Source organism: Oncorhynchus keta, chromosome 23 (assembly GCF_023373465.1).
Source record: "Oncorhynchus keta strain PuntledgeMale-10-30-2019 chromosome 23, Oket_V2, whole genome shotgun sequence".
Classification (NCBI taxonomy): Eukaryota; Metazoa; Chordata; class Actinopteri; order Salmoniformes; family Salmonidae; genus Oncorhynchus; species Oncorhynchus keta.
Genome location: NC_068443.1, coordinates 42,045,479 through 42,181,888, shown reverse-complemented (window position 1 = coordinate 42,181,888; position 136,410 = coordinate 42,045,479). Strand labels below are relative to the sequence as shown.

Genomic DNA, 136,410 nt, shown 5'->3' with positions numbered 1-136,410 from the left:
CAGGAATGTCTATGGGGGAGGTGTTGCTAAATACAGTACCAGTCAAAAGATTGGACACACCTACTCATACAATGTTTTTTCTTTATTTTTACTATTTTCTACATTGTAGAATAATAGTGAAGACATCAAAACTATGAAATAACACATATGGAATCATGTAGTAACCGAGAAAAAGTGTTAAACAACTCTAAATATATTTTATGTTTTAGATTCTTCAAAGTAGCCACCCATTGGTGGAGCTATCATTTGTTTTTCAATTGGACAATGACCCAACACACCACCAGGCTGTGTAAGGGCTATTTGCCCATGAAGGAGCGTGATGGAGTGCTGCATCAGATGACCTGGCATCCGCACCCAACTTCAACCAAATTGAGACTCAATCATCAAGCTTGGGATGAGTTGGACTGCATAGTGAAGGAAAAGCAGCCAATAAGTGCTCAGCACAGTCTTCTAACAAGACTGTTAGAAAAGCATTCCAGTTGAAGCTGGTTGAGAGAATGCCAAGAGTGTTCAAAGTTGTCATCGAGGCAAAGGGTGGCTACTTTGAAGAATCTCAAATATAATATATATTTTGATTGGTTTAACACTTTTTTGGTTACTACATGATTCCATATGTGTTATTTCCTAGTTTTGATGTCTTCACTATTATTCTACGGTGTAAAACCCTAGGTGTGTCCAAACGTTTAACTGGTACTGTATATATTCAGAACCATATTCCTGTAAAGCTCAGAGAGGATCTCATGACAAATGAAGTAGAAGTGCCTGCCTCACCTGCCTCATCTGAAGCCTCTTCTTTTAGTGTGCTGCTACAGGCCACCAAGTGAAAACTGTCAGTATCTGGAGAATATATATGTGATGTTTGATAAGGTCTCTGATGCTAACAGATACATTTATTTTCTTGGTGACCTTCTTTATTTTTTGACATTTTATTTCACCTTCATTTAACCAGGTAGTCCAATTGAGAACAAGTTCTCATTTACAACTGCGACCAGGCCAAGATAAAGCAAAGCGACAAAAACAACAACACAGAGTGACACATAAACAAACGTACAGTCAATAACACACACAAAAAAGAAAAATTTAAAAATCTATGTACAGTGTGTGCAAATGTAGAAGAGTAGGAAGGTAGGCAATAAATAGGCCCCAGAGGCTAAAATAATTACAATATAGCAATAATACTGGAGTGATAGATGTGCAGATGATGATGTGCAAGTAGAGATACTGGGGTGCAAAAGAGCAAGAGGGTAAGTAATAATATGGGGATGAGGTAGTCGGGTGTGCTATTTACAGATTGGCTGTGTACAGATGCAGTAAGCTGCTCAGACAGCTGATGCTTAAATTTAGAGAGGGAAATATAAGACTCCAGCTTCAGAGATTTTTGCAATTCGTTCCAGTCATTGGCAGCAGAGAACTAGAAGGAAAGGCAGCCAAAGGAGTGTTGGCTTTGGGGATTGACCAGTGCAATGTACCTGCTGGAGCACGTGCTACGGGTGGGTGTTGCTATGGTGACCAGTGAGCTGAGATAAGGCTTGGCTTTACCTAGCAAAGACTTATAGATGACCTGGAGCCAGTGGGTTTGGCAATGGATATGTAGTGAAGGATCTTGCAACTTCTCGGTTCCTAGTCCAACACTCTAACCACTAGGCTACCCTGCCGCCCAATTAAGCTCCATCATTCATTGAAGTTGATGGGTCGTTTATAACCAATCATTTCAATGACTATTTCATAGGTTCAGAGGACAAACTGAGCAGTGAAAATCACGAACATCGAACAGTGAACCATCATATTTGTGTATTTAAGATCGAATAATGGAAGACAAGGATTGCCCTTTTGAATTTGGTCAAGTTTGTCTGGAAGAGGTGGAAAAATGGTTGTTATCCATCAATAATGTTCCCATGCTCAAACTATTGAGAATGGTAGCAGACTGTATTGCCACCCCTATTTGCCATGTCTTTAACCAAAGCCTAAAGGAGTGTGTGTGTGTCCACAGGCATGGGAGGAAACTAAAGTAATTCCACTACCTAAAAATAGTAAAGCACTCATTGCTGGCCCTAACAGCCTCCCAATCAGTTTGCTGTTGGTTCTTAGTAAACTGATGTAGAGAATGTTTGAACAAATACAATGCTATTTTTATAGGACAAGTTAACTACTGACTTTCAGCATGTATGTAGGGAAGGGTACTCAACTTGTACTGCACTGACTCAGATGACTTATGATTGGCTGAAATACATGGATAATAAGGTTATAGTTTGAGCTGTATTGATAGATTTCAGTGCAGCCTTTGAAGTTATTGATCATAGTTTGTTATTGAAAAACTCACTTGTTTTGGCTTTATATCACCTGCCATCACATAGTTGGAGTGTTACTTATCCAATAGAACTCAGAGAGTATTCTTCAATTGAAACCTCTCTAACAATAGATATGTGGGTGCGGTATCCCTCAAGGCAATTGCCTTGGGCCGTTACTCTTCTCTATTATTACAAATTATTTACCACTTGTCTTACAAGAAGCTCAAATGACTATATATGCTGATGAATGCACACTCTACACATCAGCACCTACAGCCAGTGAGCTCACTGAGAATCTTAGCAAGGAGTTGGGTAAGTAATGGGTAAATAACAGTAAACTGGTCTTAAAAACCTCTGAAATAAAAATAATTTTATTTGGTTCAAAGCATTCTCTTAGACCTAAACCTACAACAAGTTGAAGCTGAACTCCTAGGAGTAACATTGGATGGTCAGTTATCAAGTCATATTGACAAGTTGTTGTAAAGATTGGGACAGGTATTTGTGTTATAAAAATGTGTTCTGTGTGCAGCAAAGAAACAGCAAAGAAAGACCTAGAAAAACTGCAACTGGCTCAAAACAAAGGGCTTTGCCCTTACCTGCACACACAGAACTAACATCAACAACATGCATGATAGTCTTTCACGGTTGAGGGTTGAGGAGAAATTGACTACTTGTCTTCCAGTCCTTTTAAGAAAAATGTGTGTGTTGAAAACACTTGTACAATCTATTTGCATACACTTCAAACAGACATACATACCCCACCAGACACGCCTCTGTGGGTGTCGTCACGGTACCCAAACCAGAAACAGATTTAATGAGTCGCGTAGTTAAGTATAGAGCCATGTCATCGTTGAATGCTTTGCTACAAGAGGTTTAAAAAAAAATTGTATCACTGTGCCCCTCCTCTTTTAAAGATCTAATTTAACTGTACTGTATATAAGAATATGTATATATACGTATATATGAATTGTGTGTAAATAGTATTTTTCTAGCCTCTTGGTATCTTTCCTATAACTCTTATTTAATTTAGATGATTCATTTCATGTAATATCTTATGTTGTTCTTGTCTATTACTGTTCTGTACTTTGCCATGTATGTGTATGTTTTCTGTGGACCCCAGGAAGAGTACTGTGGGGATGGGTAGCTAATGTGGATCCTAATCAAATAAAACTCTCCAAACAAGGCCTTCATGAACTCTTTATAAAGCGTATATAGATTATGCAGAAATTGTTCTTAAGCACATGTCATGGGTGGCAAAAGGGTCATGCCACATTTGCCAAAGAACAAGACACTGTTACATCTTTCTGCAGACTAAAGTATACTGTATATGCCAGCCTTACGTGACAAGTTTAAGACATACAGCTTGGAACAAAACTACATACAGATAGATGTAGAATTGTTTGTTAGTGAGAATGTTCTTGGAAATGCAAACAGGTAGAGTATTTGAGGTTTAAAAAGTTAGTAATTTCCACTATAAAATATCAGACTTGATTTCCCCTAAGGAAAACTGTATCAACCCTTAAAAATGTTTTCTATGAAGTAGAATCCACATAATAATTCACATTTCCTGTAGCTGCAGGATTATTTTCATGCTGTAGCAAACTCTACATCTGTATATGTTGCTGTTTACAAGTGTCCAAACTACTGTACTCCCTCTACCACTAAGTATCTTTGTGGTTCAACCCTACGCTTAAGTCATCTTTGTTTTGAAAGGCTGGAATGTTTCTCCGCCATTTTTGTTTCATGTTTGGGTTGTGAGTTGTGATAAAACGGGGCCATATGTGTGCGAGCACATCCAGAGGTGATCTCTCATTCTACTTCTCAAGGTGAGCTTCCACCAGACCCTGTCACTGTGCTGTTGCCCTGGAATTCTATGCAATAATGTAATAACCTAAATTCTAACTCTTTTCACAGCTTTTCGACATTGCAGAGAATCTACTCAGGCATTATTTGGGTGCAAGCTTTCACACGGGTGTTCCTGTTGTGCCATGACTGATCTGAGGGAGATGAGGTGAGCTTGAATTCCAGGCAGGAACCCTCTCTTGCAACACCAACATTGGTATGGAGATGAAGTGGCGCTTATTGTCTTTGCCTCTGTGCGTCCAGCCTAGGCTGGGGTCCTCAATCAGTGAAGGGCAGGGCAGTGGTTGGGTGGGCTCTGGGGCTGACACTGGGGGGTAAAGACTTAAAAGTCAACAGACATGCAGTTGACACTTGACGCTGGAATTCAATTAAAGCTGCCGTAGCAAAGCCGTCATTTACAAACTACTACCAGATCAACACATCTTAGCCAGAAAACTGATAGTATCTACCTGTGAAGTCTGGTGGTAGTATTAGTATTAGTAGTAGTATTAGTAGTATTAGTAATAGTATTAGTAGTATTATTAGTAGTATTATTAGTAGTATTAGTATTAGTATTAGTAGTAGTATTAGTAGTAGTAGTAGTATTAGTAGTATTATTAGTAGTATTATTAGTAGTATTATTAGTAGTATTAGTATTAGTATTAGTATTAGTAGTAGTATTAGTATTAGTAGTAGTATTAGTAGTATTATTAGTAGTAGTAATAGTAGATGTAGCAGTAGGTTTTTACAGTACTGAAACATGTCAAGCAATTTTATTTGATTGAACTGAGCCCTACAGGTACTGTACATGTACATTTACGGTATTTAAGTGCTAGTGAATGGATAGTTTGTTGAGGTAGAGATAATTTATTACATGGATCCAGTACAGGCCTAACCCAGGGATTTTGTATTGTACATTCCATTTCCTGTGGAATGTGACACTCAAGCCAGCTTTGGTATAGTATACTCTATTTACTACTACTCTATTATATAACCGTGTTTAAAAGTCAATCAAGCCAGCTAGACTGTGTTCCTTTTTTGTTCTTTCACATCTCACTGAAGTGGAACAGAACATAGAGTCACGGGGGCAAATTCCCTGCAAACACACACACACACGGACGAACTTACGCACGTGCACACACATGAACGAACACACACGCGGATACATGCACAAATACACGCAGGCACGCACAAACACACACACTCAAGCGCAAACACACACACGCGTGCATACACACAATCGAAACAATGGTGCATTTAGTGATAAAAGCACCACACTTGGCAAAGAGTTAAATTTATAGACCCTGATAAGATTTAGATATGACGCCAACCCTGATTTAGCCCCTGGGGGACGTGGTAGCCAATATCCAAAATGGACCTATACGGTAAAACTATTTTACAATTCAGAAGGACTATTTTGATGTAAACACACCAAATCTGTCACAGAGGTAGATTCATGTAGCTTAAAAAGATTTTGATTTGGAGCCACCACAGATTTGGCCCCTGGGGAGCGTGGTAGGCTCCTGGGGGCCTTGGCAGTCATCTTATGAAATGGCCACTGAAATTTTAGAAGGCATATTTTGAGATTAACACACCAAAATTTGGCACTGAGGTAGATTTAGGTACCCTGAAAATATTTAGATATGAAGCCACTACAAATTTGGCCCCTGGGGGCCATGGTAGCCTTTTTACTAAAAGGCTGCAGACTTTACCACTATTTTACAAACCTTTAATCTACAAAAAGTAATTGCCTACACTTAATTTTTTTTTAAAGTCATATTTCTTGCCTATACTCCTTGCCCTGTATCTACTGAAAGTCAAAGGTTTAACAGTAACACACAGTATATTACAGTATAATATTACAGAGTGAAACACAGCAGTCATGTAGGCCAAATTGTAGAAGAAAGTAAACATTTCTAGGATGAGTGTAGCGGACGTGAGATAAAATGCTCTAGGGATGAGGTAGCACTGCCTGCAACTTAAACGGGTAGGTAGCATAAACGTAACCACATGCAACATATGGATTTGCATGCATTAGTATACATTTTCATACACATCAAAAGTCCCAATGCAAAGTTACACCTCACTTTTCTATTTTTAGATTTTTTTTTACATACAACTGATCAGAATTGTGAAGAATGTCGAAGTCATGTCCGAAAATATTTTTCCAGGGGGTGTGACTTAATATGGAGGACCCGGCAACCCAACCTATTCCCTGTAACGTAAACTCCATGTATAACTTCAAATTAAAACAAATAATTTGCACTCACGACTACTGAGTGTTCACTTTACAAGCAAATACTTTACGAATGTACTGTTACAAAATAACTTGCAAGGTTGCTAGCCAATTAGCCTGCTAACAATAGCCTTACTAGCCTGATAACGTTATCCCTACCAGCCTGCAAAACATTTCTTTCACACTGAATGAGGATTATTTAAGATACTCTGTGAAGAGGTAAGGTTTCAGATGTTTTCAGAAGATGGGCAGGGCAGCTGTCCAAGCCTCAGGGTGAAGCAGGTTCCACCATTGGGGTGTCAGGATAGAGATGAGCTTTAATTGGGTTGAGCAGGAGCTGGAGCTGGAGGGCCAAGAGACCATTTACAGTTGACATTTTAGTCGTTGAGCAGACGCTCTTATCCAGATTGACTTACAGCAGTGAGTGCATACATTTTCATACTTTCTTCATACTGACCAGAGATGGCAGAACGGAGTACTCGGGTTGAGTTGAAGCGTTTCAGCATAGCCTGAAGGTAGGGAGGGGCAGGTTTTTTTTTAAATGGCTGCCAAGCCCCCCAGGGGTCAAATCTGGGGTGGCGCCATATATAAATATTTTCAGGGTCCATAAATCAAATTGACTCCTTATATTACAAAATGCCCAATTGTTTTTGCTTTAGCTGCTCCATTATAAGGGTAGGCAAAAAGTATGTTTCCACTTTTATTTTAACTAGGCAAGTCAGTAAAGAACAAATTCTTATTTTCAATGACAACCTAGGAACTGCTTTGTTCAGGGGTAAGAAGGACAAATTTGTACCTTGTCAGTTAGGGGATTTGAAATTACAACCTTGCGGTTACTAGTCCAATGCTCTAACCACTAGGCTACGCAGCCTCCCAACTTTCTAGCTCTGTCCTGCGTTTTGTTTGTATTATTTTGATACAATACGCAAAGATAAGGAAGGAATGTAAAAGATGTACTTCGTAAGACAACCAACAATATCGCTACTGTGAGTAAAACTAAGTTAATGCTCATTGGTTGGGTTGACAATGTCCTCAAACATTCCTCAAAAAAGAGGTGGCATACTACTAATGTGACGAAACCACCCAACAGCAGGCATGACAAGTATAGCCTTCTAGTGTGACATGTAACTATGCAACATAACAGAAAGAGCCCAGATGCTTGTCTAGACATCTCCTCCTAATAGTGTTTACTGCATCTTAAAGAGACTTGGTATGAGACACACACATAGCTGTCTGCGGTTTAAGTCTGTGTTCTCCGGCGTAAGAGGGTGAGATGGGGAGACGTCCACGACATCCAATAAGACAGGAGAAAACGTTAAAGTACTCCAACTCTCCCCCCGAGCAAGGCCAGGATAATGACACGGTTGGAGGGAAATTGTAGGATAACGTCGGCCTGGAACGGTAAACACCGACCCGTAGAATCCCATTTGGGCATTCCGGAATGGCCCTGGGATTCTTGGAAGCGCTCCGTGTTTGCATTCTTCCCCCAGAGAAGTGGAGTGTTGGTGCTAACAGTGCTTGCCTGTGATCACTGCCTTGTCCTGAGTGAGAATTATAGATGAGGTTGGAAGTGGAGGCTTGCCGATGTTGTGCGTCTCCGGGAATTTGGACTAGGACATAGCTGGGCCAGGAGTTTTCCTGACCATGGGACTTGACTGGGATTAAACTCCAGATTAACAAGTTTGAGGTTTTACTCTAACTAGGGCCCACATTTGACTGTAACTAGGGCCCACGTTTTATTCATGGTCAGATCAGGTGGTCAGCAAACACTCCTCCCCATTTAAGGGCCAAACTTATGGCCCTAGACATTGATGCTCTATGAAGGTAGCTGCACAGAATTCCTAGATGAAATATAACATAGTATATTAGATTGTGGCAGCTAGTTGGAGCGATCTTAGAGTTCCCACAGTATGAAAGATAGTATGATAAAACTTGACTGGCTGTTCAATAATAGAGTGAATCCAAGTGTTTTCAGTGGACTAGGACAACTGCATCTAATTCCTTTATAATGAATAAAGGTACCCCTTTCTAAGGGATCTACGGTATCATGATAATCAAATGTGATTGACAGGAACTTAAGTTTTGTAACAGGCTGCATCAGGAGCGCACTTGTTCTATTTTAACACAACGAACCGTGTACAACAGAAGTATTGAGTTCAAATTTCAACCCGAGTTCAACTTTAACTCGCCCGCTCCATCCATCGTGGTTAATGAACAGTAGCACTGTTCATCTCCTCATCTTCAGAACTATTCGAATGTGTTTGTTGCACTGCACGTCGTACATCATTTCGATTTTGATTCATCCCAAAATAGATTAAATAAAATTCCCCCCCAATGTCTTGAAAATAGTCTCTGTCGGAAATAGACAATGCCCCTCTTTTTGCGCACCAAACAATACACGGTGCCTCATGTGAGACCAGCTGACGTGTTGAGCTACGAGGTACCTTCATGACTGAATCATGTTCACATTTTTAAAAAAATTAATTATTTCACCTTTATTTAACCAGGTAGGCTAGTTGAGAACAAGTTCTCATTTGCAACTGCGAGCTGGCCAAGATAAAGCATAGCAGTTGTGAACAGACAACACAGAGTTACACATGGAGAGAGTCATGAGTCACTTTCAACTTATAGAGACTCCAACTCTCAGTGTGCCTGACTTAGAGGTTGCATCCTACATCAGTCCAAGTAAATGTGTCAACCATCAATGTTTCTTAGGGGCAAAACTACATTCACTTCATTTGATATCCGTCGTCCAATCAAATTCGAAGCATAACAATGATCAACGAATCCGCAAACACGTCTAAACTCCCCTCCAGGCCATGTATGTCGACGGAAAGTCCCTCAGCGGCTCCCAGCTCCAGTCATAAAGGGCTCTCTCTTTCCACCACGCTGCCGGTGGCCAACATGACTGCTCTTCCGCTATGTGCCGGGTCAGCAATGGCAGAGGCAGCAGCGGCAGCAGATAGCTATGTACTGTGGGCACACATGCCGAGCGTGGCTGAATGATTGGCATTCCTGTGATCTACCCCCCTGGCTGGTGGAGGACCGTTTTAGGAACAGATGTCATCGTTGGACACAGAACTGCTGTGTCATTTGTCTCTCACTTGGATGAGTGACTGCAAAGGAAAAGCCTCATGTGCACAAAATAAGCATTATAAAGGTAAACTAGTCTCGCCAGCTTTCTAAACTTGTAGCGCAATTACCGACCGGGCCCCCCATTGATATCGTTAGTCACCCTCACTCCGATATTATATTAATAACGCCAAACATCTCCACCCTATGGCAAAATGTGTAGAATTGGAGTAAACGTTTTTCTCTCCCCTGTTCAGAGGGGGGGGGCGCTAAAATGTTTTGCTCCCGAGTTCACTTAGGGACCCCAAAAGGCTAGGGCTGGCTCTGACTGGATTTGGATGTGGGTACACAGAACCGTGAGCCACTTCAGCCGTTGGTAGAGCTCATGATGAGTGTATGCACACATGACTTCATCAAATGTTGCCCATCCCTGCTCCACAAGCAAAACCCTGGTTGAAAAGTTCATGAGCATTCAAACAGCATTCGTTCTCACCAGAGTTGTCATGTCTGTCTTAATGATTTGTTTCCTCCCCTCTTTAGAACTAAGCAACACTTAAAAAAATGTAAAAAATAACTTAGGAACTTGTCAAGTTGTCAAAGAACTTGTCAAGTTCTTTGTTTTTTTCCGAGCTACTTAAAAACAGTGAAGGCAGGCCACATGTATGCGTTTGTGAGTGAAAGCGATAGATAGAGAGAGGGGGAACAGATAACATCATTACGGTGACGCTCAACTATTTGCCATCAGAGGCGTGTGACTAATATGTGTGAGAGCAGACGCCAACTATTTAGAGTGTTCTCAGACAAAAGGGGAACAACCATCAAGTCCCCATGGCGATGTCATGACATTCTCTGTATGTTCAATATGGAGGAGAGGAATGGTGGCGTAAGAGCTTAAGTACAAAGCAAGGAAGAGTCAAATGCTCCTATAGAAAAGTGGGAAATGGCCTAGGACTTTTTCGTTTTCCTTTCCTGCATTCATTCCCAACGGCACTGAGCCTCATCCTGGGTAAGCGAATGCGTTCATGAGAAGAGTGTCTCAGATATCAAGGCACAAGGGGGAAAAAAAATGTCACCGGTCCGGTTTGACACAGAAAGTCAGGCGATAGGGGGAATGCTGCTTACCGTGTGTTCAGAAACAGTACACGCAGCAAATAACAATACACAAGCACGCATTAGTTCAATTCTTTCAAAAGGTTCCTGAATTCTTTTAACAGGTTCGAGATTTGCTTTAAAGCCTTCAAGCTGTTTCCAAGATGTAGGCCAGCCAAGAATAGTGTTGTATTTACAGAATTCTGCAACAGCGGTGTGGCCTAGTGAAAAAGACTTCTGGGATTCCGGTCCTACGAGTCATTGTCTGATATGTGTCTGCCAGAAAATGTGATGGAAATTATCTGACCTTCAACTGGAGTGGATGGAGCAAGCAGGGGATTGCTCAATAACTTGCTGTAGTAATAGCAGGACTATCTATGTCTGCGTTTCCTCACGATGGTTCTTCTCAGAAGTTAACGACGAGGAATTTGAACCAAATCAACAACACTGGCCAGTCCTATCTGAGACCACTTCCCAGAACGAGTCAAATGCACACAAACAGTCAAAGTCAGTCGTTCTGTATTGAAATATGAATACTTGGGAATATCCAATGTCATTGGCGTACCAGAACAAAATGCCACCACAACACATTCCATCATATCCCATATCTATTGCTCTCTGTTTGAATGTGAATGCTCAGAGAAGGAATCCATCCCACCCAAATCCAACCCCACCTTATCGTAATACTCTTTATTCCATTCAGTCCAATTATTTTCCACACTATCCTATCCCGTTGTATCTCACCCCTTTAGAATTCTACTCTACCCGGTTCTGTCAGGTCCAGTTTCAATCCCATTCCATTGTCCACTCCACTCCGAGCCTCTAGGCACAAAACCCAGTCATCAGTGAGATGGCCTCTCTTCCTACTCTCTTTTAGAGGAAGTCATTCAGTGAAGTAATGCCAACCTGTTTGGGCCTTTCACAGTTCGGTGAAAGCTCCTTCCTTCCAAAATGTCTTGTGTCAAATCAAAATCCATTGCATTTTGTGTTGCTCTTTTTTTTTTTTGAAAGTCATTTATCATAGCATGCTGAACACGGACCAAAACACAGTCCCTCTTCAGGATGTATTCCGTCCTACAACTGCTAGTTTGAATAATGTACACTGAACAAAAATATAAACGCAACATGAAAAGTGCTGGTCCTATGTTTCATGAGCTTAAATAAAAGATCCCAGAAATGTTCCATATGCACAAAAAAACGTATTTCTCTCAAATGTTGAACACAAATTTGTTTACATCCCTGTTAGTGAGCATTTCTCCTTTGATAAGATTTTCCATCTACCTGACAGGTGTGACATATCAAGAAGCTGATTAAACAGCATGATCATCACACCTTGTGCTGGGGATAATAAAAGGGAACTCTAAAATGTGCAGTTTCGTCTCACAACACAATGCCACAGATGTCTCAAGTTGAGGGAGCATACAATTGGCATGTTGACTGCAGGAATGTCCACCAGAGCTGTTGCCAGAGAATTGAATGTTAATTTCTTTACCATAAGCAGCCTCCAACATTGTTTTAGACAATTTGTCAGGAAGTCCAACCAGCCTCGTAACCATGCCAGACCAGGACCACCACATTCGGCTTCTTCACCTGCTTCTTCAGCCACGAACGTCTGAGACCAGCCACTGCATAGCTGATAGAACAGTGGGTTGGGGCACAACCAAATAATTTCTGCATAAACTGTCAGAAACCGTCTCAGGAAAGCTCATCTGCACGCTCGTCGTCCTCACCAGGGTCTTGACCTAACTGCAGTTCGGCATCGTAGCCGACTTCAGTGGGAAAATGCTCGACTTCGATGGCCACTGGCACACTGGACAAATGTGCTCCCGGTTTCAACTGTGCAGATGGCAGACAGCGTGTATGGCGTCGTGTGGGCGAGCGGTTTGCTGATGTCAACGTTGTGAACAGAGTGCCCCATGGTGGCGGTAGGGTCATGTTATGGGCCGGCATAAGCTACAGACAACCAACACAGTTGTATTTTATCGATGGCAATTTGAATGCACAGAGATGAGATCCTGAGGCCTATTGTTGTGCCATCACCTCGTGTTTCAGCGTGACAATCTACGCCCCTACCTTTTTTTAAGGTTATCTGTGACCAACAGATGCATAACTGAATTCCCAGTCATGTGTAATCCGTAGATTAGGACCTATTTAAATTGACTGATTTCCTTTTATGAATTGGAACTTTTGTTCAGTCTAATATTGTGTTCATTTTGACCAAAAAAACTAAATGGAATGATGTCATATTGTGACATAAAAACAACAAAGAAAAACGTTTTGTGTCTTTGTCAAAAAAAACAACGTTCTTTCAATCCCAAAATCACAAACAGAGGCAGGAGGCAAGCAATCAGTTTATGGTTCTTTAATAATTGTATTTTCTCAGTATTAAAAAGGGGGGTTTACATGATAAAGGATACAGAACACACAGGCCCAGGCACTCACACCACACACACGTTACAGTCCATAGTCGTAGCAGGCCACTTCTGGGGAGGGTGGAGAAAGCTTCATCAGTAACGTCATCATACTGGAAACCATTGGTACGCACTCACACGTCATTTGGCTCTTCATCCCCAGCAGGTCCCGATTAGGGTCACACTCATCTGGTTCCCCTTTCCCCCAGACGTGGTGGCGGTAGTGGTAGGTGTGTGGCTGAGCACGGCCTGTGGCACCTGTCCTCTCCTATTGCTGGCTAGAATCTGACAAACTTCTTCTGTGGGTTTTTTTCGGCGGTTGGCATCCAACATTATGGTGCATTGCCGCCACCTACTGTACTGGAGTGTGGGCCAGAGACAGGCACAAACTAAATCCCACCTGCCAGCCATGTTTTTATTAAGAAATATTACATATTTGAGACTGTATCTAATGATGTTCTACTCAGTATGCTCTATAAACTCAATTCCTGCATCCCCTTTTCCCTCATACTGGTTATCAGTCTCTCTCTTTCCCTCTGCTACTGCTCACACTGTATCAATACATGCGCCACTGTCTCGGTTTCCTGGCAGTAATCACACCTTCCTGTTTGATGCTATCACATTTAACGTCGTATTCAACCGGCTGTGTCCCACCCGTAGCCTTTTAAAGATGGCCTCCTCTCTTCTGTCTCTTCCTGTCGCTCCCCCCCCCCCCTTACTCTATACTTGGAATAGACGCCTGTCCTTAGTGTCTCTGTCCCACTGCTCCTGCCAGCTCTGCACCACCACTTTCCATACCATTCTGTCAGGCATCTGACAAACTTTGACTGAGAGCTGCCTTTGTGCTCATTAACCCCGACACTCCTCAGGGTTGGGGGGTCTAGCTCAGGTCTCTAATTAACTCACCCATTCCCCCATTGGGGGGATTCTGGGTGAAGCCAGTGAGGGAGGCACGCCCTGCTCAAGTAAACAGCCATCTGTGCCGCTTGGTCATGTTGTCAACAAGGCAGCATGGTGCATTGTTCGGAAACACACGTCTCTTTTCCATCAAATAGATGTTTGAATTTTCAAACTAGTTTTAATTAGGAAGGCAGATTGATTTTAAAAAATATAAAAAACTACGGCATTCACTTTTGCATGTGAAAACGCAGAATTCTACTCATTACTCCATGTGCTTAACCTAAATCACATTTGTTTTGAGCCAACCTAGCCGTCGGCCAGATCGGGGCACACGGCTCATACCCGGGAGGCAGTCCGGTTCCAACTATGCCTACCCGGGCGCTCGGGTTAATCAAGTGCCCTCATTCACACACCAAGACAAACACTCAAAAGGGGTCAACCAGTTCCAAGGAAGTCACTCAAATAAGTAAATAAGAAGTAAACCAAAACACAGCACCTGATAGGAATAAATAAATATTGAAGCACTTCTAAGTAAATGAATTGAAAATAAATCAACCATGAGGGAATAAGGAAAAAGGACTAAATAGAACCACGTGACATCTTTCTTGCAGTGCTGTTCTCACATATCGTATAAAGTATAACCTATAACCCTTTGGTCAACGGAAGCCCGCCTGAGTCTGCAGACAGCAGGAATTTTTATGACCAGCGATTTTGAATGTCCACTAACACCAGGAATGGCTCCTTCCAATGTCCATGATTTCAAAGGGCCACTCCACTCAGCATTCCTTTGGAAGTTCACAGGAAGTCTGCCACAATGGGGGCAAATGGCTAGAGGCTGCGAGTTAACCAGTGGAGATGAAGGTGGGGTGGGGGGTGGGCGTGGTGGAAGAGGAAGTAGTGGGGAGGTGTTAAATGAAAAGCCACGCTTTTAAAGGGTGCTTCCACTATCACCACTGTCCCCATTTGAGGGGAAACGCAAACACCCTTTGAATACCTTGCAAATGTCAGCCGAGACATTCAGTCAGACAACTTGGCTGCGTAAAAATATGTTTAAGAATACTTACCACCAGTGGAGGCTGCTGAGGGGAGGACGGCTCATAATAATGGCTGGAATGGACCAAATGGAATGGCATCAAACCATGTTTAATGTATGTGATACCACGTATGTGATACCAATTCCATTACCACGAGTCTGTCCTCCCCAAATTAAGGTGAAACCAACCTCCTGTGCTTACCACCACCCAAAACATGTTTGGAATGTGTGCTGTAAACTTCCAGAGAAAAACCATAAATATGGTGGTTTATTGTGCCTTTTTTTGCCTTCAATGTGTGTTTTGAAATGTTTAGAAGCTTTGGGGCCTCACAGACTGCCACTAAAATTTGTGTTCTTAGTTCATTGGGCTATGGAGGCAAATTATGTTAATTCCTGAAGCATGCTAACCTCATGTCTCATTCCACAGCCCTTATGCTCCTACATATTTGAGATTTGAACCCATAGTTCAATCAGGTGCTTCTGTTTGACATTCTCTACCACTCTGCATCATGTCGTGCTTTGGGCTCAACGACTTTCTATGTCTTTGGTCACAGGGAAAAGCCACAGATTCCAATGGACAGCTGCCGATCTATATACTCTGTCCCGTCCTGTTGAGACGCTCATCACCCATACAAGTCAATAGCTACTTTCACCACTAGATAATTATAGTTTATAGTTTAGTGGTCCTGAATCTATAGGCATTTTTTCTTTAGCTAAATCTTAGAGCCATATTGACTGAAAACACTGGATAGTGGCAAAAAAAAAAAAATCTATGTGCAATCATTGTCCCCCCCAGAGCAAACAGAGACAGGACAAGGTCACATGCACAGTTGCCCTTGAATGAAATGTCAAAACAGATCTATAGAGTTAGTCTATAGGCTATTCCTATCCGCTCAATCAGTATCTGCAAATTGCCAATAGCAGACAGACACTCAGAGAGGGAAGGAAAATGTCAACGTGGACTATCTACATTCAGGTTATTATCATCTTTATAACATGCTGTTGTAACTTCTGCCTGCTGCTTTCCCTGTGATTAATTCCCATTTGTAGTTTATTACCTGGAACACTATCGCTGTCCTCATGGTTGTGAGGAGAATTGCAGCTATTCCGTTTGGCCTCCTCTCTCATATTGGAACCGTGTGGGTTACGCTTTTGATCCCCGAGGGAACTCGCGCTCTCACATTCCTGGCATTCCCGACCTCAGTCCCTCCGTCCCCAGTTACTTATTATCGCTCAGCTCTCGACAACCGGTTCAGTGTTGAGCAAGTTCTGACCAGAGTAAACCACAAACTCGCGGTGGAAGGATGATAACTGTTTAAGCGAAACATTGTGCATTACTTTTGACCTTATTTTAAAGTTGAACGTTTAAAAAAAAACGTTTTTGCTGGGATGACAGCGTGAACTGGTAAGATTTGTTTGTTTTCGGCTACTTTGTAACATTCGAGGCTTGAATTGTAAACAGTCGGTTATCGCGCGTTAACACAAAACATATTTTATTGTGGTTTCTAATTTATTGTGCAGCTTAATTGTTCCATCGTTGGTTCTGAAAACTGTTTGTAGAATTATGCGCTTGGCTCCTGGGTGAGAATAGAATTTCGACGCACATTTTAACTGCAGTAGTACCACGGAGCAACCACGTTTCCCTTCTGTCGCTATGTGGCTTGTATGAATGTTACTTTTCACGACCAACAAACATTTGATTCATAATGTTGACAATTTAACTCATGTAAAATGGAACATGTTTAAGTAAAAATCATATCTGATAGTGAAATAGTGATGGCATACTTATACAATTTAAGAGGGGAAATTAATTTCCATTAGGAAATTCATGGAATGCAATCACTCAAAAGTAGAGCATACTTGATTTTTGCTTCACTCTACCTGGACGACAAAGGCCTTGAGTAATGTATGGGATATTCAACAAATCATGAAATATTATGTTATTTTTTTGCAGTCTTTACAGTATTCTACAGTAGGGTTTTGGAGGAGCACAAATTATTTGCATGATCTTGTAAATGTTGTACATTAGCAATGATCAACTATACTGTTTTAGGTGTAGGACTACTTGTAAGTATGTTTTATTGATTCATTTATTTTTATCCTGTTCCAGGTTCACAGCCATCTATAACAATTCTGTCTCCACTTGATCACTAGCTTCAAACACCAGAACCATCATGTCATCCACAGAAGAGCCGTCTGGCACGGTCCTGCACCGCCTCATCCAGGAACAACTACGCTACGGCAACCCCACAGACGCACGTACCCTCCTGGCCATCCAGCAGCAGGCCCTGCGCGGAGGCAGCGGAGGGTCCCCTGGTGGAGGGCCTGGGAGTGGAGCAGGAGAGGGCCCCGGTGGAAGTCCTCGCTCCTCTCTGGAGAGCCTCACCCAGGAAGACTCCTCATTCCTCCAACTGTCAGCCCGCCAGGAGCCCCAGGGCCAGGAACACCAGGGAGACTACCAGCACTCGGAGAGTAGCTACCAGCTTTACCAGCTCCACGGCGAGGAGCTGCCCACCTACGAGCAGGCCAAAGCCCACTCTCAGTACCTGGCTCAGCATTGGGCACCCGCCACAGGCGCCCACAAGCAGCTGCGCGAACGGGACTACCGTGCGGCGGATGAGGAGCTGATTGAGTTGAAGCGAGGGCATATGCGATCGCTGAGTGAGCATCTCCTGCAGCTGTCTCTGGAGAGGAATTGTGCCATGGCGAAGTCTGAGGCGGTCAGGAGCTCCTCACATAGCTACCCGGAGCTGGGTTACTGCGCCCCCCCACAAGGCCTCCAGGACAAATGCAGCCCACACCCAGAGTACTCATCTGTTCCCATCATGTCCCAAGGATATATGCCCATCCACGCCCAAGAGCCCCAGTGTGTGTACAGGGACATTCCCCAGCCAATCCAGACCGAGCAGCACAGGTACTAAGGCATTACGGCAAAGCACAACTGTGTGTGTGGGTGTTGGCCATACAGTGAGATCATGTAAAGGTGTTCCCGCTGTTGGTGTGTTCCCCAGTGTCTTTGCCATGAATCAACAGCGATCACACATTAAATAGTGTGCTAATGTCTGTGGCCGTAGCCGCTCGCATAATGGATTCCAAGCCTTGTCGTTGTGCGTCCTGCCTTCCTTACCTCCCTAGCCTGCATTGTGAATCATTACATGCGTAGGTTGGAATTCCGATCGCCTCTCTGGAAACACTATTATGTCAACCCGCCTAGGGTGGAGTTGCTGTGTTCATTATAATATAAGAATAGTTGTGATATCTGTGGATGCCAATTTTGGAATGTCGCAATGTCGTTTTTCATCACAAAAGGGGCGGCTTCTTGTAATACGCGCCGGCATTCAACATACTTTTTTTACTACCTGACAATGATACACGGCGCAGAACTCACAGCAGTGGGGGCAGTGTTGACTCTTGGTTCTTTTATCTATATCAATGCCTAATTGGCTATAGGCAATTCATCAAAGTAGCCTATTATGCATTGATAACCAAATATAATCTCAGCGACTGTTCAAACAGTAAATCGAATGACAAGAATCCACCCAAAAACTAGGAATTACAGGCTATTGCAAAGGGTAGAACCTGCGGTAGCCAACTGGCTAGCCATGTGCTTTTTTTCTCTGTGACCAAAACATGAATGGGAGTGGGACTGACAAGAATATGTTACCAAAAGGTGTCAGCGACTCCAAAAAAATCTCACTCCACCCACATGCACGGACATACGTAGATCAGCTAAGGTACTATTGCTAGCTAGTCACACTCTTGGGGAGACGGTAGTGGCCAGTCCACACTCAATTTTAACAACACACGTCCTTCTTCACAGGTATGTGGCCCCAGTTCAGCAGCAAACGGAGACCTGCTACAGCATGTTCACCAGTCGGCCCCCTGGTGTCGTGGAGGAGTCCAAGCAGATGGAACTGCTGATGCTGGAGAACGAGAGGCTGAGGCAGGAGCTGGAGGGCCACCGAGAGAAGGCCTGCCGCATCCAGAAGGTGAGAATCACACATTTTTCATTGAAGATAATTATATTGTATCTATATGGTGGGAATATTCTCCTTTCAGTCCCTCTCTAAAATGGCGACATGCCATTGGATACGTTTGTACTGCTATATGCATGAAGGACTGATATTATATTGGAGAAACAAATCATGTTCAACTTTGGGCAAATCTCCCATTGAAATCGATGCATGATGGAATGCACAACTTTTGAGTGACACACGACACGTGGGACTTCTGAAGTAGGCATGCCCACGCCGAATAGCAAGGAGACTGTAGTCTGCAACATGTGTCGCTTAACGAAGGGAATGGAGGGAAACCCAAGTAGCAGATAGCTTGTGTAGAGCCACCTCAGGCACACTGCCCCATCTTTACAACTGCTGCTACCATTGGCTGCAAATAGAGAACATATAGAGGCCAGAGTCTGCTACTGTGTCCAACACTCCCTGCATTGTGCTGCAGCCAAGGGGTTGTGAGCCATAGATAGGGGTTGTTGAGCCATAGATAGGGGTTGTTTAGCCATAGATAGGGGTTGTTGAGCCATAGATAGGGGTTGTTTAGCCATAGATAGGGGTTGTTTAGGGGTTGTGAGCCATAGATAGGGGTTGTTGAGCCATAGATAGGGGTTGTGAGCCATAGATAGGGGTTGTTGAGCCATAGATAGGGGTTGTTGAGCCATAGATAGGGGTTGTTTAGGGGTTGTGAGCCATAGATAGGGGTTGTTTAGCCATAGATAGGGGTTGTTTAGCCATAGATTTTGTGTTGTTGGTCCTATCCAGGGCATGCAGTCGATAGGGTCGTAAAGCCCTGGCACAGATGACATGCTCAAGAGTGCCCAGAGAGAGAGAGATATTCTGTTCGCCATGGCAGGTGGCAGGGCTACTGTGTGTTGAAACTGGGAATTGCCAGGGACGTCACGATTTTTTACCGTGATACTCAAGGTGTCGATGCGATTTATGTATTGCGTTTCGATACTGTGATTTTTATTGCGATTCGATGTTCCAAACGTATTGCTAACTAATGTATGCCATTTAGCAGACGCTTTTATCCAAAGCGACTTACAGTCATGTGTGCATACATTCTACGTATGGGTGGTCCCGTCTGCTGCGCCAAAACTGAGACAGAAGGACCACTAAAGAACAAAGAACACGAGAAAATACGTTTTGATGAGTCAGGGGAATAAAAGTGCTGGAAACAAATTGGCTCCCGATTTTAAAAAGATCAAGATCAAGCTATACAGGGAAAATACTGGAGTTTTGGTGCAGGTACAGCCAACTAGCGCAAAAATAATATTGTGATATGTAGATCAATCTGCCCCCCCCATCACTACTTGAGTATGTTATTGCCTCTTGTAAATCAAGACAGTGGCAACATCATTAGTTGACAGACTTCACATATTTATCTTGGTAGATGCAATAGAGGTAGATGGAGGACTAAAATAGGTTATACCCATCTTCCTATATCTTATGGTAAATGCATACTGTAGCAAGACTTTGCTGCTCTCCTGTGGAGTTACGTCACCCCACTTCTTGTGCTCCCTCAGCCTTAAAGAATGATAATTACTGGGTTGGAAAATTTCCCCTGACCGTCGGGCCGCAGCCCTGAGTAAACATGCCTTAGTGGCTGCTGTAATGGTGGGCGTTTCTACTTCTTCACTTCTCTGCCTGTTTCTGTTTCCACAGCACAGGCGTGCACACCTTCCCCGCAATGACAACCCGCCCATACCTCTCTCTCTCTCTCTCTCTCTCTCTCTCTGTATGTCTGTGCGTGTGATCGTGAACCACCCACACCTAGAACCATGGCTGTTAGCTCCCAGGAATGCAGATATAAACCACTCACACACGGGGAGTGGTGTTAGCTCAAATTCCTCTGGATTATAGGCATGTAGTGTATGTACCGTATAAACACAGCATGAGGCTATGTGCCCACATGTAAGGAATGTGCTCCCAGGTATATTTATGTATATATGCCCATATGTATGTTTATATACGTGCCCACATGTTTATGTGCTGTACTGCACATACAGATGTACTAGGTCTGAACCAACATTCCCCCCCATCTCCAGCACGCATAAAGATATTAAACAAGCAAACAAGATGGCTGACCAAGAATGTTTTTCTTTCCCCTCCTTGCTTCTCTCTGTCCATTCAGTTGGAGCAGGAGATCCAGAGGATCTCGGAGGCCTATGAGGCTCTGATGCAGGGCAGCAGTAAGAGGGAGAGCCTGGAGCAGACCCTGAGGAGCAGACTGGTGGCCGAGATCAGGAGGCTGCAGGACTTCAACGTGGACCTTAGAGGTAAGGACTACAAATACCAGAAAATCTCAGGTCGGTTAGCATTTTAGTCCGGAGCCATTTTTTTAAAGATTATACTGGTTTATAAAGAGTGGAACTGGTTGCGGAGAAACCTTTCCCCAAATCAGTTTTAGTGTAATGCTTAACTTTCAATATTTGCGTTACAGAAAGCCTGGAAAGTGCCAGAACACAGGCCGCAAAAGAAGTGGAAGCTGCTGACCACAACCAGCACATCATGACCAAACTGCTCGAGCAAAGTAAGTGTCACCCATCCCATCTCCTTTCCTACCACTCCAAGTCTTAGACCCACTTCAGCCATGTTGCACATTCCTCACAGGATTGGAGCATAGCACAGGGCCACTCTGTAGCTAAGCTACATCCTGTATGGAAGAATTTCCATTGCATAACCTCTGCTTATTTGGTGAGACCGCCTCAACAGTAAACGCAACCCAGCTACGAGGAAGGAAGGGGAGCTATAAATGAGAACTGTTGAACTAACATCAGGTTCCTGGGGTTGTTGCTTTTGATTTTTACGTTGTCTATTTAAGCAGTGGGCCTTTCCCAGGGCCAGATGAGAGAGGGTTGGAGGTGTACGGCCTTGATTGGAGGAATGTTCCTTGTTAAGTGGGTCAAAGGGATAGGAGCTTCCCCTCCTCTTTCTAACCCTCGACATTCCACAAATGCTTGAGCAAATGAAGACCGTTGGCCGTGATGGCTGAATTCTGGGATGTATTAGCTGGGTTAGAGCGATGGTAGTGTGATGGCTTTAAGACTTCGACCAAGCTCTCATTTCCACCTTCGAAATAGCTTAATGTGGCCTTAGACTGGTTCATGCCTTGTGTCCGTCCCAATACCCAAGACTAGCTTGTATCCTGATGTATCCTGTCAATTTATCCTGTGTGTGAATGTTGTACCGTTTGTAGCTTTGTGGCTTTACCGTGTCTGACTTTTCTTTACCCCCTTCTCTTCTCCTCTTTCTTCCCCCCCCCATCAGGCGAGGAGCAGCAGTTTGAGCGTGAGCGTGCCGAGCGCGAACTCCAGAGGCTCCGCAACTTCGCAGAGGAGCAGGGCCTGAGGGCGGAGCAGCTCGAGGAGGCCCTAGAGGCCCAGCGGTGCAGGGGCCGGCAGCTGGAAGAAGAACTGCGGCGGAAGCGGGCCTACGTGGAGAAGGTGGAGCGGCTGCAGAGCGCCCTGGCTCAGCTGCAGGCCACCTGCGAGAAGCGCGAGGGCCTGGAGATGAGGTTGAGGACACGCCTGGAGCAAGAGCTGAAGAGCCTGAGGGCGCAGCAGAGGCCGTCTCACCCGCCGGGCGTGACGGTGGGCTCGCTGCACGAGCGTCTGAGGGAAAGAGAGGAGCGTATCCTAGCCCTGGAGGCGGACATGATGCGCTGGGAGCAGAAGTACTTGGAGGAGAGCACCATGAGGCAGTTCGCCATGGACGTGGCTGCCACTGCCGCCGCTCAAAGGTGAGGGTCAGAGGTTTAACGTTAGGGGATCGATGGTTCAAGGGTTGTGTTCTGTATGCACATACGAGAGAGAACATTTTCAAAACGTCTGGGCTAAATACGTCTATTGTACTAATGTACCCATTTTTTTACCTGCATCCAGTTCCTAACGGAATCTATTTTCTCCCTTCCAGAGACACAACCATCATCAACCATTCCCCCTGTCACTCTTCAAACAACAGCTTCAACGAGGACCTGCCTGTATCTGACTACCGAAACCAGGAGATGGAAAACCGGTATGAAGATGGAACTTTTTTTCCGAGAAATGATCCGCCATTTGTAGCGTTGTTGCCGTCAAGACCCTTTGTATGCATTTAATACTTCTGATCTACTTCGTTGTATCAGATAGCAATGCTCAGAGAGCCACCATTTGTCTACTCTGACACCATTTCTCTCCTGCACGTAGGATCCGTGCTCTCTACGCCCATATCCTGGAGAAAGATGCTGTCATTAAGGTACTCCACCAGCGTTTGCACCAGGACCAGGTCGAGAAGAGTGGGTTTTGTCTGCGCGCCGCCATGTCCACTTCTTCAATTAGCACGGCCAAGTACGCCAGCGTAAGCAAAGGTAAGGACGAGTCACGATATTGTCAGAGACAAAAAAAATAACGTTTTAACACCTTTTTAACTATTACTTGCGGGGTCTCTCAGGGCTCTATTTAGGAGGCATTGTTGTTCGCTTCATACATGCAATCTTATCGGAATATGAACTAGGGAGTTATTGTCAAAGATCATTTTGATGGACATTGAAGTGGATTGAGGGTAGAATTAGAGCACATGTTTATCATTTAAATGTGTGCCAGACAGTGGTTGATATTTCACATGCTCTGTGTTGTAGGTAAGAGTCTGTCAGACGACCAGACTCCTGTCTCTCCTCTCCGGTGCTCCTCCCCAGCTCACCCCAGCCAGAGCTGTGGATCAGAGGATGGAGCTAAGGTCAAGGAGCCAACCACTGGTTCTAAACTCAGCATTGGTGAGTAGTCTGTCACACACACATACACACACACACACGCACACACAGTTAGCCAAACCATTCTTTGTAATTGCATCACACTCTGTGTCAGAGCAGTCATTGATTTACCAACCATACCCCCGTAGAACCAGCCAATCGGCGATGGCCTTGTAGGTCGGAGGTCGTCTGTGGGCTGCCGGAATGTGCTATGTTGTCACACTTAGCCCTGATTATTAACTGCACTGATTTAACTGAATGGCTCATCCCAATGTAGAACAATCAGCATGTTACTTTGGTTAAAGATGATGTACTGTAATAGTGGTGTATTTTTCCACCATTTCCACTCTTCCCACACATTCCTCTAATCATTTGACCTCTCTCTGTTTTTCCAGACAACGCTGCTGCTCAACAACTGAAGTCCTCCTCCTTGAACACATTGAGAGGCCTGGATGATTTGGAGGCAGAGGCAGTGGAAATCTTCATTTGAGGAAGTCAGACTTTTGATCTTCGACAAGCGATTCACTCCGAGGGGGTGTGAGCTCTCGGGAAGCTGCGCAGAGTACCGACTACGTCAATGGTCAGAGTTCTGAAGATGTACAAAAGACAAGAATGATGCAGAATGAGAGAGGAACGTATGGAGAAAAAAAAAGGACTTGTGCTTTCACATTTAGAGGGGAACTGTGCTATTCCTCTATCTCTTTCTCTCTTAGCCAGGCGACTGCAGGCTAGCCATCTGGGTCTATGAGACAAAATGTGAAACATTCTAGGTACTTGGACAGTATTGCTGTTTGGTAATGGGCAACATACTACTGTCCTGTCAGTGTATATGCCAATGTATTTATATCTGCTGCTTTTCACATATTCACAAAACACCTTTCTCATGTTCTGTCGTGTACAATGATCCATGGAGTTCGGGAACTTCATATTCTCCTTTTAATGAATTAGATCTGTTTTTTTTCTCATTTCCAAACATTAACGGAAAGCCTCACGCTTTTCCAGATAACCTTGTCTGTAGAATTTATCTTTTTATGGACTTTTAACCCCCGTTCCCTCCCTGTGCAGAAATGTCGAGTGAATCTGGCCACATTCCTGTGCCATGGAATTCTTCAGAGTTGAGCAAAACTCCCTCATCTCCATAATTTAATAAAAATGCCAACAACTCTTAACGTTCATATTTTCACCAGCCATATTCCCTAAGCCTCAGTAGCCGGTTCTACAGGTTTAGAAATATAACTTGTGATGGTCTGTTTTTTTTTTTTCTTCTTTAGATTTCTAAATATGATATTTTGCTTTTCACCAAGTTCTTTTATTGTTATTTTCCAAATGTTTCTTTGTGTGTATTTTCTGATGTGGTGAATCCGCTGGTCAGATTCATCATAGGGATTTAAGCTGTAAACTACACCATTTGGTATTAGTTTACCGTGAGCCTTTTTCTGAACTAACAGGTTAATATATTTTATACAGATGTTTGTATAATTATTTTAGATATGTAGTGCTATGAACAGGATGCCAAAGAGGTTTGTGTGTTGTAAGTTATGTGCTGACAATCATGGTTATGTCCAGCTGTCCAACAACAGACAAAGCGTTGACCTCCAGCAAATACATTTCTGTGAACTCCTAACAATATGAAGGTTGTGAATTTGAATTCAAACAACATTTCATAAAGCAATAAAATATTCTAATATATAACTCCTGTTACTTTGTTGACATATTTTTCTTGGAAAAAAAACATCTTTCTGGGAAGAATTTTGACGTCGACGCAAAACTTTTTGGCAATTTTTTTTTTTACTATTTATTTGATCTCTTTCCCTCAATCTACCTCTCATCTTCTCTTCACACGTTCCTTCCTTCTTTCTGGAGGAAGAGAGGGAATGAGGGCTCTCGTTAGTTAATGAAAGCCAGAGAAGCATTCTTCAGGCTCAATTTTCCCAAATGGCTAGCTCTGTTATCCCTTTGCACCTTTTAAGAGCACGCTTGACATGGTTAGCATTCTTAAGCGGACATGGAACAATATAAATAACAAACAAAACATTGTAACTGATCCTGGTTGAAGTTGCCACGCACAATGAAGTTCAGACAACACCTATAGTAAATTAATGCTTTACCACCCCTGTGTGTATATTTACAGTATGTGCCGTATAGTGTTAGGTTTGCTATATATACAGGTATATGGATATATATATTTGGCATGTGCATCTTTCTCTCTCAAGGCAATTCGATACGTATATACACTGAACAAAAATATAAAAGCAACATGTAAAGTGTTGGTCCCATGTTTCATGAGCTGAAATAAAAGATCCCAGAAATTGTCCATGCACACAAAAAGCTTTTTTCTCTCAAATGTTGTGCAAAAATGTATTCACATTCCTGTTAGTGAGCATTTCTCCTTTGCCAAGATAATCCATCCACCTGACAGATGTGGCATATCAAGAAGCTGATTAAACAGCATGATCATTACACAGGTGCACCTTGTGCTGGCGGATAATAAAATGTGCATGTTGCCACAGATGACTGAAGTTTTGAAGGAGCTGTTGCCAGATAATTTAATGTTAATTTCTCTACCATAAACCGCCTCCATCGTCGTTTTAGAGAAATTGGCAGTATGTCCAACCGGGCTCACAACCGCAGACCACATGTAACCAGGACATCCACATCTGGCTTCTTCCCCTGTGGGATAATCGTCTGGGACCAGCCACCCGGACAGATGATGAAACTGTGGGTTTGAACAACCAAAGAATTTCTGTACAATCTATCAGAAACTGTCTCAGGGAAGCTCATCTGCGTGCTCGTCCTCACCAGGGTCTTGACCTGAGTGCAGTTCGGCATTGTAACTGACAGTGTGCAAATGCTCACCTTCGATGGCCACAGGCATTCTAAAGAAGTGTGCTCTTCACGGATGAATCCCGGATTTAACTTTACCGGGCAGATGGCAGTATGGCGTTGTGTGGGCGAGCGGGTTTGCTGATGTCAATGTTGTGAACAGAGTGCCCCATGGGGGTGGTGAGGTTATGCTATGGGCAGGCACAAGCTACGGTCAGCGAACACAATTGCATTTTATCAATGTAAATTTGAATGCCGAGATACCGTGACGAGATCCTTCCTAATATTGAGTTGCACCACACCCTTTTGCTCTCAGAACAGCCTCAATTAGTTGTCGAAAGCCTTCCACGGGGATTTATTATTTGTAAATAATTTTTTATTTAATCTTTATTTAACCAGGTAGGCCAGTTGAGAACAAGTTCTCATTTACAACTGCAACCTGGCCAAGGCTTTGGGGGTGACCAGTGAAATATACCTGCTGGAGCGCGTGCTACGGGGAGGGGGGGTGCTGCTATGGTGACCGGTGAGCTGAGATTAGGCGGGCCTTAACCTTGCAAAGACTAGATGACCTGGAGCAAGTGGGTTTGGCGATTAGTTGTATCCAATTTGCTGATTAGAGTGTTGGAGGCGAAGGTTCGGTAAGCCTTCCACGGGGAAGGAGAGTTTATTTATTATTTGTAAATCATTTTTTTATTTAATCTTTATTTAACCAGGTAGGCCAGTTGAGAACAAGTTCTCATTTACAACTGCAACCTGGCCAAGGCTTTAAGGGGGATGACAAAACATTGGCCAGGTGAAATATACCTGCTGGATGGCGGTTAAATGGTCGGTGATCTGTTTGTTAACTGGTGGCTTTGTTAACTTGGCTTTCGAAGACCTTAGAAAGGCAGGGAAGGATATATATAGAGTTGAAGTCAGAAGTTTACATACACCTTAGCCAAATACATTTAAACTCAGTTTTTCACAATTCCTGACATTTAATCCTAGTAAAAATTCTCTGTCTTAGATCAGTTACTTTATTTTAAGAAGGTGAAATGTCAGAATAATCGAAGAGAGAATTATTTTTTTTCAGCTTCTATTTCTTTCATCACATCCCCAGTGGGTCAGAAGTCTACATACACTCAATTAGTATTTGGTAGCATTGCCTTTAAATTGTTTAACTTGGGTCAAATGTTTTGGGTAGCCTTCCACAACCTTCCCACAATAAGTTTGGTGAATTTTGGTCCATTCCTCCTGACAGAGCTGGTGTAACTGAGTCAGGTTTGTAGGCCTCCTTGCTCACACATGCTTTTTCAGTTCTGCCCACAAATGTTCTATGGGATTGAGTTCAGGGCTTTGTGATGGCCACTCCAATACCTTGACTTTGTTGTCCTTAAGCCATTTTGCCACAACTTTGGAAGTATGCTTGGGGTCATTGTCCATTTGGAAGACCCATTCGCGACCAAGCTTTAACTTCTTGACTGATGTCTTGAGATTTTGCTTCAATATATCCACATACTTTTCCTTCCTCATGACGCCATCTATTTTGTGAAGTGAACCAGTCCCTCCTGCAGCACCTTCCTGCACTCCCACAACATGATGCTGCCACCCCCGTGCTTCACGGTTGGGATGGTGTTCTTTGGCTTGCAAGCCTCCCCCTTTTTCCTCCAAACGCCAAACAGTTTGATTTTTGTTTCATCAGACCAGAGGACATTTCTCCAAAAAGTACGATCTTTGTCCCCATGTGCAGTTACAAACCGTAGTCTGGTTTTTTATGACGGTTTTGGAGCATTGGCTTCTTCCTTGCTGAGTGGCCTTTCAGGTTATGTCAATATAGGACTCATTTTACTGTGGAAAAATATACTTTTATACCTGTTTCCTCCAGCATCTTCACAAGGTCCTTTGCTGTTGTTCTGGGATTGATTTGCACTTTGCACCAAAGTACGTTCATCTCTAGGAGACAGAACACGTCTCCTTCCTGAGGGGTATGACGGCTGCGTGGTCCCATGGTGTTTATACCTGTGTACTATTGTTTGTACAGATGAACGTGGTACCTTCAGGCGTTTGGAAATTGCTCCCAAGAATGAACCAGACTTGTGGAGGTCTACAATTTTTTTTCTGAGGTCTTGGCTGATGATTTCTTTTGATTTTCCCATGATGTCAAGCAAAGAGGCAATGAGTTTGAAGGTAGGCCTTGAAATACATTAACAGGTACACCTCCAATTGATTCAAACGATGTCAATAAAGCCATGACATCATTTTCTGGAATTTTCCAAGCTGTTTAAAGGCACAGTCAACTTAGTGTATGTCAATTTCTGACCCACTGGAATTGTGATACAGTGAATTATAAGTGAAATAATCTGTCAGTATACAATTGTTGGAAAAATTACTTGTGTCGTGCACAAAGTAGATGTCCTAACCGACTTGCCAAAACTATAGTTTGTTAACAAGAAATTTTTGGAGTGGTTGATAAACTAGTTTTAATGACTCTAACCTAAATGTATGTAAACTTCCGACTTCAACTGTAGATCTTTAACAGTTTGGGTCTAGAGTGTCTCCCCCTCTGAAGGGATCTCAGACGTTACGAAAGAGAGGTTGAATATGTGAGTAGTAGTTAGCCAGGCGGAAAGCATGGCCAGCCGTAAACAAAAAAAATGCTTATTGAAATTCTCAATTATCGTGGATTTATTGGTTCCGACAGTGTTTCCTAGCCTCAGTGCAAGTGGGCAGCTGGGAGGAGGTGCTCTTTTTCTCCATGGACTTTACAGTGTCCCGGAACCTTTTGGAATTTGTGCTACAGCATACAAATTTTTGTTTGAAAAATGCTGGCCCATGTTGCTGGCCCATCCATGTTGACTCATTTCTTTGGGGGCTTGGACTCTAAAAGGTGTCGAAAGCATTGTACAGGGATGCTGGCCCATGTTGACTCCAATGCTTCCAACAGTTGTGTCAAGTTGGCTGGATCTCCTTTGGGTGGTGGACCCTTCTTGATACACACGGGAAACTGTTGAGTGGGGAAAACGCAGCGTTGCAAATCTTGACACAAACCGGTGCGCCTGGGACCTACTGTCATACCCCGTTCAAAGGCCCTTAAATATTTTGTCCTTCTCATTCACCCTTTGAATGGCACACAATACACAATCCGTATCTCAATTGTTTCAAGGCTTTAAAATCCTTCTTTAACCAGTCTTCTCCCTTTCCATCTACACTGATTTAAGAGGATTTAACAAGTGACATCTATAAGGGATCATAGGTTTCACCTAGATTCACCTGTTCAGTCTACGTGGTCCTTCTGTAGCTCAGTTGTGGTCCTTCTGTAGCTCAGTTGGTAGAGCATGGCGCTTGTAACGCCAGGGTAGTGGGTTCGATCCCCGGGACCACCCATACGTAGAATGTATGCACACATGACTGTAAGTCGCTTTGGATAAAAGCGTCTGCTAAATGGCATATATATATTTATGTCATGGAAAGAGCAGTTGTCTTTAATTTTTTTTAAATACTGTATATATATATAAACAGACCTTTTTAGATGCTTTCTGTCATTTGATAGGGTGTTGCATTGGAATCAACTCTGTTTGAAAGGGAAGATTGCTCCACATTGGCCTGGATTGGCTTTACTGGGGTCGTGTTCAGTAGGGATTGGTTTTGCTCCATCAGCGTCAGCAAAACCAAGGTGCTGATCGTGGACTACGGGAAACGGGGTCAACTGTCATTGACGCCGTTGCAGTGTACAGTGACAAAAGCTTCAAATTCCTTGGCGTGCACATCACAGAAGACCTGACATGGTCCAATCACACCACTGTGGTGAAGACGCAACAATGCATATTCAACCTCGGGTGACTGAAGAAATTCAGCATGGTCCCATGGATCCTCAAGAAGTTCTTCAGCTGCACAATCACAAGCATCTTGACCGGCTACGTGACCGGCTGCGTCCTCTGCGTCCATTACATCACCGGGGGCGAGCTCCCTGCCCTCCAGGACATCTACACCAGGCAGTGTCTGAGGAAGTTCCAAAAGATTGAGATTATTTGCACTGACTACTCACACACACAGTCAATACTGCTGTCCACACACACACACACACACACACACACACACACACACACACACACACACACACACACACACACACACACACACACACACACACACACACACACACACACACACACACACACACACACACACACACACACACACACACACACACACACACACACACACTGCTGTTCCATTGCACCTCATGACCAACAGTATGTGAACACCTGCATGTCGAACATCTCATTCCAAAATCATGGGCATTAATATGGAGTTGGTCTCCCCTTTGCTGCTATAACAGCCTCCACTCTTCTGGGAAGGCTTTCCACTCTATGTTGGAACACTGCTGCAGGGACTTGCTTCCACTCAGCCACAAGAGCATTAGTGAGGTGGGGCAATTAGGCCTGGCTCGCAGTCGGCGTTCCAATTCATCCCAAAGGTGTTCGATGGGGTTGAGGTCATGGCTCTGTGCAGACCAGTCAAGTCCTTCCAAACAGATCTCGACAAACCATTTCCTGAAACAGGAAAGGGCCTTCCCGAAACTGTTGCCAAAAAGTTGGAAGCACAGAATAGTCTAGAATGTCATTGTATCCTGTAGCGTTAAGAATTCCCTTCCCTGGAACTAAGGGGCCTAGCCTGAACCATGAAAGACAGCTCCAGACACATTATTCCTCCTACACTAATCTCTACAGTTGGCACTATGCACTGGGACAAGTAGCATTCTCCTGGCATCCGCCAAACCCAGATTTGTCCGTAGGACAACCAGATGGTGAAGCGTGATTCATCACTCCAGAGAACGCGTTTCCACTGCTCCAGAGTCCAATGGTGAGGAGCTTTACACCACTCCAGCCGACGCTTGGCATTGCGCATGGTGATCTTAGGCTTGTGTGCGGCTACTTGGCCATGGAAACCCATTTCATGAAGCTCCCGACGAATAGTTATTGTGCTGATGTTGCTTCCAGAGGTAGTTTGGAATGCGATAGTGAGTGTTGCAACCGATGACAGATGATTTTTTTATGCGCTATGCGCTTCAGCACTAGTCGGCCCCGTTTTGTGAGCTTGTGTGCCCTACCACTTCATGGCTCAGCCGTTATTGCTCGTAGATGTTTCCACTTCACAATAACAGCACTTACAGTTGACCAGGTCAGCTCTAGCAGGGCAGAAATTTGACAAACAAATTTGTTGGCAAGGTGCCACATTGAAAGTCACTGAGCTCATCAGTAAGGCCACTCTACGGCCAATGTTTGTGTGCTCGATTTTATGCACCTGTCTGCAATGGGTGCCGCTGAAATATCCGAATCCACTCATTTGAAGTAACCGAAAGTTGCTAGATCGAATCCCTGAGCTGACAAGGTACAAAATCTGTCATTCTGCCCCTGAACAAGGCAGTTAACCCACTGTTCCTAGGCCGTCATTGTAAATAAGAATTTGTTCTTAACTGACTTGCCTAATTAAATAAAGGTAAAAGTAAAAAAAATATCTTTAAGCATGTTAAAGTTAATACTTATGCTACGGATGATGTATTAAACCACACAGACACATCAAAGATGCAGTCGTCCTTCTGAACTGAGCTGCAGGAAAGGAAGACAACTGCTTAGAGATGTCACCATGAGACCATGGGTGATTTTAAAACAGCTACAAAATGTAATGACTGTGACGGGAGAAAACTGAGGATGGATCAACAACATTGTAGTGACTCCACAATAATGACCTATATAACAGAGTAAAAATACGAATACAAATATACAAAACTTGCATATGTAATGCAACAAGCCACTAATGTAACACTGACAAAAAAAAAACTGCATAGGAATACACTTTGTGGCCTAAATGCAAAGCCTTATGTTTGGTGCAAATCCAACACACACTGAGTAACTGCCTCCTTATTTTCAATCATGGTGGTGGCTGCATCATGGTATGGGTATGCTTGACATCGACAAATACTGGGGAGTTTTTCAGGATGAAAAGAAACGGGATGTAAGCTCAGCACAGGCGACATCCTGGAAGAAAACAATGGTTCCGTCTGCTTTACACCAGACGCTGTGAGAAATTCACTTTTAAGCAGGACAAAAACCTAGCACACAAAGCCAAATCTACAGTCTGGAGTTGCTAACCAAGAAGACAGTGAATGTTCCTGAGTGGCAAAGTTACAGATTTGACTTAAATCCATGACAGGACTTGAAAATGGCTGTCTAGCCATGATCCCCCAACACCTTGACAGAGCTGGAAAGAATAGTGGGCAAATATTGAACAATACAGGTGTGCAAAGCTCTTATGAGACTTACCCAAGACTCACCTGCCAAATGTGTTTCTAACTAGTATTGGCCAGTGGAGGCTCCCCAGAGGAGGAAGGGGAAGACCATCATCATCATCAGTGAATTTCATAAAAATAAACATAGTAAAACATTAAAAAAGTTATACTTTTTAGATACAACTATAATAAATATATTCACGTCACCAAATAATAGATTAAAAAACATTGTTTTGCAATGAAGGTCTACAGAAGCCTCGGAAGCACTCTATAGGGTAGCACCATGGTGTAGCTGGAGGACAGCTAGCTTCTGTCCTCTTGGTACATTGACTTCAATACAAAACCTAGGATGCTCTTGGTTCTCCCCCCTTCCATAGACTAACACAGTAATTATGACAACTTCTGGAGGACATCCTCCAACCTATCAGAGCTCTTGCAGCATGAACTGACATTTTGCCCACCCAATCAAAGGATCAGAGAATTAATCTAATACTGAAAGCATAAGCTACAGCTAGCTAGCACTGCAGTGCATAACATGTGATGAGTAGTTGACTCAAAGAGACAGACAATAGTTGAAATTAATTTCTTAAAAAATGAAGGAAAAGCAAGAGCTTTTCACTTCGGTTTCACGTATTTAGCTAGCAAATGCAGCTAACCTGTTTAGCCCACTCAAACATCCGGCTCAAACAGAAGGATGCTAGGTTAGCTAGCTGGCTATGACTATCCAACACAACACTGGAACTCTTCCAAGTCAAGTTAAGCTTTTGGTTTTATTAAGTTATTACCACCGTGGCCCTCCGGTGTAACTGCTTACTGACTATACACTGTAACGTTACTGCATGATTGTAGAGGGTTTACTAACACATTAGTTATATTAGCTATGTTGACTAGGACGCTACTTTACCTAATATGGAGACAACGATGTAGGCTGTGTGTAACGGTTATGATATTGTTTGGCTTGGAAAGGTTTTAATCGCCTGGTCACATACAGCTAGTTTGTTGTGCATTGAAGGCCACAAGCGAAGGCAAGACGTTATTGAACGTGTCACTGTATGTCACCTCAACTTTTTTCTCTCGACCTGTGTGCACCTACACTGTAAACGTTGATTCATAGACTAGGTTGTAGCAACCTCATAGTAGGCTAAACCTATCGATGTTACATTGAGCCGGGTGTAATGGAACATGAATGACAGCCATCCAATATGCTGTAATAGAAATAAGACCATGTTCATGAAAAAAGAAAATCGTCCTCCCTCATCTTAAACGGCACGAACCGCCACTGGTATTGACTCAGGGGGGGGGCTGAAATATTTATTCCACTTGGTATCATATTCATATGTGAAGCAATCCAGAGACGTTCTATAGGCACTGTACCTTTAATGTCTCGACTGCAATCCAGGTTATTTGGTTCCGCTATTAGATGAAGCACAGTGACAATACATTCGTCTCGTATACATAAACAAAAATGTCTGACATTGTATTCCCATTTCAACTTTGCTGTGCTTTTAAACGGCTGAAAGCGCAGTGATAGACATTTGGGTGACAACTCAACCAAAAATCAGACTTTGTTTTGCCATTGGAATCTGGTTGGGCTTTTAGATGGCTGAAAGCATAGTAATGACACTTTGGAAATTCAACCTAACTTTTGACTGTCTTTCTGAGTGGAGGAATTATAGGGTCTCAACCAAATATTGCCCAATTATGTACGTTTAAATAAAGTGGTGTGCCCCAGATTTTCACATTCAAGCATCCAAGGCAGGCACGATTCCAACAGGCAGAGGTCCTGTAGGTTGGTTGATAGTTAGAGGTTGGCACCTCAACAAGTATGAACTTGGCAGGGCCCTCTCTTGTAAAAGCCAGCAGAAATCAGATGGCAAGATATGGCTGATTTAATAGGAGCGGGAAAGCCTCTATGGGAACACAGGAACTGGAGGTATGCGCACGCCGCACAGCTATCAATCTTATTTATGAACCGAGTGTGTTTTTCTTCCCCCTTTCACTGACAGTAGTTTGAGGAGCTGCCAACATTCCTTCTGATTCTCTTCAAGGCGGGTTGACATGTTTCAACCAAGATTCTCTTTCCCAGACTTTAAATGATGGACAGGAATGTCGACAGGGTAACAGGTGAAATTCCGCAGTGGGGCTAGCATGTCAGGAGAGAATACATTTTATTTTGTTGCTCAACCACTTGAAAGTTCTGCCTTGTCCTCCGTCAATTGTGATTCGAGGATCAAATCAGTTGATGTGTTATACACAGGAAATGATTTGATGTACGCTTGTTTTTGTGGCATTTGTGGCTTCTTGGGCCCTTTTACGTTTTACAATGTATGCCTAATAGGCTAGAAGAGGCGTTGTAATAGAACACTGATGGGCTTAGAAAACTGATGGGAAAAAGTGATAATCAGAGCAGTGGGTGTTGTGGGAGGAGCTTTGGAAGTCACATTACAGCCAGACCAAGCTGAGCCAAGCCAAGCTGTGCTAGGCTGGCCTGGTTAGGCATCCACCATAGTTGCTGCAACCATGCTAGAAGTGACCATGTGAAAAGGAAATCCCAGAGCCAGCACAATATGTTTCGGGTTGATCGTGTGAATCAGGCAGTGGAGATTAGAGATCTTTATATTTGAGCCTATCAACACATGGTATGTGTCGTTAGATGCACTTATGCATAGCACTCCATTTCAAACTCACTTTGGCTTTGGCAAGACGTGTTGTAAAAGTATAATCCTTGAAAGTGATTCAAGAGAAGAACACATACTTAATGGTTCATTTATTTTTTATTCCAAACATTAGACACCACAAAGAAATACTCAACATTTCAGTCTACTGCCTTTGTCGAGGGATGGGCTCTCTGCTCTATTCTGGTAGGAATGCTGTGAAGCAATGTCATTTCCAGTCATCTGTGTTTGAAGTTTGCGCAAACCAGTTTTGATCTTCCAAACTCGGATTGTGTCCAATTAAGTCCCAGTGAAAAAGCGCCCCACTGGGGCTGAGCTCATAGTATGTTGTTGTGACGCTTTCAGTGGTGAGATTGATTCCCTTTTCCAAGGGCAGACATTTCCACTATTGATTAATGGACACATGGAATAACGTTCAGACCCCGGGTCTGCTCCAGTTTATTGGGATTTCTAAAACACCCGAAGGGGAAATGAATTGACTTAGCCGCGCAACATTTGTTTTTCTTGTCGTCAAACCAAAACATATTTTGGACCTTAGGTAATGCTTGAGGGAGGTAACTGGCACCACCTATTCGCCTACTAAAGCCAAAAGCTGTTAGTGGCAACTCTAGCCCCTTTTTAATTTGCCCATTTGCTCACTCCCTCATTAGGTTTGAAGCTTTTTTTTTGTGAGCACTTAGTTCTAATGTGATCGTACCATTTAGTGAGTGTGAACCAATTTAGAACTTGGGTAGACCTAATTAGGGAACTTAAAAAACGACACGTTAATCACTAGGGGAAATGGCCATTGGGCAGACACGGTTGACGATGAATTGACAGGAATTTTACAATTGAGCTTTCGTCTTTGGAATCCTTCAGCAAGGACAGGGGATGGCAAAAACATAGGCCTAAATAACTCCAGAAGGAATTTTCCTTGACTTATTTTCCCCACTATACACCCACAATGTTAACATAAGCACAAGTGTTGTTTTATTTTGGGTGCAAAATTCATTTTTTTACCGCCTGTCCTTCACACTCATCTGGGACCCACCTCTCACTGACATCATTTCCCCTCTCCACACAGCGAAACATTGTCCAAACATCCCTCAGTGAAGAGCGAGTGAAGCTAAAGCTTGTGGGAAAGTATGTGTCAAGTCTCTAAGCATTATGGGGCCAGAATCAATGACCGCCAGTCTTTACAATGTAACGTTTTCAGGGAGCATTAAAAGGAAAAAGGGAGAAATCTACATTGTGCGAATGCTCCATTGTACCAGTGGTTTTGCCCTTGACATGCTAAAACGATATACTAAAACGAAATACTGCCTCCTAGTGGCTCTGACCAGCTTGGTTCATCAAATTCAATATGCCAATCAAATGTATTTTATAAAGCTCTTTTTACAACAGCTGTTGTAACAAAGTGCTTTACAGATACTCAGCCTAAAAACCCCAGAAGCGCCGTGGTTAGGAGAAACTCAAAATGTTAGTAGTCAATAATAAACGCGATCTTGCATTTCAACACACGTGTTCTATGCAGGTCTGGCTGTGGACCAGAACGACCACCCTAACTCTGAGGGAAGATGGGAAGGGCTGCGTCTCCCAAATTGCAAATAGGGAATAGGGTGCCATTTGAGATTCAGCCCAGGTCACGTATACTTCACACATAACCATCTGACAGTCAAGGAACAACCGCCATTTTGTCCTGGTAGAGGGTCTACCCTTCTACCCTTTCGGCTTGCAAGCCTCCCCCTTTTTCCTCCAAACATAATGATGGTTATTATGGCCAAATAGTTCGATTTTGTTTCATCAGACCGGAGGACATTTCTCCAAAAAGTACGATCTTTGTCTCCATGTGCAGTTGCAAACCGTCGTTTGGCTTTTTTATGGCAGATATGGAGCAGTGGATTCTTCCTTGCTGAGCGGCCTTTCAGGTTATGTCGATATAGGACTCGTTTTACTGCTGATATAGGTACTTTTGTACCTGTTTCCTCCAGCATCTTTCTTTTGATTTTCCCATGATGTCAATCAAAGAAGCACTGAGTTTGAAGGTAGGCCTTGAAATAAATCCACAGGTACACGTCCAACTGACTCAAATTATGTCAATTAGCCTATCAGAAGCTTATAAAGGCATTAAATAATTTTCTGGAATTTTCCAAGCTGTTTACAGGCACAGTCAACTTAATGTATGACAACTTCTGACCCACTGGAATTGTGATAAGTTAAATAATCTGTCTGTAAACAATTGTTGGAAAAATGACTTGTGTCATGCACAAGGTAGATGTCCTAACTGACTTACCAAAACTATAGTTTGTTAACAAGAAATTTTGTGGAGTGGTTGAAAAACAAGTTTTAATGACTCCAACCTAAGTGTCTGTTAACTTCCGACTTCAACTGTATCTGTGTTGTCATGTTTTCCTTCTGATTGAAGCTTTAACCACAGCTTTCTCACCTGTTTAGATCACTTTGCTAATATTCAGTTGCACCCCCTTTTGCTCTCAGAACAGCCTCAATTTGTTTGAGTGTCGAAAGCGTTCTACAGGGATGCTGGCCCATGTTGACTCCAATGCTTCCCACCGTTGTGTCCAGTTGGCTGAATGTCATTTGGGTCGTGGACCATTCTTGATACACACGGGAAACTGTTGAACGTGAAAAATCCAGCAGCGTTGCAGTTCTTGATACACTCAAACCGGTGCGCCTGGTACCTACTACCGTAACCCGTTCGAAGACACGTAAATCTTTTAAATGTTGCCCATTCACCCGCTGAATGGCACACATACACAGTCCATGTCTCAATTGAATCAAGAATTAAAAATCCTTCTTTAAAATGGTTTAACTAGGCAAGCCAGCTAAGAACAAATTCTTATTTACAATGACTGCCTACACCAGCCGAACCCAGACTACGCTGGACCAATTGTGCACCGCCCTATGAGACTCCAAATCACAGCCGGTTGTGACACAGCGTCGATTCGAACCAGGGTGTCTGTAGTGACGCCTCTAGCACTGAGATGCAGTGCCTTAGACCGCTGCGCCACTCTGCAACCTGTCTCCTCCCCTTCCCCTGTAATCTGTGTGGGCTCTGGGTCCTCTTGCCCCACACTGCGGCTGTCCAGGGGAAACCTCCTCTACAGGGACAGGAAGAGAGAGCTGCAGGGTGTCTGGAAGGAAGTAGAGAGGAACAGAGGCCTATCGAGTATGTCACTGTTTTAGACGTACCCTGGCCTAGTGCCTAGTGTCATGACATGCCATTTCAAAATGCTGTTCGTGATGCAGACATTTATCGCAAATAAATAAAAAATGTCTTAAAAATATTTATTAAACACTTTGATTGAGTAGAACTGTAGCTAGCGGGATTAGTAGATGACATGGTTAGCTGATCATTTTCCTCCTGGTACTCCTCTACTGCTTTCTCTAGTGCCCCAAAAATCTCAATGGCAGCTGCTGATAAAAGCTCATTGAAAAACACACTGACTGTAATTTTCAGATAGTGGACCAAGAGAGGTATTCAGTTGATATTTAATCTGGGTACCAGTCTGTTTAGCTATGACTCCATTCCTTGCCACTCCTTGTCATGTTTAGCAATGACATAGGAGTACAAGGAGTGTAATGTTAGCAAATTAGCTTCTATATTTCAGGCTAGCGTAGTCCACATGGGCCTTTTCTCAATTAGATTTGATCAACTTGCATCCTCTCTCCTCCGTCCTCTGGCCTCCTTTTGAAAAAGAAAATGCGCTTCCAATCGCACATCATCAGGCAAATAAATGTATAATGTGATCCAAACAACTGTAGCTAGTTGTGCAAGACATTTTCTAGATAAAAGGATAAGTAAGCATATTGTTTGAAAATGCTTGCACGCTTTTCTCCTTCAAGAAACAATAGCTGATTCAAAGGGTGTGTGGCAGATTTCAGAACTCTGTGAAGGACTCAGATAAGATACACTTGTGCTTCCTCGCCAAAGAGAGGCTATCGAGGAGGGGAGGACCGTGATTCGTTTGCCTACTAACGAATTAACACACTCCTTGACCACGTATCAGTTTCCAGGTCACGGAGGAGAAAGGACTGAGGACGGACTTTTGCCAAAAAAAAAAACATTATAGTCATTATAAAAATCCTAACAAACTCACCTCCAATCTACTTCTGTGTTCTTCTTCTTCTGTGGATTTTATTGTCAATTTCAATGGTGAATGATTTACCGCCCACTACTGAACTGGAGAGTGGACCAGCGGTAGGGAAGAAACTTTGACAATATGGTGTTAGAACTCTGCCCCCACCAACTCCCTAAGAAAACAACATTTAAATATAGAAATCACATATCCGGTGGTTTACTAAGCATCTCTTTCATATCTGCCTCCTGAATGCTGTTAAACTCACCAGGAAACTCTCCCTTTCCCTCCCATATTGCTGACATGTTCCATTGTCTCCACCCGGCCATGATCTCCCCTCCTTGATGGGTGCTGCCTATGCTATTCAACGTAGTATGCTTTCAACCTAATTTGACCCACTCTTGGCCTAGAAATGATGGTCTCCCTTCTGTCTACCTGATGACCTCCCTGCCCCCACCTTTCCCAGGATCTTATAAAGATGTCAGCCCTTTCCCTCTTTATTCCACACAGGGGTGGACTGGGACCAGAAATCAGCCTGGGCAATTCTAACACACTGGCCCATTCCTTCCCCTCAAGGCCCCCCACACCTGCCCATTCCTTCCCCTCAAGGCCCCCGACACCTGCCCATTTTTTTTGTTGCCTCAAGGCCCCCATTATTAGGCAAATAATGATAATAATGCTCAAAACCCCCCATTTAGACTGGCCCACTAGGCTAAAAATGGACACGCCCATCTAGCATTTCCACACCGGATTCCACATCTCCTGCCACTTCTTAACAACAACATCTTCCTAAAATGAACCACTTGGCCTCTGCCTCATCTGCACCTCCATGTCAACATGAATACGTCTAAGAGTTTCGTTGGCAAAAAAATTAGAGGAGCTGAGGGGTGGGATTAAAAAGCTCCTGATTGTTAATAGTTATTACTATAGATAATCGTGTATGCCGGAGATGTCTGAGTACTATCTATCCTAAATGTAATGTCTATGTATATAAAAAAACGATATATCTTTGTTACGTAACTACTGTGTATGAAAGTACCATGTGTGTCAAATGTGTGTGTATGTAACACAAAAGCTGTAAAAACAAAAACACAAAGTAGCTTTGGTCCTCTGAAGAGTTGATGGGTGGGCCAATAAAAAAGGTCCAAGGAAGAATTAAGGAAGAATAAAAAAAAAAAACGTCCAATTTATGCACACACACACACACACACACACACACACACACACACAACACAACGTGAGCTGCCATCTCATAATTCAAAAATGTGTTTATTCATTTTGTTCTGTGAGGCCTTGTTTGTATATACACGTGATTTTGTCATTTCTTTCTAGTTCCACACTGTGGATACCGGTATTCAAAATGGTGATGAGAACCCTTTTACACACAACACAAGACAAAAGGCACAGTGCCAATTCAATATGGCAACCACTACAAAGCTATGCAAAGGGGTTTAGACCAGATGAATAGTAATCCCTCCGTCAAATTACAAGTTGTATCCATTGGGTTTCCCTTCATGCTTGGTTTACTGTTTTATAAATTAATCTGCCTTGTCCTCCCTATTTCCCAGCAGGCATTAGGTAGGGAACATGGAGTTATTTCTGGGTCGCACAGACTGCCTCTGCATCTCGTACATGTTCACATAAGATGATAGGAGGTCATCCATTTTGTAACCCTGAAGAGGAGACAAACACAGTTGTTGGGGTGTGCACGTTGAGGCAAAGTTAAGTCACATTCTCCAGTGAGGTCACTACAATACAAGTGTTTGTGAAGGTCACTTAGTGCGCCCTCAACAAACCCTATCAGCACTTTGGATTCACACAAAATGTACACGTGCCGGTTTATAGGAGGTAACATCTCTCATTCTGCCTCTCGTTTGAGAGCGAAGACGTAGTGGCCACTTACCAATGAGGTCTCACAAAGGAAAGAGTTCCCTTTGACCAGGTTGCCAATGGTCATGTGGAAGTAGGTGCTCCCGCTGGACCAGTTGGTGATGCGGTTGAACGGGTGCATGACCAGCAACTCCTGAGGTTTAGGGTAAGATCAAAAGGGCATGTTTGGTTAAACAGGGAAGGTCAATACTTTATCGTGCTGATGGTGGCAGAAGTGGGATCTTAGCTTGGTGTTGTGGTTCAGCGTATGGAGTTCACGTGTAAAGCATCTCAGATTTGTGGTTTTAAGAAAAGGTCAGTATCGTTACTGCGTATGACCATCTGGCAGTAAATGCCTCTAGATGTAAGTCTAATGGTGATAAAATGGAAATAATCATATACAACTATTGTGCTTTTACCTTTGTTTTGGGTTCGATAAAGCTGACTCCTTGCTTGCTGATTGCAATCTGGACAATACTCGGGTAACTCGGTTCAGAGGTTTGCTGTGAAGCAAGAGCATACAGAAAGTCAACACTGGCATGCAAAGTTCGGTGTGGCATCATTTTCATATTTACATCAGACACTCTTATCCAGAGCCTCATTATTCTCTTTGTGTTACTTTTAATTACTTTTTATTTGGAGTCTACTTGGTAAATATCCTCTTCTTCTTGAACTGCGCTCTTGGCTAAGGGCTTGTAAAGTAAGCGTTTCACGGTAAAGTCTACACTTGTAGTATTCGCCGCATGTGACAAATAAAGATTGATTTGATTGGACTTTTTTTTGATTTGACCAGGGTGAAGTGGCTTGCTCAAGTGCACATTGACCGATTTTTCACCTCGTCAGCTCAGGGATTTGAAACCAGCAACGCCCAACAATCTTAACCACTAAGCTACCTTTGACTTGAGCTATCTCCCAACGTACCTTTACTTCAAAGAAAGCACAGCCGAACGTCGGCCAGTGGCAGATGCCTTTTAGGAAGGCCACTTTAGCCTCGTCCAAGGTGATCCCAGCCTGCTTGTTGTAGGAGGAGATGATGTGCTTTAAGGGAAGAAGAAAACAACAGATTCAGAAATGCGAGTTTCAGTATTTCTTTACTACTATATGCTTTCATTAATTACCATATGCATGATATACATCTGGGCAAAATGTGTCATAGTGATGCTATTAATGCACTGTTGGGGTATTGTCTGAATAACTAGACTTGAGGTCATGATGGTAGTTGCTAATTGCAGAAAGAATCCTTTATTGAAATGATTGAAATGAGCCATCTGCTTAGTAATAGCAGTGGTGTAAAGTACATTAATAAAAAATACTTCAAAGAACTACTCAAGTAGTTTTTGGGGGGTATCTGTACTTTACTGTTTATTTTTTTTGTGACAACTTTTACTTTCTACATTCCTACAGAAAAGAATGTACTTTTTACTCCAAACATTTCCCCTGACACCCAAAAGTACTCGTTACATTTTGAATGCTTAGCTGGACAGGAAAATGGTCCAATTCAAGCACAAGAGAACATCTGTAATCGTCTCTGCTGCCTCTGATCTGGCGGACTCATTAAACCACGATTGAGTGTTGGCTATCTGTTAATGTTTAAAAAATAATTTTAAAAAACGGTGGTGTCTGCTTTGCTTACTATAAAGAATTTGAAATATTTTATCATTTTACTTTTATTTAATTTAAGCAATTACATTTACTTTTGATATTTAAGTATATCTAGAACCAAATACTTTTAGACTTTTACTCAAGTAGTGTTTTACTGGGTGACGTTCACTCTTACTTTGAGTTACTTTTCATAAAAGGTAGCTATACTTTTACTCAAGTATGACAATTGGATACTTTTTCCACCACTTGGTAATGGAGAGAGTAAGAGAGGCATTCCAAATCTCATATAAAGCTAAATAACATGAAGGACTGACAGTGTAGCAGTGTACAATAGATATAAATACAGTTGAAGTCGGAAGTTTACATACACCTTAGTCAAATACATTTAAACTCAGTTTTTCACAATTTCCGACATTTAATCCTAGTAAAAATTCCCTGTCTTAGGTCAGTTAGGATCACCACTTTATTTTAAGAAGGTGAAATGCCAGAATAATAGTAGAGATAATGATTTATTTAAGCTTATATTTCTTTCATCACATTCCCAGTGGGTCAGAAGTCTACATACACTCAATTAGTATTTGGTAGCATTGCCTTTATTGTTTAACTTGTTTAACTTGGGTCAAACGTTTTGGGTAGCCTTCCACAACATTCTCACAATAAGTTGGGTGAATTTTGTCCCATTCCTCCTGACAGAGCTGGTGTAACTGAATCAGGTTTGTAGGCCTCCTTGCTCGCGTATGCTTTTTCAGTTCTGCCCACAAATGTTCTATAGGATTAAGGTCAGGGCTTTGTGATGGCCACTCCTGTCACGTTCTGTCCATCGTTCGTATGTGTTTTCCTTGTTTTAGTGTTGGTCAGGACGTGAGCTGGGTGGGCATTCTATGTTGTGTGCCTGGTTTGTCTATTTCTATGTTTGGCCTAATATGGTTCTCAATCAGAGGCAGGTGTTAGTCATTGTCTCTGATTGGGAACCATATTTAAGTAGCCTGTTTTGTGTTGGGTTTTGTGGGTGATTGTTCCTGTCTCTGTGTTTGCACCAGATAGGACTGTTTAGGTTTTCACTTTTCTTGTTTTGTATAGTCTGTTCATGTATAGTCGTCTTTATTAAAAACATGAATAACCACCACGCTGCATTTTGGTCCGCCTCTCTTTCACCAGAAGAAAACCCTTACAACACCAATACCTTGACTTTGGTGTCCTTAAGCCATTTTACCACAACTTTGGAAGTATGCTTGGGGTCATTGTCTATTTGGAAGACCCATTTGCGACCAAGCTTTAACTTCCTGACTGAAGTGCACCAGTCCCTCCTGCAGCAAAGCACCCCCACAACATGATGAAACCACCCCCATGCTTCACGGCTTGCAAGCCTCCCCCTTTTTTCTCCAAACATAACAATGGTCATTATGGCCAAACAGTTCTATTTTTGTTTCATTAGACCAGAGAACACTTCTCCAAAAATCGTTATCCCCATGTGCAGTTGCAAATCGTAGTCTGGCTTTTTTATGGTGGTTTTGGAGCAGCAGCTTCTTCCTTGCTGAGCGGCCTTTCAGGTTATGTCGATATAGGTCTCGTTTTACATTGGATATAGATAATTTTGTAACTGTTTCCTCCAGCATTTTCACAAGGTCCTTTGCTGTTGTTCTGGGATTGATTTAAACATCAGCTATCTGAGCAGCTAACCGATCGCTGCAGCTGTACATAGCCTATCTGTAAGTAGCCCACGCTATCGACCTACCTCATCCCCATATTGTTTTTATTTACTTTTCTGCTCTTTTGCACACCAGTATTTCTACTTGCACATCACCATCGGCTCATCTATCACCCCAGTGTTAATTTTCTAAATTGTAATTACTTCGCTATTATGGCCTATTTATTGCCTTACCTCCTCACGCCATTTGCACACACTGTATATAGATGTTCTTGTTTTTCTATTGTGTTATTGACTGTATGCTTGTTTATTCCATGTGTAACTCTGTGTTGTTGTTTGCAAAGAGGCACTGAGTTTGAAGGTAGGCCTTGAAATACATTAACAGGTACACCTCCAATTGATTCAAACGATGTCAATTAGCCTATCAGAAGCTTCTAAAGCCATGACATCATTTTCTGGAATTTTCCAAGCTGTTTAAAGGCACAGTCAACTTAGTGTATGAAAACTTCTGACCCACTGGAATTGTGATACAGTGACATATAAGTGAAATAATCTGTCTGTAAACAATTGTTGGAAAATTGACTTGTATCATGCACAAAGTAGAAGTCCTAACTGAATTCCCCAAACTATAGTTTGTTAACAAGCAATTTGTGGAGTGGTTGCAAAATGAGTTTTAATGATTCCAACCTAAGTGTATGTAAACTTCTGACTTCAACTGTATAAGTCATATTTGTGTCATCTTCCTCCTCCTCTTCTCCCTCCTCCTCCTCCTCCTCCCTCCTTCTCCTCCTACCTTCTTCCAGTCCTCTGGGGACATGGTTTTCATCTCATCAGCCGGCACCAGCTCTTTCAGCATCCTGGGAATCATGACAAACTGGGATCTGTCCGTGTCCACTTTGACCCTGAACAGCAGGCCAGCCAGGCTGATCATCTCCTCCTTGGTACACTTGTGGTAGCCACGCAGGTACTTTGGCAACTCCTGAGGGGGAGAGGTTTGTGTATGAGTGATGGTGAAGAACTGGGTGGATGGATGGATGGGTGGGTGGGTGGGTGTGCGTGCGTGCGTGTGTGTGTGCGCATGTGCGTGTGTGCGCGTGTGTGTGTGTGCGCGTATGTGTATGTGTGTTTTCTGCTCGACCTGTGGGAAGTGGAAAGTAAGGTCAGAGGTCAGGTCTCTTCCTGGGGTCACGTTGAACCACAGCTTCCTCATGAAGATGACCAGGTAGGGCATGGTGGCCGGAGCTCCTGAAAAACAGTGACCCTCAGACCTTCTAGCATAGCATAGCATAGCATAGCATAGCATAGCAGTTTCAATCCACTGACAACTTGGTGGGTGTAAGGGTCTACTTTGATATTTTGCATACATTATATTATGCTTTTGCCTGTTTTGTTTTTTTTGCGCAACCATCTTAAAGCACTGACAATTTGGTGGCCACATGTTCATTGTATCTGTTCAATTCAATAATGTGCCTTACCCTCCGTTTTACCACCTTTTCTTGCCTCTTTGACTTTCTTTGTTTTTTTAGGTTGGTCTGTGGTCTGCCTCAAACTGTCAAAGAAGTAGTTTTGATCCTCCAAGCTCATCACCTGAAAGCAACAAAGCAAGAAAATGTTTAAGTGCACTCATTCGCACTACCAACACAAACTTAAGCTGTGGCTTGAAAATGTTTTTTTTTTCTCTCCAAAAAGTTGTGATAAGGACTTGAAATCAACCTTGTTTGGCGTTTTCATGAAGAGACCGTAACCGTCAGCTGAGGCCAGAATGAGCTTGTAGGCAATATTACGAACAAGGTCACGAATCCTAGTTGTTGAAGTCACCTCGAAGAGCTAAATTAAAGAGTAACACATAAGACAAGATACATTATATTGTGTTAGACATAAGATAACTGTACTAAACAAGTACAATGGAATTATGTGGCTCACCTCAGTTGAGTCATTGGGGAAGTGGATTTTATGGAAGATTTGGTTGCTGTTCTGTTGAATGGCGTCCACCTCCACCTGATGGGGAGGCAGCTTCCTGGGCTCCATACTACAACCAGAGGACGGTAGCGTTAATTTCCCCCCACTCATTTTAGTACGTAATACCTCAATACCAGATATTGTAGCATCGTTAGCACAACACCAGAAACCTTGTCCAAGTGATTCAGATTGAGACCTCTTGGTAACTTGGCTTAGGTGTTGTATTCACAGGGGCATTGGTTCGAGTCCCAGTCACCCCCCCCCCCCGAATTCACTGCAGTGTGTTTTGGAGCCGTACCTGAGCAGCATTTGTAGCCGTTGGAGGCAGTCTGCAGCCAGGGGTTCTCTGGGCCGTGACTCTAGGAAACGCTGGGTGTACCTCAGCAGGGACTGGCTGGGGGAGAAAAGGCCGGTGCACAGCCACATGAGCTGCCAACCATAGTCTACACTCATCCTGCGAGAGGGAGAGGGAGAAAGAGAGAGAGAGCGAGAGAGAGAGAGAGAGAGAGGGAGAGAGAGGGGGGAGATGAAGATAATGGTGGGGTGAGAGAGAGAGGGAAGATAGTAGAGAGAGAAGGGAAAGATAGCAAGAGATATAGAGCATTTTTATCATAGAATAAGAAATCCAGCACCATACATACATACATACATACATACATACATACATACATACATACATACATACATACATACATACATACATACATACATACATACATACATTACATTACATACATACATACATACATACATACATACATACATACATACATACATACATACATATACATGATTATTTCCTAGTAATACATATGCAATAGCTGACATGACAGTTTATAGTTGGTCATTACCACACATACCTGCTGCTGTTACTGGTCATCTGCCTCATGATCTGGCAGTAGACCTCGTCCTGTAAAGGTACATGCTGAGTGGCCGGACCAAAGATCTGGTCAGTCAGCTCTATGGGCTGGCGCACCTGTTTGATAGGGTAATCTCCCATGTACTTTAGGATAGGTGAGGGAAAGGTTAAGGACAACAGGAAAACTCCACTTGGAGAGACATTTTTGTGGGGTAATTCGGTAAATGCTACTCCATTGAATTAGTATTCTTTTTATTCACTTTTAGAGGTCTTCAGTTCTAATAAACACAGGTATAATCAGTCCCGGGTGTCTTCTTCAAATATCTCCAGTGTTAGCCTCAATAGCAACATGAACATCAACAAATGGCTCTAAATTAAAGGGGAAGTTCAGGATTTTACAACTTGATATTAGATGGGGTTTTCACCCTGAAAGTAATCTATGGGCCAGGAAAAAAACTGTAATCGGTGGTTCGGTACTCTCTGAACCGCCACTACAAATTTCAGAGGAGTTTAGCCACAGCTAGCTAAAAGCAGAGCTGGGGAGAATCATGCATCAAGGTGAAAAATAAATCAATCAAATGCAGTACATATGCTACTGCTCTATCGCACGTGCAATGATCTCCGAGTGGGAAACAGTGTGTGTGGTTTGCAGCAACTTCTTTGTTGTTGTAATATCGCAAAGGGACATGGTAGTTTTACCATTAAGGACGGCAGATTTAAAGGTCCAATGCAGATGGTTTTTTCTCAATATCAAATCCTTTCTGGGTAACAATTAAGTACCTTACTGTCATTGTTTTCAATCGAAACGGGCAAAAAGACACAAAAACCGTTTTTTTTTTGCTAAAAGCCATTTCTCAAGCAAGATTTTTGCTCGGGTTGTCTGGGAGTGGTTTGAGTGAGGGGTCTAATTGGACGAGCCTAATTAGGAGGAATATGAACCCTGAAAACTAGCTGTTATTGGCAGAGAGGTTTGAAACTCTCTTTGTTATTGGTCTGTTCATTTATACCGTCTGGTGATGCCACCATGCAGCACAAAACTCCATCCCACCAAAACAGGATGACATTTCAGGTGGTCCTTTTAAACAGCTCTTGCATAATTTTCACAATTTCACAGTATTATTCCAACTTCATATATGAAAATATATATAAAATACAGGACAACCACATTTTTGACTGCACTGGGCCTTTAGAGGTGATTTGGCCATTTAAACAAATACATGAACACAATAACCTATCATTTCAATTGATTTGTAACTAGTGGTGGCTAACGTTAGCGTAAGTTTGTAGTGGCTGTTTAAAGAAAAACTGTAATCCCTGGTTCAGTTATCATAGCCTACAGACTACTTTCAGGGTGAGGAACCATCTAACAATCATGTTGCAAAATCCTGAACTTCCCCTTTTAACAAATAATGTATTTCAGTAAAGGATATCAGTGAAGGAGATGCAGGCCAGATGGCTAAGGTCGGTGTTGCCCACCAGACTCTTCAGTAGGGGCTGTTTGATGGGTTCTTTGGAGGCAGCCCACAGTTTCTCCCTGCCTGCCCCTCTGGCCTGCGCCCCACGGCCGCCCTCTTTACCAGGCTGCCTGGGGAAACAAAGAAAAACAAAGTTAAGTTGCTGCCTTGAGAATAAAGTGTAACTGTAAAATAGACTTGTAAACCACGCAAAATGTGGTAGTGAGATAATTGGTCAGGTTACTGTGACATTGGAATCATAAAAAAAAAAAACATAATGGTAATTATTACATTTGAAATGGTGAGTCAGTGGTTGCATCTGTAATTGAAATAAAAGTGAGAGTGGATTTATTGAAGGGTTTTCTCTACCTAAAGTACTCAAGGGCAAACTCTTTCAGTGAGACGGGGGAGATTGCTTCTTCCCTTTCGTGGGCGTTCTGAGCCACTGTCTTCTTCTGGTCTGGGCTCAGATTCAGCAGACTCTGATGGTTCAAACAAAGAAAAACACAACTTTAGTACGACCAGTAGAGGGTAGTATTCCCCTGCCGCAATCCTCCTGAGAATGTGGGCTGGACATGATGTGGACTTACCCCACCATAAGCGTATTATTTGAAACAGTGAAAACACCAAGTAAAACTGAAATGACAACTTAAAACACAAAATAAAAAAATATCCAATCACAAACTTCTTATAGCTTATTAGACACATTTCCACTTGCTGACGACTTAAATAAAACATCCATCCTTTTCTTAGTAAAACGCAAAAGTAGAAATGAAGTAGTCTTTCCACCATATGGTCAGGCACGTTCCATTCGCAGGCTTGTACCCAGCACAGAGTTTGGAGTCGCCTTTCATCAGTGCAGGAGATGCTGATACGGAACATGGGACCAACAATCAACATAGTAAACATACAAAAAACATACATGTAGATGTACTCTACCACGGTTCCATTGTATTGTCTTCCCCTATCTCATCTCTACAGACAGACAGCAGTTCAAAGGTCAACGATCTGGAATGGAATGCAGCCACGTGCCAGTATTACCTTACATATGAGACTCTTATCATTCACCCTTGCACATCCCCGTTGGCACTATGTTCGTATCTCAATATAGTCCCATCCCATTTAAAAAGACAAAAATGTATCCCCCTCTTCTGTGTTTGTACAACTGTCTTTGCACTGTTTATTTTATCCTGGTCCCAGATCTGTTTGTGTCGTCTTGCCAACTTCTATGTGTGTTGTAAAGACCGCACAAATAGATCTGGGACCAGTTGACTGTTCCACGGCCTATTCTTCTAACCATACGAATAAGTGTTTGAACTGAGTCAAGAACCTTCTTACCAGTGTGGTATCGCTGGGCTTTTCAAGGGTTGGCAGAACCAGGACAGTGTCCGTGGAGATGGCGCCGGTGTTCCCGGTGCGCTCGTTAGTGCCTTTGATCCATCCCCGGGCGGGGGAGTACTCTCCATCCTTCACGATGACCAGCACGTCCCCTCTCTTGTAGCTCAGCAACGTGGGGTCGTCTGCCGTGTGAGAAAGCGAGAGAGAAAGCGCACGTGAGAGAGAGAGAGAGAGAGAGAAGTCGACATCAGTTACTCACCCACGTACATAAGACGAACCATAATGGTCATGCACGATCCCCAGCCCAAAAAACACCTACTGTCTATGACTGGTCCTTTTTTGGATATACTTGTTTTTTAAACACTGACTACCTACTAACTGTGTTGTCTGATAGGGATAAAACAAATAGTTTTACAGTACAATTTACAGCATATTCTATGGAATACATCCAGATACACAACCCTCTTAAGCAGTGCTATACAGCATGGCCTTTGCCTATCTCATCCAAATAGATGAACCACGAGTTGTCATACTCATACACTGCCTATTGATATACTATGATTCTGCCAAATGCATCCACCGAGCTAACCCTTTGGAGCTCACAGATACACAGTTTAACCCAAGACAAACCTATCCAAAATCAGTCAATCTAAGCTGTGAAGTGGGTGATCAAGTGATTCATCGTCATACTCCCACCCTGTTTGTTGATGTCCTGCAGGGCCACTGCGTAGACGGAGCGCTCCTTCAGGCCCTCCAGGTACCACTGGATCAGGTCAGCCATCTCTCCTGCATCCACAGACTGCAGTAGGAACTGCCCTCTCAGTGTGGCCAGGCTCACCGACTGACCGCTGTCAATCCTGCCATCATCACTGAGGAACATATGAAATGTACGTTAAACATGTGAAGTGTATGTGAAACGTGTGAAGTGTACGTGAAACATGTGAAGTGTATGTGAAACGTGTGAAGTGTACGTGAAACATGTGTGAAGTGTATGTGAAACATGTGTGAAGTGTATGTGAAACATGTGTGAAGTGTATGTGAAACGTGTGAAGTGTATGTGAAACATGTGTGAAGTGTATGTGAAACATGTGTGAAGTGTATGTGAAACATGTGTGAAGTGTATGTGAAACATGTGTGAAGTGTATGTGAAACATGTGTGAAGTGTATGTGAAACATGTGTGAAGTGTATGTGAAACGTGTGAAGTGTATGTGAAACATGTGTGAAGTGTATGTGAAACATGTGTGAAGTGTATGTGAAACATGTGTGAAGTGTATGTGAAACATATGTGAAATATATGTGATAACTTCATGGTGGATCGGGTGTCTGTATGAGGGAGTATGTGAACGGTGACGACCACCACTACTTGACAACTGAACAATAAACTGCCACTGTAGAAAAAGAGTTTGGATTGTGTATTCTGGGCCCTGTTTGAAAACTTAACAAATGCATCCTTTCTTGTTTCCTTGAGGTAAGTACAGATCTATAAGTGATTGTACAGGTGAAAGTACATTTATCCCTCTATTGCTTCCACAAATCCAACCAACTCAGATCAGTGATCACTTGAAAGAAGGAAGTGTTGGGTTCGGAGAATATGAAATATACTTATTCATGTATAACGTTTAGATTATGTCAGGATATGCTATTGTTAGCCATCAGGGATCCTATGGGAGGGATCCTCTGGGAGGAGAAGAGACACAGTCTGGTACCAGTCACCATAACAGGCGTGAGTTGGGGAAGAGTGAGCAGTTTGGGGCAGAGGTCAGGTCAGATGAAGTGAGGAAGAACAGATATCACTAAGGTTCTGTCTAGCAACAGAGATGCATTGGCTGTTCAGATGTGTAGGAGGAGACTCAGCCTATGAGGAGCGGTTAAATATCAGTGCTTATATGTCAATGTGTGTGTGAATATGTCATTGTCTAATGCAGCTGTATTGATCCTCTGGGAAGAATAAACTTGGTTTCATAGAGTGTCCGTAGAGTGTTTACTCAGAAAAATTAGGACCTAACAGAAGGAACGAAGGAAAGAAACAAGGACGCATTGCTGAAGTATTTGAACAGGGCCTTGTCCATACCTTGACTTGTTCACTCCAGTCACCTCCGGGTAGGATAGCTCAATGAGCTTCTTCTCTTTCTCATCCTGGAAGGAGATCCCATTCCAGTTGATGGCCACAATAAATTTGCTTTTGGGTAGAGGAGGTCCTGTGGATGTGTAAATAGCTTAGTAATAAAATCATCTTTGACAAAGACCATTTCTATTTTTGCCTGATGTGAACCAGCTACTGTAAAAGGTTAATCGTGTGAAATGGAAACCAGCCTCACCTGGTCCACTGTTGCAGAGGTATTCCTGTTAGACTTACCGGACATTTGCGTAACCTCGTAGAACTTGGAGAAGTAAATGGGCCATTTCTGGCGCGCATAGTCAACCACGTCCCCCTTCACGCTGTCTGTGCTCCTTCTGCTGTTTATGTAAGGACCCTGGAAGAATGATTGTTTATTTGTTGGTACATTTTTGTCTGGCATCAACGTTATTCTACTCTACATAACTTAACATAACTTTTTATTTGACTTCCCTTTACATTACTTAACTTGGCCATGGTTGGTTGGGATAACATACACCAATTAACATTTCATTGCAAGACATTTTTTATCAAATGCTAATTGTCTGTAATTGCCATTACCAAATAAGTAATTGCCATTACTTATTTTACCAGTGAGTAGCAGTTTACCTGTGTGTGTGCTGCGTTGACCAGCTGAATCAACTTTCCTTGTGACTTGGTCTCAATAAGTTCAGTGGTGATGCATTCCTCCACCACCTTCTTGGCATTCTCTCCACTGATGGCAGACCCAAAGGTCACATAGTAGTACATCGCTGCGAGCTGCACAAAGTCATCCTCCTGGATGACAAAAAATAAAACAAAACATCTGTTTAGATCCAATTACAAAGAAAGACTGTCTTGTTTAGTTAATAGAATTTCCACTTCAGGCCTCCCTAGTGGGGCAGCGGTCTAAGGCACCGCATCGTAGTGCTTGAGGCGTCACTACAGCTCCGGGTTCGATTCCAGGCTGTGTCACAGCCGGTCGTGACCAGGAGACCCATGAGGCGGTGCACAATTGGCCCAGGGTCGTCTGGAATATGGGATGGTTTGGCCGGCCAGGGATTTCTTTGACCCATTGCGCTCTAGCGACTCCTTGTGGCGAGCCGGGCGCCTGCACGCTGACAACGGTCGCCAGTTTGACGGTGTTTCCTCCAACACATTGCTGCGGCTGTCTTCCCGGGTTAAGCGAGCAGTGTGTCAAGAAGCAGTGCGGCTTGGCAGGGTTGTGTTTCGAGGACGCATGGCACTTGCCCTTCAACTCTCCCGAGTCGCAGCGATGGGACAAGACTGTAACTACCAATTGGATATCACGAAAAGGGGGTAAAACAATAAATAATCCACTTCAAACAGTCTTTATATATTTTTTTTTTCAACAATAGAGCTCATTGTTTTTCTTTCATATAGAGTCCAGTGTGACAATGTGACTCCTAAGACCCACGTTTGGTTCATAGTCAATCTACCTCGAGAGAGAGAGAGAGAGAGAGAGAGAGAGAGAGAGAGAGAGAGAGAGAGAGAGAGAGAGAGAGAGAGAGAGAGAGAGAGAGAGAGAGAGAGAGAGAGAGAGAGAGAGAGAGAGACGTGGAGGCCACATTCACAATTACACCATTGCCGTATCTGTGATATGTTATCCACATCGTCTGGGTGGGTGGGCTCTTAGACGTGTGCACTGTCAAAAAACGTCTCACCTTCTCAGAATGGTACTCCCCAGACTTGAGGCCTCTGATGACCTGTCTGTAGATGAGATCCGTGCTGACGGCATCGAGCAAGGAATCGTGCCAGGGCGTGAACAGCTCCTTGCGGAAGTAGAGTCTCCAGGGGGCGTGCTGCTCCTCCTCGCCCTTCCGCCTCACTTCCTGCTCGCACTGCGAGATGGCGTCCATCACGTGCCTCCCGCCACTGCCCAGGGACCACACCTGGAAAAAGCACAGTGACAAGACATTGTTTTTTTTAACCTTTATTTTACTAGGCAAGTCAGTTAAGAACAAATTCTTATTTTCAATGACGGCCTAACTGCCTGTTCAGGGGCAGAACGACAGATTTGTACCTTGTCAGCTCAGGGATTCGAACTTGCAACCTTTCGGTTACTAATCCAACGCTCTAACCACTAGGCTACCCAGCCGCCCCGGATGTTGTGTCTTACCTGGAGCTCTATGCCACAGGGCTAGTCAAAACATGCCACAGGGCTAGTCAAAACATGCCACAGGGCTAGTCAAAACATGCCACAGGGCTAGTCAAAACATGCCACAGGGCTAGTCAAAACATGCCACAGGGCTAGTCAAAACATGCCACAGGGCTAGTCAAAACATGTCACAGGGCTAGTCAAAACATGTCACAGGGCTAGTCAAAACATGTCACAGGGCTAGTCAAAACATGCCACAGGGCTCGTCAAAACATGCCACAGGGCTAGTCAAAACATGCCACAGGGCTAGTCAAAACATGCCACAGGGCTAGTCAAAACATGCCACAGGGCTAGTCAAAACATGTCACAGGGCTAGTCAAAACATGTCACAGGGCTAGTCAAAACATGTCACAGGGCTAGTCAAAACATGCCACAGGGCTCGTCAAAACATGCCACAGGGCTAGTCAAAACATGCCACAGGGCTAGTCAAAACATGCCACAGGGCTAGTCAAAACATGTCACAGGGCTAGTCAAAACATGTCACAGGGCTAGTCAAAACATGTCACAGGGCTAGTCAAAACATGTCACAGGGCTAGTCAAAACATGTTACACAGGGCTAGTCAATGCAAGTTCTGAAAGCTAGCGAATATGCTAATAAATGGTCGTCAAATGATGTCAAGACTAATTTCCTATTGACACTGCTGTATTCATTACGCCTCTTCTTCGTTAATGTGTACTTCTTTTAGTTGCATGGCTAGGTGTGCCCAAAACCCGTGGGGGTTTCCTCCCCTAAAAATGGTTTATAATCTATGCATAGTCACTTTAACTCTACCTACATGTACATATTACCTTGACTAACCGGTGCCCCCGCACATTGACTCTGTACCGGTACCCCCTGTATATAGCCTCGCTTGTTCTATTACTGCTGCTGTTGAATTATTATTATTATTAACTTCTTAAAGCATTGTTGGTCAAGGGCTTTGTTAAGTAAGCATTCCACTGTAAGGTTGTATACGGGGCATGTGCATGTGACAAATACAATTTGATTTGATTCGCACCTTCTCACAGAAGCCGATGTAGAGAGAGAATCCGTAGAGGTCCTTGAGGTTGACTTTCTTGGCCAGAGCCTGGCACACCTCGGCGGAGGTACAGGCTGAGTCTACCGGCAGGCTGACACTAAGGCCGTCCATCAAGGCCACAGACACTTGCGTGGTCTTCTTGGTCTTGACGGCCTACACATGAGAAGATGGGAGTCGTGGTAAGAAGTCGTCCTTGTAGCATGATGTACTACAACAGCGCCCATAAATGCTCTGTATATATACTGTATATGTCTCCTTAGCAATACGGTCACTGTCATAAGATTAAGACTAAGATCGCTTTATTTGCCAATTGCACACAAGGCTGAACCCCCCTAAATAAAGGTATGTCGGCAGAGCAAAAAACAGAGAATGGATCGATTTGACAGGTCAGACATTAACACTGGTTAATGTAGCTGTCGTTCAGCAACTTTCTCCCAGATAACTCTGATGCTACCTCTCATTTACATTTACATTTAAGTCATTTAGCAGACGCTCTTATCCAGAGCGACTTACACTCGTGGTAGAGTGTGGGTGGGTGGGTGGGTGGGTGCCGGTGTGTTTCTGTTTCTTTGTCGTCGGACCAAACCCGAGTCAAGAATAATACCGTCCATGACTTGTAATGCTGACACTGCTTGACAGCAGCAGTAGTCCACACATAGCAACATTGTCAAGAGAGGTAAAGCTTCTTTGGCTACAGTGTTGGACTGACAATCGAAAGGACCTGGGATTTGAGTCCTGACAGGCCTACCCCCCCCCCATTCTGTTGCATTGTGTCAAAAGGGGAGATGGCACCCAGATGAGTATCCATGTCTCGGATGTTGTGTCTTACCTGGAGCTCTATCCAACAGGGTGGTTCACCTCGCTCCCCATTGGCCACGATGCGACGCAGACGCTCAGCACAGTACGGACCGTAGCTACTTGGTCCTCTGCCCAGGAAGCTCTCCAGGTACTGTGGAATAGAATCAAACAGAATAGAACACAATATAATTACAGTGTATGTAATTGATTGACTGTGCATAAAATGATGATTATGCATAAAATGATTATGGTCATGCATAAAAACACAGCGCCTTAAGACAAAGAGAATAGCCGTAAGTTCAAAACTTTAGACTGACCTGCATAAGGAGTTCTGTTGGGGGGAAGATACCCAAACAGATAGAGAGGAGGACCCAGCCTCTGAGAGAACTCTTCTGGTTCTTATTGTTCACCAGCTGTTTAATGATCTGACAATAGATCTCATCCCTACACGGACAAACAAGGACAGACAAGGCCTCAAGTAGTTTAGAGGGATCCAGTTTAGAGGGATCCAGTTTAGAGGGATCCAGTTTAGATGGATCCAGTTTAGAGGGATCCAGTTTAGAGGGATCCAGTTTAGAGGGATCCAATTCATTTGCATTGCAACTGTAATCTACTGTCAGTTCGGAATTGAACAATCTTGGTATTAAAGCAAGTCACCTTTCTAGACATCGATAACTGGGACATTTCTGGGTGACATTGTTCACATGTTATTTGGTTTGGTACCTTATATCTCTTCTGGATAGGGCGTATCCAACAATAATATGCAGTTTTTCAAGGTCGGATATTGGCCGATCCAAGGTGCGCCCCTCTCCAATCAGAATGTCTTTCTCCTCCGTCATAGTCTCTGACTGGAGGTGGTGAGACGAAGAGACAATTAATCCTATGTTGTTGTATCATGGATATTCCGCTGAATTTGAGTTCTTAGGACAAAATCGTATTTATGTAGCATACCTCCTCTATAATGGTCGAAGCTTTTCTATTCCCCGTTCCTTGTTTCTTTCTATTTTTCCTTAGTATTTTCTGATGGAATAATGGATATTACATCTATTATATTTAGACATCTGACAAACTGTTACAGTGTGTCAAACTCAGTAACAACAGTAACCTATTGGAAGCATGTAAAATGACAATCGGGGATGAATAAAGTCGTACCGAACGGAATTTGAATTGAATTTGAGGTTGAGTCCTAATGTACCGTACCTGATCCAGGCCCACCAGGTTGCTGAGCCTCCTGTTCTGCCTCTGGCCCAGGTTATTCTGGTTGGGAGTGAGGGCGGCGGGCTCCTGGTTGATCGGTTTTGGCTCAGCTATGTCCCCCATGAACCTCAGGATGATCCACCACACTGTCAGACAGGCCTGGAGAGAAGAGGAGCAGAGGAGAAAGTGGGGAAAGCAGAGGAAAGGGAATAAGGAGAGGAGAGGAGCAGAGGAGAAAGTGGGGAAGGGAAGGAAAAAAAGAAAGGGAGAAAAAAAGGGGTGAGGAACAAAAATAAAATGCAAAAAATTAGGAAGGAAAGCAGAGGAAAGGGAATAAGGAGAGGAGTAAGTAGGGTACACAAAGAGAAAAGAGGAGAGGAAAATATGAACTATGTCATTGAGGAAGAAAACTGTCATACTTGCTTTGGATTCCTCTGAGATTAGCACACCGAAGCCTGATATTGAGTACTCACCAGTGCGTCTCCCTCGTCCTCGTGGTGGAGCAGGGGCTGTCGCAGCCTCTGCTTGATGTGACTGTGGGTAGCAGAGCCCTGGAAGTACAGAGCACTGAACTTGGTGAAGGAGAACTCCTCATTCTCATAATCGTAGTCCACCACTGGTGGCTCCTCTGGTACTGCGATTGGTACGGGTTCTGGAGCTGGTACAGTCCGAGCTAGTGCTGGTACTGGTACTTGTATTACTACTGGAGCTGGGCTTTCCTCTCGAGCTGGACTCTCCTCTCGGCTCTCCTCAATCACCTCTGGGACGGTCAGCGTTCTCTCCAAGTCCTGAGGACGGGTAGGGAGAGAGTGCAGTTGGATACTCAGTTCATTTTTTTTTTGCTTTTCTTTAAGTGGTAGGGAATAGTAAAATAGTATAATGCTTCTTCAATGAGAAGAAACGATTCGGTCATTCTATTAGCAGTGTTAATCATTGAGCAAGAAGCCTTTGTTGATATACTGTGGAGATCCACCATTGGTTGTGAGCCTAACCTCAAAGCCCTCGGGAGCTGCTCCCTCCCGTCCTCCTACTGCCACTGTGTTGGGCAAGAAGCCAAACATAGTTTCCACCATTTCCTGCTCACTGACTGGCTCCGGCTTGGCAGCAGCCTCTTGTGATTGGCTGAGGACGTCCTCTAGCCTCTGCTGGAGCTCCGCGGCTGACCGCTCCCTCGCCATCCGCTCCTGGGCAGATAGGAAGACCTAACACACACAAACACACATAAATATTGAACTCACACAATTGCACACACAGGTGCACAAACCCACTTTTCTCAAATGACAGCACTCACATCTGTCTTCATCTTGTTGGTGGTCTTCCTTGCCAGCATGCCTCTGGTGTGGGCCTGGAGGACTGTCACAGCTTCTCTCTTGCTCTTATGACTCTTCCTGGCTAGGTACCCGCGCACCTGGGACTGCATTGTGACGGCCGCCGCCAGCTCCTTCAGGTAACGCCCTCGGGCCAGACGGCCACGGATCGTAGACTGCAGACGCTCAAAGCCAAGCTGGAGCTGATTGAACGAGACAGAGAGGAGCAGAAATGATTCCAGAAGCAGCAGGTACATGTGATCTAGTCTATAAAAAAAAAAAGAAGTAAATATGAGCAAATCTCCATCAGCACAATACTGTGCACTCCTAAGCTACGGCAATGAATCAATATCATCTCCGTTTTTGTCTTCAGACGTGTATCTGAGTTGACTCCTTACCGTGCTCACGTTGACGTGATATTAGTAGACCTTGACTGCCAGTGACTTACTTTTCTGTATTCCTTTCTCTCTCTATAACCTCTCCACCGCTTCTGTATAACCACGGCAGCTCTCCTTTTCTTCACAAAGCTCTTCCTACAAGAGGAATACATTTAAACCAAACTGGAATATTTACCGACTGTTAACGCCTACCGTGTTTACAATAGGAACAACTGAAGTAACTCTGGGGTAAAAGCTTTAGATTGGGGTGTTAGAGCAGAACAGATAACGCCGTCCCACGACATCCCAAACCTGTGTCAGGTTTATGACACGTCGCCCGTCATTCTCTATCCTGGGTTCTGCCCCAAGCGGTGTGTCTCAGTGTTCATCCCTTACCTGTCTCTTTGGCCAAGCATGACCCTCTGGATGATGAGGGCTTTCCTATTGAGCTCTCGCTCTCGCTCCCGCTCTAGCAGGGAGTCATGGGCATCCTGAGTGGGATGAAAGTGAGAAACCGGTTATAGAGGGTGAATATGACCTTTTTTGGGTGAGGGTTTTCCGACATCATTCCAGCATCTTTGAATTGCTTCTTGTGACTGACATTTGTGGATTCCATCACTGCTGTTACAACATGCCAATGTTTGTGGTTGTCTAGTGTGGTAGATATAACTGTACCTTTAGAAAAATCTTAGTCGTGCCGATCTTCCAGCCATCCTGCCCTGTGATCACGGCCTTGCAGATGGCATTGCAGCAGGCTACGGCTGACTCCTGAGTTAGGACAAGGAGGAGGATATTGGGAACCGTAACCACCCCACGGAAAGCAATTGTAACCCGTGGAGCTTTTTGTGCTAACAAATATCATCATCATTGTTGTCATCTTCATCATTATCATCATCATCATATTCAAAATAATGCAGGTGTATGTCTCACAGTTTTGGGGTCACAGGCGGTTGTATTCAGAAGCACTCTGTACCGCTGCAGAAACTGCTTGAACGTGTGACGGATCGGAAATCCCAGTTTCCGGATTCTGATGGTATCAATCATTCCGGAATACCGCAGCTGACGTATGCACAGGTTTCTGTCAAAAACCTGAAGACAGAGACATTCCTAAGCTTGACTAGTGGAGTGGAGTGCACTGTAGTATGGACAAATTGGACTTTTGTGGAATTGTCCCATTTTCATTCTGTATAACGGCCTATATTGTTTCTGTTTTGTGTGAGTTTGACCTCTACCGATTGTGACATTGCACCGTTAAAACAATGAATCATGTCTTCCTGTATCTGGCCAAGTCCTACAAAACAATGAATCATGTCTTCCTGTATCTGGCCCAGTGCTACAAAACAATGAATCATGTCTTCCTGTATCTAGCCAAGTGCTATAAAACAATGAATCATTTCTTCCTGTATCTAGCCAAGTGCTATAAAACAATGAATCATTTCTTCCTGTATCTGGCCCAGTGATACAAAACAATGAATCATTTCTTCCTGTATCTGTCCCAGTGCTACAAAACAATGAATCATGTCTTCCTGTATCTGGCCCAGTGCTACAAAACAATCAATCATGTCTTCCTGTATCCGGCCCAGTGCTACAAAATGGCTGCCTTATTCACCATGGACTTCTTATCGTCGTTGGGTTTGAAGCAGCGGATGAAATGGGGTTGGCATTTGGACAGGGCATTCATGAGGGAGTCCAGGGACTGGCGGAACTGACCGCTCAGCGTGGACACCTGCCTCCTGCCGTCCGTCTGGGCCACCTTGCGGGGAGAAAAATCACAATATCAACTGCATGGATTTTTGGACCGTTGTCAGTGACTATCTCTGCAGGAAAGCTATGTGAAGAAACTGGTGGATATAGCTAAATGGGAGTTGGCGTGAGAGTCAGAATCGTAATAGTAACAACAGCTACGAACCCGTAGAGAGCTCTTCGGTGTCATAACGATCCTGTTGTTGCTTGCAAGGTTCTTCACCACATTTGCAGAGAGCTCCTTCTCAAAGAGCTGTTGCAGCAGCGTGTTGGTGGACGCTTCAATCAACTTGAGGACGCCTGAGTTAAGAGCATCTCTGTTCTTCTCCAGGAATCCTGGAGGAAAAGCAGACAGGATCAAATGGTGCCCCCCCCTCCTAAAAAAAACGTGACAATATCCAATTGATCACACTCCTATGTTTGAGCGAATCAACTAAATGTGATCCCTTTTCTTCTGTTTACCGTTTGAGTCGTAGTGAACAACCCCAGCAAAATGGCGGATCCCAAACTCCATGTCGTGGGTGTTCTTGGATGGAATGTACTTGTTGCACTTCGCATGAGCCCTGTTCATCTTGTTCAGCATGGTGACATCTGTGCCCTGGAAGAAACATTCAAGGTTGTCACAAACCTCGCCAATTCAAAACTGCCACCGGAACATGGTTGACTAGAGGAACGTGAGATCGTTCACCTTGGGAAAGTGGCTCTCCTCGTCGATCAGGGCCAACACGTTGAGGGGCTTCACAGCGAGGAGATCAAGGGTGTCCGTGTTGTCGCTAAAGGTGATGTTCTTCCAAACAATGTCCTCCTTAGTGTACTCCTCCTGCTCCAGCTTGAACACATGACGCACGAAAAACTGCTGCAGCTGCTCATTGGCAAAGTTGATGCATAGCTGTTCAAAGCTGCGAAAAAGCATGGGGGAAAGGTTTGTGTTATTGACTGGTTGGTTATATGCCATCAGGGAGAGAGGATGAATGAAGGACATACAAGGAGTATATTGCCCCACACAAACGACAAGGCGAATTAGCATTTGACATTGGCTGGCATACCTGTTTGAGTCGAAGTTCTCAAAACCAAAGATGTCCAGCAATCCGATGGAGTTACGGACATATTTGGGACCGTTGGTGGGAGTCTTATGGATGGCACTGTTGATTCTCCCAACGATCCAGATGAAGAGTTTGCCATATATCGCCTGACGAAATCATGACACAAACGACACACATTCTGTCCACTTGAGTAGAATATGGGCCAAATCCTAACTTGAAATGTGCATGTTTAACTCAACAATCAAATACATCATGTATTGATGTCAATGGAAGACTTGAGTTAAGTCCATTCGCCCACACAGACCTCAAGTTAGGATTCGGGTCCTATGTGCCTTTGTGAATATTTATGTTTATGCCTCCTCTCTTGTTTCAGCCTATTGTCTATCTTGCCTTGGTAACTTCAAAAAGGAGCGGCCTCATTACCTTGACGAAGGCGTCCCTGGAGTCGGCTGCCTGTTCAGAGTTGAGGGGTTTGGACACTCGCTCTCTGTTGGTCATGAAGGAGCGGTAGGTCAGGCTCACAGCCAGAGCCGCAGGCTGCACCTGTAGGAAACAGACAAAGACTATGTATATAGTAGGCCGTCATTGTAAATAAGAATTTGTTCTTAACTGACTTCCCTAGTTAAATAAAGCTACTGTAAATAAACTACTGTATATTTAAGCAATAAGGCACGAGGGGGTATGGTACATGGTCAATATACCACGGCTAAGGGCTGTTCTTATGCATGACGCAACGTGGAGTGTTAGGACACAGCCCTTAGCCGTGGTATATTGGCCATATGTCACAAACCCCCGAAGTGCCTTATTGCTATTATAAACTGGTTACCAATGTAATTAGAGCAGTAAAAATACAAGTTTTGTCATACCCATGGTATATGGTCTGATATACCACGGCTTTCAGCCAATCAGCATTCAGGGCTCGAACTTCCCAGTTTATAAGTTATTACAGAACATACCAGCAAAGAATGAAAATGCCAATAAACATACATACCTCCAGCAATTTGGCAGCAAAGGTGAAGTGATCCGACAAACTGACATCAGAGCTCTCCATGTTATTCAAGATGGTGGCTGCAAGGCAAATAACAAAAGAAAACTTGGTCAATCACAGCTTTCATGTAGAAAACAAATCTACAACATAAACATTTCAGTTGTTCAACTGACGAGGTATCCAGCCCCCTTTCCTTTCAACATGCAAGTATTTCAGGGTCTCAATACATTTGGCCATTGGGGTTGGGGGGGTGACAAGGCGCAGGTCATGTCCCCTAAGAACTCCGGTCATAGATCATACACTCAGACAGTAACCGAGTCGTACACCCAGAGAGGACCCCACCTTCAAAGCTGACATTGCCCAGGTGGAGGAGTGCAGCAAGCAGCTTGAGGATCTCCCAGCAGTGGGTCTCAGTGAAAGCCAGGATCTTCAGGGCCGTGCGGATACGGGTGTAGTCCTTAGCATCGTCACGTCCATCGCAGACAATGCAGTCACCCTATAGAACACAGGGTCAGAGGTTATACTGTCGGTTGTAGCTATTGCCCCATCTCTCCACTTAATTACAGCTACTATCGACAAGGGCTGTGGCGGTAATTACCGTCAATTAACATAAACACATTTAGCGTCTCCTGGCTTCCACACATTTTAGTCTAATAAGTCTAATAAATCCATGTAGGTAACACCTTCACAATAAATCAATTATTCATTTTAGACAGGTCTAAAGAAACATGATATGAAGAAAATTTAGTCTATTTCAGAAGAACAGAATAGCATCCTCTGAGTTGTCCATGTGTTAGGCCTTGATCTGGCTATGCCATATGGCTGTGGGCTACACTAGTTCATTTAGAGAACAGAATTTGCTTAGAATTCCGTGGCATTATTTTATATTATTTGATAGTATGAAGAATACAATTGAACAAAGCTGAATAAAATAGAAAGGATATTTTCTCCAAACCATTTGAGGGAGTGCATACATGCACTCTGTGTTGAGTGGTTAACAAAGAAATGGGTCCTCCTATATGCTTACTTTAGAGTTATTAATGTAACTTTAGTTGTTCTACAAACTTAGGGCTATATGTTTTGATTAATAATACATTGTAAGGCTGCATGATGCGACTCTAATGACGATTAGAAACAAGTTGCTTGAAAAGGCATGAGCTCTGCTTTGGGTTTTTTTGCGCAGGCTGTACACACTTTGTCAGTCTCTCATTCAAAACTTGAGAAGCACTTGGCCTAACAAACAGCAAAAACACTAGCCTATGTCTACTATCCCCCATAGTACAATATTGACCTATTCTATTCTGTGCAATAAATAAATATTCCAAACATAGTCTGAGAAAGTTGTGGGATGCGATAAATCCCAAATGAATACAACCGCTAGCATAACAAAAAAAACTTATGCAATGAGGCAGACGCAACAGATGTGAACGTTTAGCTTAAAATGTTCATGAACTATTAGGCTTTCTCTTCACATGATAAGTGCAGTAATGTGCACACGGCCGTAGGTTATAAGTGCGAATGTTCCATCAGCTGGAAAACACCATTATCAAATGTGACCACAAATGCAATTATGCATGTAATGCTTATATTATAAAGTTGCATTTTTATGGTGAAAATGATCTTCCCCAAACGTGAAACGCACACGCTGCTTATGAATGAGAGTTAGGCTCTACACCCCTTGTAAAAGCAGATGAATGTGCTTCATTTTGTTAAGTTATTTGACCACTTTAGTTGTGATACAAACCTTATCAAAACGTATAGGTCTACCGGCTAGGCTACATGATTCGAAAATGTTTTTTTTTTTTTTTTTTTTTAAGTAATTGTTTCTTGCCTTAAGCTGGGCATCATTCACAAGTGATAATATATCATTCTCAAGTGATAGGCTAATATTGTCCCCCATCAGACTAATCTTGCTCTAATCTTGTCTTTACATGTACTAAATAATATATGTGTGAAATTTGTTTTGATTTAGAATAGACCGTTATCATGCACCTGTCTCGAAACAGGGCCAGGGGAAAAATACATGTCATCTATGCACTTAAATAGCGAATGGAGGACGCTTTTCCCGTGGTTCATTTTCATGCCAGCCAGGTAGGCTATACTCCTGTTGTAAAGAGAAGCAATGTGCTTAATATTAGGAAAGTTGAGAAATAAATATAGTAGGCCTAGCCTATAGAGAACTGATGGGATCCTCCTCTTTTTAATAGAGGCCATCACTCTGTTTTCTCACGCAGTTGCATAGCCTATAGAAATGTTGCGCAACGTTAGCTCATGGGCTCTCATGAAGTGTTTGATTCGATTTTTTGATTACATTTGAATTGATGCCAGAGTGATTCGAGGGACAATAAGAGTGCCGAGTACGAGGCAGTTGGCAAGTTTGGTAGGCTACTAATGACCAGCAGCAGCATCAGAGCTTGGAGAAGCCTAATTACTGTGACTAAATGGTCATGTGGAATTTGACTGCCTTCATGACTGTGACTGCAAGTGTGGTGGTAATACGGTCAGCACAACAGCCCTACTATCGACCCGTCTCTCTCTTCAATGGTGATCCGAAAGCCAATCATATTTGTCAGGGGCTACAGCATTCTGCAAAGTTATAGCTACTATCACCCAATCTCTCTGCAACTGGTGATCCGAAAGCAAATCATAAATCATACAGGAGTTTGTTTGTCCAGCTCTGGGGCAGTTTCCTAGGAGCATTGTAAAGAGGACGTCAGTAAAGAGGACGTCAGTAAAACTTAGTTGTACTCAGTAAAAATGTCGTTAATGAGGAAGACATAAGTGGTAAAAACCTGTCAGGGATGATGTTTTAGTAGTGCGTTGCTATTACCCTCTTGAGGTAGCTGAATTCGGCGGCATTTCCCAGACACAGTGTTTTCTTCTGCTCTGCCGTCATCCCCGCTAACACGCAGTAGAATATGTGGTAGTTCCGCTCCTCCATGGCCTAGAGTTAATTAGTTCAAAGGAACAGTAGTGTTACAACTAACTGTAACAGTTTTGTGAAGGCAATTCACTTTGAGGCAATTAGCTGTGAGATGTCGACATTTCATTCAAATATAAGGACGACGGCAAAATATCCTGTTTCACCAATTGTTCTGATTTTACAGCCTGCGCTTCCACACCTGATGGCAGACACGAGACTTCTCCAGTAAGTACTGTTCCATGCGAGCCCCTTCGATGGCGCCATCTTTGTTGAAGAAGATTTCCACGTATTTCCCAAAGCGGCTGGAGTTGTCGTTGCGAATTGTTTTGGCATTCCCAAATGCTGGGGGAACACAGAAATGGGAAGTGGGTCATGGGTAGCAACAGTTGTGATAATGTGAGAGAGAGAGAGATATTTGAATAGTAAAGAAATCCTACCTTCCAGTATAGGGTTAGCCTCCAGTATCTGCTGCTCTATCCAGGAGTGCTGTCCACTTACTGCAGCAAGGAACTGAAGGACCAGCTTGGTGCTCTCTGTCTTCCCTGCACCTGACTCTCCACTAACAGGAAGAAAGAGATAGTGGGTCATATTCTTGGATTTCAGTTTAATTCCAGATGTAAATGTCAATATAAAAAGTATAACTGAACCACTCCAAAGAGCATCTTCCACAACATTGGAATGTGACACTTCTGCCTTGGTTTCCTTTTGTCCAACCGAATGACTTGGGTGTCAAAAGCGGGAACGTTGCCCATCTGGGATGGATTGTACTTTTGGCCTCACCTAATGATGCAGCACTGGTCTCGGTTGTGGCGGCGCATGTTGAAGTAGCAGGTATCTGCGATGGCAAAGACGTGCGGGGGCAGCTCACCCAGCCTACGCCCGTGGTACAGCCTCACTTGGTCGGCTGTGTAGAGAGGAAGCTCTTGGTAGGGGTTGACTGCCACCAGCACAGAGCCTGTGTAGGTCTGGACACAAGCACAATAACAGCGATTTAGGCTTGTGCCGACCACATTTGTTTTGGAGCACCCTGTAACAGCGGCTAATGTTATAACACTAGTTAATGTAATAACTTTTCTATTTGTAATTTAAAAAAATTAAATGATGTAGTAAAACCTTTTAATGTAATTAACTTGCTGGGTAACGTACTAAAATGTTGATTGGTTAACGTAATAACTTTACCAGCTAAATGTAACGTTATTACATTAACTGGTGAGTAACTACTTTTTTGATGAGTAGTGTAATAACTTCAACCAGTCATGTAATAGTTTTTATGTAGTACTTCCCTCAATTTGATGCGCATGCCACCACCTACAGGCAATTACAACACAAACAAACTCATGCACATCATACATGAATGCTCATACATAGAGACACTCACAAGCACACATTGAAATGTACACCCTTACATAAAAACCACATGATTTCACACAAAATTTCACGTGAAACCATGTGAAAAATACTGTTTTTGGAACACTTCACATGTGATCACGTTTTCACAGTATGCTACAATCCGCAAAAATACTACATGAATTACTATAGTATATACTACAGTTTTATTTTACTACAGTATTATACTATAGGTACCTGTTAATACTACAGTATACTACAATATTCAACGTAGTGTTTTTGCTGTCAGTGAATACAATAATATTCATACCGTAATGCACTATAGTATTTTTTTCATGTGGGTGTAGTACATCATAATCCATTAGGGGACTCACATAGATGATGCCCTGCCTGTGTCGGACCAGCAGGTTCCTGAGGAGCCCGGCCTCGTTGAGGTCCCCCAGGCGGATCATGTCGTCCACCCCCTCCACTGAGGTGGGGTGCATCACTCTGATGGAGCCCTCCTCCTTCTGGGTGAGCTTGTGTTCCTGGAATGACATAGGACAATTCCGGAAGTTATATGGCGGTGTGATGTGAACCTTTGCACAAATCTTCCATTGACATCAATGTAGGATTTGTTTCGAAATCTTTGGTTACATATAAACGTAACTTTTTTTGAGGTCTGAAAACTTGAGGATTTGGTTCTATACCACTCATTTAAGTCTGGGGGTTTGGCATTATATTGTTGCATTTGCCCAGCGTCGTCCGGGGTAGGCCGTCATTGTAAATAAGAATTGTGTTCTTAACTGACTTTTTTTTTTTTTTTTACCTTTATTTAACCAGGCAAGTCAGTTAAGAACACATTCTTATTTTCAATGACGGCCTGGGAACAGTGGGTTAACTGCCTGTTCAGGGGCAGAACAACAGATTTGTACCTTGTCAGCTCGGGGTTTGAACTCGCAACCTTCCGGTTACTAGTCCAACGCTCTAACCACTAGGCTACTTGCCTAGTTAAATAAAAGCTACATGCATTTACATTTGGGACCAACAGTATATTCAAATACAGGAGACACACAATTCAATACAACACATGTAATAAAGAAATGCCATGGTCACCTTTCCTTCATCATCCACCAGTAGCTGGTGTCCAGTATCGGTCAATTTGACCCGGGCTCCGATGGGCACCCCGATACCAGGGTCCACCCATACCCACTCGCCCTGAAAGCAAGGAGCACAGTGGGTCACGGTCAGGGTCATACATCGAAAGAATGCCGCTTTTACTCTTCATTTAATTCAATTTACGAAAGTAGTGCGCTTGTAATTCCACCAAAACTGGTGAAAGTAAAGATAAATAAAAGAGCCTTTCGTGAACTAACGCGAGAACTTGACTTCGTTCACCTCTTACTAGCTCTGACTGCTGATACTTTACTGAGGGGAAATGTACTTACTATGACTGAGATAGGTGGTTGTCCCATCTAGCCACTGTATCTTAAGATGAATGAACTAACTGTAAGCCGCACTGGGTAAGAGTGTCTGCTAAAATGACTCAAATGTAAAACGAGGATGAGAGCCAATAAATCATTTCTGGAGCATCAAGATTTCAAGTGTGCTAAAGATCACTGTTTGTGCTGTCTCGCCAACTCCTATTGGCCATAGGAGTTGGTTATATGAACAGCGCAAACAGATATGGGAAAAGACTAAAGATTTCCCATTTCAAGCCATTTCCAGAAATGAATGGCATTAACTCCAAACCCTAGATGATCACATCCAGACACAATTGGAGATTCTCCATATAATGACTAGGCAATGGCATTTCCCCTATTGATCACATCCAGACACATTGCTCCATAGAATGAATGGCAATGGATCATTGACTCCAAACCCTAGATGATCACATCCAGACACAATTGGAGATTCTCCATAGAATGACTAGGCAATGGCATTGACTCCAAACCCTAGATGATCACATCCAGACACAATTGGAGATTCTCCATAGAATGACTAGGCAATGGCATTGACTCCAAACCCTAGATGATCACATCCAGACACAATTGGAGATTCTCCATAGAATGACTAGGCAATGGCATTGACTCCAAACCCTAGATGATCACATCCAGACACAATTGGAGATGCTCCATAGAATGACTAGGCAATGGAATTGACTCCAAACCCTAGATGATCACATCCAGACACAATTGGAGATTCTCCATAGAATGACTAGGCAATGGAATTGTTGATTCCATTACATTTCAAAAACCTTTTATAATCAAAGGATGGCATTCGGGTTACATTGATCAAATAGTCAACAAAGATTATGTGGAGGATCTTACCTTTCTCAACATCACCATAATTACAACCCTCCTTTTCCCTAAATTCAAGAAACAAGAAAGACAAAAAGTCATGCATTTTCTAAAACATATCTGTGGACGACATAAGTCTGGACATAGTGTGATCTCAGTGTGTCTTCTCAATGTTGTATGAAAGACTTCGCTGTCACTCCATTGGTGATTATATGGTGACAATGACTACAATCATCCATACAAACAACATACTATACATGGCAAACAATACAGAACTTAAGTCAATAATTCTGCTACCTTTCTCTATAAATAAGCATGACTGAAATGACTGCACATCGTTACTCTACACCATTCAGCCTAACGATTCTATAAGGGTGACTGAAACGACTGAACATCGTTACCACCACACACACACAAAAAAAAAACACATCAGCCTTCTTACTTATAGCAACTCAAGTGATGGTCCTCATTGAAATCCCAGTCCTTTAGTAAGTCCTGTGCAGTTGTTGTGGAGCTCAAATGATTGTTAGCTGACGTTCACTCCAACCCACCTGGATACCACAAGGAACAAGGAAGTGGGTGGCACCCTTGACACATATCTTTTATGGCACTTTGACTTTGATCTGTCATGCTGTAGACTCACAGCTCAAGAAGACCGGAGCAAAGTCACCTCCTACCCACTCATTCTCCTAATAATGCGTTTGGCTCAATTCGCCCTTCAATTCTGGGCCTGCTTCCAACCATTAACAGTGGAAACACCATAATAATATATTTAAAAAGCTACAACTTCCAACTACAGAACATGTTAGATAGAGTTTGTGAGTTTGGGCCACTTATGGGAGTGCCCTTTGGACCTATGGGTTGAAGTCAGATGACACTGGTCTCAGTATTACAACACGAATGACGCAGTAAATCACTGAGATAGTTAGCCATCTCATACAGTACTAGGAGGGAGACCGGTCCCCACACCTGCCTGTGTCACTCTGATAACGATTAGTTGAGGAATTCCCTCTAATAAGACTTGTGCGTCACGACACACACACGGACAGTCATTGGCTGTACAACAATAAGACATTTATTTCCTACAATAAGCGCTGTGTCCCGTTCAAAGAGCACATCTCACCGAGCAACGGCAAACTACTCCAGACTGACATCTAAACTCTGTGGTGCCCTCAATCTGTGGTACCCTTTGTCCATGATTGTAAAATAGTCATTGTTTCTTCACTGAACACAAATGATATGAAACAAGTGGGGTCCAGATTGAGAGCAGATTTCCTTGTGGAATTAGAAAACAAAACAGGTGATATACACCTGATGAGGCGCCACACGAGTCATATTACATACAAATGAGTCAAGTTTATGTAACCAGTTCTGATAAGGACATCATAAAGGTATGTCAATTTCCTGGATTGCTTATTGGAAGGAAATTAAATTAGGAAACGAAATGAACAACTCCCTGTGCCTCTAGTCACTGCCCTGACCTTAATCAGCTTTGTATGTCACGTTCTGACCTTTATTCCTTTGTTTTGTCTTTATTTAGTATGGTAGGGCGTGAGTTGGGGTGGGCAGTCTATGTTCGTTTTTATATATTTTCTATGTCTGTGTTTGGCCTGGTATGGTTCTCAATCAGAGGCAGCTGTCTATCGTTGTCCCTAATTGAGAACCATATTTAGGTAGCCTGTTTTCCTTCGTGTTCTGTGGGTGGTTATTTTCAGCCTTTGTGTGTCTGCACCAGACAGAACTGTTTCGGTTGTCACTTTGTTGTTTTGTATTTGTGAAGTGTTCAGTTTCGTATTAAAAAGATGAACACTAACCACGCTGCGATTTGGTCCTCTCCTTCTTCCACCTCTGAAGAAGGGTCAGGGTAAGCTGATGTGTTTACTGTAAGTAAACTATGATATCAGCTGTTTTTCTTTTTACCGCTGAAATCCTGATACACAAATTGATGCAGTGTTTTCACCTATGTAAGTATACAGTTATAATATAATAATAATAATATATATATATAAATTATTATATTATATTTATACAGTTGCGGTCTAATATGGCACAATCGCATGTTTCTTAAATACTTCCCATTTTTTTTGTCAAATAAGTTGAAATTGGCCTCCCAGGTGGCGCAGTGGTCTAGGGCACTGCATCGCAGCGCTAGCTGTGCCACCAGAGACTCTGGGTTCGCGCCCAGGCTCTGTCGCAGCCGGCCGCGACTGGGAGGTCCGTGAGGCGATGCACAATTGGCCTAGCGTAGTCCGGGTTAGGGAGGGTTTGGTCAGTAGGGATATCCTTGTCTCATCGCGCACCAGCAGTGCATGCTAACCAAGGTCGCCAGGTGCACAGTGTTTTCTCTGACACATTGGTGCGGCTGGCTTCCGGGTTGGATGCGTGCTGTGTTAAGAAGCAGTGCGGCTTGGTTGGGTTGTGTTTCGTAGGACGCATGGCTTTCGACCTTCGTCTCTCCCGAGCCCGTACGGGAGTTGTAGCGATGAGACAAGATAGTAACTAATAATAATTGGATACTGCGAAATTTGGGAGAAAAGGGGGGGTAAAATAAAAAAGATATAATAAAATAAATAAGAGTTGAAATTGAAGAAATTTGTCAGCGATGAGTCCAGATTTGAATCCCATCAAAAACGATGGAGAGGTCTGAAAAGATATGGAGCAGTTTGCCACTAAAGAGTGGGCCAGATTGCCGGTAAAGAAAGATGGAGAAAGCTCTTTGGCTACAATAAATGTTTGTAGGCAGTTATCTTAGCCAAAAGCTGTGCAACCAAGCACTAGCTCCTCGGTGCCAATCATTTTGTCAATGCCATTTGTTTTCACTTTCTAAATTAAAAAAGCTGAGTGTTGTGGCTGGAGAAATGTAACCACTCTCAAATTCATCAACAGAGTTATGGATGCAAGAACTGATAATCAATGATATCAAAATTGTAGTTTTAACCATGTTTGGAGATACAGTGTACGATGGTCGAACTGAGCATTTGTAAGTTATATTCTTCAAGAATCAATGGGTACATATTATTCATGTATCAGTCCAAAAATGGATGACTGCTGATTGCCCCTTTAAGTCACCCCCCGCGCCCCACAACAACAAAAAATGTGCTCGGCAATGTTCCAAATCCAATAACAAGGTATGAAGACCACCCCCCCTAAATTCTCATATTTCAACTTATTTGAGAAGAAATTGTGAAAACTGCAAGACGCCAATATATTAAGCCGCAACGTTAAGATCGAGTCCACTTTCATTATGGCTATTGGTTCATCCAGTGCACTGCTGCCATTGACCTTCACCTTGATATACAGTCAGTGGCTACAATCCAAATCATCTTATCAGGCTCATATTGTGCTTATCTCCAGGGAGGATTCTCCAGTTTATATAGTCATCTTTGCATGGAGTTTCTAGGAGCGGTACACAGTGGATATGGTCAGTAAATGAGTGCGTGTGAGCAATGGGGCGGAAGGAAAGATACAGATAGGCCTGGGTGTATACATGGGAGTTGCTACATTCAATCTTTCATTTATTAACTTAAAATTGATAGTCTCCTCCATGATGTCATGGAACCCTGTCAGGTTCATGATTTATGAGGGTGAAACATTGACAATGTTCCATAGAAAAAAAATATCCCTCACACAATCATGTCAGAGTCAAATATAAAGCTCTCGGAGTCATGTAAGTTCTGTACAACATATTTCTATCTCCTAAAAAGCCCCGTTGTCTACAAAATGCCTGATAAAACAGATTCGGCAATCTGCCATCTTGATAAATTGTTTACACAATTCAGTATCGTTTTACTGAGCTGTGTATACATAGGGTAATACATCCTTTCTAGAGATTTCTACGGTTATGTCATATTAACCCTTGTGTAGTCTTAACATTCTGTATACTCCCCTTGTCCTAAGGGTCTAAAATGACCCGCCTTCACTAAACTCCTAAAATAAAGCAGCTTAATTGAATTTTAAACCCCAAATCTATTTTGCATGAAGAAACAACCTGTCATTCATCACAAACTTTGTGAACATCTGGGTTTTCCATCTTCACAATTCAGAAAGACTGCATTTAATCAGTGGACACATCTTTTTATTACAACACACCGTTCATAATTGTTTTTTTACTAAAGTAGGGGTTAATTATTATTATTATTGCTAAAGGTACTGCATAGGTGTAAACATACACTTTTTTAGCAAGATATAGCACTTGTATAGCCTAAGAAAGTAGCAGAAATGCGCAGAAAATAGTTTTGAATGCATTTTATTGAAGGGAAACAATAATAGTATTGAACCTTTTTGGCAACATAGTGATATATTCTTATATACTGTACAATTCAACTACAAAATACTAGTCTTCTCCCATTGTTTTAACCATTGCCCCCACCCACAAGGTGTATAAACAACACCAATAAATAACAAAATGAGATACAAAAAAAAAATGTGAATAACATAAATCAATCAACTCTAATTAGCACATGTAGGACAGTATGCATGTGTGTGTGCATGGACGTTGCAGATGTATTTCTCACACAGCACATAGAATTTGCTTTACAGTCCTTCTTTGGGGAGCAGAATTGGCATCTCCTCCTCTTGCCTGCCCCAGCTGCAGCCTCAGGTGGATCAGGACAAGATTCAGCCCCCTGAACAGCTTTCACAAGCGCTGCAGAGGCTGCTGTACGGGGGAGGCGCTCCCTTCTTTGAATGTTTGGGGTTACAAGTGCCTTTCCCAGCTGCTCCAGGAACACACTCCTCTTGTTCTACTTATCAGACATCCAGGTAGGGTTGATCTTGTTTCATATCACAAAGGTATTGTATGAGGACACATCAATGATGTTATGGAAGATGACCAGGGGCCAGTGGGCAGTCATCCTCCTGCAGCTGTAAGTTCCAATCCCCTCGTTCAGGTTGTCCACACCTCCTTTGTTGTGGTTGTAGTCCAGGATGATGGCTGAATTCCTGTCCTCACGATCACTGATCTCAGCCGTTTTGTGCAGTGTGCTCAGGACGACCACATTCTTGTTCCTCTTTGTGAGGTAAGAAACTAGAGTGGTGGTGAAGGCAAACTTTGATGAGAAGGCCCCTCTCCCCCTTGCGAGGAGGGCAGGGGGAAACCAGTTGCTCATCCACTGTTACTTCAGGCCCAGGGTTGTAGAGGTATGGCAGACGCTCCACCCACTTCTCCCAGACCTCTCTTATGGCCGCCAGTTTGTCTCTCACACATCTTGCTGGTCTTAACTCACGGTGATCAAATCGCAGCATTCTTGAGAAAGTGTGAAAGACTTTCAGTGGCATCCTGGCACGGAAAATGACTTCCACTCTCTGCATCCCAGAGACGACATGTAGCCTCGCCTCGGGACCTACAGTATACACACCCGCTAAGATTAGCAGCCCTATGTAGGCACGCAGGTCAATCTCATCCATTCTTTTCCAGTTGTCTCCATATTTACAGAAACCCTCCAAATGTGTCATCTCCAGGATGATTTTTTTTCGATGGCTTGGTGTGATGAACATGTAGAATGTTGGTTGAGTCGATGTCCTGGGCATGGGCAACTGCACGTCTTGTGGGCCCTGGGGTCATCCGTATGACATGACACAAGGAAGATGTAGTATTGTCTGAGTTTAATCAGTAGCACACAATCTCAATTTGTCGTGTGTGTGTGTGTGTGTGTGTGTGTGTGTGTGTGTGTGTGTGTGTCTCTCTTTGTGGTTTTTGTGGTGTGTAAATTATTTTAGAACTATATGAACAAAGGTGATGTTTCACTTTTTCTAATGTTGGGGTCACTCTAGGAAAAGTCATCAAATTTCAAGGTGAAAAAATATCATTTAGGGGGTTTTCTCTGCTGTTAAACATAGTGGCGGGTCATTTTTGTCCCTTAAGACACACAAGGGTTAATACTTAGTGAAAGTCTACAGACCCCTTTGCACAGTCTTCACATTTTGCTGCCTAAATATGACATCTAAAAAGGGATTCAATTGTAGTTTTTCCTACGGATCTACACAACCTATTCCACATATTCAAAGTTAATGAAATAAAAAATAAAAAATACAAATTAATAATGGTCTTGATTGTGTATATTAATTGATTGTGTATATTAGTTAATCCTTGGTGGAAGCACCTTTGGCAGCCATTACAGCTGGGAATAATTGAGTAATATTCTACCAACGTTGTGCAAACATACTGTATCCATTGTTTTTGACAAATTTGCTCAAGCTCAATAAATTTGGTTGGACATCACCAACCAAATCCATCAGGACAGCAATATTCAAACCTTTAAAGAAAATTTTCACTCAAAAACCTATATTTTGTTTTGGTATTAGTTTCACTAGTCCATTATTGACATATTCCCAAAAATGTTTTGCTTGTCAGTACTCATGTTTTCAAGATATGTAACTTTAAAAATACTGAAATCATCCCTGTATGATACATTTTGCATCAGATGATGCAAAACACAGCATTGTATGATTACACAAATTGACTGAGGTAGTGCCATTTTGACAAAGAACAATTTCATATGTTGTCTTAAGTGTTGTGTAAGGTAGGTACAATGTTAATCAAACTCTTCCCACATTTGTTTCAAATTGGCTGGATGTACTTTAGGTGGTGGACCATTTTTGATACACACAGGAAACTAATTGAGTGAAAAACCCAGCAGTGTTGCAGTTCTTGACACAAACCGGTGCGCCTGGCACCTACTACCATACCCAGTTCAAAGGCACTTCCACGTCGTCTTGCCCATTCACAAAACATGTCTCAATTGTCTCAAGGCTTAATTTTTAAAAATTACATAAAACGTATTCGCATCTACTCCGATTGATGTGGATTTAACAAGTGACATCAATAAGGGATCATAGCTTTCACCTGGATTCACCTGGTCAGTCCATGTCATGGAGAGCAGGTGTTCTTAATGTTTTGTATACATTTCCAGACTATGAGGTTGGAATAATACTGTGAAATTGAGTAAATGATAATGCCATTATATGGTAAGAGGTGTTTGGTGGGATGGAGTTTGACTGTCTGGTGACCAGGCGGTAAATTAGTTTATAGACCAATAAGTGTTCCAAACCTCTGCCAATTAAAGCTAGTTTTCAGTTTTCCCCTCACAACTCAGACCACTCCCAGACAGTCCAAACTAAAGTATTCGTTGAGAAATTCATTTGCTGAGAAGCTGTGACCATTTATTAATCACATTAAGGTACTTAAAATTGTAACTAAAATATTATTTGGTAGAGATAAAAATGGCTGCACTGGACCTATGCAAGACACATTCTCACTGTATTTCTTAGTCATTTGGAAAATACATTTTTTTTTTATCACTTTGAAAACATGGAGTAGGTTGTGTAGACCAATAAGAAAACATGTAGAATTAAGGCAGCAAAATGTGAAGACTGTGGAAAGGGTTAGTTGACTCCCACTAGACTATGGCATGCCAGAATTACCGCTAATCTCAAAACACAAATGAGCCAATTTATGTCAGTTTTCTAAAATGACATTGCCATTTAGCAGATGTTCTTATCCAAAGCGATGTAGTGAACGAAGCCTAGGTAAGAGAACCATAAATCAGTTGTTGTTGCTATTAACCTCAATAGTCACTACCCTTTGAGCAGGCAGTCCGTTGTAGTAACTAGTAACGTTCCTTCCTTGTCATGATGATTAAGAGGGTGTGGGGATTGCTGTGAAGACAAATACCAATGCTTTACCATTTCAACACACTCATTTCTCCATCTTTATTGTACAAGAGCCATCTAATAACTGATTTGGTAAAAATTCACATAGGTACACCCTTTAAATTAATATTTGTTTAAATATTCAGAACGGTACAAAATGGACAGTACTAGAACAATTTAGTGAAGCCGATGTTTATTTGGTTCACAGGGGCCAGCCACATCAAGTACACTTTTACACCAATTCCTATGTGATCACTGCTAATACATTAATATTGTGTGTCCAGTTTGATAGTATAACATGTCAACACAGCACAGTTCTCCCACTCCACAAGCAACAGGACAACACCTGGGTCATGTTCAGTAGAGCACAATTAAGCAAAACGTTTTGCAAAGGCAAACCATTTTTTTTCCCCTTATTGGACAAGTTGTGGTATATCCATGTTTCACTGTTTTATTACATTTTTTTCCTATTGAACATAACCCTTGTTATAGTGGACCCTGTTACAGGTTTGAGACATTGACAACCACGGCAGTCTATACATTGGCATCACCATGAGCAAGGCAATGCAAGTACAACTACAGTACTAACGTCACGAATGGAACAGTAAAAATAATAATAATAATGTAATCAATGAAAAGATGCTTGAATCCTAAATCTTACAACTGAAAGCTCAACTTATTTTCATGTAAGGCATAGATTACGTGGGCAAAATGAATGGGATATATTAAGTAAAACAAGCGCAAAGGAAAGGTATTGTGTGGACTGGCGGCCTAGCTCTCCCTTTCCTGTTAAAGGCCCACTACTCAATTGCTCTCGGCGACCCGATTACAAAAGACAATCACAAGCTTTTTAAATCGCACCAACAAAACAGCCCCCTTTAAATAGAAAGCTCAGGAAATGGGTTGTTTTTGCTAATATTTAATGGACTCCAAAATTGTAATTACTTAGTAAAAAGGCAAAAAGGTTTTAGTTATTGAAGGAAAAAAAAACGTAGTTTTTTTAAAACCCAGATTGTAACTCCATCTGGTCACAAAGACAAAAACAGAAATTTAGGAGTGAGCTACAGCTACTCGTTAGAAATATACTACAACACATCTGATTTGTGAGTTTGAACATGTTATCAAGAGTTTAAAGGAGTTCCTTGCTACTGGCACCTTACAATTTGCAGAACATTTATAGTCTTACATCATATTTGCTTAACGTCATTTACAATGTAAACCAAAACAGATAAAGATTGCTTCTAGAGTAAAACAATGTTAGGGGAAAAAGGCACACCTGCTTATGGAGCAAGACCACTAAGATGGCTGCCCTCCAAAACAATACGAGATTTATAAATCATATTATTACTGTCATGTACAATACTGAGATGAAAGACAACAAACAAAAAAAAGTCAGTATTGTTTTGGACATGCAGGCCATTAGGAGGATTTTTCTGGGAGACAAAATGGTCAAGGCCTCACATTCACAAGGTAGTTAACAGCAGCATCGTACGCCGTCATTTTAGAGTCACTGTCAAAACTGTCACGATAAAAGTCCATTTCACACACGTGACAACTTTGAGACACAATGGATTAGCATGCTTAGAATCTGCACTGTATAAATACCAGCATGCACTGCCATAAACAGCGGTATATTAGCGGATAGGGTAGGTTCATCTTCCTTAGTGAAAAACAAAAAGTTCTGTCAACAAGGATTTCAGGTCTCACTTTAAACGACTTCACAAGACACTGTAGATGCTTCACAGACAATTTATAAGCAAATGTCTTGCAATATAAAAAAGGGTGGCAAAGCATTTGGCAAAAAGTCAGATGTTGCTCATTGTGCGAATTCACTTAAAATAACTGAAGCCTCCACAAAGTCCTTCCGAAAAAGGTTTATGAACACTTCGCCGAGCCTTTAAAGTAGATTAATGCTATATGAATTGAAGTGGAAAAGCACACAAGCTCTTACTAAAGGTTACAGCTACAAATAAACAATGACAATTGCATTGCGACTGAAACGACCAGTTACAGTACACTTGACATTAATGGAACAGCTTCAATAAAACTGGTTTGAAACCTAAAATAGTTTAAGCCATCACCTTCACACATTGACTGTGTATATAATTATAATATCTAAAAATGACCTAAAAAAAGGTAAAAACTGCAAAATAAAAAGTTCATTGCACAGTCTTGGCGCTTTTACAGTTAAGCAGCCAGGCCCCTGCAACAATACCACTGCTTCAGTGCTACGGTCCAGCCTCGGCTCCTCAATGGTAACTGAACTGTAAAGTTTAACTACAAAAAAGTTGCTTTTCTAATACATGTAAAAAAATGTGCAAGAACGTGTGTGTTTGTGTAGTCAATGTCAAAATACTGGCAAAACTTATTCGGCATCGCTGTGTGTGTGTGTGTAAGAGAATGTGTGTTATTCAGGACACATGAGAGTATTCATTACACCGTCTCATTAGGCCTCTTGATGACAGCGCTGTATTTCATAGGCGCTCCATCTGCCCTCAGCTGCACATCCACCAGACTAAAGATGGAGATCTCCTAGAAGGAGAGGCAGGAACAGGACAACCCTCTGTTAGTGACAGACACTCAAAATAATAACATTCTGTTTGCATTCAGCGGCTAGTTTAACATGGGGTTGGGCTTCAGTGCTCTACTGTTTAAGAAAACCTGCTTAAAAATGTCCTAGCGGTCTAGCGCCTTCAAAACAATCCAACCAAAACACTGTTCAGCTGAGCTCTTGGATTTGTATAGAGAACTGTTATCATAACAAATATGCTTAATCATTCAATGTACCATGGTTGGGGCCTCTGGAAACAGCAGTTGGAACATGGCTCATCTAGAGTTTCGCTTGTGTATCCAATACTTTTATTTTAAACCCCCCCCACTTTTCTCAATTTTGTCTCATTGCTGTAACTCCCCAACGGGCTCGGGAGAGGCGAAGGTGGAGTCACGCGTCCTCCGAAACATGACCCGCCTAACCGCGCTCCTTAACACCTGCCAGCTTAACATGGCCCGAAACAAGGAGCCAAGTAAAGCCCCCCAGACAAACCCTCCCCTAACCCGGACCAAATTGTGCACCGCCCTATGGGACTCCCACCATAGCCGGTTATGGCACAGCTCGGGAATGAACCCGGGTCTGTAGTAACACCTCTAGCAGTGCGATGCAGTCCCTTAAACCGCTGAGCCACTCGGGAAGCTACATCCCATTCTGTAAGCAGTCATTTCCGAAAGCCTAATGGGAGCTTGGGTGAGTCGATCTTACGTTGAGGGAGCGGTCGGATAGAGATTTAGTGAGACGTACCAGAGGGAAAAGAGAATGGAGGGAAAGAAGGCCTGTGATCACTTGGCTAGGTTTCTTTTTTTGTGGTGAGTCACTAATGGACATAACAAATGGAAGGAACACTTAGCAGTTGTCTTCGGGACAAAGTGTCACCTGCCCAGTCGGGGCAAAGTAGAGTGAAGATGCCTAATCCCACTGTACGACTGCGGTCAAACTTCATTGCCCCGCAACAGGATTTCACTTGGATGTTCATGAAATGTTCCAATCATTTTATAGGAAAACTATTAGATGGCGGTTACATTTTTATTTAAAGTCATTTGGCACGATCCCTAGGTCTTACCTGCCGTACGCTAGGCTTCCCGGGTTCCTCTGCGGCCCACACCAGAGTCAACTCTCCCTTTTTCCCCACCTTGTGGAAGTGGAACGTCTCCAGGCCATGTAGACCCTGAAGAACATGACAACACAACTTAACACATCAACTACACACCTCCGTATTCATTCTGTTCATTCAAAACAGGAGAATAATTTACTCTCATACATCTGGGTTGTGTTCACCAGGGCACGTAACAAAAATAAATTGTTTGGAAACAGAAAACAAATTAGTCCAGGTAGTCACTCCCCGTTTCAGTCCATTTTCGACCGTTTGATGTCTATTGAATATGAACCCAATTTCATTCAACTTAGTATCCATAAATGTCATTCAAATTTGACTAAAGCTTATTTTTTGTTGTTGTAGTTGTGTAGGTCAAGAGCTGACAAATGGATGCAATCATGCTGTGTGTCAGCCAAGGTCATGGGGTGTAAAATTATGAAATGACGCCCTAACAATGTTTACGTAAATTCTTCTCTCTCTAGACCATTGCCGGACCTTATCATGTATATCATAGTACACGATAAAGACTAGAGGACCATAAACTTGATGTGGTATCTGATGGAAAGATTAGTCACCTATGAATGGTAACATGGGTCATGTTCACACGGCACAAAATGTCAGAAATAGAGGTTCTTTCTGAACTTGTCCAATATTTTTTTTTAAAGAAACCCTCAGTTGATATGGTGTGCCCCAAATCAGCAGCCGTCGTGTTTGGCACTGTACGGACCCAAGCAGTAGATAAGACAAAAAAAATCTCAAAATCAGATCATCTGGTATCGTCACACAAAATGAATACTGCCATGGTTCGAGTGGCACTCACTTTGCAGTAGATGCGTTTCTGCACCCCGTAGCGCAGCACGAGGACGTCGAAGGCCTGGTCCAGAATTCCCATCACCATGGCCTCAGAATCCAGAGGACCACTCTCCTGCAAGGGGGGGGGGGCAAATAACATTCTGCACAGTGCCACACTTGGGTTGCCCTGAATGCAACACCAGGGGCTAAATCCTAACTGGAGATATGAGTGTGTAACAGCCCTGGGTTCAAATAGTATGTGTTTAATTTCATATAATAATAATAATATAATAATAATATATGCCATTTAGCAGACGCCTTTATCCAAAGCGACTTACAGTCATGTGTGCATACATTCTACGTATGGGTGGTCCCGGGAAAATAGTTCAGATGCACTCGATTAAGGTTGCCTGGTGCAATGGAACCAAAAGACCAGTCCCAAAAGTACACCACCCATCTAAGACTTAGCAGACTCAATTAATTGCTCATAGTATTTGAAATTTAACAGATAGTATTTCAAACCATATCTGGTATAGGGCCCTCAAATGCAACTCCGAACGTCAAAGCTGGTTCAACTGGATTTTCTCATTTGTTCCCCTCTAGTCGGGGACCGATTTAAACCTGGGACACCAGGTGGGTGCAAAGTATTGGGTGTACCTTGACGAACACACTGAAGAACAGCTCTGAGCTGAGCTCCTGGACTCTCTTAGAGGCCGTCTTCTTATCGTTGCAGTGGGACGCCTGCTTCTGCACCTCCTCCCCTTTCAACTCCAGGTGAGTACCACAGCCTACACAAACCAGAAATAAGCAAAGAAAATATTGTAAAGACACGACAGGCAAAACGACACACACACACACTGGAGTCAACTTGAACGACTTCTCTCTTACAGAGATGGCAGCACTACACCATCAAAAAGTAGTGAATCTCAGACAGACACAGGGACAAAAAAGAAACATCAGCTCAGATTCAGGGTGTTTTGGAATCTAAGGGACGCTTTTGTGTTTTACCACGTTGCTATTCCACCAGCAGAGCCACATTTTCTTTGGGCACTACCACACAGCTGAGACACCGCCCTGCCCTCGGTCCACCCCTCTTAACATAGCGAAGCCATTGTTCTCTAATGGGGTAAAACGCACACACAGCACAGTGTCTCACCACCCACCAAGAGAGGCGGCCAGCAGCCTGTGGACGATGACATCAGCGTAGCGCCGTATGGGCGAGGTGAAGTGGGTGTAGAAGGGTACGTTGAGGGCGTAGTGACGGAACAGAAGTTCCTCCTTCAACACCCCCGTACAGAAGTACATAGCCATCTGGGGAGGAAAGCATTCACATATCATTGGTCACAGTGAATTTTTATTTAAATTTTTTATTTTACCCTCTTTTCGTGGTATCCAATTGTTAGTAATTACTATCTGGTCTCATCGCTACAACTACCGTATGGGCTCGGGAGAGACGAAGGTCAAAAGCCACACGTCCTCCGAAACACAACCCAACCAAGCCGCACTGCTTCTTAACACAGCACGCATCCAACCCGGAAGCCAGCCGCACCAATGTGTCGGAGGAAACACTGTGCAACTGGCGACCTTGGTTAGAGCGCCCGGTCCGCCACAGGAGTCGCTGGTGCGCGATGAGACAAGGATATCCCTACCGGCCAAACCCTCCCTAACCCGGACGACGCTAGGCGACAGAGCCTGGACGCGAACCCAGAGTCTCTGGTGGCACAGCTCGTGCTGCGATGCAGTGCCCTAGACCACTGCGGCACACAGTGACATTTTTGAAGTTGGCTCAAAAGCAAAATAGGTTAGCGAGAGAGAGTGTAAAAGGTAGCCTTCAACAAGACCCCATTAACCAGTATAATAGAAAATAGATGTGCTAAATGTTTTGGACATGTTTGGCTAGCTTGGGGCAGCCCAAGAGGAAAACACATGGGGACAATCCAGATAAACATAAAGCTACAGCCCCAGTAGACTAGCGGTGGACTGAAACACCCGACACAGGAAGCCAAAGGAAGGACACAGGAAAGAGATACCAGCGATAGGACTGCTAAGGCTGCAGTATAGAGAGACGACGGGTAGTGGCACACACTAACCTGCATGGGTCTGGAGCACATGTGGGTCAGGACCTCTTTCCTGGCGCTGGTGTACTCGTCATCGCCAAGAGTCTCGTTCAAACTTTTCTATTGAGGGGAGGGGCAGAATGCATTCCGGCTGAATTTATGTGCTTCAGAGAATGCGTGTGTCCATTTGGTATTAATATATGAGCAGCGATGTAAGATGGTAAGGGGGAGATGGTAAGGACAAGGGACAAGTTAAAAAGAAACAAACCCACTTAACACATACGTGAACATTTGTTTAAAAACGTTGTATTCTGCATTTGTTATTTTTGAGTAGGCCTCCCATTGACAGACTCGTTGTGTTTTAGAGTGCATGCTGGGAGTTGGAGATACCCACATGGAGCGTCCCGGCCGTGGAGAAGTCGATGTGGAGGCCCATCTGGTCGCAGAACTCCTGCAGGTCGTCCACCATCTTGGTCTGGGGCGGGGGGTGGCGTCGCAGCAGGGCCTTGTTGGGGAAGGAGCGGTAGATCTGGTGGGCCGTGGCCATGTTGGCCAGCAACATGAACTCCTCTACCAGCCTGGGAGAGAAGACAGCGAGAAAAGCAGTCAAACAAAAACTTGACATGCAAGACATTGTATAGAATCGGATAGTATCTCCATCTGAGAGCACCGTCGCCGTTAAGCTCACTTTAATTCCGTTAGCTTGCTTAGGGAGCTGACTCTTTGGGTATGTATGCACATACAGAGTGTACAAAACATTAGGAACACCTTAATATTGAGTTGCACACCCTTTAGCCCTCAGAACAGCCTCAATTCATCGGGTCATGGACTCTAAGGTGTTGAAAGCTTTCCACAGGGATGCTGGGCAATGTTGACTCCAATGCTTCCCACAGTTGTGTCAAGTTGGCTGGATGTCCTTTGCGTGGCGGAACATTCTTGATACACACTGGAAACTATTAAGCTTTGCATTTCTTGACTCGAACTGGTGCGTTGTCTCCTCCCCTTCATCTACACTGATTGACGTGGATTTCACAAGTGACAAAAATGGAGTCGCCTGGTCATTCTACCTCATGGAAGGAGCAGGTGTTCCTAATGTTTCGTACATTCGGAGTATGTGTATTGTGTGGGGTTGACTTACTTGTTGCTGTCCCTGTACTGGTAGACATAGCATCCCTGGGGCATGCTGGTCTCTCTGTCTAGCGTGAAAGACAGCTTCAACTGCGAAAAAAAACAAAGGAGATCATAGTCATCATTCTGAGATTTAGCTCTGTCCTTTCACATGGTAAAAATAGACAAACGTTTTTGTAACTCTTTAGCTTCAAAAAGTGTCTCGGGGTAGCAGTGCAGATCGAGGATCGGGTCCCCTGTTCATTCATTGTGATCTACAAGGCTAAACTGATCCAATATCAGCACTCCTAATCCGAGACCTTCTGACAACAGCACAAAAATGGCATGACACAGCTGTCCTATACTATGCAGCTTCCCTCTGACCTGGTCAAGGCGCAGGGCGCCACCCTGAAAGCGCTGGGCACGGAGCCTCTTGGCGATGGCGTGCAGGTTGAGCACGGCCTGGTGGATCTCGTCCATGGGGTGCTCGGCGGCACAGGGGGGCAGCTCGTCTGCCTGGAACAGCTTGTCGGGGGCCTCGATCATGCTCTGGGCGTGGTCGTAGCTCAGCTTGACGCAGGAGCGGATCACCGAGCGACCGAACCACTCACTCAGGATCTAGAGGGGTAGAGACGGAGTGTGGTGAATGTGCCACACATCTGCATACAGTGCATTTGGAAAGTATTCAGACCCCTTGACTTTTTCCACATTTAGTTATGTTACAGCCTTATTCTAAAAAGTTACCTACATCACAATACCCCATTACGACAAAACAGGTTTCTAGAATTGTTTGAAAATATGTAAATGTGATATTTCAGTTTATACAAGTATTCAGACCCTTTACTCAGTACTTTGTTGAAGTACCTTTTGGCAGTGATTACAGCTTAGAGTCTTTCTGGGTATGAAGCTACAAGTTTGCCACAACTGTATTTGGAGTTTCTCCCATTCTTCTCAAGCTCTGTCAGGTCAGATGGGTAGCGTTGCTGCGCAGCTATTTTCAGGTCTCTCCAGAGATGTTAGATTGGTTCAAGTCCGGGCCACTCAACGACATTCAGACTTGTCTCGAAGCCACTCCTGCGTTGTCTTGGTTGTGTGCTAAGAGTCGTTGTCCTGTTGGAAGGTGAACCTTCTCCCCAGTCGGAGGGCCTGAATGCTCTGGAACAGGTTTTCATCAAGGATCTCTGTACTTTGCTCCACTCATCTTTCCCTCGATCCTGACCAGTCTCTGTTCCTGAAGCTGAAAAACATCCCCACAGCATGATGCTGCTGCCACCATCATGCGTCACCGTAGGGATGGTGCCAGGTTTCCTCCAGAATTTTCTCCCATCTCCACAGCAGAACCATAGGGTTCTTGGTCACCTCCCTGACCAAGGCCCTTCTACCCCGATTGCTCAGTTGGGCCGGGTGGCCAACTCTAGGAAGAATCTTGGTGGTTCCAAACTTCTTCCATTTAAGAATGGAGGCCACTGTGGTCTTTGGGACCTTCAATGCTACAGACATTTTTTTTGGTACCCTTCCCCAGATCTGTGCCTCGACATAATCCTGTCTCGGAGCTCTACGGACAATTCCTTCAACCTCATGGCTTGGTTTTTGCTCTGACATGCACTGTCAACTGTGGGACCTTATTTATGAAACACACACACACACACACACACACACACACACACACCTTTCCAAATCATGACCAATCAATTGAATTTACCATGGGTGGACTCCAATCAAGTTGTAGAAACATTTCAAGGATGATCAATGGAAACAGGATGTACCAGAGCTCAATTGAGTCTCTTAGCAACGGGTCTGAATACCTAAGTAAATAAGGTGTTTTTTATTTTGTATAAATTAGCAAACATTTCTAAAAATCTGTTTTTCGCTTTGTCATTATGGGGTATTTTGTGTAGACTGAGGATTTTAGATTTTTTAAATCCATTTTAGAATTAGACTAATGTAACAAAATATGGAAAAAGGGAAAGGGTCTGAATACACTGTATACTATTATAAAGATTTTTTTAAATTCCAATACAATTACAGTGCATCCATCTGAGAAACAGTGCTGCAGCTTCCGGTTTCTATGGAAACACTAGCATACTTAGTTTGAAGGTGTTGTACCTTGCCCTCAGGGGTGATCTTCCAGATGACTGAGAAGGTGAGTCTGTCAGTCAGGGGGTTTAGACTGCACAGCTCCTCACACAGCAGACGAGGCAACATGGGGATCACCTGGGAGTGGCACAGGCCAACAGTTAACTTACTGTAATGCCCAGCTGGTAAATTATCTAATAGTCAGAATTTACTTGCTCCAATAATACATTCATTCATTATCAATTGACTTATTCATGAATCATTTAGTAATAACAAACAAAGACCTTTTGAACCATGTAGACACTGGTGGCTCGCCGACTGGCGATAAAGTCCAGCGCATTGCCTTCTTCCACGAAATAACTCACATCAGCAATGTGGACGCCCAGCTCAAAGTTGCCTATAACAAAGAGAACATACCAGGAGAACTTTTGTCATTGATGAATTCCACAAGTCAATAAAAACACGAGTAAAATCAAACCCCGTCTTTATTAATAAACCATCAAAATTGCATTCCCTATGCTTCATTTCCAAAAGGAACACAAAATGGCTCACCGTCGGGCAGCGGTTTGCAAGACAACGCATCGTCCAGGTCTCTGGCGGTAGCTGGGTCAATTGTGAATATGCATTCTTTCCTGAATAGAAAACAATAACTCTGCATATATGAGTGTTGTCTCCACCTGTTCAGTTGTGTCAAATTAGTATTTATAAAAAAAGGCAAAGACAATGGCGCAATACATATGTACATCGGGTGGCTCCATTGGAATTGGGCATGCGAGAGCCTTTGTGTACGGCGTCAATGACAACTGTGGGAGTTGCGTCTGAGAACTGACGACTTCCTGATATGGATGCCGTATTTGTGAGCGTCCTCTACTCACCTCAGGTCTCTCCTGTTGCCTAACTCCTCAGGGGGGATGGTCCAGGGCAGCTTCTGGGGCAGGCAGCCCAGCACCTCGACAGAGAACTCGGAGAAGTCCACGTCGTACTCTAACAAGATGCCCTCGGTCTCCGGCTCAATCTCCCCGGCCTGGCCCAGAGTCTTAGCAAGTCGACTGGGGGTGGGGAGGGGGGCATAAGGAGGGCTGTCAGCATCCAATAGAAATGGGCAAGATGTGTGCTTCGATGTAACTTTATAAAAGTTTAATACATAGATAATGAGTGTCGTAGAGCTGATCCTCTAGAAGCACAAGTGCATTATCCCCTACTAGAATTCACAGACAAGCACTTACACTCAGTGGGCAGGTACACCACCCTGTACGCCAAAAAGGTTAGCTCCCACAGAGTGAGTAATGTGGGTTTGCAATATAAAGCAGGCATTCAGTTATATTTCCATTGAAAGTTAGAATGGGCGAAACGAGTGACCTAAGAGACTGAGCGTGGTAGGATAGTCTGTGCCAGGCACACCGGTTCCGGTACCACTAAAACATCCGGCCTCATGGGGCTGTCCAGGGATTATTATCCCTGCAATGGATTAGTCCACTCAGACAGGCGTGAAGCAGACAGGCGTCTTGAGCAGCTATCGACCAAACAATCGATCAGTCGACTAAATGGAGTTCGCCCTACTTTTCCACGCACAACGTGTCTAGGGTTTACCGCGAATGGTGCAGCAGCAACCCCCCCCCAAAAAAATCCAATCATTTGCAGTCCTAGGCAAAAACAGTATGATGAGAGGTCAAAGGAGACTGACAAAAATCGTACAAGCTAACAGACGGGCCACAAACGGTGCAGTACAACAGTGGTGTGCAGAACCGCATCTCGGGAACACACAACTCGTCAGTCCTTGTCACGGATGGGCTAGTGCAGCAGACGACCACAACCGGGTTCCACTCCTATCAGCTAAAAACAAGAAGTGGCTCCAGGGGGCACGCGATCACCAACACTTTACAATTGAGGAGTGGAAAAACATTACTTGGTCCAACGAATCCCCGTTCCTGTTGCGTCATGCTGATTGGCAGAACCAGGATATGGCTAAGCAGCATGAGTCCATGGCTCCATCCTGCCTAGTGTCAACAGTACAGGCCGGTGGCGGTGGTGTAATGTTTTCCTTGGTACTTTTTTGGTCCCTCGATACCAACAATTCCATGCCCTGAAGAATTCAGGCTGGTTTAGAGGCAAGGGGGGGGTACCAGATAGGTGTACCTAAAACTCTAGAATTATTTTACAAGCCATCAAGTCAAACACTTCTACGTGAAGGAGAGTATAAACGAACGAGACAATGCTACGGGGTAGGGATGAAGACAATTCCCTACAGTGAGACAGTGACTCATTACATACCCCTCTGCAAAGTTGCTGTCATCTGGCCAGCTGGTAATGCGGACGATGAACAGGATACTGGCGTAGTCTCCCGGGCGGGAGCAAAAGTCGTGGGGGCAATCTGGTAGGGGAACATTTACCCGTGGAACACGGTGGTCAACAGGAGAGAACATGGCAAAAGGCTTGTCCGGGAGGAACTTGAGGAAGCCTGTGGCGGCCCGCGAGTGCTTCTGCTCCACTATGTACACCACCTAGGAGAAGATGCAGATGAGGACACAAAAGAACATCGATTTTGACTAATGAAAAAAAAAAACAACTAAAGCAAAGAGAAGCGAACCCTTTGACAGAAGGATAGGTCTCAACGCAAATGTTTCTGTAGAGTGAGATGTTTGTTGGAAATCAGTACATTTTCTTTTAAAATGTTTGTGACTAGAAGTCTTTCTTCATGCAACAGCACAAAAGCCATAAGGATCCAATTTCAAAATAAAACTGCTTACCTTAGCAGTCCTTTGGAGTATCTCTTTTTTAATTCCATCTTCTGCAGAGGCAGAACAGCAAAATTAATTGGAGAAAGTGCTGGAAGTCACCAATCGGTGTCGATTTCCTATTTTTGTCAAATGGATTTGCTCTACAGTTTTGAGAACTATTGCCATAAATGTGTGTGGTTTCATTAAACCTGCTGAGGGGAAATCCCTGTACCTGTGGCGTTGAGGCTGATGTTCTCCACCGTCTTGGCCAGTTGTTCCTCAGCTTCAGTCTCGGCTTCCACGATGACATCAGGACTGGGGGGGCGTTTGGTCTTCTTTCCTGGTGTCTGGCTCCTCCCAGACTGGGTCTCTGGTTCGCTCACGCCTTCACTGTCTGACTTCACAACCTGTACACGTACAACCACTTAGTTCTGTTTTTAGGATCGCCACTGTGCATCAGCAGTGTTGGAGACGATCTGACTTGAGCCAGTTTTGGTCTGTTTGTAACAGTACAATTAACCTGGCAGTAGTGATCTTAGGGTTAGATGGAATGATCTATGTGCATTGTATTTTAGCAGAAGGAGTACAAAGGGGGTCTGGAAGGGGGGGCTTAGTCAGAAAATATAAATATGTGTTGTGTGACGTGTCGGGGTCTTTTGCTGGTGCAAAATCCAGCGAGGTGAATAAATCTAGCTTGAAGCTAACAGCGGGTAAATGGTATATATTATGAAGAGCATGACAAGTTATTGCCTCAGTGGATATAAATGAGTGGTTCACAAACTTAAGTGCCATAACCATAGACATCGTTGGTCATAACCATTGACAGTTGGCCGTAACCCACCTAAATCTACTTGAATATTCTTGAATGTAGGGGAAACACTGATACTCCTATTACATAGCAGTGTATAAGATATAGCTGCTCGACACAGAGTGTACAAAACACCCGCTCCTTCCATGACAGACGGACCAGGTGAAAGCTATGATCCCTTATTGATGGGTCTTGCTAAATCCGCTTCAACCAACGGAGATGAAGGAGAGGAGACACACTAAAGGACTTTTAAGCTTTGAGACAATTGAGACACGGATTGTGTGTGTGCCATTCCGAGGGTGAATGGGCAAGACAAAATAGTTAAGTGCCGTTTAACGGGGTATGGTAGTAGGTGCACCAGTGTGTCAAGAACTGCAACGCTGCTGGGTTTTTCATGCTCAATAGTTTCCCGTATGTATCAAGAATGGTCCACAACCCAAAGGACATCCATACAAATTTACAAAACTGTGGGAATTACTGGAGTCGACACAGGCCAGCATCCCTGTGGAACGCTTTAGACACCTTGTAGAGTCCATGCCAACGAATTGAGGCTGTTCTGAGGGCAAGGGGGGGGCTCAGTATTAGGAAGGTGTTCTTAACGTTGTGTACAGTGTATTTATGCTGAGGCGGAATCTTCCTCCATGGAGCTCACCTTCCACTGCTCCTGAGGGAGAACTTGCACCACTACCACATCCCCGTTCAGGGCCCTGTTGCGGGCTGCGGTTCCATCCAGGAAGATATCCCGCTTCCCATCCTGCAGAGATGCACAGTCCCATTAGACAAATATTACTGCCAACACCTATAAGCTACATTATATTTCTATTGACACACTCTCACCGGTGCTGCAATGAAAGCCTCGTGGTACTTTTTGGGGTTGATTCTTATGGATCCCTGAAAAGAATAAGGAAATGTTTCTATTAGTAGGTTAAACTTGTCACGCCATCATGTCAGATAATCTTTGACCGATAAAGCCTTAGGTCAGAATTTTCTGACCTTCGGTAAACAAGTAATAGCTAATATATATATTTTTTATGAAGGTCTAGTCTCAGAACGCTGGTTTCACCTGAATGAGCTCTCCTCTCTTTAGGCCGTGGGAAACATCCTCTGTGGTCATGTACGCTTCAAACACTTGCTTCTTTGATCCTCCTTGGCTTCCTCTAGTCTTCTTACCCTTGTCAGAAGGCGTAGAGGCAACTGAGGATGAAAATAGAAGTCCGATTACAATCCAACACCAACATCTTCAACAGCAAATGCAGCTGTTTGCAAACGCTTGATCACATATGACAACTTTGCAGTCAGGGTATCTCAAAAAGTATATTCACTTTAGTCAAGACCATTTTTTTACCTTGTGGTTGCATGTTTTTGGATTTGTTAAGGGGGGATGTTGACATGTCTGCATCGAAGTCAGGATACATGGGTCCACCTCTCTTGTTATCTGCGTTGGTCTTTGGCACATTCTTCTTCTTGGACTTCTTCTTCTCTTGCGCTTGAGCTGGGAAAGATGAGAAGGCTTTCGGGGGGGATGCCCCATAACTCATGTCCTTGTTCACTTGGTTACTTGTGGGCACTTTGTAAGCATGGTCTTTAGAGTCTTTGTTTCTTATCTGTTGTTGCTGCTGCTGGGAGTCCCTCTGTTTGAGGGAGGCAAACTCCTCACCGGACTCCACATCTCCATCCTGACTGGTGTTGGTGTCCCTCCTCTCCCCGCGTCGCTGCTTGTCGGAAACCCCCTGCCTCCTCTCCGGCTCCTGCAGGGCTCCTCGACTATTCAGCTTGTCCATGTACAAGGACAGAGAGCTCTCTTCACCTCCTTTACCTTTCATAGGCGAAGGCGAGAAGTCACTCGAGTCAGAGCACTCGATAAACGCCTGGTCCCTTTTTCTCTGCGGTATGTCTTGTTTTTCGCTGTATGCTAATCCCTGCCTCTGTTCGCTCGGCCCCCTCTCTTCCCCCTGTTGTTGGACATACTGGTCCAGGTAGGATCTGAACTTGCTACTGTGATGCTGGCTGAGGAGTCTGGCATAGGCATCTTTCTGATGAGGGACAGTGGACTGGCTCGGTCCACGTTTGCCATCCCGAGGCCTGTTGCCTCCCTTGGATTGATGAGGAGGATCCATTTGCCTAAGATATGTCCTTGTCCTGTGAGAGTACTGCCTAGAAGAAGTAAAAACAGACAACTTTACCGGTGTTAACTAGATTGATAATGCATTCATTCTATCAATGTAATACATTATTCTGGTGAGCACTGCTTTATTAGTCTTTCAGGGTTAGGACAGGCCTAGGTGCAGCTTCTCTTCTAACTATAGTTAAACAAATGGCCTACCAAATGTAAGAAATAAGCAAAAACGAATTACATTTGGGGTGAAAGTAGCCTAAGCCAGTAGACTACATAGTCCAGTACGGAGTATCAGCTAAATAAATATTTACGGTGGAGCGAACTGAGCAGGTAGCCAGCCTACTTTTCAGAGTGACTTTTTAGAGTGACTTGTTTGACAAGGCGAAACAGCATGTGCAGACCACAAAAAATAAGATGTTTACATGCCATAGTATACCGTCTAAGAACAACATATCCCAGGCATCTTATCTGAGTTTCTCATAACCGGGATGCAAGCTTTTTCGGGATATTGTAAACGGATATGATGTTTATTAAATGCGTCAACTCAAACACAGAATACTTGAGTATGTCGAATAAAAACTGGATATTTGTATGTAAACGTGGTCAATTAGTAGATGATCTTATCAAGAGCCACTTTGATCTTAAGATAGCTAGCGGAGACAACCAGATATCATTGTCAAATACAGTATACGAACATTCCATCCCACCTAAACAATTGATAGCGTTCTGCAAAAAAAACACAAAAAAATCATTTTAATACACAGCTAAAAAAACTCTGAATTAAAAATGTGAAAACATTCATATTTTAGACATGAAGGTATCCATAAGCAAACATTTCAATGTGAAAAATTGGTGGATATAACAGCGTTCCCGGAAATAAACTCTTCACGTATACAATTATACCAACAAAAAACATACAGATACGTAGATTGACTAGTTTAGTTGCCACTTTGACCAATCTGTTAAACTGAAAGGCTGCTTTGTCTCGCTAGTTCACGTGACCTCCACGTTATTTGGCTCCATCCACACTGATGCAAGGCTACCCAACCCTGTTCCTGGAGAGCTACCGTATGTTCTCGCTTCCATCCTAATCTAGCGCACCTGACTCCAATAATTAGCTGGTTGATTAACTAACCTGATTCAGTTTAAACGAGGGTTGGATCGAAAACTACAGGAGGTTAACGTTAGCTCTCCAGCAACATGGTTGAGAGCCCTGCACTGACTGACGTGTGGTCAAAGATTGTGGCCAAGTTGACACAGCTGCAAACACTAATTTGATTTAGCCATGCATGACATCAAGTTATTTGCTAACTAACTAAGACAATGCAACTTAGCTAGTTAGATAACTAGACTCGCTACCTAACGTTAGTTATACCAGAAACACAAGCAACCTCATATACCTCAGTTTTTATTTTCACTCACCAATTATAGGTTTCGATTATCAATTTTCCTGAGTCATAACATGTCCTGAGGCTGAACTAAATATCCAGTTAGCAATTGTAGTAGCTATTATAACTCGCCAATGTTGCTTCCGTTCAGCGCTAACGTTAGCTAGTAAGTTAGTCGATATAACCAAACTTTAACTTTGTATAACAAGACAGCTGTAAATGACAGTTGGTTATACGAAAAGTAGATGGCTATAAACAAGACGACATTACCTGAATGCTGTTGTTCGCTTCGTGAAATCGATTAGGTAGCTTTTGTTAGCTAGTTACATGACTAGCAAACATTAAACTATTTCCGGGGGTTGGGTCAAAGTGCATGCTGGGAAAAAAAAGTTTACGACGCCGTTCGCGAAATGTTCCATGCTATTCGGGATACTTGGGACGACCCTACCGCATTGAAGTTGACATGTACAATGGTTAAGTATTGTGACCTATTGGATGACTTCCATGTTATCTTATTTTTGAATATTCAGAAAGCATTTGATACCGTAACTCACAGTTTTATCTTTGATTGTCTTAAGCATTGGAAGTTTAGTAACGATATTAGAACGCTGCATAATGGTGCCAATAGCTGTATCAAACTCTGTCATGGAACATCCTCAAGGTTTAACATTTACCAAGGAATACGACAAAGTTGTCCAATCTCACCTTTTTTTGTAAGTATCTCAAACCTTATGCTCATTAGTTTATCACAGTCAATCTGAAGGCATTTGTAAATGACAACTTGTTCTCAACCTGCCTACCTGGTTAAATAAAGGTGAAATAAATAAAATAAAATTACATTCCAGGCCAGAGTGCTCAAGATATTCCAACTGACAGATGACACGTCAATTTTTTTGAAAAATGTGTCAGTGACTAGATTGGCATTGGATATTGTTAAGCAGTTCTCCAAAATCTCAGGTTTGGTATTAAATCTTTCCAAATGTGAGATGTTGGTTCTTAAAGGAGCTGTCAATCCAGCAGGTTGTAACATTTCTGAAAAAAAATGTAACCTTTATTTAACTAGGCAAGTCAGTTAATTAAGAAGAAATTCTAATTTACAATGAAGGCCTACACCAGCCAAACCTGGATGACGCTGGGCGCCGCCCTATGGGACTCCCAATCACAACCGGTTGTGATACAGCCTGGATTCAAGCCATCTGTGACACCTCAAGCACTGAGATGCAGTGCCTTAGACCACTGTGCCACTCGGGAGCTAGATACTGTAACCTACAGTGCCTTCGGAAAGTATTCAGACCCCTTGACTTTTTCCACATTTTGTTAGGTTACAGTCTGTGAGAGAATAATCACTATTTAAGTGATTTGTTTAATATTGATACTTAACCATTTAATATGCTTAACAAATAGTAAAGACATTTCTTCAGTGTCAATGCTGTGCTTCTGAGAAAGGATGGTTCTTCTCTTCCATGTTCACTCCCCACAGCTGTTCTGGGCATGTAGTCAAGGACATGAGAGAGAGATCAGCTCAAGGAACAGGTAGACCTGTATTGTTTCAATGTCTCTTTGCTTCTGAGTAACCTGGTCACACGGCATAAGACAAAGAGCCTCTGAGAAGAGACCACAGTTCTTCAGCCCATCCTGTTCTTTTATTATCTTCCAAGGGCACCTTGTATGTGTGTGTTGTATTGACCTGCTCCCTTATTAATAAGTGAATAAAGATTTTGTTTAAGTATAACTCTGACTTGTGTGATAAGTTTGTCTCTCCTTAATTGGTAATACATAAATAACCACTACAAGCCTTATTATAAAATGTATGAAATAGTTTTTTCCCCTCAATCTACACACAATACCCCATAATGACAAAGCAAAAATTGGTTTTTAGAAATGTTTGCTAATTTATTTAAATAAATATTTAAAAAAAGAAATATTCCATTTACACAAGTATTCAGACCCTTTACTCAATACTTTGTTGAAGCACTTTTGGCAGCGATTACAGCCTCGATCCTTCTTGGGTGGGACACTACTAGTGTGGCACACCAGTATTTGGGGAGTTTCTCCCATTCTTCTCTGCAGATCTTCTCAAGCTCTGTCAGGTTGGATGGGGAGCGTTGCTGCACAGCTATTTTCAGATCTCTCCAGAGATGTTCGATCGGGTTCAACTCCGTGCTCTGGCTGGGCCACTCAAGGACATTCAGAGATTTGTCCCAAAGCCACTCCTGCATTGTCTTGGCTGTATGCTTAGGGTCGTTGTCCTATTGGAAGGTGAACATTCTCCCCAGTTTGAGGTCCTGATCGCTCTGCAGCAAGTTTTCATCAAGGATCTCTCTGTACTTTGCTCCGTTCATCTTTGCCTCGATCCTGACATACATACATACATACATACATACACACATACATATGTGACATCTTCCTCTACCAAATCCTACTTCTGCCTCTGAATCCTCACCATGTTCTCCCCTACGGACTCCTTTACTATATAAACGTAAGGATGACAATGTCCCTCTTCTGGCCGAAGTGGTTACAGCGGTCCTCTGTTGCTAAGTTCCAGGCTGGGTCCATGAGGAAGATGAGAGGCAGCTGTGAGGTTGCCTTTAGGCCCACCAGTCCAGTTTTGAATGATAGCTGCTTGTTCAATAGGCTGACACGTGCGTCGCTCTGGATCTCCTTTCTCTTCTTTTTTACAGTGCCATCCAGACGTACAAACTTGAAAGCCTCCTCCCTAGAGACCAACCAAACAGACACAGAGAGGGAGAGATTTACAGAAAGAGGAAGAGAGAGTAAGAGATACAAAAAAAAAAAGATAAGAGAGGTCCATATACATTATTTGACATTTGTTTTATGTGTATATTACCTGAGTGGGCCGTACGGAAGAGTCAGAAAGCGTGTGAACTGAGACACCCAGACTTGATGGTCCCATCCTCACGGCATAGTCTGAGTCCCATTTGGCTCTGTTGGTAGAGCGTTAGGTGTGTAACAAGGATTGTGGTTTTGATTCCTACGAGGGACCAGTATGAAAATGTGTTCACTCACTACTGTAAGTAGTTCTGGATAGTGTGTCTGCTAAGTTACTTAAATGTTAAATGAGCAGGCTAGACATTAGTCAACAGTGAACTGAACCAAATAAGCAACAATTGTCTTTGTAAACATTTATTCAAGTGTTCAAATAGTGAAAGTGTAAATAGGTTGTGAGTCACGTCATTGACTGACAGATTTCTATAAATTATTATGTGGTTAGCTGAAAGGAAAAATAGCTATCCAGGCATTGTAAGAGCTGGTAGGCGTCAGCAAAGCCGGAGGAACGTGTCCCTAGTAATGATAGTCAGGTAGCTGACTAAACTCAACTCCATGATTTATCATTGAGTTGAGCAGCAACTACTCTGTGTGCAGACTGGAGCTGATGTCACATAATAATATAATGTCTTGTGTAACGGCATGCTATTACTTTGGGTGCTGGAATTGATTGTTTTTAGTTTGGTTTTTTTAACACACAGTCGCTGTTCAACAATAAATTCATATTTGATGTGGCGCAATTAATGTGTGTATGTACTTTTTACCACTATGCTGCACAACATTCAATCTTGTGTGACTCCATGTGTGCCCACACACACGCATAGTCTCTTGGTTTGTATCTAGAGGGCTGGCAGAGGCAGCAGTGATATATATATATATATAACTTGCACTTCGTGCACGGGGCTACATTTATACAGTACGGCCATCAGCGTCTTTTCTCACAGTGGTATGCTGTCAAACACAAACATAAGTGTCAAATACTTAACTACTGTAGTTAGCTGGATGAGTTGATAACCAGGGGTGAACATAGAATAAGGACCACCTGTTTAGCAAAAAACTAAATGTTATGTTACCTGTTTTGCATGTTATTTTGGCATTAATATGCATCACACATCAGTATGCAAACAATGTAAAAACATTTTTTTTACATAATAAAGCTGAATGCAAAAATTGTCTATTTTTTGCTTTCTTGAGTAAGGCAGATCCAAAATGCAGATGCTTCAGCCTAAGCTCAATGCTATCTGTGGTGGTGGGGCCAGCAGAAAATACGGAGCTTAGGGGTTGGTAATGTTCTCTAGTTGTGCCGTGATTGGCTCAGTGTTCTGTCACTCATGGGGACACTAAGTCACCTCAAAAGCTATGGGTAGAACTAGAAAATTCAAGCCCCTTGGGGGCTGCCTTAGATTTACATTAGAAGTGCCAATCCAGGAAGGCTCAAGGTCATTGGCCACAGATACAACGTCAAATCACGTTATAGCTACTGTAGCTTTGATTGGACTGATCATGTCAAGGTCATACTTTCAAAACCTTAGCTAGCAAGCTAGACAAGCAGTCATCATGAATCAAGTCGGCAATCTACTGGCAAATTCTTTTCAATCCTTGTCATATTATAGATCAAATGTATGGGAGGCCCCTGATGCACAACTGAGCAAGAGGACAAGTACATTAGAGTTTCTAGTTTGAGAAACATACGCCTCACATGTCCCTCAACTGGCGGGGGGGGTACAGCAGTGGGGTACAGCAGAGCACCCAGGTGGAGAAGCTAGCTACCTAGCTGCTCCAAGCTATTGAATAGCTGCAGGTAAACTTCTGTGCTTATACAGTCTAACATAGAGCTCTTACCAAGCGAATCCTTTCTGGAATGAGCTGAGAAAAGGAAGAGGTGGGAGTAGTGCGGCGGAAGCTATTTAAGGGCGTCACCTGCAGCACTACCCGGCACATGGGACTAATCGGAAATTCTTATTAGGAAGGAAAGGAAGGTTATTGATTCGGAAGAGCAGGAGGAGGCGAGCTTGATGGACTCACCCCGTCCCTGTACAAAGGACTGAAGACAGCTTTTTTTTAACAAAGTGACTTTTTTTTATACATGTTTTCATGTCTTAAAAATGTTTTACTTTTGTTAAATAATTTGTACACATTTTAAGTGGCTTTTACAGATTTTATGTTTTTACAAGGAAAAGTGCCTGCCATCCAGGACCTCTATACCAGGCGGTGTCAGAGGAAGGCCCTAAAAATGGTCAAATACCCCAGCCACCTGTTCTCTCTACTACCGCACAGCAAGCGGTACCGGAGTGCCAAGTCTAGGACAAAAAGGCTTCTCAACAGTTTTTACCCCCAAGCCATAAGACTCCTGGGACTATTTGCATTGTGTCCCCCCCGCCCCCCCCAATCCCTCTTTTACACTGCTGCTACTCTCTGTTTGTCTTATATGCATAGTCACTTTAACTATACATTCATATACATACTACCTCAATTGGCCCGACCAACCAGTGCTCCCGCACATTGGCTAACTGGGCTATCGGCATTGTGTTCCACCACCTGCCCACCCCTCTTTTACGCTACTGTTGCTCTGTTCATCATATATGCACAGTCACTTTAACGATACCTACATGTACATACTACCTCAATAAGCCTGACTAACAGGTGTCTGTATATAGCCTTGCTACTCTTTTTTCAAATGTCTTTCTGCTGTTGTTTTATTTCTTTACTTACTACCTACCTACCTACCTACCTACCTACCTACCTACCTACCTACCTACCTACCTACACACACACACACACACACACACACACACACACACACACACACACACACACACACACACACACACACACACACACACACACACACACACACACACACACACACCTTTTTTTGGGTACCATTGGTTAGAGCCTGTAAGTAAGCATTTCACTGTAAGGTTTACTTACACCTGTTGTGTTCGGCGCACGTGACAAATAAACTTTGATTTGAGGTGGGATTTATAACGTAACGCCTCACCCAGCAGACGGTCGACCAATCGCGTTCACGTTGTTATGCCGCGTCACACTGTTGCTAAACTAATCGTCACGCCATCCCTTCTCAAAGTCAGGGTATGAGTCGAGAAACCTGTGTCTTTGCCTCGAAAGTACGTATGTCTCGATTCCAAAACTATACGATATTACAGATAACTTCATTATCTCACATATTGGAACAAAATTGTAATATTGTACTTGTTGTTGACGAAATGAATGACAATGTGGGTTGACACATCGTATAATGAAAATGTGGTGCAAGTAATGGGCAAATAACAAATAACAAAAACACTTCGAATGTCAAAATCGCAACGCTTGTAAATGAGCAATACCAATGGTTTTGTAAAAGCGCCACCAAGTTCTCAATATATAAGATGTGTAAATTATATAGTTGAAAAAAAAAAAAAAAAAACGCGGCACGAACTAGATAAAGGGGCGGCTTTGTTGAACGTTTGTGTTACCTTGCGTACTCAAGAAGGCTCAACCAAATATTTTTTCAACTCTCATTGTTCTATTTGTGGCTCAACCTGTAACCCGTCGGGTTCTACGGCGAAATCATGAATATTCATGTATCGCCCCTCCCCCCTATGCTACAGAAGGAAATTTCGCCCACCGTTCATGGCCGTTCATGTGAACAGTACATTAGCTAACTAAAAGAAGAATATTCCGAAACCATGGCACAATCAGGCAAAGTAAGAATGACATCTAAAATCTACTTATGTTTCATGGTTCACGACAGTTGGTCTCACACGGCCACAAGTTAAATGACAACATGGTTGAACTCGCTAAGCTAGCTAACGTTAGCAAATGAGCTAACTACTGTAGCTATTGTGGAACTACACTTCTGTGGGCATGGAATGTTTAGCTCGTTGCCTAGGTATTTTGTATCACTGTTGTTCACTTGAGACACGTGCTGAACATTGAGTTTACAATGGATCTATTTCGAATACTCGTTGGGCGGGTTCGATTACACTGAGCGGCGGGACACCCGGTTTAGATAGGCCCGGCACGTCATCGGGCGAAAGCAAGCAGTAATCTGAGCCGCTTGGTCATTTTGTCAACAAGGCAGCATGGTACATTGTCCTGAAACATCTCTTTTCCATGAAATTACGTTCGAGTTGTCAAGACAGCTTTCGTTGGAAAGGCAGATGAAGCGTTTATCAAAAGCAATTTATTTTGCTTGGGGAAACAATCTCACTAATATAATGTAATGGCGCCTTTTTGTAGGCAATAACTCCACCATGGTTCGTTGGACAAAGCCTATGAGGAAAATTATATTTGGGTTTGGGTAAACGCTGAAAATGAGGTCTGGTAAACACAGGTTTGAGATCTTATACGTTAGGTTCTAGGATATAATCTTCGTCAGCTAACGTCATTTTCAGTGAATTTTGAAGAAGTGATGTAATATTAAAATGCATAAATCACATAAAGGCGTCATAATTCGTAAAGGCCCTGTTAACCGACTGCTATCTCATAGACATTTTTTAAATGAGATTTCCTAAACCTGTGTTAAACTCAGACCTTATTTTCTGCGTTTATTCCATAACCCTATTCTTTCCCCATTCATTTTTCACAAAGGGATGTCTGAACGAACCAAAGGTCATTTATTTCCTCGTTTTAGGAATACAAACAGGCAAGCTCTATTACTACTGCAATCAATTTGAAACCCAGGCAGGATTAATCGAACCCTCCCCCAGTTGTCTGTTTGTGATTGGTTGGTGATGATGATGGGTTAAAGAACACCAGTTGAAATGCTTATCCCAAAGGTTGTTTTATAGGGAACCCCATCAAGAACATCAACTAGACAGAACGTTGGAGAGATTGGTGACAACAAACAGGATGAAAATAATTCTGGTAAGTGGTTCCCAACTATTTAATGCAACGTATATTGAGAAAGTTACTTGTTTAATGCGTCCTTGATACATCAATGTAACTTTCAGAAGGCCAGACTGATTCTCCAGCATCAACAGAGGTAGCTGCCCCTACTCCACAGGTCATCTTTTCCACAGAACCTGATGCTAATGAGGATGGAGATAAAGTAGCTCCCATTGAAGATGATGTTACAGAGAATGAGGAGGTCAAAGATGTCCCAGGTAAAGAAAATGCTTTGAGGGGAGGCAAAGACCATATATTTAGTGTGTATGACATTGCCCCAGCATGTAATTGGAATAGGGATAATGTTCATATGACATTTCTTAAACGCAAAACATTTCCTGTTCCATTAAATTCAGTAGGTATTTCCTCTGTTAATGAATATTGTTTATGTAGCTTGTGAAGCGGAGCAGATGGACACAACTCCTGCTGCTGAGGAGGAAGCTGTTAAGGTCACCTTTGAGTCCGAAAATGCCATCGACGATGCCAGTAATGTTGAAGAGAAGACCAATGGAAATGACCAGGGTGAGGTCAAAGAACAACAGAGTTGTAATGCATTTTTGCCAGGGGTGTATTCACTCCGAACCAAACGGAAGCAAAAGGGGAGGCACCTACCTTCATTTATCCATTAAAAACTTAACGCAACTGGACTAATAATTACCCCCCCCCCCATGTTTTTCCATCGGGGTATGTATGGAATAGGGTTTAATACATGTGTCTATGTGCGTTTCTCTCTCCAGCTGTTGCAGTCGCCCCAGTGAAGAGGAAAGCAGAGGATGAGACTTCTCCAGCTAAGAAAACAAAGTGCATTAATGGTGGTATGGTTATGAGCAAAGAGTTAACATCACTCCTGTTTCGAGTGCTTGATTGATGGTGTCAGTGAGCCAACATGCTCCTTTGTTTATTTTATTTTTAGGTTTTTGTCTTTTTGTTGGTAACTTGAACACATCCAAGGAAGTGGAGGAAATCAATGATGCCTTGGCCAACTTTTTTACGTCGCATAGTCTGTTATTTCAAGCTATTCGAGTGGACATAACAAAGTGGGTACCATTTTTATGCACTTAATAAACAAACTCTTCAAATGTTTGTACATTTCCTCACGAGACCGATTATTCCACTTTCCATGGCAAAGGATTTGTACAAATATATATTGACATAATGTCAAATGTTTTTCTGGGATGCATTCTCTAGGAAATTTGCATATGTAGACCTTCACACAGAGGAAGACTTGACAAAAGCCCTTGAGCTGGATAGGGTGAAGATCCTGGACCAAAAGATAAGGCTAGGCAAGGCTAATGTCAAAGATGTCACAACAGAGGAAAAAAAAGGTACTAGTCTCATCTTGAGTGAGTTTTCCATGCTACTGATATTAGACATTTCTAGAATTGATTGATTGATTTCCATGTACTGACAGACGTTTCCCCCCCCCACAACACAGCTAAAGATGCCAAGACCTTGTACGTCAAAAATATCTCATTCTCGGCAACAAAGGAGGACTTGAAGAAAGTCTTTGACACGGCGGTCGAAATCAGGTTTCCTCGAGGCATTGGCCGACCAAGCAAAGGGTGAGAGTTGTCATCCAAAGTGCCCGTTTGATATCAATGCTTGATTTACAAGGTACCGTGTGGATCCCAGGATTCAGCTCTTAACACTTGGCGTCTACTGAATTTTTGACAGAATTGCCTACATAGAGTTCAAAACAGAGGCCATTGCTGAGAAAGTGCTGGAGGAGAAGCAGGGGACTGATGTCCAAGGCCGTGTCATCGTTATTAACTTCTTGGGAGAAAAGAGCAAACAACAAAAAATTATCAATGCTCCAGGTAAGGATAGACTGAAATGAAGTCACTGGGAATTCCATTACTGTAGAAGCACAAGGTACTTGAATAGCTATATGGCTAGTCACGTTGCTCTATAGCATCTTCGAGATGAGACAGATTTTTTACAAAGTGTATTAATACACTGGTTAGTTAACATGTCCTCTATTGTTCTGTTCCATAGCTGAGGCCCCACCGAATAACGAGTTATTGGTGACAAACCTGGCTTACACTGCAAAAGAGGATGCCCTAAGGAAAATCTTTCTCAAAGCAGTCAGTGTCAGAATACCACAGAGCAGTGGCAAACCAAGAGGGTAAGGGTGCACATTGATGCTGCACCTGCTTTTTGTTGCGCTCTACTGAACATTGAGCGCCATCAAATAGATCATTATACATATTCTGTTCGGATGAATTTGATATTAATTTCATGTTCAGAATCACATGGACATGGTAATTTGAGAAAATTGTGTCAATTTGCCCCTCCCCCCTCTTTTTTTAAAAAGTCATGCCTTCATTCAGTTTGAAAGTGTGGAGGATGCCAAAGAAGCCATGGAATCATCGTTAAACAAAGAGATTTGTGGAAGAGCCATCGGAGTAAAGTTCAGCCAGAAGAGGCCAGAGGGTGACCAAGAGAACTCAGGTGAATATAGCAGAAAATTCGTAGGTGAATAATTCACGTTGTTTGACTGTGCCCATCATTCATACCTATGTGTTGTGTGTTCTCTTGGTAGTTCCTTCCAAGACGTTGATGGTCAGGAATCTTGCCAAGGAGACGAGCGAGGAGACTTTGAAAAGCTCCTTTGAAGGTGCCATTGAAGCTCGAGTCACTAAAGACAAGGAGACTGGTGAATCTAGAGGGTATGTTTCAAAATATGACCCTTTTGAAACCACATTGTTATTACATTCAGACAGTGCTTTGAATACTCCTCCTTCGTACTTCTCAGGTTTGGCTTTGTGGACTTTGAGAGCATAGAGGTCTGCAAGGCTGTTAAGGAGGCTGTGGTGGACCTTCAGATTGACGGGAGCAAGGTGACCCTGATCTATGCCACGCCCCAGGGCGAACGAGGCCCTCGTGGAGAAGGAACGGGCTTCAACAGGAGCTTCAGAGGGAAACCCGGAGGTCGAGGTGGCGGTCGAGGCAGGGGCAGGGGTGGAGGCTTCAGGGGTGGACGAGGAGGTGAGGTGATCTAGTTTGAATTACATTTTTTGGAAAAGTCATGAGGACATATCAATTGATACTTAAAATCCAATTTGATTTGTCACATGCTTCGTAAACAACAGGTGAAATGCTTTCTAACGAGTCCTTTTCCAACAATACAGAGTTAACCATAAAAAAAGATCAAATAGAAATAGTGACGCGGAATAAATATGCAGTGAATAACAATACCAAGTCAAAATAACATGGCTATATACAGGGAGTAGCAGTACAGAGTCCATGTGCAAGGGTATGAGGTAGCTATGAACATATAGGTAGGAGTAAAGTGACTTGGCAACAACATAGACCGTAGCAGCAGTGTATATGGGCAGTGTGAAAGTATGTGTGTGGCGTCAGTATGCATGTGTGTGCATATTGTGTATGTGTTAGCATGTCAGTGTAATTATCTGTGAGTGAGAGTCCAGTGTGTGCGCGTTGTCTGTAAAAAAAATATTAAAAAAGGGGTTTAACGCAAGTAGTCCAGATGGCCATTTGATTAGCTATTTAGCAGTCTTATGGCTTGGGGGTAGAAACTGTTCATGGTCCTGTTGGTTCCAGACTTGGTGCACTGGTAACGCTTGCCATGCGCTAACAGAGAACAGTCTATGGCTTTGGTGACTGGAGCCTTTGACAATTTTTTGGGCCTTCCTCTGAAACCGCCTGGTATAGAGGTCCTGGGTGCCAGGGAGCTCGGCCTCAGTAATGTACTAGGCCGTACCTTCCACCCTCGGTAGTGCCTTGCAGTCGTGTTTCTTGCAGTTGCCGTACTAATCAGTGATGCAGCCAGTCAACATGCTCTCAATGGTTCAGCTGTATAACGTTTTGATGATCTGAGTGCCTGTGCCAAATCTGTCATGCCCTCTTCACAACTGTGTGTGTGTGTGTGTGTGTACTTCACACTTTTTAATGTGGTTCTAGTGCCTGAAATGTCTTTTTACTCGAGTTATATCTACCAACAATTCTATCAGCTTTGGAAGATGGTGTCATTTGTTGTTGTTTTTCAGGCAGAGGTGGTGGCGGCGGTGGAAGGAGGACTTAAAACAGCAAATATCTTCTTATTTTTTTTTTTTTTACAATGGACTGCTGCAGCTGAGCTCTAATTCAACATCTGAATTAACTGACAAGCTTGTAATGGGCATCTATCCCTAATAATTTCAATAAAACAAATGAATTTTTTCGTAGTTTAAATGATTTATGTGAAAAGATTCTACCACGTTCATACTTAACAATGTAATGTCTTACACACTTACTGTATGTGTAACATTTTGTTTGAGTTTGTCTGTTTTCCATTAGTTTACCTTTTAACTGTTAATTTCTTGATTATGCAAATACTATATTGACAGTAATTAAAGGGTTCCCAAATTTAATGTGGATTTTCAGATTTTTCTTTTTGAAAATCTTTATTTTGTGAGATTTTAGAGGGATCTTGCGTCTTTTTGCTACAGAAATGTCCAACAACATATGTTCCAACATATGCTGAGCACTTGTTGGCTGCTGTTCCTTCACGCTGCAGTCTAACTCATCCCAAACCATCTCAATTGGTTTGAGGTCGGTTGATTGTGGAGGCCAGGTCATCTGATGCAGCACTCAATCACTCTCCTTGGTAAAATAGCCCTTACACAGTCTAGAGGTGTGTTGGGTCATTGTTCTGATGAAAGACAAATGATAGTTGCACTCAGCACAAACCAGATGGGATGGTGTATCGCTGCAGAATGCTGTGGTAGCCATGCTGGTTAAGTGCCTTGAATTATAAATACATCGCAGACCGTGTCACCAGCAAAACGCCATCACACCTCCATGCTTCACGGTGGGAACCACAAATGCAGAGATCATCTGTTCACCTACTCTGCGTCTCACAAAGACACGGTGGAACCAAAAACCTAAAATTGGGAGTCAACAGACCAAAGGACAGATTTCCACCCGTCTAATGTCCATTGCTCGTGTTTCTTTGCCTAAGCAAGTCTCATCTTATTGGTGTCCTTTAATAGTGTTTTTTTGCAGTAATTTGACCATGAAGGGCTGATTCACCCAGTCTCAACTGAACAGTTGATGTTGAGATGTGTCTGTTACTTGAACTCGAAGAAGCATTTATTTGGGCTGCGTTCTGAGGTGCAGTTAACTCCAATGAACTTATCCTCTGCAACGAAGGTAGCTCTGGATCTTCCTTTCCTGTGGCTGTCTTCATGAGAGCCAGTTTCATCATAGCGCTTGATGGTTTTTGTGACTGCACTTGAAACTTTCAAAGTTCTTGAAATGTTCTGCATTGACTGACCTTCATGTCTTAAAGTAATGATGGACTGTCATTTCTCTTTGCTTATTTGAGCTCTTCCCATAATATGGACTTGGTCTTCTACCAAATAGGGCCATCTTCTGTATACCAGTCCGACCTTGTCACAACACAACTGATTGGCTAAAACGCATTAAGAAGGAAAGAAATTCTGTAAATTAACTTTTAACGAGGCACACCTGTTAATTGAAATTCTTTCCAGGTTACTACCTCATGAAGCTGGTTGAGAGAATGCCAAGAGTGTGCAAAGTTGTCATCAAGGCAAAGGGTGGCTACTTTGAAGAATCTAAAATATATTCTGGCTCATTTAACACTTTTTTTTTTGGTTAATACATGATTCCATATGTGTTATTTCCTAGTTTTGATGTCTTCACTATTATTCTACAATGTAGAGAGAGAAAAAAGAAAAACCTGTTCAAACGTTTGGCCTGCTCGCCTCCCTACCACTGAGGAAGTACAGTTCCCGCTCAGCCCAGTCAAAACTGTTTGCTGCTCTGGCCCCCCAATGGTGGAACAAACTCCCTCACGACGCCAGGACAGCGGAGTCAATCACCACCTTCCGGAGACACCTGAAACCCCACCTCTTTAAGGAATACCTAGGATAAGATAAAGTAATCCTTCTTAACGCCCCCCTTAAAAGATTTAGATGCACTATTGTAAAGTGGCTGTTCCACTGGATGTCATAAGGTGAATGCACCAATTTGTAAGTCGCTCTGGATAAGAGCGTCTGCTAAATGACTTAAATGTAATGTAAATGTAAATGTTTGACTGGTACTGTAATTATGTGTGGGTATGATACAGACGAGTAAATTCCAGACCAGAAGATGAGACTTGGGCAAAGTGGGATATACTCACTATGTCCCATCTTATGCTTCATTAGAAATCGAATGTTGCGTGAAATTTATCCTCCACATGTCATCAAATGATCTAGACTACTTGGTCTCATTGGTGGACCAAATTGGCCTTATACCAGTTACTACATATAATGAACAAATGAAATTGTCAGATTGAACAAATTAGTTAAGAGTTTTGAGGGAAGGGGGATACCTAGTCAGTTGCAGAAGCGAATGCAAAACAACTAAAATGTGTCTTAGGCATTTAACCCAACCCTTCTGAATCAGAGAGGTGCCGGGGGCTGCCTTAATCAACGTCCACATCATCGGGGCCCAGGGTGCAGTTGTTGGGGGTTAACTGCCTTGTTCAAGGGCAGATTTCCCCCCTTGCCTGTTTAGGGATTGGAACCAGAGACTTCTCTGTGACTGGCCCAAGGCTTTTAAATCGGTAGTCTACCATTTTGTCAATGTTTTACTCAGAAAACAATACTTTACAAATATGTCAATGTCCAACCTGAGTGTAATATGGTCATTTACATAAGGAGACTGTTACTTTTGGAATACACCTGTTCTGTTGCCATGCATTGTCCTGGTATCAATCGATTTTAAGTCATTAGAATACTGTCATCTCTTGGATAGGCATAGGGTAGTGTAAAGCAATGGAAAACAGATTTCTGAATTAATTGGAACATGTTCTCTCCCCCCCACCACCACCAAGGAAACAGAATTATTCCATGCAGAAAATGTAACATTGTGATGTAAGACGCACACCCAGTCTTGGAGGTCTTGCTACTTTGCACTCAGAACAGTTTGAACTTTTACAGAGGGTTAGACAGCGATAGCAAAGAGTAAGAAAAGGGGATGAATTACGCTAAATGTGTCCTTTAATGGCCTCACGTCCTTAATGGTTTGCGAATGAACCAGTTTCGGACGGTCAGTACCCTCAGAGATCTGTATATAATGACGAGACGCTCATGTCTCCACCATAACAATGGGAGTTGTTGTCCCAAAGGTGTGAAGGCATGCGACAAGCTAAAAACAAGCCCATAGAAACACATTGGGCTTGTTATGGACAGAGTGAAAACTCTGGCTTCGCTGAACACTTCCCAGGTCACTGAAGTTGTAGAATACGTTTGAGAGCGTGCGGTGAAATTCTGAAAGCTTATTTTAACCCACAATAATATTAGTGATTTCTGACAGCAAGAGGCCAGAGGCTTTCTGGTAAAGTCAGTATTTTACGTGTTTATAAGCAAATATATTGAACATATAACTTTTGAATTGCCAATAAGTTCAAGGTGAGTGGGGGCAGGATATTACTGTAATGAAGTTACAATAGTATAGTAAAATAATAGTATTATAATTCTGTAAACTCAGTATTTACCATGTGTGTACTTTCAAAGAAATACTTGATTAAATGGGTTGTGAAATGGAATATTTGTCACATTTTTTCAAACAAACATTCATCAAACAAACTTGGCCTCTTGCAGAGTGACAGGTGTGCAATAGGTGAAAAATAGCATTTCATCAAGGTTCAACAAAAGTGATTGTTAATATTCTCTCATATGCTGTAGTGTAGTAGACCACCATTACGGACACAGTTGTGTCAAGTTGTCTGGATGCCCTTTGGGTGGAGGACAATTCTTGATACACACAGGAAATTGTTGAGCGTGAATAACCTTGCAGCAGCGCAGTTCTTGACACAAAATGGTGCGCCTGGCACTTACTACCATACCCCGTTCAAAGGCACTTACATCTTGTGTCTTGCCCATTCACCCTGTGAATGGTACACATACGTAATCCATTTCTCAATTGTCTCAAGGCTTAAAAATCCCTCTTTAACCTCTTCTGGACAGAATGAAACATTTACATGTTGCAACATCTTTATTGACACAGACAGGGTTGAAGAGCACACAGCCTTTCTTAATGCTGATAAGGAGGTCTCAACAAAACAACACAGACCAACAACACAAATAAGCCAAGTGTCAGTCAATTAATATTGTTATTTGTATAGCACGTTAAACCAATGATTTTGTCAGAAAGGGATTGACATCATTTCGAGACGATTCTGACGCAAGCAAAGGTAAAAATGTCAAGGTACACTACACGACCAGAAGTATGTGGACACCTGCTCGTCGAACATCTCATTCCAAAATCATGGGCATTAATATGAAGTTGGTCCCCCCTTTGCTATAACAGCCTCTTCTGGGAAGGCTTTCCGCTAGATTTTGGAACATTGCTGCAGGGACTTGCTTCCATTCAGCCTCAAGAGCATTACTGAGGTCGGGCACTGATGTTGGGCAATTAGGCCTGGCTCGCAGATGACATTCCAATTTATCCCAAAGGTGTTCAATGGAATTGAGGTCAGGGCTCTGTGCAGGCTAGTCAAGTAATTCCACACCGATCTCGACAAACCATTTCTGTATGAACCTCGCTTTGTGCATAGGGGCACTGTCATGCTGAAACAGAAAAAGGCTTTCCCCAAACTGTTGCCACAAAGTTGGACGCACAGAATCATCTAGAATGTAATTGTATGCTGTTGCGTTAAGATTTCCCTTAATTGGAACTAAGGGGCATAGCCCAAACCATGAAAAACAGCACCAGACCATTATTCCTCCTCCACCAAACTTTACAGTTGGCATTATGCATTGGGGCAGGTAGCATCTCCCCTGTCATCTGCCGAACCCAGATTCTGCCAGATGGTGAAGCGCGATTCATCACTCCAGAGAACGCGTTTCCACTGCTCCACTGAGTCCAATGGCGGCATGTTTTACAACACTCCAGCCGATGCTTGGCATTGCGCATGGTGATCTTATACCCCGTGTACGGTGTCGCATGGTGATCTTATACCCCGTGTACGGTGTCGCATGGTGATCTTATACCCCGTGTACGGTGTCGCATGGTGATCTTATACCCCGTGTACGGTGTCGCATGGTGATCTTATACCCCGTGTACGGTGTCGCATGGTGATCTTATACCCCGTGTACGGTGTCGCATGGTGATCTTATACCCCGTGTACGGTGTCGCATGGTGATCTTATACCCCGTGTACGGTGTCGCATGGTGATCTTATACCCCGTGTACGGTGTCGCATGGTGATCTTATACCCCGTGTACGGTGTCGCATGGTGATCTTATACCCCGTGTACGGTGTCGCATGGTGATCTTATACCCCGTGTACGGTGTCGCATGGTGATCTTATACCCCGTGTACGGTGTCGCATGGTGATCTTATACCCCGTGTACGGTGTCGCATGGTGATCTTATACCCCGTGTACGGTGTCGCATGGTGATCTTATACCCCGTGTACGGTGTCGCATGGTGATCTTATACCCCGTGTACGGTGTCGCATGGTGATCTTATACCCCGTGTACGGTGTCGCATGGTGATCTTATACCCCGTGTACGGTGTCGCATGGTGATCTTATACCCCGTGTACGGTGTCGCATGGTGATCTTATACCCCGTGTACGGTGTCGCATGGTGAAACACCACTTCCCATTCATTTTCAATGGAAGGAAAGCGGTGAGAAGCGGAGAGGGCGGGGGACCGTTGGGCATTGCGAACGCGGCGTAGGCAGGAGGATGTGAAAAAGTTCAGCATTTCCCAACTTTTTTTATTTACATTTTTTAATTTTACTCTGTTTTCTCCCCAATTTCGTGATATCCAATAGTTTATTAGCTACTATCTTGTTTCATCGCTACAACTCTCGTATGGGCTCGGGAGAGACGAAGGTTGAAAGTCATGCGTCCTCCAATACCCAACCAAGCCGCACTGCTTCTTAACACAGAGCGCATCCAACCCGGAAGCCAGCCACACCAATGTGTCGGAGGAAACACTGTGCACCTGGCAACCTTGGTTAGCGCGCACTGCGCCCGGCCCGCCACAGGAGTCGCTGGTGTGCTACCGGCCAACCCCTCCCTAACCCGGATGACGCTAGGCCAATTGTGCGTCACCCCACGGACCTCCCGGTCGCGGCCAGTTACGACAGAGCCTGGGCGTGAACCCAGAGTCTCTGGTGGCACCGCTGGCGCTGCAGTACAGCGCCCTTAACCACTGCGCCGCGCCACCCGGGAGGCAGCATTTCCCAACTTTATGGAAATCACCAGTGGCGACCGCTGGGCGATGACCAATCATATCGAGTGGTTCCCATAAAGAATTTGATGCTAGGTGACCCATCGCTGGTGACATTCTCCAGCAAAGATGGCCGACAAAAATACTAGGATGGAAGCAAATATAAGTAATTATAACGTCATAACGAGTCATGAAACAAATGTACAGTTGAGAGGAATATGTAGCCAATCTGTGTATGGACCCTAAAACATTTGGTATAAATATTAGTTCAGAACCTAGCTATGAACCTCAGCTATCATCTATCGACTTCAAAACAGTCTGAATGGCAATAATGAAGCCTATGGATTGAGTAGAATATAATAGAACTTTATTGTGCCAAGGATGCAAGTCCTATATACTGTACATGTAGTTATTACCAAGCATGAGATCCCCACATTGTAGCCTGTACATTGAATACATTCACTGATCATGTGCTCTACCTTGGCAATTAAAGGTGCGGTGTAGCTCAGTTGGTAGAGCATGGCGCTTGTAACGCCAGGGTAGTGGGTTCGATTCCCGGGACCACCCATATGTAGAATGTGACACATAACTGTAAGTTGCTGTAAGTCGCTTTGGATGAAAGCGTCTGCTAAATGGCATATATTATTATTATTCAGGTATGAGACATTGTGAGACATTCTTTTTCAGACATATCCAATACCAGGAGTATCAAACTCCAGTCTTTGAATGATGCTGTGTCTGCATGTATGTATTACAATTATAAACTTCAACAGTGTTTACCACTCCTGGTCCTGGGACATCAATGGTTGCACAATGTAACTATGCAATAGACTAGAAACATGATTTAAATAAAGGCTGGTTTGTAATTCTTATATACAGAAACAGAATTTAAAAAACAGCACACTACACTTCCTACGCGTCATGTAAATACTCTAAAACCGGTTCATCTCAATATCAAACTCCCTTCATCCGCATTGATCTGAGGACACAGGATAGGTGTAGTATTTCATCAAATCAGAGACTTACTTTCAACCAGTTGAGAATGTGAAACGCTTTCTTGAAAGAAGTTCGTTATCCAAGTAATATAAATACATAATGCATGCATCATAAATATTATCATTGTAAATACAAGTTCAATCTGTACTTCAATGTACATCTGGTGTGCATTATAAAAACAGGAAGAAAGAGGAGGAGGGTAGAGAGGTGTAAGAAGGAGCGCAACAGACAGAAAGGGAAAGCGGTATGAACAGAGGAGCAGGGAAGAGAGCATATGATTAATGAATCACAGTGCTACCCTAATATTATCCGAGTTCATCACAATTACATAATAATGTCTCTAGTGGTGTCTCATAACAGTCTTGGGCCCCCAGTTGCCCCGAAGGTTATCTTATGAACGGGTGAGATGGTGATGATGGGATAGGGGGGTTGGCACCCTCTCTCACATCAAAACGTGCGTGCAAACGAGCCTTGTGGGTTTTTTTTTCTTCGAAAACTGTCAGTCATCATAATCATCAGGAGGTGAAATGCAAAACTGACCTTGTATCATTAACTCTGGGACTACTACATCTCTATCTGTATTTCAACGTAAAGCATCTCTTTAATAATACTTCCTGTTGACCCGACCAAGTGACCTCTCACCTCTGATCATGCTGTGCTATCTATGTGTCAGCCAGTTCAGATGCGGGAGGGGTTCACTGACAGCTGATATAACCTAGAGGATTTGGGGAGAAGGGGGGAGAGGGATGAAGTGAAGGAGAGAAACTGTCATTGAGAAAATACGGTATTTAAAGAGACAATGTTCAACAGGAATCTGTGTGTGTGGTCTCACCTGGTGTCCACACTAAATAGCTGCAGAGTGCTTTATACTCAAAAACATGCATGAAAACATGAGGACAAACAATATAGCGTAGTTATATAAATAGAAATAATGAAGTGTCTTACTATTCTCCATGGTTGGCCCTCTTGCCGATTCTTTGAAGGTAGAAGGAGTTATACACCCGAGCCTGCTTACTGCACAACACAATCCATCAATCAGATTGATAGACGAATGTGTAGGTGCACTCTCATTGAATATGGTTTGGACCTAAGGGGGATACAGAGAGTTGAAAATGACAGGTGAGAATGAGAGGGATATTCTGTGTCCATGTTTTTATGCTCATGGCCTCCATGGCTAAGGAGAGATATTATCTTCTACCATGTATCAGTTATCTGTCTGTGAACCTCCTTTGTTCTTTAGTGAGAGAGTTATTAATGATCTATGATAAGAGTCAGTCGATGAATACCACAGCTCCTTTGTTTCCCCCAGTCCTCTCACGACACCCTGTCCCTAGTGCCCTCATTGAACCTCACTATGTAAAAGTGATAGTTACACATTTACTGAAGGTTGTACCTTTGAGGATTAATTCAGTCAGAAACCCCAAATTTGCGTTTGTTTAATTAGCTACAGCCACCTACAGGGAAAAACATCATACGGATGTTACATCACCATCTAAAGACAATTTCATCCTACTTCTTTTTTTCCTCAGTTTCTCTTCCCAAGATAGACGGAGAACTTTCCGGAGACCCACTGGACCTAAAGATGTTCAACGCCACAGACTGGGTCAGTCAGTCTAAATTCTGTTTCAAAGTTCTCTCAATGTTTTCTCAATGTTGTCTCTGTTCCTGTATGGATATTGTGACCTACAGTACATTCTGTTATAGCTATGCTAACAATGCTACATGCTAACGCCGTTTCTGTATGACTACTGTAGCAATATTGATGTTACACAGGAAGCTGAAATGTTCTGACTTGAATTTGTTTGAGTTGTTTTTCCTCAAAAACGTTTGCCTGACTTCATATATTTTTCTGTCATGACAACAACACAGGCATCACTATATTGACAGATGGTGGTGGGGGGGGGTTGTATCTCAATTTAAAAAAAAATATGGGCCTAATCATAAAGACGGAATTTAATGGTAAAAATGAATGACCATTTAATGTGGGATGAACACAACCAGTCATGATGCTTTCATCTGATTGTCAAACAAATCACTTCAAAAAGTAGGCTACCAGTGCATGTTTGTCCACTCCAATATAATCCAAACAGTCTAATGCATGTATCCTCACGCTTTTTGATTAATGGAAATAGACATCTGTATGCCTAATGACATTTGGCGATTGCCATTGATTAGGTCTACATTAAGTGATGCGCCTTGCTGACAAATGGACCTTTTTTTTACACCTGAAACGGGGCTGAAACTGTCCCGGGAAAAACGGGATGGTCACCCTTAACACACACGGCCAATTTACTAGGTTAGGCTACAATGTGTAGGCCTATTACCATGAACTTCAAATAGGCCCACCGTTAGCCAGTGATATATTGGTACAAAAATAGGTGAGTAAAGTCCGATTGCCGGTTGCGAACGCACCCGATACTTTCAATGCATTTTTCTGAAAAAGGTGGGTAATTGTACACACATGAACACATACAGAACATGTAGCCTTTAATTTGTCTGTTTATTCATCATTGTAAACAAATTCTTATTTACAATGACGGCCTACCCCGGCCAAACCCTAAAACCAGATGACACTGGGGGCCTTCCTATGGGACTCCCAATGAAAGCCGGTTGTGATTACAGCCCAGGATGGAACCAGGGTCTATAGTGATGCCTCTAGCACTGAGATGCAGTGCCTTAGACCACTGTGCCACTCGGGAGCCTTCACAGATCCTGTGACATAAAAAACACTGCCTTGTGTCCATTACATGAATTACATTTATGACAGTGTTATTTGTAATTATTAAGCATTTAACAATTTAATTAGAACATTGCATTTAAACCCTGTACAATTCCTGGATCTTGGGGATCTCAGAAAATGCAGTGTAACTATGTCAACATTACATTTCATTTTGTTTCACTGTGAAATCAGTTCTCACGGCCACACAAATCCAAGATAATGTAGGCCTATTGCTGTATCGAATCCCCAAGCTGACAAGGTAAAAAATCTGTGGTTCTGCCACTGAGCAAGGCAGTCAACCCACTGTTCCCCGGCGCCAAAGACGTGTTGGTTGATTAAGGCAGCCCTCCGCACCTCTCTGATTCCGAGGGGTTGGGTTAAATGCGGAAGACACATTTCAGTTGGACAACTGACTAGGTATCCCCCTTTCCCGATGCCAATGCAAAATTGAATGCTTCGAACCGACAAAAGTAAACTATACTGTAGGCCTACTGTTATGGATTGCATGCGCATTGATTGGTGTCTTGCTGTAGGCTAGTTGTAGGCTAGTTGTAGGCTAGTTGTAGGCTAGTTGTAGGCTAGTTGTCTAGTGATATTGGCGACCATCATCACCTGATCCAGGAAAGAAACCAAACATTGATAGAAAATTATAAGGCTAAATAACTGGTCTACTTCTTCTGGTCACGGCAAACACCAGTACCAGCATGCACCTGAAAAACAAAGCAATGAGCGCTTTAAACAGCTGACTGGCAAAAAGCAAACAATGATAAATCAAAGAATAAATCTAATATCAGAATAAAGGGACAGGCTATTCATTTAATCAATGGATCATAGCAAACAAATGGCAAAAACGAGCAAAAGTACAAAGGAAAATCGATGCGTAAAAGGAGCTCAGCTGAGGTCTAAAATCAGCACTACTGAGTGGATAGCACCGTGGACAGGGAGACAGTTTATGTAGCCACATTTAAGGGAGCTAATGTCTCATTCAGGGGAGCTGATCCCCCTCCCCCCCGGCTCCCCCGTAATTCGCACCCTGGCTAGGCTAACAATGCTATATACTAAGACAAGAACACAATCCCTTCCATAAGCATATGTGCCAGACTGTTTCTGCATTCAGCAATGTTACATCATTGCTTTGGCAAGATAGCAAAAAAGATGGCTAAACAGACTGGCATTCACCTGTCTAAATCACCTTTCGCCTGTCAGATGGGGATGACAGTTTTCAAGGGGGTCCCTGATGTTGCTTAACACCAATGATTGTGAATCCTAGATTCTGGAGGAGCCTACAGACTAAGAGACAGCCCTCTACAATTCCATAATGCCCATGCAGGTGCTCCCCAAGTTCAACCAGGAAGTAAATCTAGCAAAGGACATGGTAAAGAATCCATAGTATGCTCACTCTTACCTCTCTACGTCTACATACCTGTTAAATATACTTTAGCCTTATTTTCTCCTTTACTTTCCAGGAGCTGCCTGAGTTGACGGTAAGAAGTCTGAGGACATTTTTCAAAAGCATATTTCTTTCTTTCCTTGAGTATTGATTTGTATGTGAATGGATAGGTTGAATGCATAATGTTTGACTGACCATGTGCTGTCTGTCTGTCGTAAATCGTCATATGAGATTGGGATTGTTTGCCAGTTCCCCTTCTCGTCGGCTCTACAGAGGACAAATGTGGTCGTCCGGAGGCTGGGGAGAAGGGCATGGACACCTACCTCAAGGAGGCGCCAGAGGTTATGGCCAGCCTCTGCAGAGAGGACACATATTAGTGAGACCCTTATCTTACCAACTCTTACCAGGGAGCAGCTTGCCAGAAAATGTATTTCTATTCCAGTACCCAACCTGTATGTGGACTGTCAAGACAGGCTTTGGAAACACTTCAAATGATATAGACATTATTTCAGGGTAACTGACTGTAACCCATATTTACTCTTCTTTTTTCTTCTTTTAGTATCGGAGAGCTTTACCGAGACACTGGAGTCTGGGTTTCAGAGTCATAACCCTGGCCCATAGCCAGCTGGAGGCCAAACTCAGAATGGGCTGAATACTGTAAGTGGCAATTTTGCAGTAGCAAGTTGACTTTGAAAAGGTAAAAGAGGAGACTTTCAGGATCTGGTGGAAGTAAAAAAAAATAATAAATCATACAGAGCTTTGGGAAACAAGTGTTCACGTGAAAATGCAACAACTAATAAGCAGCAGAGGCTAAAAAAAGCCAAGGCCACTAGCGTTGTGTAGTAAAACATGGCTCAAAGGCATGGCTCAAAGGCATGGCTCAAAGGCATGGCTCAAAGGCATGGCTCAAAGGCATGGCTCAAAGGCATGGCTCAAAGGCATGGCTAAAAGGCATGGCTCAAAGGCATGGCTCAAAGGCATGGCTCAAAGGCATGGCTCAAAGGCATGGCTCAAAGGCATGGCTAAAAGGCATGGCTCAAAGGCATGGCTCAAAGGCATGGCTCAAAGGCATGGCTAAAAGGCATGGCTCAAAGGCATGGCTCAAAGGCATGGCTAAAAGGCATGGCTCAAAGGCATGGCTAAAAGGCATGGCTCAAAGGCATGGCTCAAAGGCATGGCTCAAAGGCATGGCTAAAAGGCATGGCTCAAAGGCATGGCTCAAAGGCATGGCTCAAAGGCATGGCTAAAAGGCATGGCTAAAAGGCATGGCTCAAAGGCATGGCTCAAAGGCATGGCTAAAAGGCATGGCTCAAAGGCATGGCTAAAAGGCATGGCTCAAAGGCATGGCTCAAAGGCATGGCTCAAAGGCATGGCTAAAAGGCATGGCTCAAAGGCATGGCTAAAAGGCATGGCTCAAAGGCATGGCTCAAAGGCATGGCTCAAAGGCATGGCTCAAAGGCATGGCTAAAAGGCCAAGTCCCAAGATGATATCGTCATTCTGAATTACGAATACATGCATCGTTACAGACGTTGGTTGATATGAAACTGATACAACTTCAAAATTTCAACAACGAGAACAGTGAGACATTGGCTACTTTAGGGTACAGAGTGAAATCCAGCAGTTTACTTCAGGATTGGTTGTCAGTTCCTGAAGCCTAGAATTCCGTGTCCCGACATCTGATACATGGAAAACACTTGTAGACTTTTGATGATTATAAGCATAAACATGTGAGGACGTGGTCGTCGTCGATCTTGTTCGTCTGGATCGGCCCACACAATACAATGTGCCGAACCAATCACAGTAATGAGAACTAGCTTATTTCCCGTTGGAAGATTCAAGACATTTGTAACCTTGAGTTAGCTAGACTCCTTTTACCTAGGATACCTTTTGGTTGTTGTTGTATTGTCTGTTTTCTATTCCTGTCATGGATCTCATAGAGACCAATATGGAGTTCCTTGGGCTCGTAATCATGCCAAACAAGCGGAAGGAAGAGACTGCCAGGGCTTTAAAAGACCTACGACTTGCAAACATTCGCACTGTGATGGTTACTGGTGAGTAAGGCAATCTTATACACAGTCTTCACTCACAGTAAAACATGTTGAGATTGATGTACACAGGCAGACCAAAAGGTCAGTGCCACATTCCATCCCTCTATTTGGACAACTGAAATTAAAGGACTGTAGCGAGTACTAAATTGACACATTCTAGTGTTTAGTGCCTCCTATAACCATCCCGTGTAGACTGGGTTTGTGAGACCTTCATAGTAAACCCTTATGGATAATATGGCTGCGTTTACACAGGCAGCCTAATTCTGACCTTTTTACACTAATTTGGTCTTTTGTCCAATCTGATCAGCTCTTTTGACAATACTTGGGCAATAGATTAGAAATGAGCTGCCTGTGTAAACACAGCCTATGTCACATTGTAGTACAGCATTATTTGATGGTAGTTTCTTCTCTGGGTGGTTCTGTAGTTGGCACTGCAGGCCGCAATACTCGCCCGCATGGCTCCTGACCAGAAGACTCAGCTGGTGGAGTGTTGAGTGATTCTCCTCTTCAGCACTAACCATATGAGCACAAGATGTTGAAAATACGTCCTTTCAACGTCTTGTGCTCACTGGGAGCTGTTAGCCAGTATTATATTGGCCACATGGCGTTAAATGTCTCCATGTTTTTTTTCTCTGCAGTTATACTGTAGGGATGTGTGGTGATGGTGCCAATGACTGTAAGTATGGGGTTGTAGTTTTTCATGTTGTTGTATGAAATCCACTGGATGCTTTTCATCTCATGCTATAAAAGCATGTTTTACTGCAGTTCCACAGTCCTCTGTAGCTCAGTTTGTAGAGAATGGTGCTTGCAACGCCAGGATAATGGGTTCAATTCCTGGGACCGTACTTATGTAAAAATGTATGCAAGTGTGATTCTACGTTGCTTTGGATAAAAAGCGTCTGCAAAAATGGCATATATTATTACTGTAAATAATGTTTTGGAGGGGCAGATTAGTGTTGATGTGATCAGGGCCACTGTCTGTACCATGGGATCCGCTATTTACTGACTGAGCGCGAGCATTTTAGTTGTTTAACCGACACTCAGGGCGACATTGGTCAGTAGAGCCATAAGGGGGCAGTATTCTCATGACAGTATTATTAGGAAATTCTAATTAATTTGGTGGGAGGCAAGTGATACTTGTTTATGTGTAATTGAACTCACATGTGATAAGTTGCAGGTGCCTACAGGGTAAAAATAGCCATTCAACCCATTTTTAAAAGAGAAAACAGAACAGTGCACTCCATAGTAAAGTGCAAGGGTGCCAATATATTTGACCGCAACTGTATAACAATGTGAATAAACTATAGGTTGTAGGGAATATAACTTCCTGTGGAATAAAATGTATCTGTTGAGGTATTTCAAATCAAATTTCAAATCAAATTTATTTATATAGCCCTTCGTACATCAGCTGATATCTCAAAGTGCTGTACAGAAACCCAGCCTAAAACCCCAAACAGCAAACAATGCAGGTGTAAAAGCACGGTGGCTAGGAAAAACTCCCTAGAAAGGCCAAAACCTAGGAAGAAACCTAGAGAGGAACCGGGCTATGTGGGGTGGCCAGTCCTCTTCTGGCTGTGCCGGGTAGAGATCATAACAGAACATGACCAAGATGTTCAAATGTTCATAAATGACCAGCATGGTCGAATAATAATAAGGCAGAACAGTTGAAACTGGAGCAGCAGCACAGTCAGGTGGACTGGGGACAGCAAGGAGCCATCATGTCAGGTAGTCCTGGGGCACGGTCCTAGGGCTCAGGTCCTCCGAGAGAGAGAAAGAAAGAGAGAATTAGAGAGAGCATATGTGGGGTGGCCAGTCCTCTTCTGGCTGTGCCAGGTGGAGATTATAACAGAACGTGGCCAAGATGTTCAAATGTTCATAAATGACCAGCATGGTTGAATAATAATAAGGCAGAACAGTTGAAACTGGAGCAGCAGCATGGCCAGGTGGACTGGGGACAGCAAGGAGTCATCATGTCAGGTAGTCCTGGGACATGGTCCTAGGGCCCAGGCCAGTTGAAACTGGAGCAGCAGCATGGCCAGGTGGACTGGGGACAGCAAGGAGTCATCATGTCAGGTAGTCCTGGGGCATGGTCCTAGGGCTCAGGTCCTCCGAGAGAGAGAAAGAAAGAGAGAAGGAGAGAATTAGAGAACGCACACTTAGATTCACACAGGACACCGAATAGGACAGGAGAAGTACTCTAGATATAACAAACTGACCCTAGCCCCCCGACACATAAACTACTGCAGCATAAATACTGGAGGCTGAGACAGGAGGGGTCAGGAGACACTGTGGCCCCATCCGAGGACACCCCCGGACAGGGCCAAACAGGAAGGATATAACCCCAAATTTGAAGTGCTGCATCAAAGTAGTCTCATCCAGAGTTGTAAGAGCAATTGTGAGCAATTATATTCAACAGTGAGCAAGTGTATTCATGCATTCAAAAAAAACAAAAGAAAGAAAAACATTGCAAGTTTGAATTTTGTAACGTTTTTGTAAAGTGTGGAGAGGCGGAAAAATTATTGTTATCGCTCAATAATAACAAACCTCCTGGCATTGACAACCTACTGAGGATGATAGCTGACTCTATAGCCACTCCTATCTGTCATATTTTTCATCTGAGTTTAGAGGAAAGTCTTTGTCCTCAGGCCTGGAGGGAAGCCAAACTAATTCCGCTACCCAAGAGTGGTAAAGCGGCCTTTACTGGTTCTGACAACAGACTTATAAGCTTGCTGCCACCTCTTAGCAAACTATTGGAAAAAATTGTGTTGGACCAAATACAATGCTATTTTTCTGTAAACAAATAAACAACAGACTTTCAGCATGCTTATAGAGAAGGGTACTCAACATGTACTGCACTGACACAAATGACTGATGATTGGTTGAAAGAAATGTATAATAAGAAGATTGTGGGAGCTGTACTGTTAGATTTCAGTGCAGCCTTTGATATTATTGACCATAACCAGTTGTTGAAAAAACGTATGTGTTATGGCTTTTCAACCTCTGCCATATTGTGGATTCAGAGATGTCTATCTAATAGGTCTCAAAGGGTTTTCTTTAATGGAATCTTCTCTAATGCCAAACATATATATATATATTTTATTTCACCTTTATTTAACCAGGTAGGCAAGTTGAGAACAAGTTCTCATTTACAATTGTGACCTGGCAAAGATAAAGCAAAGCAGTTCGACAGATACAACGACACAGAGTTACACTCTTAACAAAGAGTGGCAGTCTGTTTTGGAATGGGTGGCCAGTAATAAACTGGTCCTGAGCATCTCTAAAACTATGAGCATTATATTTGGTACAAATCATTCCTTAAGTTCTAGACCTCAGCTGAATCTGGTAATGAATGGTGTGGTTGAGGAGACTAACTTACTTGGCGTTTCCTTACATTGTAAACTGTCATGGTCAAACATATAGATTCAATGGTAGTAAAGATGGGGAGAGGTCTGGCCATAATAAAGAGATGCTCTGCTTTTTTGACACCACACTCCAAAAAGCAAGTTCTGCAGGCTCTAGCTTAGTCTAATCTTGATTATTGTCCAGTCGTGTGGTCCAGTGCTGCAAGGAAAGACCTAGTTAGCAGCTGGCCCAGAACAGAGCGGCACGTTTTGCTCTTAATTGTAATCAGAGGGCTGATATAAATACTATTCATGCCAGTCTCTCTTGGCTAAGAATTGAGGAGAGACTGACTACATCACTTCTTCTTTTTATAAGAAACATTGTGTTGAAAATCCCAAATTGTTTGCATAGTCAACTTACACACAGCTCTGACACACACACTTATCCCACCAGACATGCCACCAGGGGTCTTTTCACAGTCCCCAAATCCAGAACAAAATCAAGAAAGCGTAGAGTATTAAATAGAGCCCTAATTGCATGGAACTTCCTTCCATCTCATATTGCTCAAATAAACAGCAAACCTGGTTTTAAAAAAACAGATAAAGCAACACCTTGCGGCACCACGCCTCTCCCCTATTTGACCTACATCGTTTGTGGGTATGCGTTGATATGTAGGCTACGTGTGCCTTTAAAAAAATATATGTAGTTCTGTCCTGGAGCTGTTCTTGTCTATTGATGTTCTGTAATTATGTCATTCTGTATTATGTTTCATGTTTTGTGTGGACCCCAGGAAGAGTAACTGCTGCTTTTGCAACAGCTAATGGGGATCCTAATAAAATACCAATTACCAAATACCAGACTGAATGATGGCCTGTTGTTTCTCCACAGGGAGGGCCGAGCTGCTTCTGTCTGTTCAAGTTCATGGCCCTGTACAGCATCATCCAGTACCTCAGTGTCACACTCCTCTACTCTCAGTACTTGTCCCCGATCAGTTTAGATGAACTGACAAACAGGGTACCGGCTGGTTTGAGATCAGTTTTAAGGGCTTGTGCTTCTCTGTTTCTAGATCCTCAGCAACCTAGGAGACTTCTAGTTTCACTTCATTGACGTTGCTGTCATCCTAATAATCGCCTTCACGAGTTGTGTGGATCTCTCTCTCCTACATATTTTAGCTCGCATTACCTGAGCCGAGTGTTTCAACAGACGCTGTACTAAACATCCCAACCACATTCTTTATGAGATTATTTGCCGTTGGGAACAAGACATTCAGCTCTTCCGTTTATCCTCAACCTTTATGTAAATCACTTTGAGATTTTTCTGTAGAATCAGATGTGCTCCATTAATAACATGTATCATGATATACTGTTGTTTTGATTGATTTCCAATCACAGTCCCCATCCAGTCTGATCTCAGGCCCTCTGCTGTTCTCTGTGATGACCCAGAACCTTTTGGTACACTGCTACTACTTGCTGTTTATTATCTGTGCATAGTCACTTCACCCCCACCTTCATGTACAAATTACCTCAACTAACCTCTACCCCCGCACACTGACTCAGTACCGGTGCCCCATGTATATAGCCTCGTCATTGTTATTCTTATTGTGTCACTTTTAATTATTACCTTTTATTTTAGTCTACTTGGTAAATATTTTCTTAACTCGTCTTGAACTGCACTGTTGGTTAAGGGCTTGTAAGTAAGCATTTCACGGTAAAGTTTACACTCGTTGTATTCGGCGCATGTGACAAATAGCGTTTGATTTGATCCTCACCTGCTTGGCCTTCCAGGTCCTGGCCTTCCTCTGGATCCGAGGCCAGAGCTGGCACCAGAATTGGACGCCCCTCTCAGAATGTGTGCACTGCACTGCCTGGGCAGTGGGGGAAGGAAACTGGGACACCTATTTGGCTATTATGACTCTCCACCACGCCACCTAGTTGTGCAATTATATCTAAGAAGTCCATCCAAAGGTCAATGAAGGTCACCCTTGGACTTTGCTCTGGATGACAGTTACCATCATGGCATATCCTGTAAACAATCTGAGGTACAATATCTGGCCCAAGTAATTAGGTCCAAGAAAGTTGACTTCATGAATAATTTTGCACGCCCAATATTTCAGTTTTTGATTTGTTAAAAAAGTTTGAAATATCCAATAAATGTCGTTCCACTTCATGATTGTGTCCCACTTGTTGATTCTTCACAAAAAAATACAGTTTTATATCTTTATGTTTGAAGCCTGAAAAAGGTTGCAAAGTTCAATGGGGCCGAATACTTTCGCAAGGCACTGTAGGTCCAAGAAGGTTGACTTCATGCTAACCCAAGTTCCTCTTCAACAGTGCCTGTAATGTTTCCAGTGCCAGTGTCACCCATGGTCTCAACTTCACGTCACATGTCGACCACAGGAACATCAAGAACTATAAGAATACTACTCTCTTCTACAGCGCGCCCTTCCAGTACCTGGCTGTGGCCATAATCTTCTCCAAGGAGGAGCCTTTCAGACAGCCAGCTACAACAACTGTAAGCTTCACCTGTGTGTCGTCTACTATGCACTGATGAACAGTGTTTGAATCCACAGCAACTGCAGATATGCTTACATAGAAACAACTAAATGCAACCTTTACAATGCTAGTGTTACTGTTTTTCATAGAGCTAACATGAAGCAAAGTTTACTCTGAAGCTATTGTTTACAGTATACAGTGGCTTGCGAAAGTATTCACCCCCCTTGGCATTTTTTATATTTTGGTGCCTTACAACCAGGAATTAAAATTGATTTGTTGTGGGGTTTGTATCATTTGATTTACAAAACATGCCTCCCACTTTGAAGGTGCAAAATCTTTTTTTTATGGTGAAACAAACAAGAAATAAGACAAAAAAAAACAGAAAACCTGAGCGTGTATTCGTTCCCCCCCAAAAGTCAATACTTTGTAGAGCCATCCTTTGCAGCAATTACAGCTGCAAGTCTCTTGGGGTCTGTCTCTATAAGCTTGGCACATCTAGCCACTGCGATTTTTGCCCAGTCTTCAAGGCAAAACTGGTCCAGATCTTTCAAGTTGGATGGGTTCCGCTGGTGTACAGCAATCTTTAAGTCCTACCACAGATTCTCAATTGGATGGAGGTCTGGGCTTTGACGAGGCCATTCCAAGACATTTAAATGTTTCCCCTTAAACCACTCGAGTGTTGATTTAGCAGTATGCTTAGGGTCATTGTCCTGCTGGAAGGTGAACCTGAGAAGGACATTTTCAAATATTGCATCATAATTCATCAGTTTGTTCACATCAATAAAGGTCCCATTTCCCTGTATTTAGCGCCATCCATCATTCCTTCAATTCGGCACAGTTTCTCAGTCCCTGCCGATGAAAACATCCCCACAGCATGATGCTGCCACCACCATGCTTCCCTGTGGGGATGTTGTTCTCGGGGTAATGAGAGTTGTTGGATTTGCGCCAGACATAGCGTTTTCCTTAATGGCCAAAAAGCTACATTTTAGTCTCATCTGACCAGAGTTCCATATGTTTGCAGAGTCTCCCTCATGCCTTTTGGCAAACATCAAATGTTTTTGCTTACTTTTTTATTTAAGCAATGGCTTTTTCTCTGGCCACTCTTCCGTAAAGCCCAGCTCTGTGGAGTGTACGCCTTAAAGTGGTCCTATGGACAGATACTCCAATCTCCGATGTGGAGCTTTGCAGCTCCTTCAGGGTTATCTTTGATCTCTTTGTTGCCTCTTTGTTCAATGCCCTCCTTGCCTGGTCTTTGTGTTTTGGTGGGCGGCCCTCTCTTGGCAGGTTTGTTGTGGTGCCATATTCTTTCAATTTTTTAATAATGGATTTAATGGTGCTCCCTGGGATGTTCAAAGTTTTTGATATTTTTTTATAACCCAACCCTGAGCTGTACTTCTCCACAACTTTGTCCCTGACCCGTTTGGAGAGTTCCTTGGTCTTCATGGTGCCGCTTGCTTGGTGGTGCCCCTTGCTTAGTGGTGTTGCAGACTCTGGGGCCTTTCAGAACAGGTGTATATGTAACCGATGTGAAAAGGCTACCTAGCAACAACAAAAAAAATCCATGTTATTTTTTTTCATTTCACTTCACCGATTTGGACTATTTTGTGTATGTCCATTACATGAAATCCAAATAAAAATCCATTTAAATTACAGGTTGTAATGCAACAAAATAGGAAAAGCGCCAAGGTGGATGAATACTTTTGAAAGGCACTGTCCCTCATCTGATATGTAAATTAAATTGTCCATAGTTTGTATGAGCAGCAAAATGACCTAGTTAACCTCATTTTGTTCAAACCGATCTCAATAGTGAGCCAAAATGGTCGACCCAAAATGGCTGCCTTTGCCTGACATGATGTCATGTACTGTAGTGTATGCCTTGCCTTGTGATGCTTTTGTTTTGAGATACTAGGCAACCCCATCCCATTGCAGCCTTTCCCCTGTAGATTGTGTGTGTTCCCTTGAATGGTGCATAGCAGTGGTCGTCACTGTAATAGTGAATGCGGCTGTGTCTTTTCTATTGGAGGTATATTATAGGGAATTTCATATGTACAATTCAACTCTATAGCCAATTAATTGACAGCTTGTTGAGAATCTTGCATTTAGAAATCTGTGATTTATTAAATCACACTATCCCAATCAATTGATACAACAATCCCAAAGTAATCAAATACAACACTCACATTGAATCAATATTTCTTAATGAATCCATAGGCATATGCCAATGAGCGTTTCAGCTCGACGTTCCTCTCCTGGCTGTTCTGTCGGAAAGGGAAGACCCCCAGAGTGCGCTACATGGAAGTCACCCAGGAGGACCCCGACTGGCCCTCCCCAAACCCGCTACCACCAGCACCCCCCACCACGCTGTCAACATGTGACACATCACCACACCCACATGTAGCCAATAGCCATACTGTAGTGCCTGCTGCAGATACAGTACAGAGTCTAGAACCATCCATTCTCCAGACAACTGACTGGTTTAGAACCAATACCAAGTCTAGAACCTTCCATTGCCTGGACAACTGACTGGATTGTAACTGGTACCCAGTCTAGAACCTTCCATTCTATGCAGACCCTCTGCACTGCCCAATGAACTGACTACCCTCGCCAGGGTGTCAAACCGACAAGCCCCACATCCAGGGCTAAACGATGAACCAGGGCACACAAACAAAAATAATCACCTGAAATCACAGTATTGTTGCATTTTATAATTTTTAACTAGGGATAAACCACGACAAAAGCGCACCGTCACCCTGTGATCCTATCAACCTCTTCTTTCTTCAGCTTCACAAAAGGCTAACAACTATGGAATCGTCCACTAGCACTTTCTCACCTCCCTTGATTGCGGCTCCAACGAAATGTCAAGAGCGAAAAAAACAAACGCGTGTGAACAGGACCTTCCTGAGGGAAACAGAGGGATTAGTTTGGTAACACCCGTGCATACGAGTAACATAACGTCCTTTATAATGGGTTATAACACTGACTAGAAGCGTCCATAATAACTGATAAGCGGTTATAAAACCACAGCTACACACTTGTGAGCAGGGAGAAGGGGATGTGATGTGATACCTGCGATCACCTTGCCAAACCGACACTTTCCATGGTCGAGGAATAGGCTTATCTGGGGATGATATATTTGTTGTGTATTGAAATGAACAGCTTTGCTTAAAAATGGCCAGATCATGCTGGTGGTACTACTGTATTTGAGACTGAATAACATTCCAATGAACTAATGATATATTGCGGTGTTTCTCTGAGAAATGCTTTGTGAAAGCAAATCTTGCTGTGGAAGTATACGAGTGTCTGTGACCCTTGTGAAACCTGAACAATGGAGTTCATCTTGTTTTGAAAAGATGTCACATTTGGTATTCTCTGAGAGTAACAGCTCACTTTAATATCAGATTCTATGTTCAATTTGTACAGTGTGTTGTTCGCAACTGATGTATCCCCTATTTCGTCTAGCATGCATCCAAGCTTGTTGATATCGACCTAAACATTTGTCAACAGTTCCTTTGAACAAATCTCTCTGGAACAGTCGAACCAGAAGGATTAAAGGGGTAGTAGAGCAAAATTGCATAGTTAGATATTTGTCTCCTTACCTATAAATGTCATGCCCAGATCATCTCTTAAATGTGTTGTGTAGCTCAACGACTTGGTAAAAAATGATTCAAAGATGATTTGGGCAACAATAAATGGGGGAGATTGACTTTCATTGATTTTTGGTGGCAGTCTCTCTCTCCTTGTCCATAGACTACTTTCAAGGTAAGGAAACTAATGTCCAACTATGTCATTTCGCTTAGCAATCCGTTTAATGTCTTACTGCTCGTCAGAATCACAAAAAGCAACAACTAATGAAACCATAGAAATGGTTTTGCAAATTGTAGCGATTGTTTACTTTTAATCCCTTCTTTTCCCATTGTGATACGACTCACCAAAAATGTGTGATTTGCTTAAAATGGCTACAATAATAATGATATTATCCCCTGTGTTTGCTCTGTAGAGAGGATTGCATAAAATGCCTTGTCCAATTCTGAAGACGACTCAACCATTCCATTTCCCAATAAATCTGGATATCAGAACACTCCTTTGGGCTTCGTGGGGGGCTGACCCCGGTCACACGTTTTTCACTCGCATCTTACTGATCAATTATGGGCTTTCCCAGCCTTCTCGCTGCCTGGCATATGGGCGCTTTAAAGCCCAGAGAGTGGAAGAGAAAGAAGGGTATCATTTCATGTGGAGATCAGGGCCCATAGCAGTGAATGGGTGGATTTTGAGTTTAGAAGGGGGGACCCTGAATAAGAAGAGAGGGGTGCTTGGTGCCAGTGAAAGGAATGGAATCTCCCAGAGATCAGGGCAAGAAGAGGCAGTTGGGGATTATTCATGATGAGGAGGATGGGGATGAGGAGGAGTCATGAATTGATGTCTGTGTCCACTTGTATATCATCTTTTTGGTCAACAGTGGTGTATTGGAATGAGGATCTCTTGCTTTAGAGCAGCGTTTGCAGTGTTTCTGGCTACTGTTGCCTCGCTTGTGTGGCATTAGAGGTTTGGTGTAAGTCTTTCCTCCATCCCTTTGTCTTCCGTAAAGTAACAGATGGATATAAAGACTTATATAGAACACACACGAACACAGGCTTTTATTTCTGACTGTTCTCGCAAAGTTTGAGGCTTGGGCTTACTTGTGGAATGTCAGGCCTATAGTTTGATGACTGACCGATGCCGGAGTTCCATCGCAGCACAATGCACTTTTTCAGCAATTAACGATCTCTCGAAGACTGTTTAAACACTGGAGGTGTTTAAGGCCAACACATACAAGCAACTTCCCATCATGCCCTTTTGCACTCAGTGATTGACTTCTCACTGTGTGGCATGGCTTCATCTTGGTAGGGAGCTGTTAGACGAGCCTCGTCAGGCTTCTTACACCCATAGAAGTAGGATCACTAGCTATCTTAAAGATGAACACACTTACTGTGTGGCTCTGGACAAGAGCGTCTGCTAAATGACTAAAATATGAATGTATTACTCCCTCATCATTGTGAACTGAAGAATGCACTGATATCTTACAACTCAGAAAGCGCCGTACTCTGTAGCTACTTACGTAGATAGCAGAGCAAAAGTCACAGTAAAAAACCCTCACTTGGTGTTATGGGTACACTCATAAGGCCATCACAGTGATTAATAGTCGGGCCACAAGGCTAGCCCGCTGCTCACTTACGGTTCGCCCCATTGTACGGAAGACACAAAGACGCCCATGTCTGGTAGTAGGCCTGTGACGACCTGTAGGCCAGCAGAAGGACACAAAGCCGCTTCTCCTCCCTCCTTTCTCCTAAGCAAGGCTCCTTCCACCATCCTTTATGGCCATCTCTGTCTTCTTCTGTTATCAGAGGGATGTGGGACTGAATGGGCTCTGTGGTTGGTAAATAAATTCAGTGATTCAGGGGGTGGACAGTTGCAGCCGTGTTAGCGTTTGTTCGCAGCCTTGTTGGAGGGACGGGCCCCGCCCTGGTCCCCTTTGTCTCCTCTGGTCCCTCGACAGGTTAGAAGTCAATGGAGGGCCTTGTGTTCAGGCGGCAGGGCAGGGATGGGGCCGCCTCTCACATGGCGTTCACATAGGGGGAGGACAGGCTGGTATCACTGACACTTGTTCGTGTGGGGCCACACAGCGCTGTAGGTTGCGCCCCCCATAAGGCTGATGGTTTTTAGCGTCCCCCCTCCTAATTGTTAAGGCTAGAGCTGGCCTTTGGGTAAACTGATCTGCACTTAGGGGCCACAGTGAATGATTGCAGTATGTTTTCCACTCTCATTTTCCACCTCAGACTCACAATTAAAAAAAATTGGTCAAGTTTTAATTTGGTAACTAAAACATTGCATTAAACCAGAGGGCAACATTGTCCTCATGCTGAAAACGTTCACAGAATGGGCAAAATAACTGTTACATTTGAAATAAATGGGATGGGACATTACCAATGGCAAGTTCCGAATACTGAAAGTAGCGTTCCAAATCAAATCAAATGTTATTGGTCACATACACTCACATTAATATCTGCTAACCATGTGTAACGAAATGCTTGTGCTTCTAGTTCCGACCATGCAGTAGTATCTAACAAGTAATCTAACATTTTTTTTAACATAATTTCACAACAACTACCTTATACACACAAGTGTAAAGGAATGTACAAGAGTATGTACATATAAATATATGGATGAGCGATGGCCGAACGGCATAGGCAAGATGCAGTAGATGGTATAGAGTACAGTATATACATATGAGATTAGTAATGTAGGGTAGGTAAACATTACATTAAGTGTCATTGTTTACAGTGATTAAATTTTTAATTATTAAAGTGGCTAGAGATTTGAGTCAGTATGTTGGCAGCAGCCTCTCAATGTTAGTGTTGGCTGTTTAACAGTCTGATGGCCTTGAGATTGAAGCTGTCTTCAGTCTTTCGGTCCCAGCTTTGATGCACCTGTACTGACCTCGCCATCTGGATGATAATGGGGTGAACAGGCAGTGGCTTGGTTGGTTGTTTTCCTTGATGATCTTTTTGGCCTTCCTGTGACATCAGGTACTCTAGGTGTCTTGGAGGGCAGGTAGTTTACCCCGGTGATGCGTTGTGCAAACCTCACTACCCTCTGGAGAGCCTTGTGGTTGTGGGTGGAGCAGTTGCCGTACCAGGCGATGATACAGCCCGATAGGATGCTCTCGATTGTGCATCTGTAAAAGTTTGAGTGTTTTTGGTGACAAGCCAAATTTCTTCAGCCTCCTGAGGTTGAAGAGGATCTGTTGCGCCTTCTTCACCACGCCGTCTGTGTGGGTGGACCATTTCTGTTTGTATGTGATGTGTACACAGAGGAACTTAAAACTTTCCACCTTCTCCACTACTGTCCTGTTGATGTGGATAGGGGGTTGCTCCCTCTGCTGTTTCCTGAAGTCCACGATCATCTCGGTTTCTCTAATGACTGCCTTGCCTGGTTCACCAACTACTTTGCAGACAGAGTTCAGTGTGTCAAATCGGGGGGCATGTTGTCCGGTCCTCTGGCAGTCTCTATGGGGGTGCCACAGGGTTCAATTCTCTGGCCGACTCTTTTCTCTGTACATATCAATGATGTTGCTCTTGCTGCCGGCGATTCCCTGATCCACCTCTACGCAGACGACACCATTCTGTATACTTCTGGCCCTTCCTTGGACACTGTGCTATCTAACCTCCAAACGAGCTTCAATGCCATACAACACTCCTTCCGTGGCCTCCAACTGCTCTTAAACACTAGTAAAACCAAATGCATGCTTTTTAACCGTTCGCTGCCTGCACCCTTCCGCCCGACTAGCATCACCACCCTGGATGGTTCCGACCTAGAATATGTGGACATCTATAAGTACCTAGGTGTCTGGCTAGACTGTAAACTCTCCTTCCAGACTCATATCAAACATCTCCAATCTAAAAATCAAATCTAGAGTCGGCTTTCTATTCCGCAACAAAGCCTCCTTCACTCACTCCGCCAAACTTACCCTAGTAAAACTGACTATCCTACCGATCCTCGACTTCGGCGATGTCATCTACAAAATAGCTTCCAATACTCTACTCAGCAAACTGGATGCAGTTTATCACAGTGCCATCCGTTTTGTTACTAAAGCACCTTATATCACCCACCACTGCGACCTGTATGCTCTAGTCGGCTGGCCCTCGCTACATATTCGTCGCCAGACCCACTGGCTCCAGGTCATCTACAAGTCCATGCTAGGTAAAGCTCCGCCTTATCTCAGTTCACTGGTCACGATGGCAACACCCACCCGTAGCACGCGCTCCAGCAGGTGTATCTCGCTGATCATCCCTAAAGCCAACCCCTCATTTGGCCGCCTTTCGTTCCAGTTCCCTGCTGCCTGTGACTGGAATGAATTGCAAAAAAAATCACTGAAGTTGGAGACTTTTATCTCCCTCACCAACTTTAAACATCTGCTATCTGAGCACCTAACCGATCGCTGCAGCTGTACATAGTCCATCGGTAAATAGCCCACCCAATTTACCTGCCTCATCCCCATACTGTTTTTATTTATTTACTTTTCTGCTCTTTTGCACACCAGTATCTCTACCTGCACATGACCATATGATCATTTATCACTCCAGTGTTAATTGTAATTATTCGCCTACCTCCTCATGCCTTTTGCACACAATGTATAGACTCTTTTCTTTTTTTCTACTGTGTTATTGACTTGTTTATTGTTTACTCCATGTGTAACTCTGTGTTGTTGTCTGTTCACACTGCTATGCTTTATCTTGGCCAGGTCGCAGTTGTAAATGAGAACTTGTTCTCAACTAGCCTACCTGGTTAAATAAAGGTGAAATAATTTTTTAAAATAAAATCTCCTTTGTTTTGTTGACGTTGAGGGTGAGGCTGTTTTCCTGACCCCACACTCTGAGGGCCCTCACCTCCTCCCTGTAGGCTGTCTTGTTTTTGTTGGTAATCAAGCCTACCACTGTAGTGCCGTCTGCAAATTTGATGATTGAGTTGGAGGCGTGCATGGCCACGCAGTCTTCGGTGAGCAGGGAGTACAGGAGAGGCCTCAGAACACACCCTTGTGGAGCCCCAGTGTTGAGGATCAGTGGCGTGGAGATGTTGTTTCCTACCCTCACCACATTCGGGCGGCCCGTCAAAAAGTCCAGGACCCAGTTGCACAAGGCGGGATCAAGACCGAGGGTCTCGAGATTAATGACGAGTTTGTAGGGTAATATGGTGTTAAATGCTGAGCTGTAGTCAGTGAACAGCATTCTTACATAGGTATTCCTCTTGTCCATACGGATTAGGGTAGTGTGCAGTGTGATTGCGATTGCGTCGTCTGTGGACCTATTGGGGTGGTAAACAAATTGGAGAGGGTCTACGGTGTCAGGTAGGGTGGAGGTGATATGATCCTTGACTAGTCTCTCAAAGCACTTCATGATGACGGAAGTGAGTGCGATGGGGCGATAGTCGTTTAGCTCAGTTACCTTGGCTTTCTTGGGAACAGGAACAATGGTGGCCCTCTTGAAGCATGTGGGAACAGCAGACTGGGATAGGGATCGATTGAATATGTCCGTAAACACACCAGCCAGCTGGTCTGTGCATGCTCTGAGGACGCGGCTGGGGATGCCGTCTGGGCCGGCAGTTTCACTCACGTTGGCTGTGGTGAAGGAGCGCCCACAGGTTTTTGTAGCGGGCCGTGTCGGTGGTACTGTATTGTCCTCAAAGCGAGTGAAGAAGTTGTTTAGTTTGTCTGGGAGCAAGACATCGGGGTCCGCGACAGGGCTGGTTTTCTTTTTGTAGTCCCTGCTATATTACTCTCGTGTCTGAGCCGTTGAATTGCGACTCTACTTTGTCTCTATACTGACGCTTAGCTTGTTTGTTTGCCTTGTGGAGGGAATAGCTACACTGTTTGTTTTCGGTCATGTTTCCGGTCGCCTTGCCCTGATTAAAAGCAGTGGTTCTTGCTTTCAGTTTTGAGCGAATGCTGCCATCAATCCACGGTTTCTGGTTGCGTCACATTTTTTTTCATGGGGAAAATTATGTCTTTTCTTTTTGTCTAACCTAAACCAAGCAGTAATGTACTGACCATGGTACCATCGGCTTAAAGTGACCGTTCACTCCAAAAACAAAGTTTGTCAGGTGTTGTCAGACAGAAACATTGGTCTATAGTGAGAAGATGAGTCCACATCCCATGCCATCAATTGTGTAGATTCAGCTGTACATGCTTCAAACCCAAATTAATGGGACAGATAGTCAGTTGATTCTGCTCATTTTCAACACTAATTTGGGATTGAAACATATACACAAACATGGCGTGTTGACTAGGGCTCCTCTCAACATTTTAACTTTAATTTCAGATTGACCTTTCACGTTTAACTTGCACAACCGCTTACCAGTGACCATTCTCCTAGGCTTTAAGCATAACATGGGAACAGTGGAAAACTGAGAGGTTAAAGAGTTACAGAAAGAAAGAGTCAGAAATAGCAACAGACAAATAGATGGGGGGGGTTGACAGAAAGAGACAGAAAGCTGACAGAAAACAACGCTTGGGGACCAGAGTGGATTTAGACCCATGCCTGAGGCCTAACTGTCATGAGAAGATGAGAGTTGCCATGGCCACCGTGGAGCCACCCAGCAAGCATGTGAGAATGGGAGGCCGGGGGCCAGAGCCCAGGCCTAGTGGCTCGCATGCACTAACCAGGGATTATGTGCATAAGTGATTAGACACTAAGCCAGCAGGTGAAGAAGGAAGGGAAGCCTGAGGACAAGGGCATCCTTCAGGACAGCTCCCCCAAAAGAGCAGAGACTTTTTCCCAAGTGAGGATGATCTCCCATGTGAAGGGGGCTCGGCTAGAGGTCCTCGAGTGCTGAAAGGGCAACCCCAGCAGCCGCTTTCACAGGGTAAGTGGCTGAAATAGGGGTCTTGTGAGTCATCGTCACTGGTAAGAATGGCCATCTTCGCAATAATAAATCCCTCAGCAGACACACTCATGGATATGGACTTGGATGAGGCCTTGCAGTGACTTGGTACTGGCTGGGTACTGACATCAACAGACTCAACAGAAGCTTCCATTCCAACAGTGTGGTGGTACATGTGACATTTGGCTTGTGGTGAAGCTGAATAACAACCATATCGCCGAAAACAAATTCCAAATAACCAGTTTTAAACATTCGAAAGTTGTTTATGCATTACGAATTAGTTCACATAATAACCATTGCTCTGCAGGAATGCGTTTGAGCGATGACGGCACAAAGAAATCAAATTCCATAGAGATAAAGACATCAGAGTTAACCAGAACCTCCCCCAACACCTTTCAGGACTGTGGTATTCCTGAACATATTAGCATGTAAATACACTTAGAAACGTTGACAATGCAGCGAAATGCATATAATCTACATGTTAACTAGCGCTTTAAGGAGTCGCCACAGTTGAATGTGGTTCGAGAAACACTTTCCTGTCTGGGTTTGAAAAAAATTCAATTTGATGAGGGGAGGAGGAGGACCTCTATTCCAGGGCCGTGCACAGACCTTTCAGAGGCAGGTGCTCAAGATGTTTACATTTTTTTTAGCATAAGCCTATTTATTACTCCAACAACACAGTCACTCATCACAAATTGTAAGCAAGCTAGTTAGAGCGCTTCCTAAAAAAAAAAAGGAAAAAGAGGGTAGGCTATGAGCTGATCATTGATATGTTTGGCATGTTCCTTTACGTTAGGTTACATTACATTGGTCTATCAGGGTGATAGGGGTCGTACAATATAACACGACCTGTAGAGTATCCTACGTCTTGATCGTTTGGTATGATATATTACGGTTGACTGCTTTAGCGTGGTATATTCCGTTAGACTGTTTTAGGATGATATGCAACGTTAATAAAAGGTTAACTGCCTTGCACACGGGCAGAACAGCAGATTTTTCCACTTTTCTGACTCAGGGATTCAAACCAACCTTTGGGTTACTGGCACAACACTCTTAACCGCTAGGCTACCTGTAGACCCACTGGTGTTTGGCAGATGTATACAGTACCAGTCAAACGTTTAGACACATCTACTCATTCAAGGGTTTTTCTTTATTTATACTATTTTCTACATTGTAGAATAATAGTGAAGACATCAAAACTATGAAATAAAACATGGAATCATGTAATAAGCAAAAAAGTGTTAAATCAAAATGTAATTTAGATTTTAGATTCTTCAAAGTAGCCACCCATTGCCTTGATGACAG

At 43.2% G+C, this 136,410-nt stretch overlaps 4 protein-coding genes across 9 annotated transcripts; 2 read left to right on the top strand and 2 right to left on the bottom strand.

The window, feature by feature from the left end:
- The first annotated feature begins 15,699 nt into the window (after positions 1 to 15,699).
- Positions 15,700 to 25,302, top strand: LOC118402368 (angiomotin-like 2a). 3 transcript variants are annotated; one of them, XM_035800525.2, is made up of 10 exons: positions 15,700 to 15,847; positions 16,982 to 17,785; positions 18,692 to 18,860; positions 21,016 to 21,160; positions 21,325 to 21,414; positions 22,152 to 22,623; positions 22,797 to 22,898; positions 23,069 to 23,229; positions 23,500 to 23,634; positions 24,006 to 25,302. In XM_035800525.2, exons 2-10 carry the CDS (start codon positions 17,046 to 17,048, stop codon positions 24,098 to 24,100), a joined length of 2,109 nt encoding a protein of 702 aa, XP_035656418.1. In that variant the 5' UTR covers positions 15,700 to 15,847; positions 16,982 to 17,045; the 3' UTR covers positions 24,101 to 25,302. The 3 variants fall into 3 exon arrangements, with proteins under 3 accessions (XP_035656418.1, XP_035656419.1, XP_035656417.1); XM_035800526.2 differs by lacking the exon at positions 15,700 to 15,847 and adding an exon at positions 15,915 to 16,276 and having other exon boundaries at positions 17,026 to 17,785; XM_035800524.2 differs by lacking the exon at positions 15,700 to 15,847 and adding an exon at positions 15,916 to 16,276.
- A 15,400-nt stretch (positions 25,303 to 40,702) lies between these two features.
- Positions 40,703 to 70,024, bottom strand: LOC118402367 (unconventional myosin-VIIb-like). Its single transcript, XM_035800523.1, has 48 exons — positions 69,920 to 70,024; positions 69,508 to 69,545; positions 68,294 to 68,395; positions 67,573 to 67,725; positions 66,632 to 66,816; positions 66,289 to 66,410; positions 66,051 to 66,193; positions 65,759 to 65,872; positions 63,271 to 63,424; positions 62,932 to 63,008; positions 62,364 to 62,483; positions 61,944 to 62,086; positions 61,586 to 61,796; positions 61,360 to 61,495; positions 61,064 to 61,233; positions 60,764 to 60,907; positions 60,085 to 60,243; positions 59,830 to 59,922; positions 59,551 to 59,645; positions 59,226 to 59,310; positions 58,762 to 58,980; positions 58,463 to 58,672; positions 57,944 to 58,258; positions 57,474 to 57,629; positions 57,225 to 57,293; positions 56,997 to 57,121; positions 56,591 to 56,717; positions 56,305 to 56,424; positions 55,455 to 55,628; positions 53,963 to 54,190; positions 52,908 to 53,075; positions 52,539 to 52,656; positions 52,254 to 52,380; positions 50,878 to 51,050; positions 50,182 to 50,363; positions 49,213 to 49,325; positions 48,820 to 48,974; positions 47,391 to 47,544; positions 46,829 to 46,984; positions 46,495 to 46,600; positions 46,285 to 46,398; positions 46,047 to 46,158; positions 45,710 to 45,816; positions 45,365 to 45,550; positions 42,243 to 42,359; positions 41,741 to 41,824; positions 41,356 to 41,475; positions 40,703 to 41,125 (listed from the first exon to the last, which is right to left on the bottom strand). Exons 2-48 carry the CDS (start codon positions 69,523 to 69,525, stop codon positions 41,027 to 41,029), a joined length of 6,558 nt encoding a protein of 2,185 aa, XP_035656416.1. The 5' UTR covers positions 69,526 to 69,545; positions 69,920 to 70,024; the 3' UTR covers positions 40,703 to 41,026.
- A 7,279-nt stretch (positions 70,025 to 77,303) lies between these two features.
- dis3l2 (DIS3 like 3'-5' exoribonuclease 2) lies at positions 77,304 to 94,243 on the bottom strand. 2 transcript variants are annotated; one of them, XM_035800520.2, is made up of 21 exons: positions 94,106 to 94,243; positions 91,677 to 92,485; positions 91,395 to 91,525; positions 91,169 to 91,222; positions 90,984 to 91,085; positions 89,756 to 89,930; positions 89,554 to 89,594; positions 89,078 to 89,307; positions 87,682 to 87,855; positions 87,359 to 87,438; positions 87,091 to 87,203; positions 86,837 to 86,944; positions 85,115 to 85,348; positions 84,762 to 84,841; positions 84,018 to 84,201; positions 83,657 to 83,743; positions 82,730 to 82,877; positions 82,224 to 82,354; positions 81,595 to 81,699; positions 80,742 to 80,846; positions 77,304 to 79,659 (listed from the first exon to the last, which is right to left on the bottom strand). In XM_035800520.2, the coding sequence occupies exons 2-21, from the start codon at positions 92,446 to 92,448 to the stop codon at positions 79,561 to 79,563; spliced, it is 3,153 nt and encodes a 1,050-aa protein (XP_035656413.1). In that variant the 5' UTR covers positions 92,449 to 92,485; positions 94,106 to 94,243; the 3' UTR covers positions 77,304 to 79,560. The 2 variants fall into 2 exon arrangements, with proteins under 2 accessions (XP_035656413.1, XP_035656414.1); XM_035800521.2 differs by lacking the exon at positions 94,106 to 94,243 and adding an exon at positions 93,870 to 94,061.
- Positions 94,244 to 99,650: 5,407 nt separating this feature from the next.
- LOC118402364 (nucleolin-like) lies at positions 99,651 to 124,366 on the top strand. 3 transcript variants are annotated; one of them, XM_052477243.1, is made up of 20 exons: positions 99,651 to 99,750; positions 101,416 to 101,491; positions 101,578 to 101,730; positions 101,906 to 102,034; positions 102,250 to 102,327; positions 102,426 to 102,549; positions 102,701 to 102,837; positions 102,948 to 103,074; positions 103,187 to 103,329; positions 103,508 to 103,637; positions 103,827 to 103,963; positions 104,055 to 104,181; positions 104,268 to 104,500; positions 114,230 to 114,303; positions 116,690 to 116,794; positions 116,886 to 117,185; positions 117,369 to 117,466; positions 118,748 to 118,861; positions 123,089 to 123,651; positions 123,985 to 124,366. In XM_052477243.1, exons 1-15 carry the CDS (start codon positions 99,718 to 99,720, stop codon positions 116,711 to 116,713), a joined length of 1,725 nt encoding a protein of 574 aa, XP_052333203.1. In that variant the 5' UTR covers positions 99,651 to 99,717; the 3' UTR covers positions 116,714 to 116,794; positions 116,886 to 117,185; positions 117,369 to 117,466; positions 118,748 to 118,861; positions 123,089 to 123,651; positions 123,985 to 124,366. The 3 variants fall into 3 exon arrangements, with proteins under 3 accessions (XP_052333203.1, XP_052333202.1, XP_052333204.1); XM_052477242.1 differs by having other exon boundaries at positions 123,089 to 124,366; XM_052477244.1 differs by lacking the exons at positions 114,230 to 114,303; positions 116,690 to 116,794; positions 116,886 to 117,185; ... (2 more) ...; positions 123,089 to 123,651; positions 123,985 to 124,366 and adding an exon at positions 105,523 to 105,885 and having other exon boundaries at positions 99,653 to 99,750.
- Positions 124,367 to 136,410: the final 12,044 nt, after the last annotated feature.

Bases quoted from the DNA above. Each gene is read 5' to 3' on its own strand.
- LOC118402368 (XM_035800525.2), top strand. From the start codon at position 17,046: ATGTCATCCACAGAAGAGCCGTCTGGCACGGTCCTGCACCGCCTCATC. The intron at 21,415-22,151 runs GTAAGTGTCACC...CCCCCCCATCAG, and splicing joins GACCAAACTGCTCGAGCAAA to GCGAGGAGCAGCAGTTTGAG. The intron at 22,624-22,796 runs GTGAGGGTCAGA...TCTCCCTTCCAG, and splicing joins GCCACTGCCGCCGCTCAAAG to AGACACAACCATCATCAACC.
- LOC118402367 (XM_035800523.1), bottom strand. The intron at 61,234-61,359 runs GTAAACAGAAGA...CTTTTCCTCCAG, and splicing joins TGTTCACTACGACTCAAACG to GATTCCTGGAGAAGAACAGA. The intron at 56,425-56,590 runs GTCAGTCTAAAG...TCTATTCCACAG, and splicing joins CAACAGAACTCCTTATGCAG to TACCTGGAGAGCTTCCTGGG.
- dis3l2 (XM_035800520.2), bottom strand. From the start codon at position 92,448: ATGGATCCTCCTCATCAATCCAAGGGAGGCAACAGGCCTCGGGATGGC. The intron at 91,086-91,168 runs GTGAGAGTGTGT...GCATCTCTGCAG, and splicing joins AGGCTTTCATTGCAGCACCG to GATGGGAAGCGGGATATCTT. The intron at 87,439-87,681 runs GTGAGTAGAGGA...TTTTCTATTCAG, and splicing joins GGCAACAGGAGAGACCTGAG to GAAAGAATGCATATTCACAA.
- LOC118402364 (XM_052477243.1), top strand. From the start codon at position 99,718: ATGAGTCGAGAAACCTGTGTCTTTGCCTCGAAA. The intron at 102,035-102,249 runs GTGAGGTCAAAG...TTCTCTCTCCAG, and splicing joins GACCAATGGAAATGACCAGG to CTGTTGCAGTCGCCCCAGTG. The intron at 102,838-102,947 runs GTACTAGTCTCA...CCCACAACACAG, and splicing joins CACAACAGAGGAAAAAAAAG to CTAAAGATGCCAAGACCTTG.